A 144,179-nucleotide genomic window follows, 5' to 3' on the forward strand; every position below is an offset into this window, starting at 1 on the left:
GCTTTTAAGCGCGGGCACCTACAGCTTAGTAACCGGGTTCCAGCACCGTCAGCTGGTCCTCGGTCGTGCCATTGGCTCTTGCACACTGGGGCAACGCATCCGGGTTCCAGCACCGCCAGCTGGTTCTCGGCAGTGTTCTTGTCACAGGTACTCCCTCGTGCCAAGCCTGGTTTCAGCACCGTCAGCTGTTTCCGGGTTGTGTCAACTTCACTGAGACGCCTATGCTTGCCCCGTCGTGGTGCGGTCGAGTTAGCCAACTCCAGGGTGCCTCCAGTATAGGAGCTTCCTATGTGGGCTGCGTGAACTGGTAGTCAAGGCTGGTTATGTAGTGCCAGTAGGCCCAGCTCCCCCTGTAGGACTGTTGGGGTTCGGTAACTGCGGCTGCCTCGCGGCCTAGCTGTTCTCTCCTCTCCTGTGGGCCTTCGGGTCCACCACCTGGTTCCAGCACCGTCAGCTGGTTCTCGGCAGTGTCTTTTGCTCTTGTACCTTCTGCTCCCCATCCTGGTTCCAGTACCGTCAGCTGGTTCCGGGCAGAGCCTTTGGCTTAGGTGCCTCCTTCTGGGTATCCAAGTTCCACCAACGTCAGGTGGTCCTTGGTAGTGCTTTCAGGCACGGGTACCTCCTGCTTAGTAACCGGGTTCCAGTAACGTCAGCTGGTCCTCGGTAGTTCCATTGGCTCTTGGACCTTCGGCTACCCATCCGGGTTCCAGTACCGTCAGCTGGTTCTCGGCAGTGTCTTTTGCTCTTGTACCTTCTGCTCCCCATCCTGGTTCCAGTAACGTCAGCTGGTTCCGGGCAGAGCCTTTGGCTTAGGTGCCTCCTTCTGGGTATCCGAGTTCCGTCAACGTCAGGCGGTCCTTGGTAGTGCTTTTTAGCACGGGTACCTCCTGCTTAGTAACCGGGTTCCAGTAACGTCAGCTGGTCCTCGGTAGTTCCATAGGCTCTTGAACCTTCGGGTAGCCATCCGAGTTCCAGTTCCATCAGCTGGTTCTTGGCATTTTCTCAGCCTTCTTGTACCTTCTGCTACATTTCCAAGTTGAAGACCCTAACGTCGACGACCCGGAAGACCACCACGATGACGACGACACGGAAGACCACCCCGATGACGACGACGACGACGGCGGAGATGACGACACTGGAGACGACGACCCTGGAGACGACAACATGGAAGACCGAGAAGCAGAAGAACAAGAGGCTGCAGAACAAAGAGCAGAAGAACATTAAGCATAAGACTTAATATCAGAGCAAAAGATATTATCTAAATTATATGCAGAAGAAGACTAAGCAGTGTATGGGGGTGAGTCCGTTCCTCCTCGTGGTGCCCCTGGATAAAGCCTGATGCTGCAGGCCAAACTGAACGCGGACAAATGTAACTTTTGTGACTGGCAGAACGGAAGGTGTAATCTTCAAACTTTTATAGATAACAACTACGGGAATGCCTGTCACAAATGAGAATATGATGAAGAAGTAGAATAGGAAGAATAATAACAGTGGAATAAAAAGAATATGTAGAATAAGAAGAATAATAATAGTTGAATAAAATGAATATGAAGAATGTAATAAAAAAAAAAAAATAGGTAGAAGATGAAGAAGAAGATGAATAAGGTGAAGAAGTTGATGTCAAAGATGCTGATGATGATGAAGATGAAAGTGTGGGAAAAGAAAAAAAAAAAGAAAAAAAAGAAGGGGAAGGGCGTGGAATAGTGAAACATCAATATCTGACAAAATAAAAAAAAAATTTACATAGTCAATATCTTTGTCACTCCGAACGTCTTAAAAAAAAACAAAAAACATGCTATTCTATTTGATTGGGATAAACCTCTATGACTTTAATGTCTCCGCCACCTCCCCAAATACATCCGGCATTATTCTTAGTTGTTTTCCTTCATGTAGAATGAACCTACAAGGAAAGAAAGGGTTTATTTTAATTCCGATATTTTGGTCCCATTGACTTGCATTGGGATCGGGTATCGGTATCGGCGATATCCGATATTTTTTGAATATCGGCCGATCCAAACCGATACCGATACTTTCCGATATCGGAAGGTATCGCTCAACACTACTTATGACGTTTTGGAGGTAGTTAACCTGGTGATTAAAACTACCTCCGTCTTTTCGCATTCCAAATGCATTCCATAAATCACTGCTAAAAGAGTTTGTCCCTTTTGTTTTGTCTCCTTGTTCTCTGCCTCCGCCAGTTTCTATCAATGACAGTTTGGAGTTTGCAAAAGAGTGTTGAGTCCGTAATTCCCTCCATTACCTCATTCATTGGACAAGTTACATAATGGAGGAGAAATCCTGGGTCCCTGCTCGAGCAGTAAGCGCCGAACATCTAATCAGGTACTTCCATGGCAAGTTTACTGGGAAACCTGGGGTCCTGGTGGACACTTTAAAAGAGGGAGTACTGTCACAATTCCTCCGCTCAGTGAGTGATTGCTATGCTGTCAGATGGAAACTGTGTCTTGCTGAGGTGTCAGTGTTTTGATTGACAGCTTGGCTGTGCAATCCTGAAATGGGCTGGCTGAGCTGTCAGTGCTTTGATTGATAGCTCAGCTGTCCAATCTGTGACTGGGAAGTGGGGGACTTTCTTCAGGTGTACGCTGTCTGGAAATTGCCCAAGCCATTTAACTGAGCTGTCTGCCCCTGATCCCTGCCAGATGTAGTTTGTGCTATCTGGTGAGTGTTAGCCTGATTCTGTTGTTCTGAGTTCTGATCTTCTGTTGCCTGACCCTTTGGACATGTTCTGACTATCCTTTGTCTTGTCCGTTCACTTTGATCTGCTATCTCTTGTTATTCACCCTGGACTGTGACCTGACTTATGCCTTTGCCTTTTCTCTTGGTTATCTACATGCTCTTTTGGTATTGATCCTAGAACATCTAACTTTTCTTCCTCATGGTCCATCACGTTCTGTCCATGAGTTGTGACTAGCGTCATGCAGTTGCTACCACCCTGGAGTGGTACCTGGCAGCTACCTTCTGCACAAGCCTGACCTCAATAGTAGGGGCTCCAGTGAACACCAGGGTAGTTGCTTTGTCACTCCCCTTCAGGGCAAGTCCAGTCTGTGGCACAGTGGGTCCACGAACCACGTGCTCCACCTTTGGGCATAACATTGACCACGGATTAACAATTGGATTAAGGTCTGAGCTTTGACTAGGCTACTCCAAAACATTTACATGTTTCCCCTTAAACTCCCCGAGTGTTAATTTAGCATTATGCTTTCGGTCATTGTCTTGTTGGAAGGTGAACCTCTGTCCCAGTCTCAAATCGCTGACAGACTGAAACAGATTTTCCCTGTATTTTGCACCATTCATCTTCGACTCGATTCAGACAATTGTCCCTGTCCCTGCTGTCGAAAAATATCCCCACAGCATGATGCTGCCACCACCATGTTTCACTGTGGGGATGGTGTTCTTGGGGTGATGAGCTGTATTGGTTTGGCGCCAGATATAGCGTTTACCTTGGTGGCCCAAAAACTCAATTTTGATCTCATCACAGCATCTTCCTCCATAAATTTGGGGAGTCTCCCACATGTCTTTTTGCAAACTCAAAATGAGCTTTACAATGTTTGTGTGTAAGTAAAGGCTTTTTTCTAGCCACTTTTCCATAAAGGCCATCTTTATTCAGTGTACAGCTTATTGGCGTCCTGTGGACAGATACTCCAGTCTCTGCTTGGGAACTCTGCAGCTCCTTCAGGGTTATCTTTGGTCTCTGTGCTGCCTCTCTGATTAATGCCCTCCTTGCCCGGGCTGAGAGTTTTGGTGGTTGACTGTCTCTTGGCGCAGGTTTATTGTGATACCATGTTCTTTCCATTTGATGATAATGGATTTGATGGTGCTCCATGGGATCATACGAGATTGGGATATTTTTTTTTGTAACCCAACCCTGACTTGTACTTCTCAACAACTTTGTCACTGTCTTGTTTGGAGATCTTCTTGGTCTTCATAGTGTTGTTTGGTTAGTGGTGCCTCTTGTTAATGGTATTGCAGCCTCTGTGGCCTTTCATAAAAGGTAAACTGTATATACTGACAGACCTGACAATTAGATTGCAGACAGGAGGACTTCCTTTCACTAAACATCTATCCAATGTTATACAAAAGACTAAAGACTTACAAGTCTATACTTTTCATTTTGTAAACTTCTCCATAGACCTATTTTCTTTTTTTACTTTTAAGAAGTAAAAAAAAGTTAGAATGCAACATTCAGCAATATACTGTCTCCGCTTCGAATATTTTTGGAAACGCCCTATTGACATCCAGCTTGTGAGGACGGCACAGGACAGCTGAATTAAATTTCAGAAAGTCTGTTCCTTGGATGCTCTCCACCTCCAATGGTTTGTTTTGGCGGTGGATTACTTTCCCTTCTGAAGAGAACTTCAGACCACAGTGGAAAACAGACCACCGCGGTGAGCAACCGCAAATGTAAGAGGAGCAAGTGTTGGAAGTAATAATGCTGCTAAGTCTTCAGTGTCACCTGTTCGAAGTAGCCCATCCCCAAATAAGAAGTATCATGCTCCGTTTATTCCACCAACTTTCTCCTCTATTATCTATCTATCTATCTATCTATCTATCTATCTATCTATCTATCTATCTATCTATCTATCTATCTATCTGTCTGTCTGTCTGTCTGTCTGTCTGTCTATCTATCTATCTACAGTATCTATCTATCTATCTATCTATCTATCTATCTATCTATTCGCATTCTTTCTTTCTATCTATCTTTCTCTACTTCCTTCTTTCTTTCTTCTTTCTTCCTGTCTTTCTTTCTTTCTCTCCTTCTTTCTCTTTTTTTCATTTCTTTTTCCCTTTTTTTGAAGTTTCTCTTTCTTTCTTTCTTTCTTTCTTTCTTTCTTTCTTTCTTTCTTTCTTTCTTTCTTTCTTTCTTTCTTTCTTTCTTTCTTTCTTTCTTTCTTTCTCTCTCTCTCTCTCTGATATGAAAAAAGGTGACATAGCACCAGCCTGAGGGTACAGTCTCATGGTCCGTGTTTGGTCAGTATTTTATATAAGTATTTGTAAGACAAAACCAGGAGTGGGTACAGCCTCAGACTGGAGCACCTTGGGTCCACCAGAGAAAATCATTTTTGGGGCCCACTATGTAGCTACATAGAAATAAATACAAGACCACCAATTGTGCTTTAAAACACGCAAATATCAGTTTATAATATAAGGTAGTACACGTCTTAATCATATAGCAGGGGTTGGGATAGGCCCCCTCATAGAATATAATGCAGCCCTCATATAGTATAATGCAGCCCCTCTCATAGAATATAATGCAGCCACCCATAGAATATAATGTAGCCCCCTCAAAGGGTATAATGCAGCCTGCTCACAGACTATAATATAGCCCCCTCAGAGTATAATGCAACCCCATCATAAGGTATAATGCAGCTCCCTCAAAGGGTATAATGCAGTACCCCTCAAATAGTATAATTCAGCCCCCCTCATAGGGTATAATGAAGCCCCCACATATTGTATAATGCAACCCCCACAGAATATAATGCAGCCCACACATAGGGTATAATGCAGCCCCCTCATATAGTATAATGCAGCCCACCCGTAGGGTATAATGCAGCCCATTCATAGAATATAATGCAGCCCCCTCATGGGGTATAATGCCGCCTCCCTCATAGGGTATAAAGTAGCCCTCCTCATAGGGTATAATGCAGCCCCTTAATATAGTATAATGCAGCCCCCTCATAGGGTATAATGCAACCCTCTCATAGGGTATAATGCAGCAGCCCTTTCAAATAGTAAAATGCAGCCCCCTCATATGGTATAATGCAGCCCCCTTAGAGAGTATAATGCAGCCTTCTCATAGGGTATAATGCCGCCCCCCATATAGGGTATAATGCAGCCCCCTCATACGGTATAATGCTGCCCCCCTCATATGGTATAATGCAGCCCCAATCATGGGGTATAATGCAGCACCCTAATAGAGTACAATGCAGCTCCCCTCATAGGGTATAATGCAGCCCCTTCATATGGTATAATGCAGCCTCCTCATAGGGTATAAAGCAACCCCCTCATAGGGTATAATGCAGCAGCCCCTTCAAATGGTAAAATGCAGCCCCCTCAAATGGTATAATGCAGCCCCCTTAGAGAGTATAATGCAGCCTTCTCATAGGGTATAATGCTGCCCCCTTATAGGGTATAATGCAGCCCCCTCATACGGTATAATGCTGCCCCCTCATATGGTATAATGCAGCCCCAATCATGGGGTATAATGCAGCACCCTAATAGAGTACAATGCAGCTCCCCTCATTGGGTATAACGCAGCCCCTTCATATGGTATAATGCAGTTCCCCCACAGAATATAATGCAGCCCCATCATAGGGTATAATGCATTCCCCATCATAGAGTATAATGCAGCCCCCTCATATGGTATAATGAAGCCCCACACAGAATATAATGCAGACCCCTCATAGGGTATAATGCAGCTCCCTCATATAGTATTATGCAGCCCCCTCATAGGGTATAATACAGCCCCCTTCATATGTTATAATGCAGCCCCCTCATAGGGTATAATGCAGCCCCCTAATATAGTATAATGCAGTCCCCCCTCATATAATATAATGCAGTCCCCCATAGGGTATAATGCAGCCCCCCTGATAGGGTATAATGCAGCCCTCACAGAATATAATACAGCCCCCTCATAGGGTATAATACAGCCCCCTCATAGGGTATAATGCAGCCCCCCTCATAGGGTATAATGCAGCCCCCCTCATAGGGTATAATGCAGCCTCCTCTCCCACAGAATATTATGCAGCCCCCCCACAGAATTTAATGTAGCCCCTCATAGAGTATAATGTAGCCCCACTTGGAATATAATGCAGCCCCCTATAGAATATAATCCAGTCCGCAGTCCTACAGTCTTATGGCAACCAGGACACACTCACTGAAATATATAAAAAAACAAACAAACACCTCACCGGACCACAATTTGTAAGAAAGTGCAGTTCGCCTTGGCGCACACCTTGGCACTGAGATCTTTCCAGGAGCTCCGTGGGCAACTAACCTCAAAGGCTGCACAGCTCCAGCTCCCTCTGCCTTCTCTAGATGTCTGGTCAAGTCACGGTGCATATGTGATGATGTCATTGCGTATGCGCCGGAAACTATAAGCACCACTGGCCATTGCCATGACACTGGAAGCAGAGCTGCTCCTGCAGGGGATCATCAGTGAGGTAAGTATGAAAAGATTTTTTTGTTTTTCTTTATAAACTGAATTAAATGGGTGAGGGGGACTGCAAATGATGAAGTGAGGTGGGGAAGGGAGCTGCAAATGATAAAGTGAGGGGAGATGGCAAATAATGAAGTGAGGGGTACAACAAATGATGAAGTGAGGTGGGGAGGGGGAATACAAATGATGAAGTAAGGGGGAAATGGCAAATGATGAAGTAAGGGGGACTGCAACTGATGAAGTGAGGGGGCGGATTGACTGCAAATGAAGTGAGGGGAGGGCGGGGGACTGCAAATGATGAAGTGGTGGGGGAGGGGGACAGCAAATGATGAAGGGAGGGGGAGCGGGAGGTACAGAGTGGGGGGCGTAGTGAATGCAGAAGAGTAACAGGTATTGAATTGGGGGAAAGAGAATAGGTGCTAATTAATTTATAAATTTATTAGATAGGGAAAGTGGCTATTTATAGTTGATGGGGGCACAATGGTGGATTACAATTTATATTTGGAATGGTTGGTTGTACAATGACTAATTATATTTTAAGGGTAGGTGCACATCTGTATTCAGCTGTGTAGTGTGGAAGAAAGAGAAAATGTGGGGAATGTGCTCTGGAAGTGGTACTCTAGATAACTGTGTGTTATTTTATGTAGAGAGGAGTCCTGGCTGGAAGAAGTGATGGTGGTCTGCGCTGGATGAAAAAGAAAACCAAAGATGAAGGACTCTAACTAGAGATATAACAATGAGTCAGTGTGTTACCTGTACACTGACACTATACACTATATTCTGTGTAGAAAGCTCCTGTGTATGATGTCACCAGTGATCAATGTATTGCCTGTACTCTGATACTATATACTGAGCTCCTCCTGTGTATAATGTCATTAGTGATCACTGTGTTACATATACACTGAAACTATATACAGAGTGGGAGTACTAAAAAGAAGGAGTACCAACTGAGCATAAAAGTAGTGCAAAATGTAACAAATTTTATTAATTTAACAAGCTTAAATTGCATAATAAGTAGGTACATAGTACAAAAGGATGGTTAAAAGGAAAGTGAGTATCCTCCGATGCAAATTGCCATATATCCATATCTCATGCTTTATATCAGAGAGGGAAAGCAACCATAAATACACAATAAGAATCAGCCCATGGGTGAAAAGTGTCCCACAGCCTCAGATAATAATCAAAAGTGGCGCTTACCAATGAAGTGTAGCAGGACAGTGTGCACCGGGTAGGATTCAACCAGGAAATGTCCCCCTCAGTGTGAGTACTGGGGGAACGCACAGAGTTAATATGGATGTTATAATTGGTGCGTTCGCAGCCTGGGGTCCACCGTGCAGGAGACAACCTGCTGCTAGAAAATGACGCCACTATATAGCGGTATAAGTGAACTCAGTTACTTCACTGAGTCACATAGAAAAGAACACGCTATGCCCTGTTAGCGCTACAGGGGAACACAGCTAACTGCTGAGCTGATGGCAGTCAGTGGTCACGCACACAGAGAAGCACACAAAAACTCCTCACCGGAGGTGCCGGTATTCTAGGGGCTTATTTCAGCCGGGTCCCTGAATACAATCATACAAACTCCTCACTGGAGGTGCCTTTATTCTAGAGGCTTATTTCAACCATGTCCCTGAATACAATCATACAGGTATGACCACAATTAGCAAGCTTATAACATGAAGTGATAATAACGCATGGCTGTGCGGCCATGCAAAACTTTTATAGCTGCAGGAGCTTCAGGACCTTCCTAGAGGACCAATAGAATCTTGCTACAATACCAGAGCAACTTCAGGACCTTCCTAGAGGACCAATGGGAGCTGCAGCAGTACCTGAGCATGTGACCCCTGACCTCCAATGAGAGGTCTTACCTTGGGCATGCTCAGAAGGGAAAAATCAGGACTTAGTCCCAGAGACATCTGCTCGCCGCTGACCAGTACTGGCTACAATGGCTGAGCCTGGGAAAGCAGCAGAAACCATCCGCATGGTATCAGGCTGAGCCAGACGCTGGGACCGACGTCTCTGCTGAGCAGGCCCACTGCGGCTAGAGAGGAGATAGCTCGAGATTCCCCCTGTGCAAAGGTGGGAACTTGACCTCTAACATTACCCCCCTCCTTGGGCCTCGCTACGCTCGAAGGCAACAATGAGCAGCGGAGCTCGAATATTCTCAACAGGCTCCCACGACCTGTGCTCTGGGCCATAACCCTTCCAGTCCACCAAATAAAACTTTTTCCCACGTACCACCTTGCACCCCAAGATAGCGTTCACCTCTTAATCGTCCGAAGACTAACCCGATGTCCCGGCAGATGACTAGGAAAACCGCGACATGTGTACGGGTTTTAGGAGGGACACATGAAAGGTGTCGATGATACCTAGGCGTGGAGGAAGGGCCAGACGGTAGACCACAGGGTTAACCTGCTCGAGGACCTTGAAAGGTCCCAAGTAGCGAGGAGAAAACTAAGTGGACTCAACTCACAGCCTGATGTTATGGGCGGAGAGCCACACTAAGTCGCCAGGAGCAAAGGTCGGAGCGGGGCGCCGATGTACATCAGCGGAGGACCTCATTCTCTCCTTGGAGGCCCAGATGGCATCCTGAGTGCGGTCCCAAATGTCCCGTGCCTCCACGGCCCAGTTTGCCACCCTGGAGTCGGCGGAAGACACGGGCATAGGCACAGGAACCCGCGGATGCTGACCATAATTAAGGAGGAATGGAGTCTGACCAGTGGAGTCGGCTACGGCGTTATTAAGTGCAAACTATGCCCATGGTAGCAAGGATGCCCAGTCATCCTGCCTGGAAGAAACGAAATGTCGCAAATATGTGACCAAGGTCTGATTGGTCCTCTCTACCAATCCATTCATCTCGGGATGATATGCTGAAGAAAGATTTAACTCAATGCTGAGTAAATGACAAAGCTCTCTCCAGAACCGAGACGCAAACTGGGGACCCCGGTCACTGACAACTTTGTCCGGCATACCGTGTAGGTGGAAAATGTGTCTTATAAACAACGCTGCCAAGGCCCTAGCAGAAGGTAATCGTGGAAGCGGCACCAGGTGCACCATTTTAGAAAAATGGTCAGTGATTACCCAAATGATGGTGTAACCACGAGACTTGGGTAAGCCCACCACAAAGTCCATTCCGACCATCTCCCAGGGCCTGTCAGCCACCGGCAGGGGATAGAGTAACCCAGATGGCCGTTGTCGAGGAGACACACGCCCGAACATAGTCTCCGATGTCACGGGCCATGTGTGGCCATCAGTACATCATCGCCAACAGCTCAGATGTCCTCTTGGTCCCAAAATGTCCACCCACTCTGGATGAATGAGCCCAAGAGAGAACCTTCGGTGGCAAATTAGTAGGAACAAACATCTTGCCTGGAGGCACCGATTCTAGTGAAACTGGAGCCACGATTCTCAGGCTCTCAGAAGGAACTATAAGTCAAGGCTCCTCTTCCTTTTCCACAGAAGACACAACGGAGCGAGAGAGAGAGCGTCAGCACGAATGTTCTCCTCCCCAGAGAGATAATGGAGGGTAAAATGGAACCGGGAGAAGAATAAGGACCATCTGGCTGGGCGCGAATTTAGCCGTTGAGCTGTTTACAGGTACACCAAATTTTTGGGGTCGGTGAAGACTTGGAAGGGAAAGCGAGCCCCTTCTAGAAGGTGTCTCCACTCAGAGAAAGCCAACTTCATAGCTAGCGACTCCCTGTCCCCAATGGAATAATTCCTCTCTGCTGGTATGTAGGTCTTGGAAAAGAAGAAGCAGGGATGCTTCCGACCTTGAGCATCCTTTTGGAAGAGGACTGCACCAGCACCAACAGATGAGGCATCCACCTCCATTATGATCGGCTTATCTACATCGGGGCGATGTAGGATGGGAGCGCTAACAAAATGAGATTTTATAGAGAGGAAGGCCTTGGAGACTTCATCCGTCCACAACATGGGATTTGCTCCCTTCTATGTGAGGCCTGGCAGAATGCACCGAGTTAATATGGATGTTATAATTGGTACATTCGCAGCCTGGGGTCCACCGTGCAGGAGACAACCTGCTGCTAGAAAATGACGGCACTATATGGCGGTGTAAGTGAACTCAGTTACTTCACTGAGTCACACAGAAAAGAACACGCTGTGCCCTGTTAGCGTTACAGGGGAACACAGCTAACTGCTGAGCTGATGGCAGTCAGTGGTCACGCACACAGAGAGCAGGGTTGGATTAAGGGTAGCCAGGGCCCCGGGCTGTTCAAACACTGTGGGCCCCCCGGTCATGTGATGGGGTCATGTGATGGGGTCATATGATGGGGTCATGTGACGGGGTCATCATATACCTGAACCAGATTATTCCAGAAAAATAGTTGCTGTGTGAAACTATAACCTGTCAAACATCCATTGATCTAGTCAATTTACCCTTCAGTTCAGTATATAGTATACAGTGTATAGGGTCAGTTTATAGGTAACACTGAATCACCAGTGACGTCTCTAGGTGAATTTCTTCATCTTTCATCCAGCACAGACCGCCATCACTTCATTCAGCCAGGACTCGTCTCTGCAGAAAATAACATAGTTATCTCGAGCTCCGCTTGTAGAACACATTACTTAATTTTTCCCAACCTCTACATTACACCATATGAAGAAAAAGAAGCGACAAAGTGTCACTCCACACAGTAACAGGACCGCCCCCCATTTAAAACAGTGTCCTCAAAAAATAAAATAAATACATCACTGCAGTAATAATATCCCTTAATTAGACCCTATGGTAATAATATCCCCCATCCTGGCCCCATGTATCTCATTCCTGGCTCCAGCAATATGTTCTCCCATTCTGCCCTCATGAGTATCCATCGTATCCATCCTGCCCCATGATCCTGCCCGATCTGTCTCCAATCCTGCCCCATGTCTTTCATTCTGCCCCGTGTCTCCAATCATGCCCCGTATCTACATTCTGCCCATGTCTCCAGTCCTGCCCCCAGTGTGTCCAGCATATTGCTTTCAGTGTTTCCAGCATATTTCCCCCAGTGTGTCCAGCATATTGCCCCAGTGTGTCCAGCATATTGCCCCCAGTGTGTCCAGCATATTGCCCCCAGTGTGTCCAGCATATTGCCTCTAGTTTGTCCAGCATTCTGCCCCAGTGTCTCCAGCATATTGCCCCCAGTGTGTCCAGCATCCTGCCCCCAGTGTGTCCAGCATATTGCCGCCAGTGTGTCCAGCAATCTGCCCCAGTGTCTCCAGCATATTGCCCCCAGTGTGTCTAGCAATCTGCCCCAGTGTCTCCAGCATATTGCCCCCAGTGTGTCCAGCAATCTGCCCCAGTGTCTTCAGCATATTGCCCCCCAGTGTGTCCAGCAATCTGCCCCAGTGTCTCCAGCATATTGCCCCCAGTGTGTCCAGCAATCTGCCCCAGTGTCTCCAGCATATTGCCCCCAGTGTGTCCAGCATATTGCCCCCAGTGTGTCCAGCAATCTGGCCCAGTGTCTCCAGCATATTGCCCCCAGTATGTCCAGCATCCTGCCCCCAGTGTGACCAGCATATTGCCCCCAGTGTGTCCAGAATATTGCTCCCAGTGTGTCCAGCATCTCTGCCCCCAGTGTCCAGCATACTGGCCCGGGCCCCCCGGATTGCCATTCGCAATTTAAAAAAAAGAGTTCTCCTCACCTGGCCGCGCTCCTGTGGTGGAGCTCTCTCCTCGCAGCTGAAGCGTGCACTCGCCGGTGACGGGCAATGACATCAGACGCCGGCAACGTGCGCGCTGTGCCTGATGTCAACTGCCAGCCTCCGATTGGCTAGCGGCTGTTTACTATTGATGTGCGGGCGCGCGCCCGCACATCAATAGCGCTTAATTGCCGCAGTGCCGGTAGGGGCCCGGTGAGCAGATGAGACGGGGCCCGATGCGGGTCCCCTCTGCCCACCGGGCTCATACGCCAGTCAGTGCAGTAATGCCCTGATGGCAGCGGGCAATCTGAGCGGTAGCCCAGGGCCCCCCACACCACTGGGCCCTGGGTTACCACCCAGATTGACCTCATTATAATCTGCCCCTGACAGAGAGGCACACAAAAACTCCTCACCGGGGTGCCAGTGTAACAGGCCAGATTAACCCCCCGCCCAGAATATACCCGGAGTTAAAGTGGCCTAGGCCAGATTATACCCCGGGTATATTCTGGCCTAGCCCAAACTATACCCCAGGGTATAAATTGGACTAGTCCAGATTATACCCCTCCAGGTCAGAATATACCCCAGCTGCTGTAGATCAGATTTTTCAGCCTTTTGAGAACCATTGAGTGATATAATCAATAACGGAGCCCCAGGCAGCAAACGGGGCCCCAGGCAGCGCACAGGGCCCAAGGCAGCGCACAAGGCCCCAGGCAGCGCACAGGCACCCCAGGCAACGGACAGGGCCCCAGGCAGAGTACAGGGCCCCAGGCAGCACACAGGGGCCCCAGGGAGCACACAGGGCCCCAGGCAGAGTACAGGGCCCCAGGCAGCGCACAGGGCCCAAGGCAGCGCACAAGGCCCCAGGCAGCGCACAGGGCCCCAGGCAGCACACAGGTGCCACAGGCAGCGCACAAGGCCCCAGGCAGAGTACAGGGCGCCAGGCAGCACACAGGGGCCCCAGGCAGCCCACAGGGGCCCCAGGCAACACACAGGGGCCCCAGGCAGCGCACAGAGCCCCATACAGCGCACGGTGCCCCAGGCAGTGCACAGGACCCCAGGCAGCCCACAGGGCTCCAGGTAGCGCACAGGGGCCTCAGGCAGCGCACAGGGGCCTGAGGCAGCACATGGGGGCCCTGGCAGTGCACAGGGCCCCAGGCATTGCACAGGGCCCCAGGCAGCACACAGGGGCCCCAGGCAGCGCACGGAGCCCCAAACAGCGCACGGTGCCCCAGGCAGTGCACCACAGGACCCCAGGCAGCCCACAGGGGCCCCAGGCAGCCCACAGGGGCCCAGGCAGCGCACAGGCACCCAACACAGCACACAGGGGCCCAACGCAGAACACAGGGGCCCCAGGAAGAGCACAGGGACCCCAGGCAGCGCACAGGGCAACAGGCAGCACAGAGGGGCCCCAGGCAGAACAGAGGGGCCCCAGGAAGAGCACAGGGGCAACAGGAAGTGCACGGGGCCCCAAACAGTGTACGGGGCCCCAGGCAATGCACAGGACCCCAGGCAGCCCACAGGGGCCCCAGGCAGTGCACAGGGCCTCAGGCAGCACACGAGGTCCCAGGCAGCGCACGAGGCTCCAGGCAGCAAACGGAGCTCCAAGCAGCACATGGGGCCCCAGGCAGAGCACAAGGCCCCATACAGCACACAGGACCCCAGGCAGCGCACAGAACCCCAGGCAGCCCACAGGTGCTCCAGGCAGCCCGCGGGGCCTCAGGCAGCACCCAGGGGCCCCAGGTAGCACACAGGGCCCCAAGCAAAGCACAGGGTCCCAGGCAGCGCACAGGGCTCCAGGCAGCCCACAGGAGCCCCAGGCAGCCCACAGGACCCCAGGCAGCCCACAGGGGGTCCCAGATAGTGCACAGGGGGGCAGAGACAGTGAGCAAGGGGGTAAGAGATAGAGCGCAAGGGGGGAAATAGACAGAGCGCATGTCCCCTGTGCGTTGTCTGGGAGCCCCTGTGCACTATCTGGGACCCACTGTACGCTGTCTGGGACCCCCTGTGCGATGTCTGGGGCCCTGTTCTTGAGTATATCACTCAATCCTGTAAGGCTAGTTTCACATTTGCGTACAGCCGTGCACATGCGTACGCTCTCAGTGAAGCCTTGACCACTGCTGCGCCCTGCGGGTTAAGCTCCACCCACGTTCTTTTGACGGTGCTGCAACCCGCGGCGAAGGCAACAAGATGGATTTTCTTGCGTTCACCGAATCGTCAAAACAACGCATGCGGACGCAAACGCAAACATCCGCAGGACCTGCGTACCCAATGATAAAGATAGGGTACGCAGGCCGCATGTGGCCGCATGCGTACCTGGGCAGAGCTTAACTGGTGGGTGCGGCAGTGGGCGGGGCTTCACTGAGAGCGTACACAGCCATGCGCAAATATGAAACTAGCCTAAGATGTCTAGGGCCCCTGTGCGCTCCCTGGAGTCCATGTACTGCCTAGGCCCCTGTGCTCTGCCTGGGGCCCCATGTGCTGCCTGGGGCCCCGTGTGCTGCCTGGGGCCCTGTGCGCTACATGGGGCCCTGTGTTCTGCCTGGGGCCCTGTTAGCTGTCTCTGCCCTCGTGTGCTGCCTGGGGCCCTGAGTGCTGCCTGGGGCCCTGTGTGCTGCATGGGGCCCTGTGTTCTGCCTGGGGCCTCATTAGCTGTCTCTGCCCTCGTGTGCTGCCTGGGGCCTCGGGTGCTGCCTAGGGCCCCTGTGTGCAGCCTGGGGCCCCTGTGTACTTCCTGGAGTCCATGTGCTGCCTAGGGCCCTGTGCGCTGCCTGGGGCCCTGTGCTCTGCCTGGGGCCCCATTAGCTGTCTCTGCCCCCGTGTGCTGCCTGGGGCCCTGTGCACTGCCTGGGGATCCATTAGCTGTCTCTTCCCCTGTGTGCTGCCTGGGGCCCCTGTGCGCTACCTGGGGCCCCTGTGCGCTCCCTAGAGTCCATGTGCTGCCTGGGGCCCTGTGTGCTGCCTAGGGCCCCTGTGCTCTGCCTGGGGCCTCATGTGCTACCTGGGGCCCCGTGTGCTGCCTAGGGCCCTGTGTGCTGCATGGGGCCCCTGCAAACTGTCTGGGCCCCCGTGCTCTGCCTGGGGCCCCGTTGGCTGCCTGGGGCCCCTGTGTGCTGCCTGGGACCTCTTGAGTTGCCTGGGGCCCCGTGTGCTGCCTTGGGCCCTGTGCGCTGCCTGGGGCCCCTGTGTGCTGCCTGGGACCTCGTGTGCTGCATGGGTCCCTGTGCACTGCCTGGGGCCCCTGTGCGCTGCCTGGGGCCATGTGCGCTGCCTGGGGCCCGTGTGCTGCCTGGGCCCCCTGTGCGCTGCCTGGAGCTCTGTGGGCTGCATGGGGCCCTGTGGGCTGCCTGATGCCCCTGTGGGCTGCCTGGGGTCCTGTGCACTGCCTGGGGCCCCTGTGCACTGCTTGGGGCCCCGTGCGCTGCCTGTGGCCCCTGTGCTCTGCCTGGGGCCCCATGCGCTGCCTGTGGCCTCTGTGCACTACCTGGGGTCCCGTGCGCTTCCTGGAGCCCCTGTGTGCTGCCTGGGGCCCCTATGTGCTGCCTGGGGCCCTGGGTGCAGCCTGGGGCCCCGTTATTAAGAATGTCACTCAATGGTTCTTAAAAGCCTGAAAAATCAGATCTACAGTAGCTTGGGTATATTGTGACCTGGAGGGGTATAAACTGGACTAGTCCAATTTGTACCCCGGGGTATAGTTTGGGCTAGGCCAGAATATACCCGGGCTATAATCTGGCCCAGAGGGGTATAAACTGGACTAGTCCAATTTATACCCCGGGGTATAGTTTGGGCTAGGCCAGAATATACTCGGGGTATAATATGCCTAGGCCACTTTAACCCCAGGTATATTCTGGGCGGGGGGTTAATCTGGCCTGTTACACCGGTATTCTAGGGGCTTATTTCAGCAGGGTCCCTGAATACAATCATACAAACTCCTCACCGGAGGTGCCAGTATTCTAGTGACTTATTTCAGCCAGGTCCCTGAATACAATCATACAGGTGCGACCACAATTAGCAAGCTCATAACATGAAATGATACTAGCGCATGGCCGTGCCGCCATGCAAACCTTTTATAGCTGCAGCAGCTTCAGGACCTTCCTAGAGGACCAATGGAATCTTGTTACAATACCAGAGCAACTTCAGGACTTCCTAGAGGACTAATGGGAGCTGCAGCAGTACCTGAGCATGTGATCCCTGACCTCCAATGAGAGGTCTTACCTTGGGCATGCTCAGAAGGGAAAAAGCAGGACTCAGTCCCAGAGACGTCTGCTCACCGCTGACCAGTACTGGCTACAATGGCTGAGCCTGGGAAAGCAGCAGAAACCATCCACACAGTATCAGGCTGAGCCAGGTGCTGGGACCGACGTCTCTATTGAGCAGGCTCTACTGTGGCTGGAGAGGAATGGGAGACCGCAGAAGAGATGGCTCAAGATTCCCCCTGTGCAGAGGTGGGAACTCGACCCCCAACACAGAGTTCCTTTGTATATCACTGTGTTACCTGTACACTGACAATATATTCAGAGCTGCTGTGTATAATGGCACTTAGTATTGCATTTTTTTGTGGTCTGGTCATAATGTGTTGGTAATTGTTCTTTGTATGTGGTATTATTCAGTCACTGTGGTGGTGATATGTGGTCTGGTCATTGTGTGGCGGTATTGGCTCTTTGTATGTGATATTATTCGGTTACTGTGTGATGGTAATATGTGCACCTGTCATGGTGTTGTGGTATTTGTTCCTTGTATGTGGTATTATTCAGTCACTATGTGGTGGTAATATGTTATATAGTCATGGTGTGGTGGTATTTATTCCTTGTACTGTATGTGGTACTATTTAGTCACTATGTGGTGGTAATATGTGGTTTGGTCATTGTGTGGCCGTATTTGGTCCTTGTATGTGGTATTATTTAGTCATTATGTGATTGTAGCGTGTGGTTTGGTGATTGTGTGGCAGTATTTGTCCCTTGTATGTGATATTTATTAGGCCAGTATGTGGTCTGCCCATGGTGAAATGGTATTTGTCCCTTGTACAATTGTGCTCAAATGTTTACATACCTCGGCAGAATTTTTGCTTTTTTGGCCTTTTTTTCAGAAAATATGAATGATAACATCAAAACTTTTCCACCGCTCATGATTAGTGGTTGAGTGACGCCATTTATTGTCAAACTACTGTGTTTTCTCTTTTTAAATCATAATGACAACCCAAAACATCCAAATGACCCTCATCAAAAGTTCACATGCCCCATTTCTTAATACCATGTATTGTCCGTGTATCTATCTATCTATCTATCTATCTATCTATCTATCTATCTATCTATCTATCTATCTATCTATCTATCTATCTATCTACTGTATCTGTCTATTTATTGTGATGCAGTGACCCATGTTACAGCCAGGGGGTGCTGTGTGTGCTCCTCAGGATACGCATGGAGGCGTATCTGTAATGGTGATAATGAAACAGTGTCGGGCATGAATGTAAATAACCAGTATGTGTCGCAGAGGGAGTCTGCCTTGTAAGCCTGTAGTACTGTTGCTCTCGGACCTGTAGTTCTACAAGTATTTGTATAGTTTGTAAAGGGAGGTTTGCAGGGTTAGCTGGAGAGCTGAGCGGGTCTGGCTAACCACACACACCTCCCACCTATGGGAGTGGTTACAACTCAAAAAAAGAAGAAATGTCCAGCTTCACCGAATCCGTAAAAAAGAATTTTCTTTATTCACAAACTATAAACATGGAGGATACAGACTTCAGCACGAACCATATGGGTGTGAATCTCAACGCATTTCTGGAGACTAAGCTCCCTTAATCATGATTAAGGGAGCTTAGTCTCCAGAAACGCGTTGAGATTCACACCCATATGGTTCGTGCTGAAGTCTGTATCCTCCATGTTTATAGTTTGTGAATAAAGAAAATTCTTTTTTACGGATTCGGTGAAGCTGGACATTTCTTCTTTTTTTGATTCTACACGCCTGGACACAGCGGGTCCGTGCTCCCGAAGATTGGCTTATGCATCACGGGTGAGCTGGCTTATTTTTCCTCTTTCCAAGTGGTTACAACTACATAATGTGCCCATGGTTTGGTCACATGGTTCAGAGTGTATGGACCTGAATAGTCAGAGTGTGAGGTCCTGTGAATGGCCTGTGTGTTGGAATGTCCTGGAGTGGACTGGATTCCTGGAAGCACATGGTGAGGCCATGGACTGATAGCCTGCATGTTAGAATGTCCTGGAGAGGACTGGATTACTGGAAGCACCTGGTGAGGCTATGGACTAAGGGCCTGTGTGTTGGAAGTGCCTGGGACTGGACTTCTTGAATAGCACACGGAGAGGCTGTATCTGCAGAGCCTGTGATGGCTACTGTGTTGGGGAAGGTACAGTTTTGTCTGCCGGTCTGGACTTTCTGATGTGCCCTGGTCACAAGGACGGTGATCGCAGTTCGGCAGCTTCCCTGGGAACCAGGACTGTCAGTGTGTGGAGCAGGAGCTCCTGTAAGGTAACTCCAGATAAAGGGGGTTACGGGCTAAGAAGTATCTGCCATTGGAACAGACTGCCTGTGGTTGTTATGTTCCAGGGATGTATATAGTGAGCTGTCGTGGTGTGGTTTATGATGCCTAAAATAAACTAAATAGACTGTTTTTGTGAGAAAACGTACCTGTGTGCTTTAATCCCGTTGCCAAGCGAGTGTCCCCCAACCCACTCAGGTGGCGCTATCTCACACTATCTATCATCTATCTATCTATCTATCTATCTATCTATCTATCTATCTATTATCTATCTATTTGATAAAAAATGGAGGTAGCACACCAGATACATTTGAAAAAAAGTGCTATTTAATAGCCTAAAGTGGCTACGCTTCGGCTCAGGGATGCGAGCCTTTTTCAAGCCTCAGGCTTTTTTCACCTCTTGTTGTGGTGCCTCCATTTATTATTTTCTATCTATCTATCTATCTATCTATCTATCTAATATCTATCTGTTATCTATCTATCTATCTATCTATCTATCTATCTATCTATCTATCTATCTATCTATCTATCTATCTATCTATCTATCTATCTATCGATCTATCTGTTCTCTATCTATTTATTATCTATCTATCTCATATTTATCTATTTTCTATCTATCTATCCATTAACTTTCAATAAATTATTTATCTATCTATTATCTAAAAAAAAAATAGAAAAAAAACAGCACACTCAAGAGGTAGATGCAGACGCCTCACAGGTACATACCAGTCCTAGTAAATACTTATCCAAAAAAGTTAAGGCAGCACACCAAATGCAGAATTATAAAGTTCTTTTTAATAGCCCATGTGGCGACGTTTCGGTCCTGGGTACAGACCTTTCTCAAGCCTATTATCTATCTATTCACATGTAAAGCGCTATGGAATAAATGGCGCTATAATGAATAATAATAATAATATCTATGTCATATCTATCAATCTATCTCTATATCTATTATCTATCTCTATATCTATTATCTAGCTATCTGTTATTCTCAAGCTTGAGAAAGGTCCACACTTTTAGGACCGAAACGTCGCCAGATGGGCAATTAAATTGCACGTGAATTGACTCCACTATGGTGTGCTGCTTTCATTTTTTTGGACATATCTACTAAGGGTTGGTACATACCTGGAAGGCTTTTGCACCCAATGATTGTTTTCGTGCTGCTTTTTCACTTTCTTTTTGTTATTATCTATCGATCTATCTTTTTTTTTGGCTTATTTTACCAATTCATTAACTAATTATTTTATTATCCCTTAGGTGACTTTTTGTTACCATCTTTCTTTCCAACATCAAATAGATTGTTAAATCGTGTGAATCCCGCGCGTCTGTTGGAGTCTATTTACTGGAATATCAAGGACAATAGAAAAATATAAAAAATGATCGTGGAACATAAAATGTGCATTATTGAAAGCATCTAATTAAAGACAAGTTAGCTTGATGCCTGCTCTCGTTAAGACAATGCAGTCTATAATTAAGTATACGATCATAGCTTATTTGGTTATGAATAGGGCAATCAGGAAAATTCAGAGTGGATTGGAGAGTAAGAGGTTAGTAAAGCATCCAGATTAGCATTTTGTTTGGGGGCTCGCTCCGCTATACAAAGACGCCATAGAGAATCCTTCATACCTGGATCTGGACACGTTATTAAAGATTGAAGGTTAGATGGAGAGGTCCTCCGAGGATCTTTGTCAATCAAGCATATACCCAATTAGTTAATAGATAGAATAACAAATCGTCCTGTCGTAACGCATAGGGTGTATTTAGGAAACAGTTGTCATTAACAGTGTATGAGTGATTAATTATTGTCATCTCAAGATTTTTACATCAAGCCTCCGCAATCTACTCCGCTCATTTCACAGATCACAACGGAAGATTAGAGGGTGATGCCTGCGCCCCACAAACGGGGTCAGGATTTCACCTGTGCGGTATAATGATAATGAGTTATTGTAGTGAAGGATGAAGAATAAGCATCCAATGCACTGTGTGATCGATAGATACAGAGATAGATAGATAATAGATAGATAGATAGATAGATAGATGATAGATAATAGATAGATGATAGACAATAGATAGATATATATTAGATAGATAATAGATAGATGATAGATAGATATTAGACAGATAATATATAGATAGATAATAGATGATAGATAGATACATAATAGATAGGTAGATAGATAGATAGATAGATAATAGATAGATAGATAATAGATTGATGATGGATAGTAGATAGATGATAGATGATAGATAATTAATAGATAGATGATAGCTAATAGATAGATAATACTGTACATAGATTGATAGATAATAGATAGATGATAGATGATAGCTAATAGATAAAAGATAGATAGATAAATAGATAATAGATAGATAATAGATAAATAGGTAGATAGGTAATATGTAGATAGATAATAGATGATAGATAGATAGATAATAGATAGATAATAGGTAATATATAGATAGATGATAGAATAATAGATTGATGATGGATAGTAGATATATGATAGATAATAGATAGATAATAGACGATAAATAATAGATAGATAATAGATAGGTGATAGACAGATAATAGATAGATATATAATATATAGATAATAGATAGATAGATAGATAGATGATAGATAGACAGATAATAGATAGATAATATATAAATAGATAATAAATGATAGATAAATAGATAGGTAGGTAGATAGATAATAGTTAGATAGATAGTTAGATAATAGATAGATATAGATAGATAGATAGATAAGATTGAGGATGGATAGTAGATAGATGATAAATAATAGATAGATTATAGATAATAGATAGATATATAGTAGATAGATAATAGATAGATGATAGATAGATAGATAATATATAGATAGATAATAGATGATAGATAGATACATAATAGGTAGATAGATAGATAATAGATTGATGATGGATAGTAGATAGATGATAGATTAATAGATAGATAATAGAGAGATAATAGAGAGATAGATAATATATAAATAGGTAGATAGGTAATATGTAGATAGATAATAGATGATAGATAGATAATAGATAGGTAATATATAGATAGAATAATAGACTGATGATGGATAGCAGATAGATGATAGATAATAGATAGATAATAGATGATAGATAATAGATAGATAAGAGATAGATGATAGATAGATAGATAGATAGATAATAGATAGATGAGAGATAGATAGACAGATAATAGATAGATATATAATAGATAGATAATAGATAGATAGATGATAGATAGATAGACAGACAGATAATAGATAGATAATATATAGATAGATAATAAATGATAGATAATAGATAGATAGATAATAGATAGATAGATAATAGATTGAGGATGGGTAGTAGATAGATGATAAATAATAGATAGATAATAGATATATGATAGATAGACAGATAATAGATAGATAGATAGATAATAAATGATAGATAGATACATAATAGATAGATAGATACATAGATAGATAATAGATAGATAGATAGATAGATAGATAGATAGATAATAGATAATAGATTGATGATGGATAGTAGATGATAGATTAATAGATAGATAATAGATATATAGATGATATATAGATAATAGAGAGATAATAGATAGCAAGATAATAGCTAGACAGATAATAGATAGATAATAAATAGATAGATAGATAGACATGAAGAAAAAGGCAGCACTCCAAAGTCATAAGGGTGACGTTTGGTTTTAAGTGTGGAACTTTCTCAAAGTTTGAGAAATATATAAGTTAGATAGATGTGCAATAGATATATGAAATTGTGATAGAGAGCAGAAGAAAGGTAAGATGGAAGAATGGAAGGAAGAAGAAAGAAGGAAGGAAGAAAGATAGGATAGAAGGAAAGAAATATGGCCAAGAAAGTATGGAAAGAAGGAGCAAGCATAGAAGAAGAAAGAAGGATATAATGAATGAAAAAAGGATAGATGCAGAATGGAGAATAGAAGGAAGGAGAAAGAAGGCTAGAAGGAAGGAGAAAAAGGATAGCAGGAATGAAGGGTGAGAGAGAATGATAGCAGGAAGGAAGGAGAAGGAAAAAGGATTGCATTAAATAAGGAGAAAGAGTAAGGAAGGAGAGATAACTTTAGTAAGAAGGATGGAGAAAGAGGAAGAAGGATAGAAGGAAGGAAGGAGAAAGAAGGATAGCAAGAAAGATAGATAAAAAGAAGGAAAGAAGGATAGCAGGAAGGAAGACCCACCGAGAGGTGCGCTGTGACGTAGCAGTAGGCTTCATACAAGTCTGCTCAGAATGGTAGGCACGGTACTGTATAAGGAACGTGCCTCTGACTGCAGAGCCCCTAAGGGATAGCTAGAGGGGAAATCTGTGCAGTGCCCAATTCCCCCCTCCCACTACCTCCCCAGGTGAGGTCATGATTGGGACGCCCAGCGGACCAACCGGGGAGAAGAGGTGAGTCAGGCCACACCCTCAGGGGTTAAATTCTAGTGACGGGGCCAGGTTCTCCCTCTTTCTCCCCGGTTGACCCTTGGAAGCTGTTGTTGTCCCTGATCTCCTGACCACCATGGCTGCCCCTACGACCGAGGCCCTACAGCAAGGAGCTGCACAGGAAGGTGAGCAATGGTCGCGATCCCCTAATCCTGGTTTGGGTGCTCACCTTCCTGTGCCCTCTCCTCACCCCCTAGCATCCCCTCAGGCCTCCCCATCGTCCCCCTGGGCTCCATCCCTGCACACCCCCCCTCCTGGGGCCTCGTCCTCTCCTCACCCCCTGGCCTCTCCGTCCTCCCCCAGGGCTCCGTCCCTGCTTATTCCCCCTCCTGGGGCCTCGTCCTCTCCTGTCTCCCCAGCGCTACTAACCCCCACTCACCAGCTCATTATATCTGCAGACTCCGGTCCTCCGGGGCTACAGCTGCTAGCCCCCGGCGCTCCGGCTGACCGGGCCGCAGCGGCGCCCCAGGGCAGACGTTCGGGGCGGTCCTCCCGTCCTCCCGTGCGCCTATGTGTCAGAGGGGAGCCGGCGCTGCCAAGTCGCCGTGCTTCTGCCCCACGTGTGGCACCGGGATGCTCGGCGGGCGTCTCGGCGCTTGCTTCTGGCGCCGCTGCCCGCCGGTGCCAGGTGCCGGCTCCATACGCCGATCGCGTCCGGGCCCCGGGCACTTCCTGTCCCCGCTCTGAAACCCGGGGCCCGGCGAGATTATTGGATCATCCGCCGCCCTCCCATGCTATGCAGGCCCGCCCTGCCTCCCATAGTGCAGTGCGGGCCGGGCAGGACACGGCCGGGCAGGACACGCCCACTTCCGGCCCCACTTCCTCCAGGCAATCGCACTGCAGTGCGGGAGCAAGCAGGGGACCGCCCGCTGCCTCGGTCCTCTCGGCGGCGCGCCAGCCGCTCAGGGGGACCGGGGTCCAGCGGGGGCAGCCGGCCCAGGCATACCTGATGCCGGCTTGGGACCGCCAAGCCCCGCCCACTAATAGCGGCGGGGCCCCAACCCGCCAAATCGGTCGGGGGGGCGCCTCAAAAACGGCGCTCACAAGCCCCCCGAGCCAGGTCCCTCCACGGTGTGCTGCAGCGTCCCCTTCCTCACCAGAACCGCAGCACCGTGGACCTCTGGCCAGCCCACCCCTGGCCCACCGCGTCCCCCCAGCAGGCACATCAGCGTTGCCTGTGCGGGGAGGCGGGCGGTCGCGGGCCAAAGCCACGAACACGGCCGCGGAACGTGATGACTGGTCTATTCAGACCAGCCAGCACGCTCCGCAGCCAGGAATGTACGCACCAAACACGCACACAGTCGCACCAAACACTAACACAGCTGCAATAAATTACGCGCCGCCAACACCCCCATGCTCCCAAACGCTAATCGCAGACAGTTTCCTGTCAGTCCCCGCCCTGTTGCGCTCACCCTGCGGTTCCAGCCTAATAGTCTCCGCACCTTCCCCGTCTCTACCCCCTGCACCGCCACTCACGCCCCGTGGCCAAGATAACGTCCCCCTTACTCCCGAGGTAAATGCACCTAACACAACCCCTAGACAGGGCGATCGCAGGCATAGATGCCGCAGATCGTCCTCACCCTCATCAGTAGATTCCCGCCACCGTTCCCGCTGTCCCTCTAGCTGTCGCCATTCCCACTCCAGACGCCGACACCACTCACGCAGGAGCCACCACAGATCCCGCTCCTCCAGATGGCGCTCGCCATCCACAACCAGTTCAGACACATCGGGGAGTTACAACGGGCGGTACCGGTCGCACGCTGAAAGACAGCGGTCTCACCGGACACCCAGAGCGGGTACCCGGTGGGAACAGACACTGACACCCCCCGTTACCGACCAGGCAGAGATCAGGGCCCCGATAGCCTCTCATCCTCGAGCACACGACAGATCTCATCCGTCACGTGCTCCGTCATTGGCTGACGCACGGGGAGACATGCCATACATACCTCCCCGGTCCACCAGCCAGCACCGAGCTCCGCCCTGGGCTGACGCACAGGGAGACACGCCATACGTACCTCCCCGGTCCACCAGCCAGCACCGAACCATGGAGACAATTGACGCCAGAGCACCTCCCTCTCCAGGGGACGCTCGGCACCAGACTAGAATACATCCCCGTGCCACGGCGCTGGCCGCTGGCCTGCCATCTTCATCCTCCTGGGCGGGCGGCCAGCACCAGGACAGCGCCACGGCAGGAGCCAGAGTACCTCCGTCCGGAGACACTCGGCCGGCATCTGACAGCGGTGAGTTCTTTGATGTTGGTGAGCATTCTACAATGCAAAATGTGGGAGAAAGCGAGCTGGCGGCCGCTATTAAGACCCTAGTTCAGCAGTTGACACGCCCAGGCGTACCAACTGACACTAGCACCACCCAAGCAGCTAGTCTGCACAAGGATGCATTTTTCTGTGGAGTTAGCCCACTGGGAGCGCATGTTGACTTGGAGACAAAGCAAAAAATTTGGGATAATGGTTATGTGGATATATGGTCACTGTTATCGGCCGACCAACAATCCGTAGACAAGGAAAGGAGGATTGGCGAGCGGTTGCAAGATAGGAGCAAACCAAAAATAGCTCAAACAATGAATAACTGGCTCCAGGCCTTCGCGGTTCTCGGATGTATAATGGGCCAAAAGCACCCAGAGCGTTGTTCCGAATTATTTATTTACCAAGATCTAATATATAATTCATATAAGTGTCACAGCGGGTCGGCATGGAAACGGTACGACGAGGAGTTCCGCAGGCGGTTGGCCATGCAACCGGATTTGGGCTGGGGGGTAAAAGCGACGGACGTTTGGTTACGACTGATGTTGTCCCATAAACAGCCCCCCTTTTCGGCAGCGACCACTTATCACTCAACAGCAGCAGGCCAGAATACAGTGGTCGCACGCGGACCTGGGGCCTGCTTACTGTTTAACGATGGATACTGCCGGTTCCAAGGGTCCTGTAAATATAGACATGAATGCTCCTCCTGCAGAGGTGGACACCCTGCATCCAGGTGTACCCGCCAGTCAAATAGAGCACCTGCGAGGTTTAACCCCAGTGAACGTAACCGCAATGGGCCCATGGCTAAGCCGTTATCCCAATAAAGAAGCGGCAGAACAACTATATTTTGGTTTTAAACACGGTTTTTATATCCCTTTCAAACCCAGCCCCTCGCCAACTATTGCAAATAATTTAAAATCGGCACGCGAATTCCCTGATATTTTACAGCAAAAAATCCAAAAAGAAGTTGAGCTGGGCAGGATGGCGGGACCTTTTAGTTCGTTGCCATTTAAAAATCTCAGAATCTCGCCTTTAGGTATTGTTCCCAAAAAGGAGCCAGGAAAATATCGGCTAATACATCACCTTTCCTACCCAAAAGGCGCATCGGTTAACGACGCGATACCCGCGGAAGAGTCGTCCGTAACCTACTCTTCTTTTGACAGGGCGGTCGAGCTTGTGCGCGCAGCTGGGCCCGGTGCCCTGCTGGCGAAATCCGACATAGAGTCAGCCTTCCGCCTTTTGCCCGTTCACCCGGAATGTTTTCATTTATTAGGCTGTGAGGTGGACAGGCTATTTTATTTCGATATGTGCCTACCAATGGGCTGCTCCATTTCCTGTCATTACTTAGAGCTTTTCAGCACCTTCCTAGACTGGGTATTACGATGCAAAACCGCTAGCAACTCAACGATTCACTACCTCGACGATTTTTTGTTCGTCGGTCCCGGGGACTCCAGACTCTGCTCCTTTCTTCTCCAAAAGTTTAAGTTTTTAGCCGGAAAATTTGGGGTACCACTCTCACCGGATAAAACAGTCGGCCCTTGTAACGTTTTGCCTTTCCTCGGTATTGAAATAGACACCAATGCAATGGTGTTTCGATTACCAGCTGATAAACTGCAAAAAACTCTGCAAATGGTTAAAAATTGCTACGAAGCAAAAAAAGTCACCCTGCAGCAGATGCAGTCCCTGCTAGGATTGCTCAACTTTGCCTGTCGTGTAATGCCGGCGGGCAGAGCTTTTTCACGCCGACTGTCACTAGCAACCAAGGGCATAGCCCAGCCGAGCCACAGAATTAGGCTAAACCGCTCCCTGAAGGCAGACTTGCTGGTCTGGAGGACATTCCTGGAGTCCTACAATGGGCATACATGCGTTATGGCGCAGGAGACGCCGAGCAAAGATTTAGACTTGATGGTTGGTGGAAATATTACTGATGGGTTCGCGGCGATATACAAAAACCAGTGGTGCAAAGGCCAATGGCCTGAACTATGGACCACGGCCGCATGGGGCCGTGACCCAGCACTGGTGGAAATTCTGGCGATAGTAACATCAGTCGAGCTATGGGGTGCCCAATTGGAAAATACAAACATCAGATTTACAACAAAGCAGCTGAGAACAGCAAAAGCCCTAAACAGCATGTCCTCTTCTTCTCAGCCGGTACTCGCGCTGTTGCGCCGCCTAGCACTGTTATGCCTGAAGCACAACATCTGGTGCCGGGCCAGATTTACAGCGATTGTAGATGACAAAATTGTTAACTCTTTGTTATCTTCCGATTGGCAGGCATTCAAACTCTTCCTCCCCAGGGCGCGAACGTCGGGCCTGCGGTGTCCTCCTTCTCTCTTGGACATGGTGGCCAATCATTGATGCCCTTGATCCGCGCTTCAGTGACACCGGCGACTTGGCAGGTTTACGGTAAGGCGTGGGAGGAGTGGTGCTCGCTAACGCAAGGAAGACCAGTCGATAGGTGCAACCGGACGAGATGCGACGTCCTAGTAGAACTTTTAGAAAAGCTCAAGCGTAGAGGTGCGTCAGGGACATTAGCGCAACGTCATCTGTCGGGAATAGCATTCTTCTTTCAGCTGCTGGGGTGGGTGGACGTAACCAAATATTTTTTCATCAAACAAGCCGTTAAAGGCTGGAGAAGGCTGCAACCTAGTCAGGAATGCCGACGCCCAGTTTCCTTAAGGCTGTTGGCCGACATAATTGCAATTTCTTTATCGGTGTGCAAATCACAATACGAGGCAACGCTGATATCCGCAGCGTTCGCAATCGCCTTCTTCGGGGCACTTCGCATCAGCGAATTAGTGCCGCAGTCAAAAACAGCATCAATAGGCGGCTTAATCAATGAAGACCTCGTCATATGCAGCGAAGCTCTGCGCATTAGAGTACGGAGATCCAAGTGCGACCCCACCGGGAGGGGGACATGGGTATTGGTCAAGGCATCAGACGCCCCTATATGCCCCGTAAAAATAGTTAAAAACTATGCGCTAGTAAGACATCTGGGTAGATTCCTCCTTTCACACACCGACGGGTCCCCTCTTACTAAATATCAATTTCAAGCGATTTTTAGACAGTGCCTAGAGGCACTCGGCGTGGCTCCAAAGGAATATGGGACACATTCCTTCCGAAGAGGGGCGGCGACCGAAGCAGCTAGAGCGGGGGTATCGGAAGTCGAGGTGCAGAGAATGGGCCGCTGGAAATCCGCATGCTTTGCAAGATACATAAGACCAGACCTGCTCTAACACTTCTTGTTTCTTACAGGCAGCTTTAAGCCCACAGTTTGGGTAGTGGGGCATTCTTTTGTCTACTGGGCGTGCAAAAGGGCCAAACTCAGGACGGGGGGAACCAATTTTGGCTTCCCGAATTTGGAAGTCAACTGGAGAGGCGTCAGAGGACTTCGATGGCGTCAGATCTTCCGGGAGTTGGTCGACATCGCTAAGAAGGCCAAGGGGCCGGTGGTTCTGGTGCTACATGCCGGAGGCAATGATTTGGGCAAGCGGAAAGGGGCCGAGCTGTACACAGTAATGTCAACGGACATCGAGCGGTTTGTCTGTTTATTACCAGATATGGTAGTGGTGTGGTCAGAGATAATACCTCGAGCGGTCTGGCACGGAGCTAAGGACGTAAAAGCCATCGAAAACGCAAGAAAAAGGATTAACACAAAGATGTCGAAGTTCGTGAGAGAAAATTACGGCATTGTGGTTCAACACCAAGAGTTAGAAGGGAACAATTTAGCTTTACTAAGACCGGACGGCATCCACCTCACGGACATCGGGCTGGACATATTCTTGGAGGGTTTGCGGGATGGTGTTGAACAGGCTCTAATGATGTTGTGTGGGGGTCGGAGTCTTGTGTAGGTCATACACATGATCCTCCGTGGCGGTAGGTAGAGGGGGGCAAAGGTTCGTAACCTCTCATCGGCTTGCTGGCCCAGCGGTCGTCGGCTGGGGCCTTCAGCAATGAGTGCGTCGCGATGTGTAATTGCCCTTCTCTACTTTGCAAATAATAAAAACTGTGACCGACCTGTTCAACCCATCCTGGATTGTTGGTATCTTTTATTACGGAGTGGTGGGACGGGGGAAGGCACTGGTTACGACACACGGGTCTCTGCAGTCTGGTAGGCACGGTACTGTATAAGGAACGTGCCTCTGACTGCAGAGCCCCTAAGGGATAGCTAGAGGGGAAATCTGTGCAGTGCCCAATTCCCCCCTCCCACTACCTCCCCAGGTGAGGTCATGATTGGGACGCCCAGCGGACCAACCGGGGAGAAGAGGTGAGTCAAGCCACACCCTCAGGGGTTAAATTCTAGTGACGGGGCCAGGTTCTCCCTCTTTCTCCCCGGTTGACCCTTGGAAGCTGTTATCCCACCCTCCCTCCCTTATAAATTGGTAAATGTGCTGTGCAATTACTGTTAAAATGTTTTGAATTTTAAATTTAAAAAAAAAAAAAAATTTGATGTTCTTTTATATACGTCACAGTGGCGGTAGGTAGAGGGGGGCAAAGGTTCGTAACCTCTCATCGGCTTGCTGGCCCAGCGGTCGTCGGCTGGGGCCTTCAGCAATGAGTGCGTCGCGATGTGTAATTGCCCTTCTCTACTTTGCAAATAATAAAAACTGTGACCGACCTGTTCAACCCATCCTGGATTGTTGGTATCTTTTATTACGGAGTGGTGGGACGGGGGAAGGCACTGGTTACGACACACGGGTCTCTGCAGTCTGTTATCCAAGAACCTCGAATCCAGTTATGTGTATTTTTGCCTAGCGGCTTTATATCAATGTATGATTTTCGGATATGCGGTCCATGTTCTTTTTTTAGCGTAAGAGAGAGAATGATAGCGGGAAGAAAGGAGAAAAGGGATAGCAGGGAGTAAGAGAAAGAAGGATAGCAGGAAATAAGTAGAAAGAGAAAGAAGATAGAAGAAAGGAATGAGAAAGAAGGATAGAAGATGGATGATATGAGATAATAAAAAATGGATAGACCTGTTTCTGGAAATTATTCTGAATAATGATCACTTAAAGTTTGAAGACTTAAAACCCAAGGTACTACAGATAGATGATAGATAGATAGATAGATAGATAGATAGATAGATAGATAGATAGATAGATAGATAGATAATAGATAATCATAGATATAGATAGATAATAGATAATGCATAGAAAATAGTTAGCTAATAGATACATAATAGATAGATTGATGATAGATAGATAATAGATATACAATAGATAGATATAGATAATAGATAGATAATAGATATATAATCGATAATAGATAATATATATATATAGATAGATAGATGATAGATAATAGATGATAGATAGATAGATAGATAGATAGATAGATGATAGATGCATAATAGAAAGATGATAGATAATAGATAGATTATTATTATTTATTTATATAGCACCATTAATTCCATGGTGCTGTACATGAGAAAGGGGTTACATACAAATTACAGATATTACTTACAGTAAGCAAACTAACAATTACAGACTGATACAGAGGGGCGAGGACCCTGCCCTTGCAGGTTTACATTCTACAGGATGGTGGGGAAGGAGATAGTAGGTTGGGGGGTTGCAGCAGCTCCGCTGTTGGTGAGGCGGTAGCTCCGGAGTTGGTGAGGAGGCAGCGGGGTCATTGCAGGCTGTAGGCTTTCCTGAAGGGGTGGGTTTTCAGGTTCCGTCTGAAGGATCAGAATGTGGTTGATAGTCGGATGTGTTGAGGCATAGAATTCCAGAGGATGGGGGATATTCGGGAGAAGTCTTGGAGGTGGTTGGGTGAGGAGCAAATAAGTGTGGAGGAGAGATGGAGGTCTTGGGAGAACGAGGGATTACGTGTGGGAAGATATCGGGAGATAAGTTCAGAGATATATGGAGGAGACAGGTTATGGTTGACTTTGTATGTCAGTATTAGTAATTTGAACTGTATATGCTGAGGGAATGGGAGCCAGTGAAGAGATTTGTGGAGGGGAAAAGCGGAGGAGTAGCGAGGAGAGAGTACGATACGATACGATACGATACGATACACTTTATTGATCCCGTGGGAAATTATGGTATCACAGCAGCACAACTTAAATCATAAAAATCATAAAGGAATTACATAGTTGACATGACAGTTTGTTGACAGAAGAACATTATACATCAGAATAGGACATACACAACGAGTGAACTGAAATGTAGAGAAATAAGTAGACTATCACCTTGGTGGTTTAACCCTAATGTTATTATTGTACATTCCCATGGCAGTTGGCACAAACGATTTCCTATATTTTTCCTTCTTACACCTCAGAAGTATTAGCCGGTTACTGAAGGTGCTCTTCTGTCTCATGAATAGCTCATATAATGGATGTGCATTATTGTTCATAATTGCCATACACTTTTTCAGAGTTCTTCTCTCCACTACCTCCCCAAAAGAGTCCAGATTACAGCCCACAGCAGAACTTGCCTTCTTGATAATCTTATTCAGCTTATTAGCATCAGAGGCCCGCACACTACTACCCCAGCACGTGATTGCAAAAAAGATGGCACTTGCCACTACAGATTGGTAGAACATTTCTAACATTTTGCTGCACACATTAAAAGACCTCAGTTTCCTTAGGAAATACAATCTGCACATCCCCTTCTTGTAGACAAACTCTGAGTGGCATCTCCAGTCCAGTTTGCTATCCAAATGGACCCCCAAATATTTGTAACTCTCCACCTGCTCGACCTCCTGACCAGCAATAGTGATAGGTAAGCATTCAAACTTAATCCTGCTATAGTTGGCCACCAACTCCTTAGTTTTCTTAACATTTAGTTGCAGATAGTTACCATTGCACCAATCCACGAAATTCGACACCACACTTCTGTATTCCTCATCCCCCTGATCCCCCCTAATGCATCCCACAACCACGGAGTCATCCAAAAATTTTTGAAGGTGGCAAAGTTCAGATTTATACTGAAAGTCTGAAGTATACAGTGTGAATAGAAAGGGTGCAAGCACCGTTCCCTGGGGGGCACCTACACTGCTCAATAATCTGCTTGACACAACTGCTCCCATCTGTACAAACTGTGGCCGATCTGATAGGTAGTCAGTTATCCAATTTCTCATCCCCACCTCAACCTTCATATCAGTCATCTTTTAGTGTTGTAAAAGTGGCTGCAGGGAAAAAAAAAAAAAAAAAGATGACTGATATGAAGGTTGAGGTGGGGATGAGAAATTGGATAACTGACTACCTATCAGATCGGCCACAGTTTGTACAGATGGGAGCAGTTGTTAAGTAGTGTTAAGGATGGACTGGAGAGGTGTGAGAGTGTTAGCAGGGAGGCCACAGAAAAAGATGTGGTAGTAGTCAAGGCGGGAGATGATGAGGGCGTGCACAAGCATTTTAGTAGATTGGCGGTTGAGGAAAGGATAGATTCTGGAAATATTTTTGAGCTGGAGGCGACAGAAGGTGGAAACAGCTTGGATGTGCTATTTGAAGGACAGGGCAGAGTCAAGGGTTAATCCGAGGCAGCAGACTTCCGGTACGGAGGAAAGTGTGATGTCGTTTATTGTGATACATAGATCAGGTAAGGAAGATATGAGAGATGGGGGAAAGATGATGAGTTCAGATTTGTCCACATTGAGTTTGAGGAAGCGAGAGGAGAAGGAGGATATGGCTCCGGGATTCTGGACAGCAGAGAGATGAAGTCTGGGCCAGAGAGGTAGATCTGAGTGTCATCAGCATAAAAGTGGTACCTGAATCCATGGGACTTTATGAGTTGTCCCAGGCCAAGTGTGTAGATTGAGAAGAGTAGGGGTCCTAGAGCAGAGCCTTGGGGACTACAACAGAGAGAGGGTGGGATGAGGAGGTACAGTAGTGTGGGAGTGGGAGACACTGAATGTGTGGTTGCAAAGGTATGAGGAGATCCAGGATAGGGTGAGGTCTTTGATGCCAGAGGAGGAGAGGATCTGTAGCAGGAGGCATTGGTTACCTGTGTCTAAAGCAGAGGACAACACTAGAAGAAGTATAGAGTATTGTCTGTTAGCTTTGGATGTAATTAGGTCATTACTAATTTTGGTCAGGGCAGTCTCAGTGGAATGATGGGGACAGAAACCAGATTGTCTATTGTCAAAGAGAAAGTTAGATGAGAGGTGGGAGGAAAGTTCAGCGTGGACGTGATGCTCCAGGAATTTGGAAGCGAATGGGAGCAGAGATATTGGGCGATAGCTGGACATAGGGCTTGGGTCAAGGGATGGCTTGATTGTGGCAGGTTTGAAAGCAGAAGGGAAGGTGCCAGAAATTAGTGATAAATTAAAGAGGTGGGTTAGTGATGAGATAAGTGCAGTGGTGAGGTTAGGGAGGAGGTGGGATGGGATTAGTCAACTGCACAAGTGGTGAGGTGTGATTTGCAGAGGAGACAATTAAGCTCCCCTTCAGTTATGTTGGAGAGGGAGGTTATGTGGGAAGGGCATTGGTCTGGTATAGAAAGGGTGGTTGAACAATAAAGACTTGCCTTGTTTGGTCGATCTTATTTTTGAAGTGTGTGGCAAAGTCCTTAGCAGAGAAGAGGGAGGTTGGAGGGGGCAGTGGTGGGCGGAGAAAGGAGCTAAAGGTTTTGAATAACGGGTTGTAGGATAGGGAAGATATGAGGGTTGTGAAGAAGGCATGTTTAGCAATGGAAAGGGCAGATTTGAAAGCGAGTGTTGCCTGTTTGAATGCAGTGAAATCATCTTGCAAATTTGTTTTCTTACAAAGTCGCTCTGCAACCCTGGACACTTGCCGGAGCTTTAAGTGATGTTATTGTGCCAGGGTTGTCTATTGATACGTTGCACTCTGCCATGAACGAGAGGGGCGACCGTGTCAATAGCTGATGCGAGAGTGGCATTGTTGAAAGCAGTGGCAGTGTCTGTGTCGTGGAGTGAGGATATGGATGCCAGTGGTCGGATAGAGTCAGAGAGCATGTGGGTATCTAGGTGTATGAGGTTTCTGCGGGGGTGCGCATGTTGCTGGACATGGGTGATAGATTATTATTATTTATTGTGATAGAGAAGATTTACACTGGCGCTTCTCACCCGAGAACCAGAAGGGAAAAGATGCTGAGAGGCGGCTGATGTTTTAAAACAGGTTCTGTGTTGTTTCCTGTAAATGGTAAGAAGTGGAAATCAATATTCTAAAAACACTGCGCTAAACTGAGTTGAAATATGGCTGCGGTATGTGTAAAAAATATAGATATTGTACACAGGATTGTAGCAAACAAGGCTGTTAGGTACTCACTCGAACTGATGATGGTGTTCTGTCCATGTATAACCAGGGAAACAGATCGAATGGCTCAGTGAGCAAGTAGAGTGGCTAAAAAGGTATGTGAGAAATAGCAGTTATTGTGCTGTAGGACCTTGAACTGACACCTGGCTGGGTTAAAGGTGTGCTTACTTTTAATGATAAAAAGAGATGCTCAGTCTCTGTAGGAAAGATAAATATCTTGGTATCATGTTAGCCAGTAGATAGAAAAATATTTAGAATTGAGAGTCCTCAGTGGTTTATACCTTTTAATAGCTAACTGAAAAGATGGTAACAAATTGCAAGCTTTCGAGGCTACACGGGTCTCTTCATTAGGCACAGACTAAAACAAATTCTGAAGAATCACATATTTATACACAACACAGCACAGAACTGTCATTATGCGAGAGTGATAAGTGATAAACAGTTGTGTCCATAAATATTGGAAAGTTCCTAGATAAGGAGTGAATGTTTTGTTGTGCTCTGATTGGGGTCTGGTTCTGTTATGATGACCCCACATGGCCTGAAGTGCAGACCATGTGGGGTCATCATAACAGAACCAGACCCCAATCAGAGGACAACAAAACATTCACTCCTTATCTAGGAACTTTCCAATGTAGAGATAATAAGTAATGCTCACTACACTGTATGCATAGACGAATATGTCAGTCACCAGGCTATTTAGGGTAAGTGGACTTGACCCATATTGTGAGACAAACAATAGGTATAATCTAAAAGAATGTGGGTGGTGCTGAGAATTGAATATCACACCCCGGCGTACAAGGTGGTGGTGATAAAGTTAGTTTGTAGGTACTGATAGTTACTTACTTGTATAGCATTGGTGGTGCAGCGCACTTGCAGGCAGCATGGAGGGAATTTGAGCTGGTTAGCTCACAGTATTAGGTGCCTGCGATGTGCACAGAAAGTGCTGCAAGGGTAACGCCTAATAGGGCAGTGCTGCTCAGTTGTCCGCACCTGGGTGCAGGACAGCCGACACTTACCTCGCGTGCTCCGGCCGGTAGCGATGCTGAGGATGCAGCGGGGTTTGAGAGGGGCAGAGCTGGTTGTGACGTCACTGAGCTGCCAGGACGGGTGCACAGAGAGAACACTACTGACGCGTTTCAAGGGGATTCGCCCCTCTTCATCAGGGCTGTGTCTCTAGTCAGTGGCACATTCTTTTATGATAGCTCGCCTCCCTAATTAGTCAACCAAAGTGTATACACCTATATTGATAGGGAATCTTTGATGTCTTCCTAATAAAGATGAGTGAGCAGCGCTGTGCAGGATAAAATGGTGATTCACACAAAGAGGGAACCGCATTTTGACACACACGTGTACATATTTCTGATGCCTCACTGGCCATACATGAAAAATATATATGTGTGTCTGCAATATTTCTAAAATGACTACCTTAAAATATAACTTTTATTTATGTTCTTTTAAAATGCAGTTTTGAATCAAAAAAGGGAATTATTTAAATATTTATCTACTATATAAGTGTCTAAGGGTCACTTCCGTCTGTCCTTCTGTCTGTCTGTCACGGATATTCATTGGTCGCGGCCTCTGTCTGTCATGGAAATCCAAGTCCCTGATTGCAAAACAGCCACGACCAATCAGCGACGGGCACAGTCCGGAAGAAAATGGCCGCTCCTTACTCCCCGCAGTCACTGCCCAGCGTCCGCATACTCCCCTCCAGTCACCGCTCACACAGGGTTAATGCCGGCGGTAATGGATCGCGTTATGCTGCGGGTAACGCACTCCGTAACCGCTGCTATTAACCCTGTGTGTCCCCAACTTTTTACTATTGATGCTACCTATGCGGCATCAATAGTAAAAAAAGTAATGTTAAGACCACTAAGTCATCTGGGTAATTTCGCAATGCATCCTGGGAACGGAAGATGGCGGCAGCTGTGCGTGTATCGCCGGAGCTTCGCTGGATCCCAGGGGTGAGTATATAACTATTTTTTATTTTAATTATTTTTTTAACAGGGATATGGTGCCCACACTGCTGTATACTACGTGGGCTGTGTTAAATACCGCGTGGCTGCTATATACTACGTGGGCTGTGTTATATACTGTGTGGGCAGTGTTATATACTATGTGGGCAGTGTTATATACTACGTGGCTGTGCTATATACTACGTGGGCTATGTTCTATACTACGTGCTATATACTACATATATATTCTGAAAAAGGAGTCACAAAACTGCCATTTCAGGTGTATAAAAATTACAGCATTTATTAATTATCATCATAATTTAAAATACTCAGATGAAATACAAAACTCTCAATCATAATAGGGTAACTATGTGAATAGCGGATGTGGGTAACAGACACCATATACCACACCTAAGGTCTACGACTTGAGGTCACAGGTTCACTTAAACAAAGTATATTATAGTAACATAGTTAGTAAGGCCGAAAAAAGACATTTGTCCATCCAGTTCAGCCTATATTCCATCATAATAAATCCCCAGCTCTACGTCCTTCTACAGAACCTAATTGTATGATACAATATTGTTCTGCTCCAGGAAGACATCCAGGCCTCTCTTGAACCCCTCGACTGAGTTCGCCATCACCACCTCCTCAGGCAAGCAATTCCAGATTCTCACTGCCCTAACAGTAAAGAATCCTCTTCTATGTTGGTGGAAAAACCTTCTCTCCTCCAGACGCAAAGAATGCCCCCTTGTGCCCGTCACCTTCCTTGGTATAAACAGATCCTCAGCGAGATATTTGTATTGTCCCCTTATATACTTATACATGGTTATTAGATCGCCCCTCAGTCGTCTTTTTTCTAGACTAAATAATCCTAATTTCGCTAATCTATCTGGGTATTGTAGTTCTCCCATCCCCTTTATTAATTTTGTTGCCCTCCTTTGTACTCTCTCTAGTTCCATTATAAATGGTTACACATTACTAGTCCCACTGAGGACCCATAACAAGTGTATGTCTGTAACAATATATAGGACTGGACCTCACCCATATCAGTCGTGGCGTGTATGTGGCAGCGCCAGCCCCTAGTGCTATATACTACGTGGCAACTGTTATATACTGCGTGGGCAGTGTTATATACTACGTGGCTGCTATATACTGCATGGGCAGTGTTATATACTACGTGGCTGCTATATACTGCATGGGCTGTGCTATATATTATGTGGCCAGTGTTATATGCTGCGTGGCCTGTGTTATATACTACGTCGCCTGTGTTATATACTGCGTGGCTGCTATATACTGCGTGGGCTATGTTATATAGTATGTGGCTGCGTTATATACTGCGTGGCCACTGTTATATATTGTGTGGCCTGTATTAACACATCGGGTATTCTACAATATGTATGTATATAGCAGCCACGTAGTATATAGCACAGGCCACGTAGTATTTGTCTGCTATATACTACATGGCTCCAATATACTACGTGGCTTGTGCTATATGCTATGTTGGTGCTATATACATACATACATATTCTAGAATACCCGATGCGTTAGAATCGGACCACCATCTAGTTAAAAATAAATATAGATAAAAATATATGTGAGTAAAAAATCATTTAAATGTATACTTAAATACTAGCTATAGTTAAAAATATTACATGGTATGATATCTGTATATCATTATTATTTTTATCATTATTTGGCGTATGTTAAGAATAGTATAAGTAAGAGTAGATGGAAAAAGAAGGAAGGGGGAAGGGGATTTATTTTTCTCCTTTTTTCCCTTCTCTTTCCCCTTTTCTTCCTTTCTCTTTAAAAGAAAAAAAATACACACACACACATATATATATATATATATATATATATATATATATATATATAGATATATTCTTGTTTATTTTATATATAAATATATTTACATTTAAAAACAATGTCCCTGGGAAGGATGTATCTTAGGGATGTCCAACCATTTACTGAGATTTATTATAAATTCCAAGACTTCTCCCGAATATCCCCATCCTCTGGAACTCTCTGCCCCAACACGTCCGACTATCAACCACAGTCGGATCCTTCAGACGGAACCTGACAACTCATCTCTTCAGGAAAGCCTACAGCCTGCACTGACCCCACTGCCTCCTCATTACTACCGGAGATACTGCCTCACCAACACCGGAGCTCCTGCAACCCTCAACCTATTGTCTCCTTCCCCATAATCCTGTAGAATGTAAGCCCGCAAGGGCAGGGTCCTCGCCCCTCTGTATCAGTCTGTCATTGTTAGTTTGTTTACTGTATGTGATATCTGTAACTTGTATGTAACCCCTTCTCATGTACAGCACCATGGAATCAATGGTGCTATATAAATAAATAATAATAATAAATGGCAATCATGGTATAGTGGTAAGAACTCTCACCATGTGTTCTACCACTATGGGTGTCAGAAGAAAAAAAATTATAATAATTAAAATGCATATAGTTCTATTTCATGATTTAAACATTTGGGGGCTAGGCTGTCAAGAGTGAAGAACCCTGAGGAAGGAGACAGGCGTCTCCGAAACGCGTCGGTTGTTTGACCCTATCTGCACTTCGTACTCACTCTATCACCGGGGGTTACGGTCACGTGACTTACCACGTCACTCAGGTCCTGCGCACCATTTGTACGTACCGCCGCTATCACACGCGGCGTCGGCTCTGCAGGATCCCGTCTCCACCCGGAGATCAGCTGGTGGTGGCTTGCCGCCGGCCGGGGCAGCCACCTGTCCAGATCATCTCTACCTGCCGAAAAATCTCCCTGACAGGAGGAATACTCAAGATCTTCAGCCTGAAACGGTGGTAGGAACTATTCCTAAGTGCTCCTAAGTGCTGCTGCACTTTTTTTGCTTTGATAGGCGAACGCATTGCCACTTTACCAGCGGCGATTTGGCTATTTAGACTATTCATATTGGGACATTTTCTCAAATAGGGTTATTTTGGTTTTTTCATATTTTATATCTTTTTACCATTATTCCTGTTATTTTCCTAGCGCATACCTGTATATATAACCTGCGTATATATACATATTTATTTGTTTTGTATCCATTTTTGACAAACTAAAAGATGGAAGTTTGTTGGTATTGCGGCTGGAACTATTAATAGCGGTGACACTTTGCGCCACCATTTTTATATACATTTTTTAAAGAGTGAAGAACCACCTGGATTCGCTTTTAGGTAATCGCCTCCCCTTGGGTTTTTGTGGACTTTCTGAATGCCATAGAAGGAGACTCCTAGACAAGAGTTGTTGTGCCTCTCAGCAAAATGGCGGGATAGTGGGTGTCCCTTGAATCCTTTACTGAATTTAGTGTTGAGCATTCCGATACAGCAAGTATCGGGTATCGGCCGATATTTGCTGTATCGGAATTCCGATACAGAGATCCGATATTTTTGTGATATCGGAAATCGGTATCGGAGTGTGCGGTGCGTATATTTCCAAGGGTCTGGAGGAGAGGAAACTCTCCTTCAGGTCCTGGGATCCATATTAATGTAAAAAATAAAGAATAAAAATAAAAAATATGGCTATACTCACCCCTCCGAAGAACCCTGGCTGTCACCGCTGCAAGCTTCCGCCTCCGTTCCTGAGACTGTAGTGAGTGAAGGACCTTCGATGAAGTCACGGTCAGGTGAGCGGTCACGTGAGCGGTCAGGTGACCGGTCACCTGACCGCGACGTCATCGAAGGTCCTTCACTCTCTGCAATTCTCAGGAACTGAGGCGGACGCTTGCAGCGGTGACAGCCAGGGTTCTTCGGAGGGGTGAGTATAGCCATATTTTTTATTTTTATTCTTTATTTTTTACATTAATATGGATCCCGGGGCCTGAAGGAGAGTTTCCTCTCCTTCAGACCCTGGGAACCATCGAGGATACATTCCGATATTTGTGTCCCATTGACTTGTATTGGTATCGGAACTCGGTATCGGCGAGATCCGATATTTTGCCGGTATCGGCCGATACCATCCGATACGATACTTTCAAATATCAGAAAGTATCGCTCAACATAATACTGATGTTATTAAGGTGCTCTTTTTTATTATTATTTATTATTATTATTTATTTATATAGCACCATTAATTCCATGGCGCTGTACATGAGTACGGGGTTATGTACAGAGTTATATATATCATTAACAGTAAACAAATTTACAATGACAGACTGGTACAGAGGGGAGACCCTTTCCTTGCGGACTTACATTCTATGGGATAGATAATCGATAGATAAATAGATAATAGATAGATACATAGATGATAGATATTGGTTAGATGATAGATGGATAGATAGATAGATAGATAGATAGATAGATAGATAGATAGATAGATACAGTAGATAGATGGATAATAGATAGATGATAGATAATTGATAATAAATAATAGATAGATAATAGATAATAAATAATAGATAGATAATAGATATATAACATAGATATAGAAAGATAATTTATAGATAATAGATATATAATAGATAGATATAGAAAGATAATTTATAGATAGATAATAGATAAGTAAACTAATACATACAATCACAGACAGACATTATTCATTAGTCTAGTGATTACAATATCTCTTTCTTCCATACTATGCCTTTCATACAAGCTTTGATCTATTGGTTTATATGTCGGTTCAGCTAATAACCCCAAATCTACTTTTCTATCTGACAAAGCCTATAACCAGGACCATGTAGCTGATGGAGAAGTTTCTAAAGCTGGCAGTCTATTAAGCCATCCCCACAAATGGTGATCTTCCGTCTCGGCAGGGAGTCTGAGAGCAGCAGAAGCATTTTAATTTGAGATCCATGCTTAGATTGCTCAATTTGAACATCTGGGTTACAACCAGACCACATAGGGGTTGTGGTAAGTGGCATTGGGATATGACTCTATAGAAAAGCCGGCAAAGGTCACCTTCTGACTGCATCTCCTAACATGGCGGATAATGATGCCATCAGTTTCATGTTCATGTAACATATAATGTCCAGGTGGAGTGAAGGGGTTTTCTGTATAATAACAAGGCAGTGGGATCATCATTTCCTGGGCATTACTATAAGAATCAAGTCAGCAAAACATAAAACAGAAAGCCTTGCCTATTAAGGGGAGCCTGTCAACCCCTCCCCCCTAGGCGTTTTTAACTAAAGAGCCACCTTGTGCAGCACTAATGCTGCATTCTGACAAGGTGGCTCTTTTAGTTTGGGTCCCTGCAAACGCTGAAATAATTGCTTTTATAATTTGTCCCTGATTCCTCAAATTAGACCTGGGGGCATGTCTTTTCCCCCGGACAGAAACGCCTCCCAGCCACCACTCAATACTCTGCGTGCCGGGTTCTGCCTCCTCTGCCATCATTAACGTCCCGCTGGGGCTCCCAGATTTACTGCCTTGCCAGTGACTACCGCAGTGCGTCCCTCGCTTCCCTGACGACCTTCCGTGGTTGGAGCAGCAGCCGCAATAGCGACCACTTTGAGGAAGTCAACACGCAGCCCCGGCGCCTGCGCTGTAAGTTTTTTCTGGGCATGCGCAGTTTGCGCTACCCTTCGAACTTACAGCACAGGCGACTGCTGCGTGTTGACTTCCTCAAAGTGGTCACTGTTGCGGCTGCTTCTCTGACCACGGAAGGTCGTCTGGGAAGTGAGGGATGTGGAGTGCCCCCAGACACAGGGCCACGAGTTCTCGGTACCAGGCCTCTCTGGTTCGGTTCTGAGGCTGTCACAGTGGCTAGACCCGGTCCGCGACCCTGCTAAGGGGCGTCCAATAAAGGTGGTACAGTCTATCAGGGATTCGTGACGCCACCTGTGGTGTTCGGTCAGGGTGACCGACGCTGCTGTGGGGTCCGCTGGGGTGATGGAATGGCAGCTGGATGGTATACCTTCCCACAGGTGAAGTATGTCCCCAGGGCTTCCCAGTAAGGTGGATGGTGATGGTGTGAGGTGCAGTCAATAACGAGGACACAGGGTTGCAGTCTCTTTACCTCTTTACTGAAGACTTCAGGATCCTCAATCCAGAGCACGATTAACAGGGCTTTCTGAGACTGGCCGGTCCGATGGGCACATCCAGAGTTCCCTTTGCAGGTGGAAATCAGTGCCTACTACTAGCGCCTGTGTGTTGTAGTGCTACCCTGCTGAGCATTCGGAATAGTCCTCACAACTGCTGTTCTCGTTTGTTCGTTCTTTCTAATTCTCTCTCTCTTGTTCCAGATGTTACTAGTTTCTCATCCCCAGGTATGTTATGGCTAGGACGCACCCGTATGACGGGAAGGCTCGGAGCTCTTCCGGGACCCTAGAGACTCCCCTCTCCACGCGTTGCCCCCTATGTCTTCATAGGAAATTTAAGGTTGACAGCCAACCTATAATTAATTAACTGTCCTGCGGAGTTCGAAGTAAGGCCTAGAGTCAGTTACTCCCGCAGTGTTCCGGCCACCGACTATGCGCCTCAGTAGGATGTTGCCTCGGTCTCACGGCACGACTTCCTACTGGCTCTCCTTTGTGCTTGATCTCGTTTCTCACTGTTCCACAATATCCTTCCCTTCTTAGGATACCGCCGCGGGGTGTGCAGGTGCGGTTCCGTAATGTTCTGCTCTGTTCGCTAGGCACCTGCCAGGTTCCCATGCCTGACAGGGACCCCCCTGTGTCTTCTCCCTGCAACACCCCCTGCCATGGGATGTTGCCTGAATCCAACCCAGTCAGCTTCTGACTAACTTCCTATCCAACCCCTAGTTTTACCAGTGTGAGGAGTGGCCCAATAAATAAAGCCTTTTTCTCCCCCTAGTGGCCGGAGTGTGAAGTGTAATGTGTGCTGGTGATACCTGGTCAGTAGAATTCCTTCAGTGCCATCAGACGTACCATCACTCCCCTTAGCGGCAGAGTGTCATACTGCAATGACCAGATCTCTGGGGCGCTGCACTCCCCCCGGTTAAATCCAGTACTCCTGGACTGGGAAGAAGAACAACAATACATTTCAGCAAAAGACATACAAAATTTTTGAAATGCTTAAAACAAGTAAATAGAACAATGCTTCCCTTTATGGGTAGTAAGGACACTTAAACGTTACAAACAAAACAAGATTAAATATTTTTAAATAACATCCTATTCTACATACTATAAAATAACTCTCATTACCCAGCCGGGTATTCTACTAAGTGCAAATTCTGAACAATAATTTAACTTTTCCTTTAAGGGCGTATAAGCTGAACCCACTAAAGGCATACTATAAAATACTATAAAAATAACTCAACTTTTCTTTCTAGCTTCACCAATGCAGGACCGCCTAGCTCCTGGGCCGGGCCTACTTTCATTGTCTCTCTTTCAACAACCAACTGTCGTTCTACGGTTCTCAGGAGGACTCTCTCTCTAACCCCTACGGGTTCACTTTCTATCTTTCCTGTCCTCAATCTCTATTAACATTATCAAACTTTTCTAAATCTCAACATTATCAACATTTCAACCTTTCCTAAGGCAACATGTGAACATTCCCTTTAAGAGAAAGCCGAGTCTCTAGGAGGTAGTGCAGATTCTCTCTGTCTGCAAGTCCAATGAAAGCAAGACCTTCTGCGTCATGTCCAAAAGCATTATCTTCGCAAAGTCTTCTTTCTTTTGTAAAACCAGTAGGGAGCACCTTTAAGAAGGTGCAAACTATATACAAAACAGTTTTGGAATCATTCACTGTTCATGATCCAGCAGTCTTTGAAAACAATGATAAACTTGTGCAAAAAGAAATGCAAAACAATAGGGATCCCGGGTAAATGAAGGGACCCCTTTAAGAAATAACCCTAGACGGGTTTAGAGCAGCAAAAGCAGGATAAAGAGTTAACTATTTACATCTTTTTCGGTTCTTCGAGGTTTATTGCTGTGACGGTTGCGGTCTTACCTCGCAGACCACCCCTCTCGGCCGAGAACGGGTGGGACCCCCAATAACACGCGGGGCCTGGTCTGTCTGGTGGTCCGCAGGAGGGGCTTCACCCTCTGGAACCTCAGCTGCAACCTGAAGGACTGCACATCGCTGGACACCCCTGGCCACCCAGCCGGTCTCCCTCTGCCATCGAGTGTAGGTCACAGCATCCCCAGGTTTCAGGTCACGATCTTCATCGACTGTTCCGTAACAGGGCTCCACCTCGCCCCGGTTGACACGGACCTGCAAGGGCTCTCCAATCTCCTGGATGACACCCCTCTCCTCTTTGGGGTTGTAAAAGACCACCACCCCCCACTGTGATGGTGGGACCTTCTCCTCTTCTGTGAGGTCAATCATGGTCAAAGGTCGAGGCTGTTTCCTCCATGCCGCCACCAGGCGTCGCTGGTATTCCATCACCGGCAGGATCCTCAGGTCCGGCTCCTGCGGGGCGCGATTCCCTCATTGGGTGCGGGGATCTGATGCGGCCGAAGTGGGTAGAGGAGGGGACACCGGGGAGAGACGGATCTCCGTCGGGTGGCCCAACCGGGAACTCACCCGAGCGCGGGCCTCCAGGCAGCGCGCCAGCCACCGAGCCTCAGCGGCAGCCACCCAGCCATCAGGCATCCGTCCGCCGGGTTTTCCCTCAGGCAGCTCTGCAACGGTCAATCTCTGCAGCGGCAGTGACTCCGGAGTCGCTGCGGGTGATGCAGGCCTGCGCCTGGCCGGGTCGTCTTCATGTGGTGGCTGGGAAGTCGCCATCTTTGTCCCCTCCTCTGGATCTTCTTCTCGGGCTCTTTTTCGGGGGCGGCTCCATCCCCACTGTCCCCACCCTCCATAGAGGATGAGAAGGCGGACCTCAGTGGCTGACGGGCCCGCCCTCAGGATACAACAATACTTAGACTGGGCGGCCATTATCTTTCGCGCTCTTCAGTTCTTTCACGCCTACTTCCACGCCCTTCTTCTTCTCCTGCACTCCTTATGGCGCGGCAATGGCGGCGGTTTTGGCGGGAATCTTGCAGCAAACAGTAATACTCAGTCCTTGCAATAAATCACAGTCCAAACACGTTTCAATCACAATTCCAAGGCACACATGACCTGCTTCTCAGGCTTAAGTACGATCCTGTTCGTGATGCCAAGTTGGAGCGCCCCCAGACACAGGGCCACGAGTTCTCAGTACCGGGCCTCTCTGGTTCGGTTCTGAGGCTGTCATGGTGGCTAGACCCGGTCCGCGACCCTGCTAAGGGGCGTCTAATAAAGGTGGTACAGTCTGTCAGGGATTCGTGACGCCACCTGTGGTGTTCGGTCAGGGTGACCGACGCTGCTGTGGGGTCCGCTGGGGTGATGGAATGGCAGCTGGATGGTATACCTTCCCACAGGTGAAGTATGTCCCCAGGGCTTCCCAGTAAGGTGGATGGTGATGGTGTGAGGTGCAGTCAATAACGAGGACACAGGGTTGCAGTCTCTTTACCTCTTTACTGAAGACTTCAGGATCCTCAATCCAGAGCACGATTAACAGGGCTTTCTGAGACCGGCCGGTCCGATGGGCACATCCAGAGTTCCCTGTGCAGGTGGAAATCAGTGCCTATCACTAGCGCCTGTGTGTTGTAGTGCTACCCTGCTGAGCATTCGGAATAGTCCTCACAACTGCTGTTCTCGTTCGTTCGTTCTTTCTAATTCTCTCTCTCTTGTTTCAGATGTTACTAGTTTCTCATCCCCCAGGTATGTTATGGCTAGGACGCACCCGTACGACGGGAAGGCTCGGAGCTCTTCCGGGACCCTAGAGACTCCCCTCTCCATGCGTTGCCCCCTATGTCTTCGTAGGAAATTTAAGGTAGACAGCCAACCTATAATTAACTGTCCTGCGGAGTTCGAAGTAAGGCCTAGAGTCAGTTACTCCTGCTGTGTTCCAGCCACCGGCTACACGCCTCAGTAGGATGTTGCCTCGGTCTCACGGCACGACTCCCACTGGCTCTCCTTTGTGCTTGATCTCGTTTCTCACTGTTCCACAATATCCTTCCCTTCGTGTCACTTTCTTAGGATACCGCCGCAGGGTGTGCAGGTGCGGTTCCATAACGTTCTGCTCTGTTCGCTAGGCACCTGCCAGGTTCCCACGCCTGACAGGGACCCCCCTGTGTCTTCTCCCTGCAACACTCCCTGCCACGGGATGTTGCCTGAACCCAACCCAGTCAGCGTCTTACTAACTTCCTATCCAACCCCTAGTTTTAACAGTGTGAGGAGTGGCCCAATAAATAAAGCCTTTTTCTCCCCCAGTGGCCAGAATGTGAATTGTAATGTGTGCTGGTGATACCTGGTCAGTAGAATTCCTTCAGTGCCATCAGACGTACCATCACTCCCCTTAGCGGCAGAGTGTCATACTGCAACGACCAGATCTCTGGGGCGCTGCAGATGCACCGCGGTGGTCACTGGCAAGGCAGTAAATCCAGGAGCCCCAGTGGGCATTAATGAAGGCAGAGGAGGCAAAGCCCGGCGCGCAGAGTATTGAGTGGCGACTGAGAGGCATTTCTGTCCGGGTGAAAAGACATGCCCCCAGGTCTATTTCGAGGAATCGGACAAATTATAAAAGCGATTATTTCAGCGTTTGCATGGCCATGAACTAAAAGAGCCAGTTTGACAGAATGCAGCATTAGTGCTGCACAAGGTGGCTCTTTTAGTTAAAGCCACCAGGGAGGGGGGTGACAGGTTCCCTATAAGCTACACAAATAGCTTTCCTAGCTGTAAATCCTGCTCCTCTGCCCACTCACAATGAAAGCCTGTGAATCTTGCTTCCACAGCTTACTCGCAAAGAAAGCCTGTGAATACTGATTCCACAGCCAACTCACAAAGAAAGCCTGTGAATCTTGTTTCTGCAAACCACTCACAAAGAAAGCCTGTGAGCCCTGCTTCCTTGAGCCCACTCAAAGAAAACATAGAGCCCTGCTTCCCCTACCCTCTTATAAAGGCAGCCTGTAGGTCCTGCTTAATCCACCCATTCAGAAAGGAAGCCTGTGAATCCTACTTCCACAGCCCACTCATAAAGAAAGCATAGGAGTCATGTTGCCCCACCAATTCATAAAGAGAGACTCAACTCCATGAATACTCCATGAATGATTGAGGAAAGCAGGACTTACAAGCCTTCCTTAAGAGTTAGCAGTGAAGCAGGTCCTCAGGCTTTCTCTATGAAGAAGTGGGAGAGGCAGGACTCACAGTATCTTTATAAGGGTGCAGGCAAGCAGGACTCACAAGCTTTGTTTTTGACTGAGCATGAGAAGCAGGACTTGCAAACTGTCTTTACCAGAAAGAGAGGTAAACTGGACTCACAGGCTCTTTGAGTGAGTGAGGTAAGCAGAAATCAGAGTTTTTCGATGAATGGGTAGGTGAAAGAGTGATTCTGTGAGTTCTATGAGTGACAAAGGCATGGAGGACTCACAAACTTTCTCCAAGAGTGGGCGATGTAGGCAGTACTCAGATACTTTCTCCTATTGGGCAAGGTGAAGCAGAACTCACAGGCTATCTTTGTGAATAGGTGGGGAAAGAAGGACTCAGATTTTATTTATGAAAAAATTTGATGCTAATCATATTTCCCATCCTTATTCAATCAAATTTTCAGAATTTGAATTTTGGCAGATTTGATCATCTTACACCAACATCGAATCCTTTTGCCTTTGGGGATCCCACCACCCCAATAATTGTCATAGTCCTCAATGAAATTGCCCTAGGCCGTCACTTATGACATCCTGAGTGTCTCCTTGTCAGTATCTGCATTCTTGTAATGCTGTCAATCCTTTGCCTTTCTTTTTTTATAAGCCTTTGGTTAGATCTCGAGCTATGGCAGCTTGATGGATGAATGATCAGTAGGAAGATTGATCTTCTGCAAGCTTACCTAGATCCACCAGGGTCTTCTACACCATTATCTTGATAGTATCAAGCCATCGAGTTGCTAGTCTGCCTCTTCACCTTGTTTCTTATATTCTTCTGACCATAATGTCCTTCTCTAATGATTGCTCTCTCTGTATGACCATGATTTCCTTCTCCAGTGATTGTTCTCGTATTATGTGTCTAAAGTAGGCATGTCATAGCTTGGTGATCCTTGCTTCAAGTGACATGTCTGGTTTGATTTGTTCCATTTCTTTGCCTATCAGGGATCACCATATTCCTCAGTGTGTGGGGGATAGATTCTAATTAAAGTGACTTTTTTGGTGAAAGGAGACTTACAGGCAATGTTCCCAGAAAAGAAATATATAAATTAACTGAATTATTCTAGACTATATCTTGTTTGTTAAAGAGCAGATCTAAGAATGTTAGATGGTATCTTGGTCATGGAATTGGAACACCCACCAGGGCCGTGGGGTACTTGGTACCGGGTCCGGTACTTAAAGGGTGATTTCACGGTGGCGGTGACCCGATCCATAGTCCTGGGCGCCCATGTTAAAGGGAATGTCCTTAAAGGGGTTTGGAATAAAGTTTGCGTTCGTGACGCCACCTGTGGTGTGGTATTCGGTCAGTGGAGACCGACTCTGCTTAAAGGGGTCCTCTCGGGTGATGTTATGGCAGCTAAGATGGTATAACTTCCCACAGGTAAAGTTGATCCCCAGGGCTCCCGATGTGTAGATGAAGATGGTGGGTGGTGTCGTAAGAAACGGAGGACACAGGTTTGCAGTCTCTTTACCTGGTTTACTGAAGACTTCAGGCATCCACAGTCCAGGGCACCAGATCACAGGCCCAGTCAGGGTCCGGCTGGCTTGGAAGCGAGTTCAGAGTCCCCTTTACCAGGTGGAGTTGAAAGCCTTCCTACCAGCGCTTTGGTGTAGTACCTTGCTGCCTGTGGCTTCCATCAAGGTCCTCACAGTTCTCTCTATCCTCCATAAAGGTGGGACACTAACCCATATGACAGGTGGCTCAAGCCTTTTTACATGGTCTCTATCACGACCGGGGCTCTGGCCGCCACTGTGTCTCCAGGTGTTAGGGTGGACAGGTGACGTGTAGTCCAGCTGTCCTGCCGGTTTCTGCTGTGCCTTCTAGAGTCCGACACAACCTCGATCTGGCTACCGGAATCTGCACTCTACAGGAAGGTAGCCCAATCCTTGCTGTCCTCCACAGGTGTCACTCTCCTGCGCTTCGCTCTCCTGCACGCTCTCTACAAATCTGTTCATCTTCCTATGCTCTTTCTTCAGAAGCTGCAGCACCCTCGTGGCTGCACGGCCTCTCAGTCCTTTATCTCTCTTCACTGTGTGCAAGGATCTGCAGACTCCCACGTCTGCTTAGCTTCACTCCTCTCATACCAGTTCCGCCTAAGCTGATGTTCCTCGACAAGCTCCCTTCTGGAAATCTCTTTCTAGCTCCCTCTGACAGGGAGCTCCCTCTTAGCACATCTTTCTGCTTCAATGTCCTCTCACAATCTGACTTTCCCTCCAGACCAGAATATATATATATATATATATATAGGGGAGCCACCCACAAGCTGGATCAGAGCTCCCCCTTCTGGCCTGGAGTGTGAACATGTTGTATGCTTGTGTTTACCTGATGAAAGAGATCTTTGTTCACTTCCAAGCGTGACTTCACTCTCCATGTGAGGAAAGCAATGCCACTGTAACAACCAGGACCCTTGGGTGTTACAGAATGACAGACCTGGATATGTACAAAGACACTTTGGAACAGCTAAGTTTAAATATACAGACAGGTTTTTTTTTAACAACAAAACTGGGTATGCAGTCAGTCACTGTGGAATAGCAGATATGAGTTTGCAGAATAGTACCTGGAAACTGAAGTGTCACGTCGAACAGCAAAGTTGAGTTTGTCAGGACGTTCACTAGAGATTAAATGCGGCAGAACCAAGTGGAATAGCAGAGCAGGGTTTTTCTGGAAGCACACTTGGCACTGGGTAGCTTAAAGTTCAGTGGAATGAATGAGCTGAGCTTGTCTTGAGGCATTGAATAGAAATAGAGTACAGAGAGGTGGTAGGAATAAGCCCACCTAACTACATGAATACTCTGGTGGTGTGCCTGCCACATGAGCCTGCCTAAAATGGCCTTAAATGGTAAAATCAGAAGTGCATAAGAGCAGAGATAGCAGGTCACTATGAAAGGAGGAAACACGACTCAGCACTGGAGCTGGGACTGGTGAATAACATATCAGAGACAGAGCTGATCAATCTGGGAAGTTTCCTTCACGAGAGATGGTTTTCATACTCTGAGTCTTGATAACAGTTCTAGGCCATTCATCTGCTGGGCCATGTTGGCTACAAACCTGTAAGCTCTGATGTTTTGTATTGGGACCCACAAGCCTTTTTTTATCCCTTTGGCTACAGTAATTGCTTTATTGTATCCCACTGAACTTGGCTGCAGTATTATGGTGGGCACTCATACAAGGGGTCAGTACTTTCTATCTGGCTAGTACGTTCTTCCTCCCTGTGAATACTCAGTGATTTTTACCGCTCCTGACATTTGATACAGTTATGAGATCTGAATGATTTTCACTCACATCACTAAAGGCTTCTCTTGAAACCTGGTCTCAAAGCCGCAAGGCAAGTGTATTACATACTTGTCAAGTGGCGACGCTTGCCAAAATGAATCGACTCATGTGATCACATGATCATTACGGCTGCTCACACTGTGAAACACAATACACTGTGACAAAAGTCAAAAGCGGCAAGGTTATTGTGTTAGACAGTTCATTACTAAATATATTTATTAGAGGGAAGAAATGAATAGTTCTTAATACAGTTATCAGATTTATATGAAAGGCTGCAATGAAAAAGCTAATATTTCAACCTGCCTGACAGACTGATGGACTCCGCAGAAAAAACACTAAATTCTGACACATTTTAACCTGTGGTTTGCCATGTCGGGCCATCTAACTCATTGAAAGCTTAAACTTGCATGTTGCAGATCTGGGTGTGCAGCAATAATTTAGCTTTGGTTTTCCTTGCATTGTGCAGTTCGCAATAGATGTATTTCAGTGTTTGCTACATCTTTATACATAAGGGATTTTTTTTTCAATTCTCTTTTTTTTATCTTATTGTAACATGATGCTGTGCTGGATCCATCATATGACAGGGGTCCATCATGAAGGTTTTCGTGGGGGGTTTTATCTGGACTTGAGTCCTTTTGATGTCGAGAATATTCCTGCTGCCAAATTTGACCGTGGGAGACTCTGGACAGATATGAAAAGCTATAATATAATAAAATAACTAAAACATACAATAAAGATAAAATTATATAATAACAAAATAAATATATAATAATAAATAAAATGCAATTAGGAAATGAACAGATCGATTCTTAATTAATCAAATTTTTAGTAATGTAAAAAAAAAAATTCGGCTAAAGGTGAATGCAAAATTTTCTGGATTTCATTAGTTTTTATAGATTCTTTTGAGAACGAAGAGCAGGTTAAAATACAAAAAAAATATACTCACTAGTGATGAGCGAGTACTAAAATGCTCAGGTGCTTGTTGCTCGGGTCGAGCAAATTGTAACTCGAGCATTTTTGCCGTGACCCCCTCCCTGTCACCCCCCCGGGATCTTTTTAGGGTCTAAAAACATTGGAAATCGAAGCGAACAGTGCTCAAAAGACATGGGAACAGCATGGGGAGGACCCCTGGAAGCATTTCTCACTCCCAGGTCACAGCTGTGACCAATGTTGTCAGAGTCTTACACCACTAACGCGCACAATAAAACATACAAAAACGAAACCAAAATGTATTTTCCTGGGAAATATGTTAAGGAACATCTTTTCCAGGGTAATGATTAGTATATAAGACAAAATAAATAGCCAAAAACAAAAATGCTCCTCCACACCTTGGGCTATGTTCACACGTAGTGTTTTTGATGCGTTTTTCAACTTTAGCTTTGCTTTCAACCAAGACAAATGCATTCACTGGGAAATGTCATTTAAACATTTTACAACCTTAAGGTACTTTCACACTAGCGTCGTGTGACGTACATCGCAATGCGTTGTTTTGGAGAAAAAAAGCATCTTGCAAATTTGCCCGCAGGATGCGTTTTTTCTCCATAGACTTGCATTAGCGACGCATTGCGACGTATGGCCACACGTCGCATCCGCACACGTCGCATCCATCATGCGATGGATGCGTCGTGTTTTGTCGGACTGTTGGCTCAAAAAACGTTCCATGTAACTTTTTTTTGTGCAACGCGTCCGCCACTTTCGACTGCGCATGCGCGGCTGAAACTCCGCCCCCTCCTCCCCGGACATTACAATGGGGCAGCGGATGCATTGAAAAACTGCATCCGCTGCCCCGTTGTACATTTCTTTTCACAACGTGCGTCAGTACGTTGAGCCGACGCATGGCAATGGCCCCGTACCGACGCAAGTGTGAAAGTAGCCTTAGTTGGTCATGTGGTGTGTGACACATCATCAGACACATCCTGTTTCATTTATGAAGGAGGGACTGTTAAAGAAGGAGCATCAGGCGGACTTTAATATTCTTAAAGGGACAGCAGTTGTTCCTCACTGTTCTTAGAGAGCCATCAGCAGGCTATGCTTTGTTGTTCCCATTATTAAACAGTAGGTCTCCTATACTGTTATTGCCTATGCATTGCATGCAAGTCCTGCCCCAAATTTGGACGCACCCCAATAACCCAAAAAGTAGACGTCCTGGAAGGCCCCATGAAACCAAAGTTCCCGTTATTAGAAATTCGGTACTGCCATAATGTTTGTCTATGCATTGAATGCAAAGCCTGGCCTGCCCCAAAGTTACACGCACCCCAATAACCTTTCGAACAGATATAGTGGATGGCCACATGAAACCAAAGTTCCTATTATTATGATTTTTGTACTCCCGTAATGATTGCCCATGAAGTGAATGCAAGGCCTGCTCCAAATTTGGATGCCCCCGATAACCCAAAAAGCTGACGTCATGGAAGGCCCCATGAATCCAAAGTCCCCAGTCTATTTTATTTGGTACTGCCATACTATTTGCCTGTGCACTGAATGCAAGGGCTGCCCTGCCCCAAAGTTACACGCACCCCAATAACCCTTTGAACCGACATAGTGGATGGCCACATGAAACCAAAGTTCCCATTATTATTTATTTGGTACTGCCATACTGTTTGCAAATGCATTGAATGCAAGGCTTGCCCTGCCCCAAAGTTACACGCATCCAATATCCCTTTGAACAGACGTAGTGGATGGCCACATGAAACCAAAGTTCCCATCATTATGATTTCTCTGCTCCCCATAATGTTTACCCATGAAGTGAATGCAAGGCCTGCCCCAAATTTGCATGCATTCCAATCCCCCTTGGAAGAAACGTGGAGGAGGTCCTCATAAAAAAAATTTCCCCTGGGGGGTACACATCAACATACTATATAAATATTTTTTTTACGTGCATCCAAAAACACCCTTTAACACAATAACGTGGCTGTTGCATCATGGTACACGTTCACCCTGGTGATCTAGTGGTGGTGTCTGAAGAGACATAGGGGATGGCCTCCTAAAAATTATTTTCCCAACTTAAAGGAGTGGGTCTCCTATACTTGTAATGCCCATACATTAAGTATATAGTGTGTAAATTTTTTTTTACAGGCATCATAAAAAAATCCCTTTAACACAATAACGTGGCTGTTCCATCACGGACCACGGTCACCATGGTGGTATAGTTGTGGTGGATGAGGAGGATGACAACAGCAAATAGGTGAAATCAGTAAGTGTATACCCATGTGTGGGTGTGAAGATGTCATGGTAATAGAGTTACCAAAAAAGACACTGGAGTAGTGTTTATGTTTCGCTGCTGTCATTCGGTGGTGTACAGAAGTCTGGCCCAATCCAGCCCTTGTTCATTTTTATAAGAGTCAGCCTGTCAGAATTTTCAGTTGACAGTTATAATTCCATCAGCTGCACTAAATACCCGATCTGACAAAACAATAGCGGCAGGGCAGACCAGGGTCTCCAAGGCGTAGAGAGCCAGTTCATGCCACGTGTCCAACTTGGATACCGAAGAATTATAAGGCACAGAGGAATCACAGAGGACTTTGGTACGGTCAACAAGATACCCCCCCCCAGCATCTTCCACAACTTTGTACTCTGTTGTGAATTCTGTGGCCAAGCTCCCTCCTGTGGTCGAGAGTGGTACTTCGGCTGGTTCTGTCTATGAGCTTCCTTTGGTGGATGAGAGTGGTACTGCGGCTTCTGAGTTTCCTTCCTCAGGTGATGAGGTTAAGTCGTTAGGTGCTGCTCTATTTAACTCCACCTGGTGCTTTGATCCTGGCCTCCAGTCAATGTTCTAGTATTGGTCTTGCTTCCTCCTGGATCGTTCCTGTGGCCTGTCTATCCTGCATAAGCTAAGTTTTGCTTGTGTTATTTTTGCTTGCTATTTTTTCTGTCCAGCTTGCTTAATTGGTTTTTCTTGCTTGCTGGAAGCTCTGAGACGCAGAGGGAGGGAGCACCTCCGTACCGTGAGTCGGTGCGGAGGGTCTTTTTGCCCCTCTGCGTGGTTGTTTGTAGGTTTTTGTGTTGACCGCAAAGCTATCTTTCCTATCCTCGGTCTATTCAGTAAGTCGGGCCTCACTTTGCTAAATCTATTTCATCTCTGTGTTTGTATTTTCATCTTACTCACAGTCATTATATGTGGGGGGCTGCCTTTTCCTTTGGGGAATTTCTCTGAGGCAAGGTAGGCTTATTTTTCTATCTTCAGGGCTAGTTAGTTTCTCAGGCTGTGCCGAGTTGCATAAGGAGCGTTAGGCGCAATCCACGGCTACCTCTATTGTGGTGTGTTAGGATTAGGGATTGCGGTCAGCAGAGTTCCCACGTCTCAGAGCTCGTCCTTTGTTTTTGGTAATTGTCAGGTCACTTTTTTGTGCTCTGAACTTCAATGTCCATTGTGGTTCTGAATTACCTGTTCATAACAGTACTGGAGGCCCAAAGTACTAATGCTTCTCAATAGAGGGAAAAGAGAAGTTCTGAGACCATTTTTTTTTCTTTGCACTGTGTTCTGTCTTTCTTTTCCCCTTTACATCAGGGTGGTTCAGAACACAGGTGTGGACATGGACATTCAAGGTCTGTTCTCTTTGATGGATAATCTCGCTATAAATGTACAGAATATTCAAGATTTAGTGGTTCAGAATCCTATGTTAGAACCTAAGATTCCTATTCCTGAGTTATTTTCTGGAGATAGAGCAAAGTTTTTGAATTTTAAAAATAATTGTAAACTATTTCTGGCTTTAAAACCCCGCTCCTCTGGTGACCCAGTACAACAAGTTAAGATCATTATTTCTTTATTACGTGGCGACCCTCAAGACTGGGCATTTTCCCTTGCGCCAGGAGATCCTGCATTATGTAACATAGTGAAGTGCGGATTGCTATTTCCCCCATCCTGCAGGGTTAGCTCTACCTTGTTATAATTTTGTATAATTTATGTCTAAATAAATTTGTATTTTTCTTATGAACACTCTTTTTTGGGTCTTTTTCTTAATTGAAACTCCCTTATGTGATATCTGTAGTATTAGAGTGATCCACGTTAATGGATAATTTGTTGGTGGAATTAGATGTTCTAATTATGTAATATTGATGCGTTTTTTCTGGCGCTCGGATTGCTGTACGACGAACCTAATTCAGTGGATCAGGCAGAGAAAAATTTGCTGGCTCTGTGTCAGGGTCAGGATGAGATAGAGATTTATTGTCAGAAGTTTAGAAAGTGGTCCGTGCTCACTCAATGGAATGAATGTGCGCTGGCAGCTATTTTCAGAAAGGGTCTCTCTGAAGCCCTTAAGGATGTCATGGTGGGATTTCCTATGCCTGCTGGTCTGAATGAGTCTATGTCTTTGGCCATTCAGATCGGTCGACGCTTGAGCGAGCGTAAATCTGTGCACCATTTGGCGGTATTATCTGAGCATGAACCTGAGCCTATGCAGTGCGATAGGACTTTGACCAGAGCTGAAAGGCAAGAACACAGACGTCAGAATGGGCTGTGTTTCTACTGTGGTGATTCCACTCATGCTATCTCCGATTGTCCTAAGCGCATTAAGCGGTTCGCTAGGTCTGCCACCATTGGTACGGTACAGTCGAAATTTCTTTTGTCCGTTACTTTGATCTGCTCTTTGTCTTCCTATTCTGTCATGGCATTTGTGGATTCAGGCCCTGAATTTGATGGACTTGGAGTTTGCTAGGCGCTGTGGGTTTGTCTTGGAGCCCTTGCAGTGTCCTATTCCATTGAGAGGAATTGATGCTACGCCTTTGGCCAAGAATAAGCCTCAGTATTGGACCCAGCTGACCATGTGCATGGCTCCTGCGCACCAGGAGGATATTCGCTTTCTGGTGTTGCATAATCTGCATGATGTGGTCGTGTTGGGGTTGCCATGGCTACAAGTCCATAACCCAGTATTAGATTGGAAATCAATGTCTGTGTCCAGCTGGGGTTGTCAGGGGGTACATAATGATGTTCCATCTCTGTCTATCTCATCATCCATCCCTTCTGAGGTCCCAGAGTTCTTGTCTGATTACCGGGATGTATTCGATGAGCCCAAGTCCAATGCCCTACCTCCGCATAGGGATTGTGATTGTGCTATCGTTTTGATTGCTAGTAGTAAGTTTTCTAAGGGTCGTCTGTTTAATTTATCTGTACCTGAGCACGCCGCTATGCGGAGTTACGTGAAGGAGTCTTTGGAGAAGGGTCATATTCGCCCGTCATCGTCGCCATTGGGAGCAGGGTTCTTTTTTGTGGCCAAGAAGGATGGTTCGCTGAGACCTTGTATTGATTACCGCCTTCTAAATAAAATTACGGTCAAATTTCAGTACCCCTTGCCACTGCTGTCTGATTTGTTTGCTCGGATTAAGGGGGCTAGTTGGTTCACCAAGATAGATCTTCGTGGTGCGTATAATCTTGTGCGTATCAAACGGGGCGATGAATGGAAAACAGCATTTAATACACCCGAAGGCCATTTTGAGTACCTGGTTATGCCATTCGGACTTTCTAATGCTCCATCAGTGTTTCAGTCCTTTATGCATGACATCTTCCGAGAGTACCTGGATAAATTCCTGATTGTATACTTGGATGATATTTTGGTCTTCTCGGATGATTGGGAGTCTCATGTGAAGCAGGTCAGAATGGTGTTCCAGGTCCTGTGTGCTAATTCTTTGTTTGTGAAGGGGTCAAAGTGTCTCTTTGGTGTTCAGAGGATTTCATTTTTGGGGTTCATTTTTTCTCCTTCTACTATCGAGATGGACCCTGTTAAAGTTCAGGCCATTTATGATTGGACTCAGCCAACATCTCTGAAGAGTCTGCAGAAGTTCCTGGGCTTTGCTAATTTTTATCGTCGCTTCATCGCTAATTTTTCTAGCATTGCTAAACCGTTGACTGATTTAACCAAGAAGGGTGCTGATGTGGTCAATTGGTCTTCTGCTGCTGTGGAAGCTTTTCAGGAGTTGAAGCGTCGTTTTTCTTCTGCCCCTGTGTTGTGCCAACCAGATGTTTCGCTTCCATTCCAGGTCGAGGTTGATGCTTCCGAAATTGGAGCAGGGGCTGTTTTGTCGCAAAGAAGTTCTGATTGCTCGGTGATAAAACCATGCGCCTTCTTTTCCAGGAAATTTTCGCCTGCTGAGCGAAATTATGATGTTGGCAATCGAGAGTTGCTAGCCATGAAGTGGGCATTCGAGGAGTGGCGTCATTGGCTTGAAGGAGCTAAGCATCGCGTGGTGGTCTTGACTGATCACAAAAACTTGACTTATCTCGAGTCTGCCAAACGGTTGAATCCTAGACAGGCTCGTTGGTCGCTGTTTTTCTCCCGTTTTGACTTTGTGGTTTCGTACCTTCTGGGCTCTAAAAATGTGAAGGCGGATGCCCTGTCTAGGAATTTTGTGCCCGATTCTCCGGGTTTGTCTGAGCTGGCGGGTATTCTCAGGGAGGGGGTAATTTTGTCTGCCATCTCCCCTGATTTGCGGCGGGTGCTGCAAAAATTTCAGGCTAATAGACCTGACCGTTGCCCAGCGGAGAAACTGTTTGTCCCTGATAGGTGGACGAATAAAGTTATCTCTGAGGTTCATTGTTCGGTGTTGGCTGGTCATCCTGGAATATTTGGTACCAGAGATTTGGTGGCTAGATCCTTTTGGTGGCCGTCTCTGTCGCGGGATGTGCGTTCTTTTGTGCAGTCCTGTGGGATTTGTGCTCGGGCTAAGCCCTGCTGTTCTCGTGCCAGTGGGTTGCTTTTGCCCTTGCCGGTCCCGAAGAGGCCTTGGACACATATCTCTATGGATTTTATTTCGGATCTCCCCGTCTCTCAAAGAATGTCGGTTATTTGGGTGGTTTGTGATCGCTTCTCTAAGATGGTCCGTTTGGTGCCCTTGTCTAAATTGCCTTCCTTCTCTGATTTGGTGCCGTTGTTTTTCCAGCATGTGGTTCGTTTACATGGCATTCCAGAGAACATCGTTTCTGACAGAGGTTCCCAGTTTGTTTCGAGGTTTTGGCGAGCCTTTTGTGCTAGGATGGGCATTGATTTGTCTTTTTCCTCGGCTTTCCATCCTCAGACAAATGGCCAGACTGAACGAACCAATCAGACCTTGGAAACATATCTGAGATGTTTTGTTTCTGCTGATCAGGATGATTGGGTGTCCTTTTTGCCTTTGGCTGAGTTCGCCCTTAATAATCGGGCCAGCTCAGCTACTTTGGTTTCGCCGTTTTTCTGCAATTCTGGTTTCCACCCTCGTTTCTCTTCAGGGCAGGTTGAGTCTTCGGACTGTCCTGGTGTGGATATTGTGGTGGATAGGTTGCAGCAGATTTGGACTCATGTAGTGGACAATCTGACTTTGTCCCAGGAGAAGGCTCAACGTTTCGCTAACCGCAGGCGCTGTGTGGGTCCCCGACTTCGTGTTGGGGATTTGGTTTGGTTGTCATCTCGTTATATTCCTATGAAGGTTTCCTCTCCTAAATTTAAGCCTCGTTTCATTGGTCCATATAGGTTTTCTGAGGTTCTTAATCCTGTGTCTTTTCGTTTGACTCTTCCAGCTTCTTTTTCCATCCATAACGTGTTCCATAGGTCATTGTTGCGGAGATACGTGGCACCTGTGGTTCCATCTATTGATCCTCCTGCTCCGGTTTTGGTTGAAGGGGAATTGGAGTATATAGTGGAGAAGATTTTGGATTCTCGTGTTTCGAGACGGAAACTCCAGTATCTGGTTAAGTGGAAAGGTTATGGTCAGGAAGATAATTCCTGGGTTTTTGCCTCTGATGTCCATGCTGCCGATCTGGTTCGTGCCTTTCATGTGGCTCATCCTGGTCGGCCTGGGGGCTCTGGTGAGGGTTCGGTGACCCCTCCTCAATGGGGGGGAACTGTTGTGAATTCTGTGGCCAAGTGTTATAATTAGGTAATTCAGTACCACAATGGACATAGTAGTCAGAGCACATACAGTGATCTGACAATAACCCAAAAACAAAGAACGAGCTCTGAGACGTGGGAACTCTGCTGACCGCAATCCCTAATCCTCTCCAAACACACTAGAGGCAGCCGTGCATTGCGCATAACGCTCCCTATGCAACTCGGCACAGCCTGAGAAACTAGCTAGCCTGAAGATAGAAAATAAGCCTACCTTGCCCCAGAGAAATACCCGAAAGGAAAAGGCAGCCCCCCACATATAATGACTGTGAGTTAAGATGAAAAGACAAACGTAGAGATGAAATAGATTTAGCAAAGTGAGGCCCGACTTTCTGAACAGAGCGAGGATAGGAAAGGTAACTTTGCGGTCTACACAAAACCCTACAAACAACCACGCAAAGGGGGCAAAAAGACCCTCCGTACCGACTAACGGCACGGAGGTACACCCTCTGCGTCCCAGAGCTTCCAGCAAGCAAGAAAAACCAAATAAACAAGCTGGACAGAAAAAAAACAGCAAACAAAAATAACTCAAGCGAAACTTAGCTATGCAGAGCAGCAGGCCACAGGAACGATCCAGGAGGAAGCAAGTCCAATACTAGAACATTGACTGGAAGCCAGGATCAGAGCACCAGGTGGAGTTAAATAGATCAGCACCTAACGACTTCACCACATCACCTGAGGAAGGAAACTCAGAAGCCGCAGTACCACTCTCCTCCACCAACGGAAGCTCACAGACAGAATCAGCCGAAGTACCACTTGTGACCACAGGAGGGAGCTCTGCCACAGAATTCACAACAGCCAAGCTCCCTCCTGTGGTCGAGAGTGGTACTTCGGCTGGTTCTGTCTATGAGCTTCCTTTGGTGGATGAGAGTAGTACTGCGGCTTCTGAGTTTCCTTCCTCAGGTGATGAGGTTAAGTCGTTAGGTGCTGCTCTATTTAACTCCACCTGGTGCTTTGATCCTGGCCTCCAGTCAATGTTCTAGTATTGGTCTTGCTTCCTCCTAGATCGTTCCTGTGGCCTGTCTATCCTGCATAAGCTAAGTTTTGCTTGTGTTATTTTTGCTTGCTATTTTTTCTGTCCAGCTTGCTTAATTGGGTTTTCTTGCTTGCTGGAAGCTCTGAGACGCAGAGGGAGCACCTCCGTACCGTGAGTCGGTGCGGAGGGTTTTTTTGCCCCTCTGCGTGGTTGTTTGTAGGTTTTTGTGTTGACCGCAAAGCTATCTTTCCTATCCTCGGTCTATTCAGTAAGTCGGGCCTCACTTTGCTAAATCTATTTCATCTCTGTGTTTGTATTTTCATCTTACTCACAGTCATTATATGTGGGGGGCTGCCTTTTCCTTTGGGGAATTTCTCTGAGGCAAGGTAGGCTTATTTTTCTATCTTCAGGGCTAGTTAGTTTCTCAGGCTGTGCCGAGTTGCATAGGGAGCGTTAGGCGCAATCCACGGCTACCTCTAGTGTGGTGTGTTAGGATTAGGGATTGCGGTCAGCAGAGTTCCCACGTCTCAGAGCTCGTCCTTTGTTTTTGGTAATTGTCAGGTCACTTTGTGTGCTCTGAACTTCAATGTCCATTGTGGTTCTGAATTACCTGTTCATAACAGCACTCCTTGTGAGAGTACCCCACGCCTCACGGCCCATGCGATGAGAGGGTCTGAGAAAACTCTCCCAGAACTTTGCCAGTCATCCTCTGCCTCTGCTGGATTGGAGTTGTGTCTGTCTTGCCTGCACTCCTTGGTTGTCCAACGAAATGTGACCTCTGCCGCCAGCAATTTTAGATGGGAAATTTTTTAATAATTCCACAATAACGGCCCCCTGGTACTGCACCTTTTTAGTACACCTGTCTGCCTCTGGAAAAAGAGATAGAAAGGTCTCCTTGTATCGTGGGTCTAGAAGTGTCACCAACCAGTAATGACTGTCACCCAAAATTTTGAGAACGCGAGGGTCACGGGAAAGGCAACGTAACATAAACTCAGCCATGTGTGCCAGACAGCTAACAGGCAAGACTTCCATGTCCTCACCAAGAGGATGACTGACCATGCTATCCTTCTCCTCTTCCTCCCTGTCCTCAGGCCATCCACGCTGAACAGGCAGTATGACAGATGTGCTTTTAGTACCGTCTATTTTGCATGAAAGTAGATCCTGTTCTTCCTCCTCCTCCTCCTCTTCCTCATTGTCACCTAATCCACGTTGGGATGAGATGAGGCTGGGCTGTATGTAGCCACCTTGTATTGTTCCTTGCTCCGTCTCATCAATCTTGGCCTGCAATGCATCCTTTGTGATAGTGAGCAGAGAGCGTTTCAGGATACAGAGAAGTGGGATGGTGACGCTAATTATGGCGTCATCGCCTCTCACCATCTCGGTGTTGTCATGCCGTTCTGTCTGTCTCTGGTTTTCGGCATGACAATGCATATGTTTGCTTTAACCCTTTACTCTTTTCCCCCTAATTTGAGCTGGGATACTGCTGGCTGTTACCTTAATGGAGCCTTCTCATTTCCCTGCTCTGCTGTGCAATCATACATGGGCATTTAGTAGTGTTGAGCATTCCGATACCGCAAGTATCGGGTATCGGCCGATACTTGCGGTATCGGAATTCCGATACCGAGTTCCGATACTTTTGTGGTATCGGGAATCGGTATCGGATCCATAGTGATGTGTAACATAAAGAATTAAAATAAAAAATATTGATATATTCACCTCTCCGGCGGCCCCTGGACATCACCTCTGGTAACCGGCAGGCTTCTTTGTTTAAAATGAGCGCGTTTAGGACCTGAGAATGACGTTGCGGCTTCTGATTGGTCGCGTGCCGCTCATGTGACCGCCACGCGACCAATCACAAGCCGCGACGTCATTCTCAGACACTAAACTCCTCATTCTAGGAATTTAGGACCTGCGAATGACGTCGCGGCTTCTGATTGATCGCGTGGCGGTCACATGAGCGGCACGCGACCAATCAGAAGCCGCGACGTCATTCTCAGGTCCTAAACGCGCTCATTTTAAACAAAGAAGCCTGCCGGTTACCCGCGGTGATGTACAGGGGCCGCCGGAGAGGTGAATATATCAATATTTTTTATTTTAATTCTTTATTTTACACATTAATATGGATCCCAGGGCCTGAAGGAGAGTTTCCTCTCCTTCAGACCCTGGGAACCATCAGGATACCTTCCGATACTTGGTGTCCCATTGACTTGTATTGGTATCGGATATCGGTATCGGCGATATCCGATACTTTTCGGGTATCGGCCGATACTATCCGATACCGATACTTTCAAGTATCGGACGGTATCGCTCAACACTAGCATTTAGGTATTTGCCCAGTTGCATACCTTCCTCATGTGCGGTCCCTGGTTTCTGCTGTGAAGTTGTCCGCGGGTTGTGAGGTCATTTGCGGCTGGTGCATGACTTTCCACGTGGCTCAGTGCATGCAGTTTCAGCCAGGTGCCCTGAGCCTCAGATCCTGCACTGGAAATGCTGTAACGGTTTCTGTGTGTGCTTTTATCAGAGTTAGGGTGTGTCCTTCAAAAGCTGTCCCCAGCCCATTGCTGAGGGGCAGCTCATATATAAAGCTCCCCTGCCCTATGGGCGGGACCTGAGCTACTCACAATGCTCTTGAACTTTGCTATGTGTGTTTGTGTTCCTGGACCTCTCCTGTCTATATTTTGGTACCAAAGTCCTTGCCTTGATTCCTGTTTTGTGCTGTTCTGGCGCCTGTCCTGGAGGCGGTATATCCAGGCCCAAATCCTTGATCCTGTACCTGTCCTGTACCTGAACCTGTCTGAACTGTGTCTGCTGTGATAATATTCCTGGAATCCCTCTGCACCTGGAGCCTCACTCCCAATGACTTTGAGTCTCTTAAAACCAGTGTTTCTGCTGAGCATCTACTACTCTATGCTCTGACTACCATGCGGTGTTAACCCCGTCTGGCTCATGTCCAGTACGGCGGTGTCTGCACCATCACATTTAAGTTCCTTCCTAGGTCCGATGCCCGGAGCCTGACGACCGCAGTGTGGAACCTGATGACCGCTGTCTGGAGCTTGGAGCCTGATGTCTCTGGTGGTGCCTGTAGGTCATGTCGGATGTCCGGAACCGAACGACTCCTGTCTGATGTCTGTTGGTGACCCTGGGTCCAGATGTCCTGATGTCCTGTCTGTACCCTGATGTCCTGCCTGTGTCTTGATGACCTCATTGTTATGACCTGGTGGTTAGGATCACCCGACCTGATAGTTAAACTCATACAGGACGAGCTCTGGGATGTGGGAGCTCTGCTGACCGCAAGCCCTAATCCTATCACACACACTAAAAATATCCGTGGAGCGCTCCTGACGCTCCCTAGGCGCCTCGTCACAGCCTCAGAGTTAGCTAGCCCTAGAGATAGAAAATAAAGCCTACCTTGCCTCAGAGAAAATCCCCAAAGGTAAAGGAAGCTCCCCACATATACTGACTGTGAGTAAAGATGAAAGTCACAAACGCAGAGATGAAACAGGTTTCAGCAAAGGGAGGCCAGACTTACTAAATAGACAGAAGATAGGAAAGGTAACTTTGCGATCAGCACAAAAACCTACAAAAGACCACGCAGAGTGTGCAAAAAAAAGACCTCCGCACCGACTCATGGTGCGGAGGGACCACTCTGCATCCCAGAGCTTCCAGCTAGCAAGACAAAATCATGAAAACCAGCTGGACAAGAAAACAGTGAACAAATAATGATTATCAGGAACTTAGCTTCTGCAGGAGAAGGCAGGTCACCAGAGAGATCCAGGAGCGAACTGAACCAATGCAAAAACATTGACAGCTGGCATGGAGTAACGATCTGAGAGGAGTTAAATAGAGCAGCCAACCAAAGGACAACCCACGTCACCTGTGTAAGGAACCTCAGAAGCAGCAGCTTCACTCAAAGCCACCAGAGGGAGCCCATAGACAGAACTCGCCGAAGTACCACTCACGACCACAGGAGGGAGTTCGACAACAGAATTCACAACAGTACCCCCCTTGAGGAGGGGTCACCGAACCCTCACCAGAGCCCCCAGGCCGATCAGGATGAGCCAAATGAAAGGCATGAACAAGATCGGCAGCATGAACATCAGAGGCAAAAACCCATGAATTATCTTCCTGACCATAACCCTTCCACTTGACCAGGTACTGGAGTTTCTGTCTTGAAACATGAGAATCCAAAATCTTCTCCACCACATACTCCAACTCCCCCTCGACCAACACCGGGGCAGGAGGATCAACGGAGGGAACCATAGGCGCCACGTATCTCCGCAACAACGACCCATGGAACACATTATGGATGGCAAAAGAAGCTGGAAGATCCAAACGAAATGACACAGGATTAAGAACTTCAGAAATCTTATATGGTCCAATGAAACGAGGCTTAAACTTAGGAGAGGAAACCTTCATAGGAACGTGACGAGATGACAACCAAACCAAATCCCCAACATGAAGTTTGGGACCAACACAACGCCGGCGGTTAGCGAAACGTTGAGCCTTCTCCTGGGACAATGTCAAATTGTCCACCACATGAGTCCAAATCTGCTGCAACCTGTCCACCACCGCATCCACACCAGGACAGTCCGAAGACTCAACCTGCCCTGAAGAGAAACGAGGATGGAAACCAGAATTACAGAAAAACGGAGAAACTAAAGTAGCCGAGCTGGCCCGATTATTAAGGGCGAACTCAGCCAAAGGCAAGAAAGACACCCAATCATCCTGATCACCAGAAACAAAGCATCTCAGATATGTCTCCAAAGTCTGATTAGTTCGTTCGGTTTGGCCATTAGTCTGAGGATGGAAAGCCGAAGAAAAAGACAAATCAATGCCCATCTTAGCGCAAAAGGACCGCCAAAACCTCGAAACAAACTGGGAACCTCTGTCCGAGACGATGTTCTCTGGAATGCCATGCAAACTAACCACATGCTGGAAAAACAATGGCACCAAATCAGCGGAGGAAGGCAGTTTAGATAAGGGTACCAAATGGACCATCTTAGAGAAGCGATCACAAACCACCCAAATGACCGACATCTTTTGAGAAACAGGGAGATCAGAAATAAAATTCATGGAAATATGCGTCCAGGGCCTCTTCGGGATCGGCAAGGGCAAAAGCAACCCACTGGCACGAGAACAGCAGGGCTTAGCCTGAGCACAAATCCCACAGGACTGCACAAAAGAACGCACATCCCGTGACAAAGAAGGCCACCAAAAGGATCTAGCCACCAAATCTCTGGTACCAAAGATTCCAGGATGACCAGCCAATACTGAACAATGAACCTCCGAGATAACTCTACTAGTCCATCTATCAGGGACAAACAGTTTCTCAGTAGGACAACGGTCAGGTCTATCAGCCTGAAACTTTTGCAGCACACGCCGCAAATCAGGGGAAATGGCAGACAAAATTACCCCTTCTTTAAGAATACCCGCCGGCTCCGGAACACCCGGAGAGTCAGGCACAAAACTCCTTGACAGGGCGTCAGCCTTCACATTCTTAGATCCCGGAAGGTATGAAACCACAAAATCAAAACGGGAGAAAAAGAGCGACCATCGAGCCTGTCTAGGGTTCAACCGTTTGGCAGACTCGAAATAAGTTAAATTCTTGTGATCCATCAAGACCACCACGCGATGTTTAGCTCCTTCAAGCCAATGTCGCCACTCCTCGAATGCCCACTTCATGGCCAACAACTCCCGATTGCCCACATCATAATTGCGCTCAGCAGGCGAGAATTTTCTAGAAAAGAAGGCACAGGGTTTCATCACCGAGCCATCAGAACTTCTTTGCGACAAAACAGCCCCTGCTCCAATTTCAGAAGCATCAACCTCCACCTGAAAAGGAAGCGAAACATCTGGCTTGCACAACACAGGGGCAGAAGCAAAACGACGCTTCAACTCCTGAAAAGCCTCTACAGCCGCAGAGGACCAATTGACCACATCAGCACCTTTCTTGGTCAAATCAGTCAACGGCTTAGCAACACTGGAAAAGTTAGTGATGAAGCGACGATAAAAATTAGCAAAGCCCAGGAACTTCTGCAAGCTCTTCACAGATGTCGGCTGAGTCCAATCGTAAATGGCCTGAACTTTAACAGGGTCCATCTCGATAGTAGAAGGGGAAAAAATGAAACCCAAAAATGAAACCTTCTGAACTCCAAAGAGACACTTTGACCCCTTCACAAACAAGGAATTCGCACGAAGGACCTGGAACACCATTCTGACCTGCTTCACATGAGATTCCCAATCATCCGAAAAGACCAAAATGTCATCCAAATATACAATCATGAATCTATCCAGGTACTCTCGGAAGATGTCATGCATAAAGGACTGAAACACAGATGGAGCATTAGAAAGCCCGAATGGCATAACCAGGTACTCAAAATGGCCCTCGGGCGTATTAAATGCTGTTTTCCATTCATCGCCCTGTTTAATTCGCACAAGATTATACGCCCCTCGAAGATCTATCTTGGTGAACCAACTAGCCCCCTTAATCCGAGCAAACAAATCAGACAGCAGCGGCAAAGGGTACTGAAATTTGACTGTGATCTTATTAAGAAGGCGGTAATCAATACAAGGTCTCAAAGAACCATCCTTCTTGGCCACAAAAAAGAACCCTGCTCCCAATGGTGACGACGATGGGCGAATATGACCCTTCTCCAAGGATTCCTTTACATAACTCCGCATAGCAGCGTGCTCTGGCACAGATTAATTAAACAGACGGCCCTTAGGAAACTTACTACCAGGAATCAAATCAATAGCACAGTCGCAATCCCTATGAGGAGGTAGGGCACCAGATTTGGGCTCTTCAAATACATCTCGGTAATCTGATAAAAACTCAGGGACTTCAGAAGGAGTGGAAGGTGAAATTGAGAGCAATGGAACATCACCATGTACCCCCTGACAACCCCAACTGGACACAGACATAGATTTCCAATCCAACACTGGATTATGGACCTGTAGCCATGGCAACCCCAAAACGACCACATCATGCAGATTATGCAGCACCAAAAAGCGAATATCCTCCTGATGTGCAGGAGCCATGCACATGGTCAATTGAGTCCAGTACTGAGGCTTATTCTTGGCCAAAGGCGTAGCATCAATTCCTCTCAATGGAATAGGATACTGCAAGGGCTCCAAGAAAAAACCACAGCGCCTGGCAAACTCCAAGTCCATCAAATTCAGGGCAGCGCCTGAATCCACAAATGCCATTACAAAATAGGACGACAGAGAGCAAATCAGAGTAACGGACAAAAGAAATTTAGACTGTACCGTACCAATGGTGGCAGACCTAGCGAACCGCTTAATGCGCTTAGGACAATCGGAGATAGCATGAGTGGATTCACCACAGTAAAAACACAGCCCATTCCGACGTCTGTGTTCTTGCCGTTCAGCTCTGGTCAAAGTCCTATCACACTGCATAGGCTCAGGCCTATGCTCAGAGAATACCGCCAGATGGTGCACAGCTTTGCGCTCACGCATGCGCCGATCGATCTGAATGGCCAAAGACATAGACTCATTCAGACCAGCAGGCGTGGGAAATCCCACCATGACATCCTTAAGGGCTTCAGAAAGACCCTTTCTGAAAATTGCCGCCAGTGCAAATTCATTCCACTGAGTAAGCACAGACCACTTTCGAAACTTCTGACAGTACACCTCCGCTTCATCCTGACCCTGACACAAAGCCAGCAAGATATTCTCTGCCTGATCCACTGAATTAGGTTCATCATAAAGCAATCCAAGCACCAGAAAAATGCATCAAAATCACGCAATGCAGGATCTCCTGGTGCAAGGGAAAATGCCCAGTCTTGAGGGTCACCACGCAACAAAGAAATAATGATTTTTACCTGTTGAACGGGGTCACCAGAGGAGCGGGGTTTCAAAGCTAGAAACAGTTTACAGTTATTTTTGAAATTCAAGAACCTAGATCTATCCCCAGAAATTAAGTCAGGAATAGGAATTCTAGGCTCTAACATAGGATTCTGAACCACAAAATCTTGAATGTTTTGTACCCTTTCAGTGAGATGATCCACACAAGAGGACAGACTTTGAATGTCCATGTCTACACCTGTGTCCTGAACCACCCAAAGGTCTAGGGGAAAAGAAATACAAAACACAGTGCAAAGAAAAAAAGATGGTCTCAGAAGTTCTCTTATCCCTCTATTGAGATGCATTAATACTTTGGGCCAGCTGTACTGTTATTACCTGGTGGTTAGGATCACCCGACCTGATAGTTAAACTCATACAGGACGAGCTCTGGGATGTGGGAGCTCTGCTGACCGCAAGCCCTAATCCTATCACACACACTAAAAATAGCCGTGGAGCGCTCCTGACGCTCCCTAGGCGCCTCGTCACAGCCTCAGAGTTAGCTAGCCCTAGAGATAGAAAATAAAGCCTACCTTGCCTCAGAGAAAATCCCCAAAGGTAAAGGAAGCCCCCCACATATATTGACTGTGAGTAAAGATGAAAGTCACAAACGCAGAGATGAAAAAGGCTTCAGCAAAGGGAGGCCAGACTTACTAAATAGACAGAGGATAGGAAAGGTAACTTTGCGATCAGCACAAAAACCTACAAAAGACCACGCAGAGTGTGCAAAAAAAAAGACCTCCGCACCGACTCACAGTGCGGAGGGACCACTCTGCATCCCAGAGCTTCCAGCTATAAAGACAAAATCATGAAAACCAGCTGGACAAGAAAACAGTGAACAAATAATGACTATCAGGACCTTAGCTTCTGCAGGAGAAGGCAGGTCACCAGAGAGATCCAGGAGCGAACTGAACCAATGCAAAAACATTGACAGCTGGCATGGAGTAACGATCTGAGAGGAGTTAAATAGAGCAGCCAACCAAAGGACAACCCACGTCACCTGTGTAAGAAACCTCAGAAGCAGCAGCTTCACTCATAGCCACCAGAGGGAGCCCATAGACAGAACTCGCCGAAGTACCACTCACGACCACAGGAGGGAGTTCGACAACAGAATTCACAACACTCATGGACCCTGATGTCCTGAAATCCTGTATGTTCCCTGATGTCCTGATGTCCTCCCTGTGTCTCATATCCTGATGTACCTGATGCCCTGGGCTGCCACACCAGTGTCCCAGCCGATGACCTGGGCTGCCACGTCAGTGTCCCAGATGTCTATCCGGTATCCCTGATGTCCTGATGTAACCTAATTTCCTGGGCTGCCACGTCAGTGTCCCAGCTGATGACCTGGGCTGCCACGCCAGTGTCCCGGATGTCTGTCCAGTACTCCTGTGTCCTGATGCTCTGCCTGTGTCCTGATGTCCTGAGGTATTTCCTGAGTCCAGATGTCCTGTTTGTATCCTGATGTCTTGCCTGTGTCCTGATGTCCTCATGTACACTGATGTCCTGCCTGGGTCCTGATGTCCCACCTATCTGTGCCTCAGTGATCCATTGGTGCCTTGGGGTCCACTGGGTGGTACCCTTCTGAGGTGTGGAATCGGAAGCCTGACATTGTCATGTTTTGTTTATGTACTGTGTGACTTTACTTTAGTAAACTTTACTTTCTCTATAACTGAAGTATCGGTGTAATCAAGTCCTACGTGTTTCTTTCTTTGTCCACATGCTCACCTGCCACAGAACCCCGGTCTGTGTCCTCTCCTAGTTTGGGTAGGCCGGGTCCCCCTCTGCGGTTCAAAGGGTCCGTATTGCGTCCCCGGGGGACGCGCGCTCTACGCCTTCTGAGGTTGTTCAGCTTGGGGGCGTCTTTGGGCTGGGCCGCATTTGCGGCCGCAGCTGATCATGACAGGTGTAGTCCTTAAAGTTTTGGAGGATGGTACATATGTATCACATCCATGTCCACTCCTGAGGTCTTGTGTGTGGAGTCTGAACTAAATATCGATGGCCTTCTTGATGCTGATAGTCAGAAACTGCCTTGTTCTGCTCACAAATCCTTTCCAACTTCTAAAGTGTAGAGTTCCAACATGTGGAGACATCAGTCGGTGAGCTGAAAGCTACAAACACGGCAGGGCGGCGGAAGCTGTAGCTGATTTTATGAAATGGGCACACAGGCAGCGTACCTTGACAAGCAGCTCCGGGGAGCTTTTGAGAAACCATTGAACAACGAGGTTAAGTACATGGGCCAGGCATGGTACGTGTGTGAGTTCGCCTCACTTCAGAGCCGCCACCAGATTACGGCCATTGTCACACACGACCATGCCTGGCTGTAGGTTCAGCGGTGTCAGCCACAGATCTGCCTGCTCTTTCAGAGCTGTCCACAACTCTTCAGCATTGTGCGGTTGCCACCTAAGCATATTAGCTTCAGCACAGCCTTTTGCCACTTGGCTGAGGCAGTGCTGCACTGCTTCCAGCTTGTGACTGATGTGGTCATTTCAGAGATGGAGGGTGAAGAGGAGGAGGAGGGTGAGGTGCAGGAGCTGTACACTGTGGGGGCAACCCTGATTGATGTAGGGCCCACAATCCTCAGTGTTGTGAGGGCATGTTCCATCCCAAGGTCCGACTGGGTCCTGGCTTCCACTATGTTAACCCAGTGTGCTGTCAGCAAGCTGTACTGTCCCTGCCCAGAAGCACTTGTCCACGTGTCCGTGGTTAGGTGGACTTTCCCAGTAACAGCATAGTTGAAGACAAGGCTAATGTTGTGGGACACATGCTTGTGTAAAGCGGGGACAGCACACCGGGAGAAATAGTGGTGTCTGGGGACCGAGTACCTTGGTTGGACGCCGCTATCAGATTGCGGAAAGCTTCTGTCTCCACGAGCCTAAAAGGCAACATTTTGAGCACAAGCTGATGAGAAATGTGTGAATTTAGTAGTGTGGCCTGTGGGGCGTTGAAAGCGTATTTGTGCTTGCGATCCAAGTACTGGGGTATGGACAACTGAATGCTGCACTGGGACAATGACGTGGACGTCCTTGATGATGGTGGTCATCCTCCTGACTTTCTGGCAATTGTGTCTCATCTTCGTCCACCTCTTGTGACACTTTCCCACTGTCGCCATCTTGTAACCGTGGCTGCTCAAATATTTGGCATCGCTGCATGTGATCTCCTCTTGCCCCACCTCAAGTGGGCCGGGTGAGAGGCTCGAATCTATAAATGGAAAAGTGAACAGCTCTTCATAGTGTTCAAGTGTGGGATCAGTTGTCTCCAGACACTTGGCTTTGTGGGAGGAAGTAGGCAAAGTGACTGGAAGCATTATCCGCTATCCAATCAACAACCTTTTGACACTGCTCTGGGTTCAATAGTGGTGTTCTGCAGTCCCCTAGTAAATGTGACAGGAATGTGGAGCAAGAAGATGTGGGTGTTTGTTGTGGCCCAATTTCAGTTTGCCCACGGCCTCAGCCTCGCCCTCTGCATGCACCATCACCATCACGTCCACTTCTCCATCTCCTGCCACGCGCCTTGGCCATTTTAAATGTACTACAATATTTTCCACGTTCACTACAAATGCCTGCATTTGGAGCTAAATTAGATGTGATCTGTGTGCGGTAAAACCACAGTTTAAAATAATTGGAGTGTAGGTAACAATTATTTTTATTTTTTACAGCAAAATTGTGTGAACAACTAGGGTAAGACACAGCAAAATCAGTTCAATGGAGGCCTCAAATGCCACAATTTGTACCCCATAGATAGATGAGGCGTTTGTCGAAGATACCCCACTTTCAAATATCTGGACTGTATTTTATTTTTAAAACTGCAAACTTGTGTCAGTAAGTAGGGGCTGGTTTCACATTTGCGTTTAAAAACGCAGCGTTTTAAATGCAAACTCATGTGGTGGAAAAAATGCATGTAAAGACGTTAAAATGCCGCATTTTTTGGACGCATACGTTTTTGCATGTTTTAATACAAATGCGGCGTTTTGACGCGTTTACATGCGTTTTTTCCTGCGTTTGCGTTTTTAAAACGCATGATGAGAAGTGTGTGACAGCTGCCAATCATCAAAATCAACAAGAAAACCCACTATAAACAGAAATAGCTAGGGTTAGGGTTAGGGTTAGGATCCCTAGTAACCCTAGGGATCCTAACCCTAACCCTAAGAGATCCTAACCCTAACCCTATCCCTAACCCTAACCCTAAGGGATCCTAACCCTAACCCTTACCCTTACCCTAACCGCTAGAAATTACTACATGTTGCATTTCTGCAACACAACGCATGCATAGAAAAGACGCATGTGGCGGCAAAGCGCGGCAAAACGCATGCAAAAAAACGCATGCGTTTTTAATGTTAAGTATAGGAAAAAAAATGCATGCTTTTTTTGCGCTAAAACGCAGCGGCAGAAAATGCAAATGTGAAACCAGCCAAAGGCACAGCAAGAAAGTTAAAGGGACACTGTCACCTGAATTTGGAGGGAACGATCTTCAGGCATTGGAGGCATTAACCAGAGGCAACCTCGATGACGTCACCACCGATCACTGACATTCACTGACATTCACCAGTGGTTCTCAGCCTGGATCAGGGCCGGACTAGCCATCGGGCAGTTCTGGCAAATGCCAGAAGGGCCGGTGGCAGTAGTGGGCCGCTCGAGTGTGCCACTGTCGGCACACTCCCCCCACTGTCGGCATACTCCCCCCACTGTCGGCATACTCCCCCCGCTGTTGGCACACTCCCCCCGCTCTCAGCACACTCCCCCCACTGTCGGCACACTCCCCCCGCTCTCGGCACACTCCCCCCTGCTGTTGGAACATTCCCCCCACTGTCGGCACACTCCCCCCGCTGTCGGCACACTCCCCCCGCTGTCGGCACACTCCCCCCACTGTCGGCACACTCCCCCCCCGCTGTCGGCACACTCCCTGGCCCCCCCCCCATTCAACTATACCGGCGTCTATGACACCGGTACAGTTGAATGCAATGATGGAGGAGAGAGCGTCTGCTGTCGTTCCCTCTCCCATCATTCCCTGCTCTGCCTTTGACACTGCGGGTGCGCGATGACTTCATATCATCGCGCACCTGCTGTTTGTCGGGTGGGCAGACTGCAGCTGCTGAGACTGGAGCCTGGAGCAGCGCGGGGCAAGAGGAAAGGTGAGTAGAGTGTTTTTTTTCTTATATATACATCAATGAGTGATAACTGGATTGTGGGGCTATGGGAGGCCTGCATTACATTCTATGGGGGCTGTGCTGCATTACATTCTATGGGGGCTGGCTGCAATACATTCTATGGGGGCTGTGCTGTATTACATTCTATGGGGGCTGTGCTGTATTACATTCTATGGGAGCTGTGTGAATTACATTCTATGGGGCTGTGCTGCATTACATTCTATGGGGCTGTGCTGCATTACATTCTGTGGGGCTGTGCTGCATTACATTCTATGGGGCTGTGCTGCATTACATTTTATGGGGGCTGGCTGCATTACATTCTATGAGGCTGTGCTGCATTACATTCTATGGGGCTGTGCTGCATTACATTCTATAGGGCTGTGCTGCATTACATTCTATGGGGGCTGGCTGGATTACATTCTATGGGGGCTGTGCTGCATTACATTCTATGGGGGCTGGCTGCATTACATTCTATGGGGCTGTGCTGTATTACATTCTATGGGGGCTGGCTGCATTACATTCTATGGGGGCTGTGCTGCATTACATTCTATGGGGGCTGGCTGTATTACATTCTATGGGGCCTGGCTGCATTACATTCTATGGGAGCTGTGCTGTATTACATTCTATGAGGGCTGTGCTGTATTACATTCTATGGGGGCTGTGCTGCATTACATTCTATAGGGCTGTGCTGCATTACATTCTATGGGGGCTGGCTGCATTACATTCTATGTGGCTGTGCGGTATTACATTCTATGGGGGCTGGCTGTATTACATTCTATGGGGGCTGTGCTGCATTACATTCTATGGGGGTTGGCTGTATTACATTCTATGGGGCCTGGCTGCATTACATTCTATGAGAGCTGTGCTGTATTACATTCTATGGGGGCTGTGCTGTATTACATTCTATGGGGGCTGTGCTGTATTACATTCTATGGGGGCTGTACTGTATTACATTCTATGGGGCTGTGCTGCATTACATTCTATGGGGCTGTGCTGCATTACATTCTATGGGGGCTGGCTGCATTACATTCTATGGGGCTGTGCTGCATTACATTCTATGGGGGCTGGCTGCATTACATTCTATGTGGCTGTGCTGCATTACATTCTATGGGGCTGTGCTGCATTACATTCTATGGGGGCTGGCTGCATTACATTCTATGGGGGCTGGCTGCATTACATTCTATGGTGCTGTGCTGCATTAAATTCTATGGGGGCTGGCTGCATTACATTCTATGGGGCTGTGCTGCATTACATTCTATGGGGGCTGGCTGCATTACATTCTATGGGGGCTGTGCTGCATTACATTCTATGGGGGCTGGCTGTATTACATTCTATGGGGGCTGTGCTGCATTACATTCTAAGGGGCTGTGCTGCATTACATTCTATGGGGGCTGGCTGCATTACATTCTATGGGGCTGTGCTGCATTACATTCTATGGAGGCTGGCTGCATTACCTTCTATGGGGGCTGGGCTGCATTACATTCTATGGGGGCTGGCTGTATTACATTCTATGGGGGCTGTGCTGCATTACATTCTATGGGGCTGTGCTGCATTACATTCTATGAGGGCTGGCTGCATTACATTCTATGGGAGCTGTGCTGTATTACATTCTATGGGGGCTGGCTGCATTACATTCTATGGGGGTTGGGCTGCATTACATTCTATGGGGGCTGGCTGTATTACATTCTATGGGGGCTGTGCTGCATTACATTCTATGGGGCTGTGCTGCATTACATTCTATGGGGGCTGGCTGCATTACATTCTATGGGAGCTGTGCTGTATTGCATTCTATGGGGGCTGGCTGCATTACATTCTATGGGGGCTGGATGTATTACATTCTATGGGGGCTGGCTGTATTACATTCTATGGGGGCTGTGCTGCATTACATTCTATGGGAGCTGTGCTGCATTACATTCTATGGGAGCTGTGCTGTATTACATTCTATGGGGGCTGTGCTGTATTACATTCTATGGGGTCTGGCTGTATTACATTCTATGGGGGCTGGCTGCATTACATTCTATGGGAGCTGTGCTGTATTACATTCTATGGGGGCTGAATGTATTAAATTCTATGGGGACTGGCTGCATTACATTCTATGGGGACTGGCTGCATTACATTCTATGGGGGCTGGCTGTATTACATTTTATGGGGGCTGTGCTGCATTACATTCTATGGGGGCTGTGCTGAATTACATTCTAAGGGGGCTGTGCTGTATTACATTCTATGGGGGCTGTGCTGTATTACATTCTATGGGGGCTGTGCTGCATTACATTCTATGGGGCTGGCTGCATTACATTCTATGGGGGCTGTGCTGTATTACATTCTATGGGGCTGTGCTGTATTACATTCTATGGGGGCTGGCTGTATTACATTCTATGGGGGCTGTGCTGCATTACATTCTATGGGGGCTGGCTGTATTACATTCTATGGGGGCTGTGCTGTATTACATTCTATGGGGGCTGTGCTGTATTACATTCTATGGGGGCTGTGCTGTATTACATTCTATGGGGGCTGTGCTGCATTACATTCTATGGGGCCTGTGCTGTATTACATTCTATGGGGCCTGTGCTGTATTACATTCTATGGGGGCTGGCTGTATTACATTCTATGGGGCCTGTGCTGTATTACATTCTATGGGGGCTGGCTGTATTACATTCTATGGGGGCTGTGCTGCATTACATTCTATGGGGGCTGGCTGTATTACATTCTATGGGGGCTGTGCTGTATTACATTCTATGGGGACTGAGCTGTAATGCTGGATACAGCTGTAATTATATGTTATATAGTCATGTTACACGCCCCTCACTTCTTGTAACCTACAAGTGTACAAAGATATTATACAGTCACCATGCGACAAGTGGGCCTGTGTAACTTGAAATGACAGGGCTGAATTTTAGTCCCAGTCCGGCCCTGGCCTGGATGGTCGCATCTTGGCACCATCCAGATTGAAAACAGTTTGTCCCCCAGACATGGATTACAGCATGGGACAGAATGACCGACATGTGAGGGATATGATTATTTTTGGTTTTGGCTTTATTACAGGAGATGAGGGATTCGGTGGAATTAGGCGTTAGGTGAGTATGACTGTGCATGTTGTTTTTAAATAAAAAAGTAAAAGTGTGTTTTGTTTTATTTCTAATAAAGGACTTTATTCTGGCTGTGCCTTTATTTACAATATAACTATAGGATTAGAAATGGATAGGTGTCTTATATAAGTCTCTCCATTATTGAGTCATGGGCTTGATGTCACTGGACAATGCAAAGGTGACATCAACCCCACAAATATTGACACCACTTATTTATTTAAATAATTAAAAAATACAGCGTGGGGACCCCTCTATTCTTGATAACCAACCTTGTTAAAGCTGACAGCTGAGGGTTGCAGCCCCCAGCTAATGAATACTTCCATCAGCCTCTCCTGCTCTTGCTGTGATTAGTGGCAGCAGGCGTCGGATGATGGGAGCTGTAGTCCCATCAGCTGTCACCAGTGACCGGAGGTAAACTTTATACCTCCATTCGCAGCTGAGCGCTCATGCTGTCTTTTGACAGTGTGGGAACTGCAGCTCTCACTGGATAGTTGGACCCCCCCTTTCAAGTGAATGGGGTCTGGGTTCGAGATCGGGTCCGGGTACTGTTCTGGTACCCGATCCCAAACTTTTTGTAACTGTTTGGCCAAACCCACCGGATCTGAACATCCATGTGTCCACCCATCTCTACTGCTGACCTCTTGCTCCTAGGAGAAAAATCAGACATTGCAGGGCCTCATAGAATATTATAGGTACAAGTGCTATCCAAGAAAACTACGGATAGCACTCGTCCAAGAAAATTGTACTTGTGAACAAGCCCTTATACTGCCTGCGCCACCATCACAGCTCCGCCAGGCCTGCTCAGTGGTTTGGTAAATGACGTGAAGCACCTTGAAAGTGACCACGTGCATGGACCTCAGCATCGGGACAACGTAATACCGGAAAGCTGAATGGAAGCCAAGGAGTTAGGTGTGTGCCTAGGATTGGTGACTCTAATGTATTCATTTTTTTAACCCCTTATTTATTAAATCATGGGGTCTGAAGAGAACTCACGGCATAGTAAACTTCTTTTCACGGCATTGAACAGAATCTTCAGAGCAATTTTTGGGATTTGCTCATCTATATCTACTATATAATTGTCTAAGGGTCACTTCCATCTGTCCTTCTGTCTGTCTGTCTGTCACGGTTATTCATTCACTGATTGGTCTCGCCAGCTGCCTGTCATGGCTGACGCGACCAATCCGCGATGGGCACAGTCCGGAAGAAAATGGCCGCTCCTTACTCCCCGCAGTCAGTGCCTGTCGCCCGCATACTCCCCTCCAGTCACCGCTCACACAGGGTTAATGCCAGTGGTAACGGACCGCGTTATGCCGCGGGTAACGCACTCCGTTACTGCCGCTATTAACCCTGTGTGTCCCCAACTTTTTACTATTGACGCTGCCTATGCGGCATCAATAGTAAAAAATGTAATGTTAAAAATTATTTAAAAAAAAAACCTGCTATACTCACCCTCCGTAGTCGCTCGCACCGGCCGCCATCTTCCGTTGCAGGTTCCGGTGGCAAAGATGGTATGGGAGAAGGACCTGCCATGAATTTACGGTCATGTGACCGGACGTCATCACAGGCCCTGCGCGCCTGCGCGAGAAGGACCAGCCATGACGTCACGGTCATGTGACCGCGACGTCATCACAGGCCCTGCGCTCATACCAACCCTGGGACCGGAAGCTGTCATGGACTACAAGGGGCCCTTGGAAAGGTGAGTATATGTTTATTTTTTATTTTTTAAACTGTGACAAACCTGGCTGGGCAATATACTACGTAACTTGGCAATATACTACGTGACTGGCCAATATACTACATGGCTCTGTGCTGTATACTACGTCGCTGTGCAATATACTACGTGGCTCTGTGCTGTATACTACTTCGCTGTGCAATATACTACGTAACTGGGCAATATACTACGTGGCTCTGTGCTGTATACTACGTCACTGGGCAATATACTACGTCACTGGGCAATATACTACGTGGCTGCACAATATACTACGTCACTAGGCAATATACTACGTAACTGGGCAATATACTACGTGGCTGGGCAATATACTACGTCACTGGGCAATATACTACGTGGTTGGGCAATATACTACGTGGCTGGGCAATATACTACGTGACTGGGCAATATACTACGTGACTGTGCAATATACTACGTGGCTGGGCAACATACTACGTGGCTGGGCAATATACTACGTGGCTGGGCAATATACTATGTGGTTGGGCAATATACTATGTTGCTGGGCAATATACTACGTCACTGGGCAATATACTATGTGGCAGGGCAATATACTACGTGACTGTGCAATATACTACGTGGCTGGGCAATATACTATGTGGCTGGGCAATATACTACATGGCTGGGCAATATACTACATGGCTGGGCAATATACTACGTGGGCTGTGCAATATACTACGTGGCTGGGCAATATACTACGTGGCTGGGCAATATACTGCGTGGCTGGGCAATATACTACGTGACTGGGCAATATACTACGTAGCTGGGCAATATACTACGTGGCTGGGCAATATACTACGTAAACATGCATATTCTAGAATACCCGATGCGTTAGAATCGGGCCACCATCTAGTGCAATCTAAAAATATAATATAATGTAATATAGTAATATAGATATTTTTTTAAATGATCACCCAAAAATTCTAGTTTTGGGGTTCTTTCAAAGAAGAGAGAAATACCCTATACATCGGACATTGTAAATATAGCCTAGATCCAAAAAAGTAAAATGCTTGCCATATGTTATAATAGAATAGGAAATACTAACATACATACATACACATACTTATATGTAATATAATATAACACATATTATTAGAGACGGGCAAATACAGTAGATTAGTAGTTAATCAATTGACTTTCAAATTTCTAGATAAATTCAGATTTGCCTGAATGCGACATTTTCGAGATTGAGTTTGCACGAATCCAGCCATTCTTTATACAGACTGGAAATAATCAAACATTATACGTTGCATTCAGATTGCAATCACGGGAGTTTCAACACACGTGACGGATGCCATTGACTTGAGGTGCACAGTCCTTCTGACTGGAACGTGAGGCCTAATCATCTTTGGAGGACCAACTAATGGAATGCTGGAAGGATCTGCAGTGGCAGGACAGGTGAGGGGTGGCCTTAGGACTGGTAAGGATAATATTTTATTATTTTTATAATGCATCTTCAGACTTATCACTTATAGTATAGAGAAGTTGTGGAGCATCTAAAGAAGTTCTTCTATATGCCGTGCCTCTGATATTTTTCTTGGAAAAGTATAAAGAAATTATTAAGTGGGCTTTACATTTCCCCCTAACGCTATCACCATTGACTAAAGGGGAGTAGTGACAGCCGGTCGTCAATTCATTTGTTAATTTTTGAAAAGGAACAACAGAGTAACATCACAATTAAGAATTCTACAGATTGCTACTTTCTGGAAACGACAAGTATTCAATATAAAGACCCATCAGGAGGGCGGACAAACACTATTGGGAAGAATAATTATCGTCCGGAATAATAACATTTCCATACACATCATCGAATTTTGGAAGTGCTATTTATCCCCTTTCTCTGAACCGAGGGTTTTTTTATTATTATTTTTATTTTCAGCCTTCTGCAGATAAAAAAAAACTTTGACGGATAACCTCGAAGTCTTATCATTTGGAAAATATATGTTTCTATCAAATCATCGTTCTCGTTGAATACTTCGCTTCTGGTTGACACAACCCTGCAAAAAAAAAATATTGACAGAGTGAGAAATCCGATGTGTACAGACATTGCCGGGTTGGCGGCGGGCCCTATAATCATTGCAGGATTTTTTTTTCCTTTCTCCGAGAAGGATAAAAAATGTAAAGCATTGCAAGTTCCATGGCAAAGATAGATGACACCAGCCGAGATTTCACCATGCATAATAAACTGGCGTGTACAAAGTTCACCGCTGAGCATTGTGTGGGCTACAAGTGACTATCATCACGAAAATCAATTATTACCATGATTATAGAGTGTACGACGTCTTGAGACTATGATGCTAATGACTAGCTAACTCTTTAATATACCCTCTCTATTTTCCAGCCAATTGTAAACCATTCTCGTTTCATCTGACGGATGATGCATCTTCTGGCGCGATGCTAATCTGTAGAGTCTTTATAAGAATAATAGCATTGCGCCAAGGGCCGTCCTACAAATGATGTAGGATGCTCAGAGTGCATTTACCTGTACACATACCTGTGAATAGAGGATACATATTGTTCCCGATACTCAAAGGTGCCAGTCCCAAAATTCATTTTGGGCATATTTGCTTTAATCTGTTGACAAAATAAATTTGGTCCAAATTTAAATTGCCCAAAATTTGCAGTGACAAGATGCTTATTAGTCTCTGTGGTCCCTCATAAATGAAGAGAAAGGGGTTAAAAAATAATAAAATACAAAATGCTCACCTGTCCTATTTATGTGTATTATGTCGCTCCATCTCAGCTCCCTGGTTCTCCGCGATCAAGTGGCGTATTGAATCCCCCAAATTTTGGATTGACCAAAATCAGTCATTTTCTTGAAATTCCTAATAAACTTGATTTGTTATGCATCAATTCACTCATCTCTAGTTATCACCTCTCCGAAAGATGGGAGATAACTTACTTATTCTTGGAGGTCCGACCGCTAGACCACCATTGTTTTGGCTCACTGGGTGAGGTGGTCCAAGTCCAAGGTCCAGATGGGCACTTGGGCCCCGGAAGTTGGTGCAGCAGGCAGAGAAGGTATGTGGAGGACAAGAACTCGGCACACACAGTAGACCCAGGACCAGGTACGGACTGGGGCTGAAATTCAGTCCTGGCATTTGAATTCCCACAGGCCCATGTTGTCCCCGTCCCCATGAACCAGATGGGATATATCACTAATATTACCCTGGATGGAGGAAAGCAAGATTTTCTACAAGTCCAATATTTCTAATGATACCCATGTCTCGCTGGGGTAAGTGACGGAGTCTTGAGAACGATTCTGTTAACAATGTAGCAGTCAAAGCAGCCCATTACCAGAAATGCCCATCTGGCATTGGCAATTTCACAGACTGTCTCCAAGCATCAATAGCATGTCAGAACATCCAAATGAATCTATCACCAGCAGGAAACGCCAGCTTCAGGACAGAATTAGAAGCTGCAACCAAAATGTGATAGACAGACAAATGAAAACATCTGTGTTAAGCAGAACAGACTGCAGCCAGAATAGCAGAACCCAAACACCCAGAGAAAGTTGTGTCTCCTGTGGTTCGGAGGAAAGAGAAGCTGAGAGCAGAACACAAGCTCAAGGGATTGAATCCAGGAGCATGACAACTAGAGTCTTAATACTATTGTGTATATCTTATTGGACCATAAAAGGCCTACGGAGATGAATTCACACACCAGGAATCCTGCAAAGCCTAACTTTGAGAACAACAGTGTTCCACAGACCATGTTGAAGGAAGAAGTGCCCATATCAGTGTCAGGTCTGTAACAATTATCAGTCCCGAGTAGTGTTGAGCATTCCGATACCGCAAGTATCGGGTATCGGCCGATATTTGCGGTATCGGAATTCCGATACCGAATTCCGATACTTCCCGCGTATCGGATACCGGAATCGGAAGTTCCCAGAATTCAAACTGCACGCAGCAGCCAATGAGGAATGATTGGAAGTGTGGGCATATCCTGTTTAGCATGGTGGGCATGTAAGTACTGGCAAGGCTGTGATTGGCTGCTGAAATGATGTCACTCTGCACTATAAAAAACGCTGCCGCCATTTTGCGCTCACTCTGCTGTGATTTCAGTTAGGGACAGGACGCTGTGTTCTAACTGAGGGCCAGTTGAGCTAGCTAATTGCTTTATTTTCCTTTCCAAAGGCTAATTTAGCAAAACGCTGTGTGTTCTTCACTGTTCACCTTGCTCTTGCCTTGCAGCGCTGTTTTAACAGCGTTCTGCAAGGTCTCTGTGTGTGTGTGTGCAGCTCACTCTGTAGTCTGTGTGCAGCCATATACCCGGTTGTATTCAGCTCAGGGGGGGTTCACACTGCCTCACACAGTTGTCCTTTTTTGCTCATAGTGCAGCCTGCTGCACATTTTTTCTCAAATTTCCTATTAGTGTTTTTCCACCCGTCTCCAGCTAAATTGTGGAAAAACACTACATAGGATAACCTAGAGGGGGGTTTTTGGGCCTTGCAGCACCGTTTACGGCTGTCTGCACGGTCTCCGTGTGAGCCCAGCTCGCCCTGTAGTCTGTGTGCAGCCATAGCCGGTTGGATTCAGCTCAGGGTTCGTTACTGGCTCATACCTTGAGAAAAATTTTCCTTTCTTTCAAATAGTGCAGCCTGTTTAAAAATTTTAAAAAAAATTCCCTATTAGTGTTTTTCCACCCGTCTCCAGCTAAATAGTGGAAAAACACTACATAGGATAACCTAGAGGGGGTTTATTGGGCCTTGCAGTGCCGTTTACGGCTGTCTGCACTGTCTCTGTGTGAGCGCAGCTCGCCCTGTAGTCTGTGTGCAGCTCTAGCCGGTTGGATTCAGCTCAGGGTGCGTTACTGCCTCATACCTTGAAAAACAATTTCCTTTTTTTTCAAATAGTGCAGCCTGTTTAAAATTAAAAAAAAAAAAATCCTATTAGTGTCTTTCCACCCGTCTCCAGCTAAATAGTGGAAAAATACTACATAGGATAACCTAGAGGAGGGTTTTTTGGCCTTGCAGCGCCGTTTACGGCTGTCTGCACGGTCTCTGTGTGAGCGCAGCTCGCCCTGTAGTCTGTGTGCAGCTATAGCCGGTTGGATTCAGCTCAGGGTGCGTTACTGCCTCATACCTTGAAAAACAATTTCCTTTTTTTCAAATAGTGCAGCCTGTTTAAAATTTTAAAAAAAAAATTCCTATTAGTGTCTTTCCACCCGTCTCCAGCTAAATAGTGGAAAAACACTACATAGGATAACCTAGAGGAGGGTTTTTTGGCCTTGCAGCGCCGTTTACGGCTGTCTGCACGGTCTCCGTGTGATTTAAACTAGCTCTGTAGCCCGATCTGCACAAAAAAAAAAGTAAAGTTCACCAAACACAACTTAACACTTGTGTAGGCCACATTTGAAAAATAATAAAGTTTAGTCCACACTTTACAACATTAGTGTTTCTTACACCTGTTAGGAGGAGCATTTCAGGAATAAGCACGCTAAGGCCTTAGTACTTTTCTGCTTATCTTTATCTGTCAACCAAGATGAAGAGGGCAGGGAGTAAGGCACGTGGGCGTGGGCGTGGAGCAGGGAGAGGAGCAGGGAGAGGACGTGGTGATTCTGTGCCTGCTGCGGGCGCTGGTGACTCGTCGTCACTCAGTTTCAGCAGGGAACAGTCCTTCATGCGCAGCTTTGTCGGAGAGCGCCGTGCACCGCTGCTGCGTGAAGACCAAATTGAAGCCGTTGTCGGGTGGATGGCAGCTAACGCCTCGGCATCGACTTCAGTTAGTGCCACATCCTCTCAGGCACAGAGCACTGGAGAGCAGCCATCTGTCTCTTCACCACCTGCCAAATTGGCCAGGCAGTCAGAGAGCCCAGGACAGGAGCCGTCTCTACTTCTGTTCTCTGAATCTCTTGGCTTGGAAACAGGGGGCCAGCCAAGCAGCATTGGAGAAATGGAAGAAGAGGCAGTGTGCAGTGATGCCCAACAGCTTTTTCTCTCTGACTCTGAAGAGGCAGGTGGGCCAGTGCCTCCGGTGACCACAGCGCAGTACGCATCTGATGATGAAACTAAGGTGCCGCTTTCTGATGCGTACTGTGCTGCCGAGACTACCCAGGAGGAGCAGTTGGTGGCAGAGGGTAGTGGAGATGATGAGGTCCTTGACCCATCGTGGCGTGAGGAACAGGAAGGTGGTGGGAGCAGCTCTGAGGAAGAGCTTCCCCTTACGGGCCAAAGAGGGAGAGGGAGGGGGAAGACTGCGGAGCCTGTAGCCTCCACTTTGGCACCCGTTAGGAGCCTGTCTCTTTCCAAAGCCAAAAAGGGCGCTCCCAAGACTTGCAGTGCCTGGTCCTTTTTTGACACAGTTGCAGATGACATTTGTTTTGTCAAATGCAAGCTGTGTCATCAGAAAGTAAAAAGAGGTAAAAGTGTCAGCAACCTCAATACCACAAATATGTGGAAACATGTGCGGACCAGGCACGCGGTGGAGTTACAGAAACACAGTGAAGACGTAGGCCAACCAACAGCGGCAGCTACCACCTATTCATCTCGTGTTGCCTCTTCCTCCACTGTTGTCCAGAGACCTAGTGTAATTCCACCCACAGCACCACCTTCCCAGTCATCCTCACACTCCCAGTCTACTCTACAGCCATCGGTAGTACAGGCATGGGAGAAAAGGCGGGCATTCTCGGCCAACCACCCCCGAGCACAGGCTCTGAATGCAGGCATTGCCAAACTGTTGTCCCTGGAAATGCTCTCGTTCAGGCTGGTGGAGACTGACAGCTTCCGTGACTTGATGGCATTGGCAGTCCCACAGTACAAGGTGCCCAGCCGCTTTTACTTCAGCAGGCAGGCTGTCCCTGCCCTGCACAGGCATGTTGAGGCAAACATAAAACATGCGCTACTGAATGCCGTTAGTAGCAAGGTCCACCTCACCACCGATGCGTGGACCAGTCAGCATGGACAGGGGCGATATGTTTCCCTCACTGCCCATTGGGTTAATGTTGTTGAACCAGGTACAGATCGTGCGAGTGGCGCAGGACGTGTCCTGCCCACTCCAAGGATTGCAGGAATCCAGTCTGTACGCATCGACTCCTCCTCTTACACCAGTTCCTCAGATTCCTCTCTGCAGGATCCGTCACAGTCCACCTCCACATGGACCCGTGAACGTTTACCTATGACCGACATGAGCACAGCCGTGGCCAAACGTCAGCAGGCCGTCTTGAAACTAGTTTCATTGGGGCATCGAAGCCACACAGCGCAGGAGCTCTGGAATGCCATCAAGCAGGGGAGCGATGTGTGGTTACTGCCAGCGAATCTCCAGCCAGGCATGGTAGTGTGTGACAATGGCCGAAATCTGGTGGCAGCTTTGGCCCTTGGCAACCTCACTCACATCCCATGTCTGGCACATGTGCTCAATTTGGTTGTGCAGAGTTTTCTGAGGGACTATCCGGATCTTGATGCCCTGCTGCACAAGGTCCGCCTAGAGTGTGCTCACTTGCGGCGTTCCAGCTTGGCCAGATCCCGCATTGCTGCTCTGCAGCGCCGATTCCGCCTTCCGGAACACCGCATCATATGTGACCTACCTACCCGGTGGAATTCCACGTTACATATGTTGGAGCGGTTGTGTGAGCAGCAGCAAGCAGTTATGGAGTACCAGCTGCATCAGGCGCAAAGAAGTCGCAGTCAGCGCCGATCAGACTTCACAACCACAGAGTGGGCCACTATGAAGGACGTCTGCCAGGTTTTGCGTCCTTTTGATTATTCCACGCGGATGGCAAGTGCAGATGATGCACTAGTCAGCATGACTGTCCCCCTTATCTGCCTGCTTCAGCAAACTTTGCAAGGGTTAAGGGATGATGTTGTCGAAGAGGTGGAGGATGAGGAGTCACCTTTTCCATCAGCTTCTGGAGAGTCAGCGCCACGTGGTTCCTCACAAAGGGGTACGCAGGGGCCAATTTGTGAGGAGGATGAGGAGGAGTCAATGGAGGAGGAAGAGCTCCGTCCAGAGGAGGGAGCGACACACTTGTCCAGTGGTCAGTGTGTGCAGCGAGGGTGGGGTGATGACGAGCGGGCAGAGATCATGTCTCAAGCAGGGGACAGCGTTTCTGGGCCAGTTGGCACTCTGCAGCACATGGTGGATTTCATGCTGCAGTGCCTGAGAAACGACCGCCGCATCGACCACATTCTCAACATGCCTGATTATTGGGTGTTCACCCTCCTCGATCCTCGCTACCGGGACAACGTCCAAAACCTCATCCCTGCGTTGACCCGGGAGCGTAAATTGCGGGAGTACCACGACACACTGGTGAATTCCATCATCTTCTCCTGTCCAACTGAGAGGAGTGCTGCTAGTGCTTTACAAAGCAGCTCAGTGCGTCGAGGCAGTGGGGGAGGCTCTGCCCAAAGAGGGAGCAGAAGCAGTGCCTCTGCCCAAGGCAAGCCCAGTATGGCACAACTCTGGCACACTTTTGTGTGCCCACCCCAAATGTCTACACCATCACCGGCGGCTCCAGTCAGCAGGAGGCAACGGTTCCGTCAGATGGTGACAGACTACATGGCTTGCCCTCTTACTGTACTCCCAGACGGCTCTTCCCCGTTCAAGTTTTGGGTCTCTAAGCTGGATACATGGCCAGAGCTAAGCCAGTATGCATTGGAGGTGCTGGCTTGCCCTGCGGCTAGTGTCTTATCGGAACGTGTCTTTAGTGCCGCAGGTGGTGTACTAACAGACCGTCGCATGCGACTATCCTCCGATAACGTTGACCGGCTTACTTTCCTGAAAATGAACCAGGCCTGGATCTCGCAGGAATTTGCCACTCCTCTGCCTGATTAAGTAATTGGGTGTCATCCAGGTCTCCTGCTGTGTTCATCTTTCTACCACCTGAACTGCTATTCCTGGGCTCCAACACCGCCAGTTGCGGCTCAGAAGTGCAGGCTGCACAGTAAAAACATACGACCCAGTGTTATTGGGTTTCAGTAACGTCAGCTGATCCCCAGCTGTGTAGCCGGCAATGTGTCCTGCGACCGCCACGCTGGCACAACAACCTAAATGTAAGGGAACCTGTCCCCCCCCCCCGTCGTTTGTTACTGAAAGAGCCATCTTGTGCAGCAGTAATGCTGCACAAGGAAAAGATAGCTCTTTTTTTTTAGCTCCTTGCACACGCAGAACTTAACACTTATAAAATGTGTTCACTGATACCGCTATACTGTCCCGGAGCTGGGACTTTCCTTCGCAATGTGACGCAGCACAGCCGTCATTCCTACACCCTTGGTGCCATGCGCTGCCTCCTCAACGTTGTTTTAAGCTGTCACGGAGCCTGCGCTGTTCTGTTATCCCTTGGGCATGCCCTATTTGCGCTGCCTGTCTTCTGACATAATTTGGTGTCAGGCTGGCTGCGCCTGTGCGGCCGCGCTGCCCAAGATCCCGCCTCGCTGTGTCTTCTGATTGAGTCACACTGCGGGCCTGGGATCCATGGGCATGCGCAGTGCATATCTTCCCCTCGGGCTCTCGCTCATTTCCCTCCGCCTTCTTTAGACTGTGCGCCGTCAGCTGATCCCTAATAGCATGCCACGGCCGTGACACCGCACAGTCTGAAGAAGAGGGAAGGAGGGGAGTGAGAGTCGAGGATATGCACTGTGCATGTCCATGGTTCCAAGGCCCGCAGTGGGATTACGTTGGACGAGACTGCGAGGTGGGATCTGGAGCAGCGTGGACGCACAGGCAGTGACAGCCTGACACCAAATTATGTCAGAAGACAGGCAGCGCTAATTGGGCATGGCCAAGGGCTAACAGAACAGTGCAGGCTCCGTGACAGCTTAAAACAACGCTGAGGAGGCAGCGCACGGCACCAAGGGGATAGGAATGACAGCTGTGCTGTGTCCCATTACGAAGGAAATTCGCACCTCCGGGACGGTTTAACGGTATAAGGGGACACATTTTTAGTGTTTACTTCGGTGTTTGCAAGGAGCATAATTAAAAGAACCACCTTTTCCTTTTGCATCGTTAGTGCTGCACAAGTTGGCTCTTTCAGCTACAAACGTCTTGGGGGGGGGTTAAAGGTTCCCTTTCAACTTGCTCCAATCAGGCTTCGGCCTACACTCTGTTCCTCTGCTCCTCCTGCTGTCCCTGGGCTCTAACACCGCCAGTTGGTGCCTGGAAGTGCTGTGTGCACAGTCAACAGTTGCTCCTCTGTTATTGGGGTTCAGTAACGTCAGCTGATCCCCAGCTGTGTGTGCGGCAATACCTCCAATCTGCTCCTCCTGCTGTCCCTGGGCTCTAACACCGCCAGTTGGTGCCTGGAAGTGCTGTGTGCACAGTCAACAGTCGCTCCTCTGTTATTGGGGTTCAGTAACGTCAGCTGATCCCCAGCTGTGTGTGCGGCAATACCTCCAATCTGCTCCTCCTGCTGTCCCTGGGCTCTAACACCGCCAGTTGGTGCCTGGAAGTGCTGTGTGCACAGTCAACAGTCGCTCCTCTGTTATTGGGGTTCAGTAATGTCAGCTGATCCCCAGCTGTGTGTGCGGCAATACCTCCAATCTGCTCCTCCTGCTGTCCCTGGGCTCTAACACCCCCAGTTGGTGCCTGGAAGTGCTGTGTGCACAGTCAACAGTCGCTCCTCTGTTATTGGGGTTCAGTAACGTCAGCTTATCCCCAGCTGTGTATCCGGCAACGTGTCATGCGACTGCCACGCTGGCACAACTAAAATGTAAGGGGACCTGTACCCCCCCCCCCCCTAGGCGTTTGTTACTGAAAGAGCCACCATGTGCTGCACTAATACTGCACAAGGGAAAGGTCGCTCTTGAAATCATGCTCCTTGCAAACGCTGAACTACACACTCATGTAATTTGTCCCCTCACACCGTCCAACCGTCCCGGAGGTGGGACTTTCCTTTGTAATGTGACGCAGCACAGCCGTCATTGCTACCCCCTTGGCACCGTGCGCTGCCTCCTTAGCGTTGTTTGATTCCGTCATGGACCCTGCGCTGTTATGTTATCCCTTGGCCATGCACAGTTTGCGCTGCCCGTCCTCTGACATCATTTGTTGTCGTCCTGGCTGCGCCTGTGCGTCCACGCTGCCCGAAATCACACCTCGCAGTGTCGTCTAATGTGATCCCACAGTGGGCCTGGTATCCATGGCCATGCGCAGTGCATCTACTAGCCTCTCACTCCCCTTCTTCACGCTTCTTCAGACTAGGCGGCGTCAGCTGATCCCTAATAGCATGCCACGGCCGTGACGCCACACAGTCTGAAGAAGCAGGAAGGAGGTGAGTGAGAGGCGATGATATGCACTGCGCATGCCCATAGATCCCTGGCCCGCAGTGGGACTACATTAGATGACACTGCAAGGTTGGATCTCGGGCAGCTTGGACGCACAGGCACTGCCAGCCTGACACCTACATGATGTCAGAAGACGGGCACCGCTAACTGTGCATGGCCAAGGGATAACATTACAGCGCGGGCTCCGTGACAGAACCAAACAACGTTGAGGAGGTGGCGCCCGGCACCAAGGGGGTTGGAATGACGGCTGTGCTGTGTCACATTACAAAGGAAAGTCCCACTTCCGGGATGGTTTGACGGTGTGAGGGGACACATTATATGAGTGTGTACTTCAGCGTTTGCAAGGAGCATATTTTTCGGAGCCACCATTTTCCATGTGCAGTATTACTGCTGTACAAAATGGCTCTTTCAGCAACAAATGCCTGGGGGGGGGGTTAAAGGTTCCCTTTCAACTTGCTCCACTGCAGGCTTCGGCCTACACTCTGCTCCTCTTTGATTCCCTGGGTTTCAACACTGTCAGTTGCCACCTGGAAGTGTTGTCTACACAGAAAAAACACTAGGTGATGTGTCAGTGGGGTTCAGCACCGCCAGCTGTTCCCCTGCTGTGTAGTCGGCAACGTGTCCAGCACAAGCCACGCTGGCACAACAGAACAAAAGCTGCCACCAGTGCAGGCTTCGGCCTACACTCTGCTCCTCTCCTCCTCCTGCTGACCCTGGGCTCAAACACCGCTAGTTTTTGCCCGGAAGTGCTAGCTGCACAGAGAAAAACACCAGCCAATGTGTTAGTGGGGTTCAGCAACGCCAGCTGTTCCCCTGCTGTGTAGCCGGCAACGTGACCTGCAAACACCACGCAGGCACATGAACTGAAATTAAAGGGAACCTGGCCCCACCCCCCCCAGGTGTTTCTATGTATAACAGCCACCTAGTACAGCAGTACTGCTGCATTTGTACAAGGTGGCTGACTTTTTCTCCTTGCCCACGTGGAACTCAACACGTACAAAATGTGTCTCATTGAGACCATTCCACTGTCCCTGAGGTGTGACTTTCCTTTCTAATGATACGCAGCACCCCCCTTGGTAGCGTTTCCCGTCTTTTGTCATCATGGTTAGCTGGCTGCGCCTGTGCATCCGCCCTGCTAGAAACAACGCCCCTCGTTGTCATATTTATTTTGTCAGCGAGGGTGTGGTTTATGGGCACGAGCAGTGCATATGTTCGCCTGTCTTAACTCATCTCCTTCCGCCTTCTTCAGACTGTGCGGCCTCCAGGCCGTGGTAGGCGATAAGGGATCAGCTGAGGCCGCCCAGTCTGGAGCAGGTGTAAGGACATGTGTGAGCGGCAAACCTATTTACTGCACAAGGCCACGAATCCCAGCCACGCAGTGTGATGTTTTGAAAACACACTGTGGGTCTGGGATTCATGTCCATCGCTAACCGCAACGGCCGACATGAAATGAGGTCAGAAGACAGGAAGCGCTCACAGCGCATGGCCAAGGGATCACAATAGCGCAGACTCCTGAACAGCAAATAACAACGCTCAGGAATCTGCGCCCAGTACCTAGGTGCAAATTTTGACACCTGTGCTGCGTCTCCTTAAAAAGACAAGTCACGCCTCCACAACTGTTTGACAGTATAATGGGCTAAATAGTGTACGTGTTTTATTCAGCGTGTGCAAGGAGCAAACTAAATAGAGCAACCTTTTACTTGTGCAGCATTAATGCTGCACAAGGTGTGGCTCTTGTACCTTGCAATACCTGAGGGGGGGTTAAAGGTAACCTTTGAAATTGGTTCAACTAGGCTTCGGCCTACACTCTGCTCCTTGTTGTGAATTCTGTGGCTGAGTTCACTCCTGTGGTCACAAGTGGTATTGCAGTCTCTGGGCTTCCTCCCTCAGGTGTTTTGGTGAGCTCGTTGGCTGCCTTGCTATTTAGCTCCACCTGAGTCTGTCTTCCTTGCTCCTTGTCAATGTTCCAGTGTTGGATCTGAGCTACTGCATCTTTCCTTTGGCCTGCTGCTCTGCTAGATAAGTGCTTCTAGTTTGTTTTCTGTTTTTTCTGTCCAGCTTGCTATTAACTTTTGCTGGAAGCTCTGAGAAGCAAAGGGGTGCACCGCCGTGCTGTTAGTTCGGCACGGTGGGTCTTATTGCCCCTTTGCGTGGTTTTCGTTTTAGGGTTTTTTGTAGACTGCATAGTTCTCTTTGCTATCCTCGCTCTGTCTAGAATATCGGGCCTCACTTTGCTGAATCTATTTCATTCCTACGTTTGTCTTTTCATCTTGCTAACAGTCATTATATGTGGGGGGCTGCCTATTCCTTTGGGGTATTTCTCTGAGGTAAGTCAGGCTTGTATTTCTATCTTCAGGCTAGTCAGCTCCTCAGGCAGTGCCGAGTTGCATAGGTAGTGATAGGCGCAATCCACTGCTGCTTATAGTTGTGTGAGGATAGATCAGGTACTGCAGTCTACAGAGATTCCACGTCTCAGAGCTCGTCCTATTGTTTTTGGTTATTGCCAGATCTCTGTATGTGCGCTGATTACTGCACGCTGTGTTGCCTGATTGCCAGCCATAACAGTACAAGGAGCCCTCCAATGATTCCCAATAGAGGGAAAAAAGAAATCCTGACATCATTTTTTTTTCTTAGCTCTGTCTTCAGTCTTTTTTTTCCCCTAGACATTAGAGTGCTTCAGGACACAGCTGTGGACATGGATATTCAGGCTCTGTGCTCCTCAATGGATAATCTCGTTGTAAATGTACAAAAGATTCAAGATACTATTGATCAGAAATTGATGCTAGAACCAAGAATTCCGATTCCTGATTTGTTTTTTGGTGACAGAACTAAGTTCCTGAGCTTCAGAAATAATTGTAAGCTATTTTTGGCCTTGAAACCTCATTCTTCTGGTAATCCTATTCAACAGGTTTTGATTATTATTTCTTTTTTGCGCGGCGACCCACAGGACTGGGCGTTCTCTCTTGCACCAGGAGATTCTGCATTGAGTAATGTTGATGCATTTTTCCAGGCGCTGGGATTGCTTTACGATGAGCCTAATTCAGTGGATCAGGCTGAGAAAAATCTGCTGGCTTTATGCCAGGGTCAGGATGATGTAGAAGTATATTGTCAGAAATTTAGGAAGTGGTCAGTACTCACTCTGTGGAATGAATCTGCACTAGCGGCTTTGTTCAGAAAGGGTCTCTCTGAAGCTCTTAAGGATGTAATGGTGGGATTTCCTATGCCTGCTGGTTTGAATGAGTCTATGTCCTTGGCCATTCAGATCGGTCGTCGCTTGCGCGAGCGTAAATCTGTGCACCATCTGGCGGTATTGTCTGAGAGTAAACCTGAGCCTATGCAGTGCGACAGGACTATGACTAAAGTAGAACGGCAAGAACACAGACGTCTGAACAGACTGTGTTTCTATTGTGGTGATTCTACTCATGCTATTTCTAATTGTCCTAAACGCACTAGGCGGTTCGATAGCTCTGCCGTTATTGGTACTGTACAGTCCAAATTCCTTTTGTCCATTACCTTAATGTGCTCTTTGTCATCGTATTCTGTCATGGCGTTTGTGGATTCAGGCGCTGCCCTGAATCTGATGGATTTGGATTATGCTAAACGTTGTGGATTTTTCTTGGAGCCTTTGCGGTGTCCTATTCCGTTGAGAGGAATTGATGCTACACCTTTGGCCAAGAATAAGCCTCAGTACTGGGCCCAGCTGACCATGTGCATGGCTCCTGCACATCAGGAAGTTATTCGCTTTCTGGTACTGCATAATTTGCATGATGTGGTCGTGTTGGGGTTGCCATGGTTACAAACCCATAATCCAGTATTGGATTGGAACTCTATGTCGGTAACCAGCTGGAGTTGTCAGGGAGTACATGGTGATGTTCCATTTTTGTCTATTTCGTCATCCATTCCTTCTGACATCCCAGAGTTCTTGTCGGACTTTCAGGATGTATTTGAAGAGTCCAAGTCTGATGCCCTACCTCCGCATAGGAATTGTGATTGTGCTATCGATTTGATTCCTGGTAGTAAATTCCCTAAGGGTCGTTTATTTAATTTGTCCATACCTGAACACACCGCTATGCGCAGTTATGTGAAGGAGTCCCTGGAGAAGGGACATATTCGCCCATCGTCGTCACCATTGGGAGCAGGGTTCTTTTTTGTAGCCAAGAAGGATGGTTCGCTAAGACCGTGTATTGATTACCGCCTTCTTAATAAGATCACTTTTAAGTTTCAGTATCCCTTGCCATTGATTTCTGACTTGTTTGCTCGGATTAAGGGGGCTAGTTGGTTTACTAAGATTGATCTTCGTGGTGCGTATAATCTGGTGAGAATCAGGCAGAGAGATGAATGGAAAACGGCATTTAATACGCCCGAGGGTCATTTTGAGTATCTGGTGATGCCGTTCGGACTTGCCAATGCTCCATCTGTTTTTCAGTCTTTTATGCATGACATTTTCCGTGAGTATCTGGATAAATTCTTGATTGTTTACTTGGATGACATTTTGATCTTCTCAGATGATTGGGAGTCTCATGTGAAGCAAGTCAGAATGGTTTTCCAGGTACTGCGTGCTAATTCCTTGTTCGTGAAGGGATCAAAGTGTCTCTTCGGTGTGCAGAAAGTTTCATTTTTGGGGTTCATCTTTTCCCCTTCTACTATCGAGATGGATCCGGTTAAGGTTCAGGCCATCCAGGATTGGACTCAGCCGACATCTCTAAAAAGTCTGCAGAAATTCCTGGGCTTTGCTAATTTTTATCGTCGCTTCATCTGTAATTTTTCTAGCATTGCCAGACCATTGACCGATTTGACCAAGAAGGGTGCTGATTTGGTTAATTGGTCTTCTGCTGCCGTGGAAGCTTTTCAGGAGTTGAAGCGTCGTTTTTGCTGTGCCCCTGTGTTGTGTCAACCTGATGTTTCTCTTCCGTTCCAGGTCGAGGTTGATGCTTCTGAGATTGGTGCAGGGGCGGTTTTGTCACAGAGAGGTTCTGGTTGCTCAGTGTTCAAACCATGTGCTTTCTTTTCCAGGAAATTTTCTGCTGCTGAGCGTAATTATGATGTGGGCAACCGAGAGTTGCTGGCCATGAAGTGGGCATTCGAGGAGTGGCGTCATTGGCTTGAGGGTGCTAAGCATCGCGTGGTGGTTTTGACTGATCATAAGAACCTTACTTATCTTGAGTCTGCCAAGCGCTTGAATCCTAGACAGGCCCGTTGGTCGTTATTTTTTGCTCGTTTTGATTTTGTGATTTCATACCTTCCGGGCTCTAAAAATGTGAAGGCGGATGCTCTGTCTAGGAGTTTTGTGCCCAACTCTCCGGGGTTATCTGAGCCGGCGAGTAGCCTCAAGGAAGGAGTCATTGTGTCTGCCATCTCCCCTGATTTGCGGAGAGTGTTGCAGAAATTTCAGGCTAATAAACCTGATCGTTGTCCGGCCGAGAAACTGTTCGTCCCTGATAGGTGGACTAGTAAAGTTATCTCTGAACTTCATTGTTCGGTGCTGGCCGGTCATCCAGGAATCTTTGGTACCAGGGAGTTGGTTGCTAGATCCTTCTGGTGGCCATCTCTGTCACGGGATGTGCGTGCTTTTGTGCAGTCCTGTGGAATTTGTGCTAGGGCTAAGCCCTGCTGTTCACGTGCCAGTGGGTTGCTTTTGCCCTTGCCGGTCCCGAAGAGGCCTTGGACACATATTTCGATGGATTTCATTTCTGACCTTCCCGTTTCTCAAAAAATGTCGGTCATTTGGGTGGTCTGTGATCGCTTTTCTAAAATGGTCCATCTGGTGCCCTTGGTTAAATTGCCTTCCTCCTCTGATTTGGTGCCTTTGTTCTTCCAGCATGTGGTTCGTTTACATGGCATTCCTGAGAATATTGTTTCTGACAGAGGTTCCCAGTTTGTCTCGAGGTTCTGGCGAGCCTTTTGTGGTAGGATGGGCATTGACCTATCTTTCTCCTCGGCCTTCCATCCTCAGACTAATGGCCAGACCGAACGAACCAATCAGACCTTGGAAACATATCTGAGATGTTTTGTTTCCGCTGACCAGGATGATTGGGTGTCATTTTTGCCGTTGGCTGAGTTCGCCCTTAATAATCGGGCCAGCTCGGCTACCTTGGTCTCTCCATTTTTCTGCAATTCTGGGTTCCATCCTCGTTTCTCTTCAGGACAGGTTGAGTCTTCGGACTGTCCTGGTGTGGATTCTGTGGTGGACAGGTTGCAGCAGATCTGGACTCAGGTAGTGGACAATTTGACCTTGTCCCAGGAGAAGGCTCAGCTTTTCGCTAATCGCAGACGCCGTGTGGGACCCCGACTTCGTGTTGGGGATCTGGTTTGGTTATCTTCTCGTCATATTCCTATGAAGGTTTCCTCTCCTAAATTTAAACCTCGTTTTATTGGTCCATATAGGATTTCTGAGATTCTCAATCCGGTGTCTTTTCGTCTGACCCTCCCAGATTCCTTTTCCATACATAATGTATTCCATAGGTCGTTGTTGAGGAGATACGTGGCACCTATGGTTCCATCTGTGGAGCCTCCTGCCCCTGTTTTGGTGGAGGGGGAATTGGAGTATATTGTGGAGAAGATTTTGGATTCTCGTGTCTCTAGACGGAAACTCCAGTATCTGGTCAAATGGAAGGGTTATGCTCAGGAAGATAATTCCTGGGTTTTTGCCTCTGATGTCCATGCCCCAGATCTTGTTTGTGCCTTTCATGTGGCTCATCCTGGTCGGCCTGGGGGTTCTGGTGAGGGTTCGGTGACCCCTCCTCAAGGGGGGGGTACTGTTGTGAATTCTGTGGCTGAGTTCACTCCTGTGGTCACAAGTGGTATTGCAGTCTCTGGGCTTCCTCCCTCAGGTGTTTTGGTGAGCTCGTTGGCTGCCTTGCTATTTAGCTCCACCTGAGTCTGTCTTCCTTGCTCCTTGTCAATGTTCCAGTGTTGGATCTGAGCTACTGCATCTTTCCTTTGGCCTGCTGCTCTGCTAGATAAGTGCTTCTAGTTTGTTTTCTGTTTTTTCTGTCCAGCTTGCTATTAACTTTTGCTGGAAGCTCTGAGAAGCAAAGGGGTGCACCGCCGTGCTGTTAGTTCGGCACGGTGGGTCTTTTTGCCCCTTTGCGTGGTTTTCGTTTTAGGGTTTTTTGTAGACTGCATAGTTCTCTTTGCTATCCTCGCTCTGTCTAGAATATCGGGCCTCACTTTGCTGAATCTATTTCATTCCTACGTTTGTCTTTTCATCTTGCTAACAGTCATTATATGTGGGGGGCTGCCTATTCCTTTGGGGTATTTCTCTGAGGTAAGTCAGGCTTGTATTTCTATCTTCAGGCTAGTCAGCTCCTCAGGCAGTGTCGAGTTGCATAGGTAGTGATAGGCGCAATCCACTGCTGCTTATAGTTGTGTGAGGATAGATCAGGTACTGCAGTCTACAGAGATTCCACGTCTCAGAGCTCGTCCTATTGTTTTTGGTTATTGCCAGATCTCTGTATGTGCGCTGATTACTGCACGCTGTGTTGCCTGATTGCCAGCCATAACAGCTCTTCTCCTCCTCCTGCTGACCCTGGGCTCTAACACCGCCAGTTTTTGCCCGGACATGCGATCTGCACAGAGAAAAACACCAGTCAATGTGTCAGTGGGGTTCAGCAACGCCAGCTGTTCCCCTGCTGTGTAGCTTGCATCGTGTCCAGCACAAGCCACGCTGGCACAACCGACCAAAAGCTGCCACCAGTGCAGGCTTCGGCCTACACATTGCTCCTCTCCTCCTCCTGCTGACCCTGGGCTCTAACACCGCCAGTTTTTGCCCGGACATGCGATCTGCACAGAGAAAAACACCAGTCAATGTGTCACTGGGGTTCAGCAACGCCAGCTGTTCCCCTGCTGTGTAGCTTGCATCGTGTCCAGCACAAGCCACGCTGGCACAACCGACCAAAAGCTGCCACCAGTGCAGGCTTCGGCCTACACATTGCTCCTCTCCTCCTCCTGCTGACCCTGGGCTCTAACACCGCCAGTTTTTGCCCGGACATGCGAGCTGCACAGAGAAAAACACCAGTCAATGTGTCAGTGGGGTTCAGCAACGCCAGCTGTTCCCCTGCTGTGTAGCTTGCAACGTGACCTGCAAACGCCACGCAGGCACATGAACTGAAATTGAAGGGAGCCTGCCCCCCACCCCCAGGTGTTTCTATGTATAACAGCCACCTTGTACAGCAGTACTGCTGCATTTGTACAAGGTGGCTGACTTTTTCTCCTTGCCCACGTGGAACTCAACACAAACAAAATGTGTCTCATTGAGACCATTCCACTGTCCCTGAGGTGTGACTTTCCTTTCTAATGATACGCAGCACCACCCTTGTTAGCGCTGCCCGTCTTTTGACATCATTGGTTAGCTGGCTGCGCCTGTGCGTCTGCCCTGCTCGAAACAACGCCCCTCGGTGTCTTATTTTTTGGGACAGCGAGGGTGTGATTGATGGGCATGTGCAGTGCATATGTTTGCCTGTGTTCACTCATCTCCTTCCGCCTTCTTCAGACTGGGTGTCCTCATGGCCGCGGCAGGCGATAAGGGATCAGATGAGGCCGCCCAGTCTGAAGCTGGTGTAAGGACATGTGTGAGTGTCAAACATATTTACTGCACAAGGCCACGAATCCCAGCCACGCAGTGTGATTTTTTGAAAACACACTGTGGGTCTGGGATTCATGTCCATCGCTAACCGCAACGGCCGACATGAAATGAGGTCAGAAGACAGGAAGCGCTCACAGCGCATGACCAAGGGATCACAATAGCGCAGACTCCTGTACAGCAAATAACAACGCTCAGGAATCTGCGCCCAGCAGCTAGGTGTAAATTTTGACACCTGTGCTGCATCTCCTTAAAAAGACAAGTCACGCCTCCACTACTGTTTGACAGTATAGTGGGCTAAATAGTGTACGTGTTTTATTCAGCGTGTGCAAGGAGCAAATTAAATAGAGCAACCTTTTACTTGTGCAGCATTAATGCTGCACAAGGTGTGGCTCTTGTACCTTGCAACAACTGAGGGGGGGTTAAAGGTAACCTTTGAAATTGGTTCAACTAGGCTTCGGCCTACACTCTGCTCCTCTCCTGCTGACCCTGGGCTCAAACACCGCTAGTTTTTGCCCGGAACTGCTAGCTGCACAGAGAAAAACACCAGTCAATGTGTCAGTGGGGTTCAGCAACGCCAGCTGTTCCCCTGCTGTGTAGCTTGCATCGTGTCCAGCACAAGCCACGCTGGCACAACCGACCAAAAGCTGCCACCAGTGCAGGCTTCGGCCTACACATTGCTCCTCTCCTCCTCCTGCTGACCCTGGGCTCAAACACCGCCAGTTTCTGCCCGGAAGTGCTAGCTGCACAGAGAAAAACACCAGCCAATGTGTTAGTGGGGTTCAGCACCGCCAGCTGTTCCCCTGCTGTGTAGCCGGCAACGTGTCCTGCAAACGCCACGCAGGCACATGAACTGAAATTGAAGGGAGCCTGCCCCCCACCCCCAGGTGTTTCTATGTATAACAGCCACCTTGTACAGCAGTACTGCTGCATTTGTACAAGGTGGCTGACTTTTTCTCCTTGCCCACGTGGAACTCAACACGTACAAAATGTGTCTCATTAGAGACCATTCCACTGTCCCTGAGGTGTGACTTTCCTTTCTAATGACACGCAGCACCCCCATTGTTAGCGCTGCCCGTCTTCTGACATCATTGGTTGGCTGGCTGTGCCTGTTCGTCCGCCCTGCCCGACACAACGCCCCTCGTTGTCTCATATATTTTGACTGCGAGGGTGTGATTGATGGGCACGAGCAGTGCATATGTTCCCCTGTCTTCACTCCCCTCCTTCCGCCTTCTTCTGACTGTGCGGCCTCATGGCCGCGGCATGCGATAAGGGATCAGCTGAGGCCGCCCAGTCTGAAGCAGGTGTAAGGACATGTGTGAGCGGCGAAAATATTTACTGCACAAGGCCACGAATCCCAGCACCGCAGTGTGACTTTAGGAAAAGGCACTGTGGGTCTGAGATTTATGGCCATCGTTAACCGCACCGGCCAACATGAAATAAGGTCATGAGACGGCCTGCACTAACAGGGTATTGCCAAGGGATAACACAAGAGCACAGTTTCCTGTACTGCAAATAACAACGGTAAGGAATCTGCGCCCAGCACCTAGGTGTAAATTTGTACACCTGTGCTGCGTCTCCTTAAAAAGACAAGTCACGCCTCCACTACTGTTTGACAGTATAATGGGCTAAATAGTGTACGTGTTTTATTCAGCGTGTGCAAGGAGCAAAATTAAGAGAGCAACCTTTGACTTGTGCATCATTAATGCAGTTCAAGGTGTGGCTCTTGTACCTTGCAACACCTGAGGGGGGGTTAAAGGTTACCTTTGAAATTGGTTCAACTAGGCTTCGGCCTACACTCTGCTCCTCTCCTCCTCCTGCTGACCCTGGGCTCAAACAACGCCAGTTTCTGCCCGGACATGCTAGCTGCACAGAGAAAAACACCCACCATTGTGTCAGTGGGGTTCAGCACCGCCAGCTGTTCCCCCGCTGTGTAGCCGGCATCGTGTCCAGCACAAGCCACGCTGGCACAACTGACCAAAAGCTGCCACCAGTGCAGGCTTCGGCCTACACTCTGCTCCTCTCCTCCTCCTGCTGACCCTGGGCTCAAACACCGCCAGTTTCTGCCCGGACATGCTAGCTGCACAGAGAAAAACACCCACCATTGTGTCAGTGGGGTTCAGCACCGCCAGCTGTTCCCCCGCTGTGTAGCCGGCATCGTGTCCAGCACAAGCCACGCTGGCACAACTGACCAAAAGCTGCCACCAGTGCAGGCTTCGGCCTACACTCTGCTCCTCTCCTCCTCCTGCTGACCCTGGGCTCAAACACCTCCAGTTTCTGCCCGGAAGTGCTAGCTGCACAGAGAAAAACACCAGCCAATGTGTTAGTGGGGTTCAGCACCGCCAGCTGTTCCCCTGCTGTGTAGCCGGCAACGTGTCCTGCAAACGCCACGCAGGCACATGAACTGAAATTGAAGGGAGCCTGCCCCCCACCCCCAGGTGTTTCTATGTATAACAGCCACCTTGTACAGCAGTACTGCTGCATTTGTACAAGGTGGCTAACTTTTTCTCCTTGCCCACGTGGAACTCAACACGTACAAAATGTGTCTCATTAGAGACCATTCCACTGTCCCTGAGGTGTGACTTTCCTTTCTAATGACACGCAGCACCCCCATTGTTAGCGCTGCCCGTCTACTGACATCATTGGTTGGCTGGCTGTGCCTGTGCGTCCGCCATGCCCGACACAACGCCCCTCGTTGTCTTACTTATTTTGACTGCGAGGGTGTGATTGATGGGCACGAGCAGTGCATATCTTCGCCTGTCTTAACTCATCTCCTTCCGCCTTCTTCAGACTGTGCAGCCTCATGGCATGCGAGAAGGGATCAGCAGAGGCCGCCCAGTCTGAAGCAGGTGTAAGGACGTGTGTGAGCGGCCAAAATATTTACTGCTCAAGGCCACGAATCCCAGCACCGCAGTGTGACTTTATGAAAAGGCACTGTGGGTCTGGGATTTATGGCCATCGTTAACCGCACCGGCCAACATGAAATGAGGTCATAAGACGGGCAGCTCTAACAGGGCATTGCCAAGGGATAACACAAGAGTGCAGACTCCTGTACAGCAAATAACAACGCTCAGGAAGCTGCGCCAAGCACCAAGGCGTTATTTGGGACACCTGTGCTGCGTCTCCTTAAAAAGCCAAGTCACGCATCCACTACAGTTTGACTGTAGAATGGGCTAAATTGTGTACGTCTTTCATTCAGCGTGTGCAAGTAGACAAATTAATAGAGCAACCTTTCACTTCTGCAGCATTAATACTGCACAAGGTGTGTCTCTTGTACTTTGTAACACCTGAGGGGGGGTTAAAGGTTTCCTTTGAAATTGGTTCCACTAGGCTTCGGCCTACACTCTGCTCCTCTCCTCCTCCTCCTGCTTCACCACGGGCTCTAACATCGCTAGTTTTTGCCCGCAAGTGCTAGCTGCACAGAGAAAAACACCCGCCATTGTGTTAGTGGGGTTCAGCAACGCCAGCTGTTCCCACACTGTGTAGCCGGCAAAGTGTCCTGCAAACGCAACGCTGACACAAAGCTGCCTCCAGTGCAGGCTTCGGCCTACACTATGCTCCCCCTGCTTACCCTTTGCTCCAGCACCGCTAGTTGGGGCTCTAGGAAGACAATCTTTAATAGGCAACGCATCTGGGTTCCAGCACCGCCAGCTGGTTCTCGGCAGTGTTTTTGTCACTGGTACTCCCTCGTGCCAAGCCTGGTTCCAGCACCGTCAGCTGTTTCCGGGTTGTGTCAAGCTCACTGAGACGCCTATGCTTGCCCCGTCGTGGTGCTGTCGGGTTAGCCAACTCCAGGGTGCCTCCAGTTTAGGAGCTTCCTATGTGGGCTGCGTGAACTGGTAGTCAAGGCTGGTTCTGTAGTGCCAGTAGGCCCAGCTCCCCCTGTAGGACTGTTGGGGTTCGGTAACTGCGGCAGCCTCGCGGCCTAGCTGTTCTCTCCTCTCCTGTGGGCCTTCGGGTCTACCTCCTGGTTCCAGCACCGTCAGCTGGTTCCGGGCCGAGCCTTTGGCTTAGGTGCCTCCTCCTGGGTATCCGAGTTCCGCCAACGTCAGGCGGTCCTTGGTAGTGCTTTTAAGCGCGGGCACCTACAGCTTAGTAACCGGGTTCCAGCACCGCCAGCTGGTCCTCGGTCGTGCCATTGGCTCTTGCACACTGGGGCAACGCATCTGGGTTCCAGCACCGCCAGCTGGTTCTCGGCAGTGTTCTTGACACAGGTACTCCCTCGTGCCAAGCCTGGTTTCAGCACCGTCAGCTGTTTCCGGGATGTGTCAAGCTCACTGAGACGCCTATGCTTGCCCCGTCGTGTTGCGGTCGGGTTAGACAACTCCAGGGTGCCTCCAGTTTAGGAGCTTCCTATGTGGGCTGCATGAATTGGTAGTCAAGGCTGGTTCTGTAGTGCCAGTAGGCCCAGCTTCCCCTGTAGGACTGTTGGCGTTTGGTAACTGCGGCTGCCTCGCGGCCTAGCTGTTCTCTCCTCTCCTGTGGGCCTTGGGGTCCACCACCTGGTTCCAGCACCGTCAGCTGGTTCCGGGCCGAGCCTTTGGCTTAGGTGCCTCCTCCTGGGTATCCGAGTTCTGCCAACGTCAGGCGGTCCTTGGTAGTGCTTTTAAGCGCGGGCACCTACAGCTTAGTAACCGGGTTCCAGCACCGCCAGCTGGTCCTCGGTCGTGCCATTGGCTCTTGCACACTGGGGCAACGCATCTGGGGTCCAGCAACGCCAGCTGGTTCTCGGCAGTGTTTTTGACACAGGTACTCCCTCGTGCCAAGCCTGGTTTCAGCACCGTCAGCTGTTTCCGGGTTGTGTCAAGCTCACTGAGACGCCTATGCTTGCCCCGTCGTGGTGCTGTCGGGTTAGCCAACTCCAGGGTGCCTCCAGTTTAGGAGCTTCCTATGTGGGCTGCGTGAACTGGTAGTCAAGGCTGGTTCTGTAGTGCCAGTAGGCCCAGCTCCCCCTGTAGGACTGTTGGGGTTCGGTAACTGCGGCTGCCTCGCGGCCTAGCTGTTCTCTCCTCTCCTGTGGGCCTTCGGGTCTACCTCCTGGTTCCAGCACCGTCAGCTGGTTCCGGGCCGAGCCTTTGGCTTAGGTGCCTCCTCCTGGGTATCCGAGTTCCGCCAACGTCAGGCGGTCCTTGGTAGTGCTTTTAAGCGCGGGCACCTACAGCTTAGTAACCGGGTTCCAGCACCGCCAGCTGGTCCTCGGTCGTGCCATTGGCTCTTGCACACTGGGGCAACGCATCTGGGTTCCAGCACCGCCAGCTGGTTCTCGGCAGTGTTCTTGACACAGGTACTCCCTCGTGCCAAGCCTGGTTTCAGCACCGTCAGCTGTTTCCGGGTTGTGTCAAGCTCACTGAGACGCCTATGCTTGCCCCGTCGTGGTGCTGTCGGGTTAGCCAACTCCAGGGTGCCTCCAGTTTAGGAGCTTCCTATGTGGGCTGCGTGAACTGGTAGTCAAGGCTGGTTCTGTAGTGCCAGTAGGCCCAGCTCCCCCTGTAGGACTGTTGGGTTCGGTAACTGCGGCTGCCTCGCGGCCTAGCTGTTCTCTCCTCTCCTGTGGGCCTTCGGGTCCACCTCCTGGTTCCAGCACCATCAGCTGGTTCCAGGCCGAGCCTTTGGCTTAGGTGCCTCCTCCTGGGTATCCGAGTTCCGCCAACGTCAGGCGGTCCTTGGTAGTGCTTTTAAGCGCGGGCACCTACAGCTTAGTAACCGGGTTCCAGCACCGCCAGCTGGTCCTCGGTCGTGCCATTGGCTCTTGCACACTGGGGCAACGCATCTGGGTTCCAGCACCGCCAGCTGGTTCTCGGCAGTGTTCTTGACACAGGTACTCCCTCGTGCCAAGCCTGGTTTCAGCACCGTCAGCTGTTTCCGGGTTGTGTCAAGCTCACTGAGACGCCTATGCTTGCCCCGTCGTGGTGCTGTCGGGTTAGCCAACTCCAGGGTGCCTCCAGTTTAGGAGCTTCCTATGTGGGCTGCGTGAACTGGTAGTCAAGGCTGGTTCTGTAGTGCCAGTAGGCCCAGCTCCCCCTGTAGGACTGTTGGGGTTCGGTAACTGCGGCTGCCTCGCGGCCTAGCTGTTCTCTCCTCTCCTGTGGGCCTTCGGGTCTACCTCCTGGTTCCAGCACCGTCAGCTGGTTCCGGGCTGAGCCTTTGGCTTAGGTGCCTCCTCCTGGGTATCCGAGTTCCGCCAACGTCAGGCGGTCCTTGGTAGTGCTTTTAAGCGCGGGCACCTACAGCTTAGTAACCGGGTTCCAGCACCGCCAGCTGGTCCTCGGTCGTGCCATTGGCTCTTGCACACTGGGGCAACGCATCTGGGTTCCAGCACCGCCAGCTGGTTCTCGGCAGTGTTCTTGTCACAGGTACTCCCTCGTGCCAAGCCTGGTTTCAGCACCGTCAGCTGTTTCCGGGTTGTGTCAAGCTCACTGAGACGCCTATGCTTGCCCCGTCGTGGTGCGGTCGGGTTAGCCAACTCCAGGGTGCCTCCAGTTTAGGAGCTTCCTATGTGGGCTGCGTGAACTGGTAGTCAAGGCTGGTTCTGTAGTGCCAGTAGGCCCAGCTCCCCCTGTAGGACTGTTGGGGTTCGGTAACTGCGGCTGCCTCGCGGCCTAGCTGTTCTGTCCTCTCCTGTGGGCCTTCGGGTCCACCACCTGGTTCCAGCACCGTCAGCTGGTTCCAGGCCGAGCCTTTGGCTTAGGTGCCTCCTCCTGGGTATCCGAGTTCCGCCAACGTCAGGCGGTCCTTGGTAGTGCTTTTAAGTGCGGGCACCTACAGCTTAGTAACCGGGTTCCAGCACCGCCAGCTGGTCCTCGGTCGTGCCATTGGCTCTTGCACACTGGGGCAACGCATCTGGGTTCCAGCACCGCCAGCTGGTTCTCGGCAGTGTTCTTGACACAGGTACTCCCTCGTGCCAAGCCTGGTTTCAGCACCGTCAGCTGTTTCCGGGTTGTGTCAAGCTCACTGAGACGCCTATGCTTGCCCCGTCGTGGTGCGGTCGGGTTAGCCAACTCCAGGGTGCCTCCAGTTTAGGAGCTTCCTATGTGGGCTGCGTGAACTGGTAGTCAAGGCTGGTTCTGTAGTGCCAGTAGGCCCAGCTCCCCCTGTAGGACTGTTGGGGTTCGGTAACTGCGGCTGCCTCGCGGCCTAGCTGTTCTCTCCTCTCCTGTGGGCCTTCAGGTCCACCACCTGGTTCCAGCACCGTCAGCTGGTTCTCGGCAGTGTCTTTTGCTCTTGTATCTTCTGCTCCCCATCCTGGTTCCAGTACCGTCAGCTGGTTCCGGGCAGAGCCTTTGGCTTAGGTGCCTCCTTCTGGGTATCCAAGTTCCACCAACGTCAGGTGGTCCTTGGTAGTGCTTTCAGGCACGGGTACCTCCTGCTTAGTAACCGGGTTCCAGTAACGTCAGCTGGTCCTCGGTAGTTCCATTGGCTCTTGGACCTTCGGCTACCCATCCGGGTTCCAGTACCGTCAGCTGGTTCTCGGCAGTGTCTTTTGCTCTTGTACCTTCTGCTCCCCATCCTGGTTCCAGTACCGTCAGCTTGTTCCGGGCAGAGCCTTTGGCTTAGGTGCCTCCTTCTGGGTATCCGAGTTCCGCCAACGTCAGGCGGTCCTTGGTAGTGCTTTTTAGCACGGGTACCTCCTGCTTAGTAACCGGGTTCCAGTAACGTCAGCTGGTCCTCGGTAGTTCCATAGGCTCTTGAACCTTCGGGTAGCCATCCGAGTTCCAGTTCCATCAGCTGGTTCTTGGCATTTTCTCAGCCTTCTTGTACCTTCTGCTACATTTCCAAGTTGAAGACCCTAAAGTCGACGACCCGGAAGACCACCCCGATGACGACGACGACCCGGAAGACCACCCCGATGACGACAACGACGACGGCAGAGACGACGACGACGGAGACGACGACGGCGGAGACGACGACGGCGGAGACGACAACGGCTGAGACGACGACGGCGGAGATGACGACACTGAAGACGACGACCCTGGAGACGACGACATGGAAGACCGAGAAGCAGAAGAACAAGAGGCTGCAGAACAAAGAGCAGAAGAACATTAAGCATAACACTTAATATCAGAGCAAAAGATATTATCTAAATTATATGCAGAAGAAGACTAAGCAGTGTATGGGGGTGAGTCCGTTCCTCCTCGTGGTGCCCCTGGATAAAGCCTGATGCTGCAGGCCAAACTGAACGCGGACAAATGTAACTTTTGTGACTGGCAGAACGGAAGGTGTAATCTTCCAACTTTTATAGATAACAACTACGGGAATGCCTGTCACAAATGAGAATATGATGAAGAAGTAGAATAGGAAGAATAATAACAGTGGAATAAAAAGAATATGTAGAATAGGAAGAATAATAATAGTTGAATAAAATGAATATGAAGAATGTAATAAAAAAAAAAAAAAAGGTAAAGGATGAAGAAGAAGATGAATAAGGTGAAGAAGAAGTTGATGTCAAAGATGCTGATGATGATGAAGATGAAAGTGTGGGAAAAGAAAAAAAAAAAAGAAAAAAAAGAAGGGGAAGGGCGTGGAATAGTGAAACATCAATATCTGACAAAATAAAAAAAAAAATTTACATAGTCAATATCTTTGTCACTCCGAACGTCTTAAAAAAAAAACAAAAAACATGATATTCTATTTGATTGGGATAAACCTCTATGACTTTAATGTCTCCGCCACCTCCCCAAATACATCCGGCATTATTCTTAGTTGTTTTCCTTCATGTAGAATGAACCTACAAGGCAAGAAAGGGTTTATTTTAATTCCGATATTTTGGTCCCATTGACTTGCATTGGGATCGGGTATCGGTATCGGCGATATCCGATATTTTTTGAATATCGGCCGATCCAATCCGATACCGATACTTTCCGATATCGGAAGGTATCGCTCAACACTAGTCCCGAGAGCAATGCTATGATGGATATAACCTACCGATTGTAAGGGGGTCCGGCCTGTAGGCCACCAATAATCCTGAGAACGAGGCTATGTTGGAGTGGACCACTTGGCTATTTCGGCCTTTCTCAGAGAGAATGACTGGAGAGTGGAAGCGCATGTGCAGCCATCTCTGGCAGCATTTCTGAGAATTGCAGGAGTGAAACCCCACCAATCTGCAAGTTATCCATCGGATAGGTGATACATTTTAATGTTTTAACCCCTTTCTGACATTGAACGTAATAATCCATCCTTGTGCCCTGGGCCTATATGACCAGGGACGGAGTAATTATGTCCGCTCGATCACCCCCACGCACATGGACTGTGCGCAAGCAATCGCTGCAGGGTGGAAGCTGATTCTGACAGCTGACACCCAGCACTAAATGCCAGGAGCAGTCACGCACCGCTCCCAGCACTTTAACCAGTGTAATGCTGTGATCGAATGTGATCGCAGCATTCCAGGAGACGGCAGTGGGCAGACAGCCCATCTATCTTTGGATTGGAGATCTCGCGGCATAAAGCAGCGTCCCGATCATTGCTACGGTAACCGGATCTTGTCATGACGACATCCAGGTCACCAAAACTAGGAAAGTTGGTGATCATGGACAGTGCATGATCAGCAACTTTCTCTGTCAGTGCAGAGCTGACAGCTTCTACAACATGGGGATGCTGCTGCATCCTCATGGTGTAGAAGCGATTAATCTGCAAAGAATGATAGTCCTACAGTGAGACAAAGTAAAAAAAAAGTTAAAAAATTTTTTTTTTAAATAGTTGTAAAATAAAAAATGAAAAGATATTGTATCCATAAATAAATATTTGTAACAAAAAAATTATAAACAATAAAAGTACACATATTTGGTATCACAGCGTCTGTAATGACCAGACCTATAAAATCTGTCCCACTAGTCCACTTTAGGGTATGTGCACACATAGAAAGCTCCTCAGCGGATTTTTCCGCAGCGGCTTTGATAAATCCGCAGTGCAAAACCACTGCTGTTTTTCCTGTGGATTTCTTGTGGTTTCTATTGCGGCTTCCGCTGCGGTTTTATATCTGCAGTTTTCTATTGGAGCAGGTGTAAAAACGCTGCGGATTCTGCACAAAGAATTGACATGCTGCGGAAAATAAAACTCTGCGTTTCCGCGCATTTTTTTCCGCAGCATGTGCACTGCGGATTTCGTTTCCCATAGGTTTACATTGTACTGTAAACTCATGGGAAACTGCTGCGGATCCACAGCTGCAGAAACGCTGCGGATCCGCAGCAAAATCCACATCGTGTGCACATACCCTTAGTGAACACCATAAAAAAGGGAAAAAAACTGTGCTTTATCATCATACAGCTGAACATGATATTTCAGTTTTTCTTTTTTAATTTATTTGCAAAAATTTAGACATTTCAGTTTTTTTTTCAGTCAAGAATGGGGTGCAGAGTGTACATTAATGAGAAAAAATTTTTTACTTTTTTGAATTTTCCAAATGGCTGCAATGAAACAAAGAGTGAAAAATTTAAAGGGGTCTGAATACTTTCCGTACCCACTGTAAATTAGCAAAGGGGTATAATTTCCAAAATGGAGTCACTTAAGGGGGGATTCTGCTCTTCTAGCAATTAGGGGCTTTGTATGTGGAGTCCACCAACTTCTTTCCTCCCGAGTCTCTCCGTATGGCTAAGTAGTACTATAAAGCCTCATATGGGGAATTGCCATGTTAGAAATTGTGGGACAAATTATGGTGCCATTTTTACCTACTTCTTGTGGGAAAATGTAAAATCTGGGGCTAAAACAAAATTTTGATGGTAAAAACATTATTTTTTCTGCCTTGCTCAAGGTATAAAATTCTGTGACACACCCGTGGTGTCAATATGATCACTGCACCCCTAGATTAATTCATTGAGAGGTGTAGCTTGCAAAATGGGGTCACTTATGGGGGGTTCTTCTGTTCTGCCACCTCATGGGCTCTCCCAGTTGGTCATGGCACCTGCAAACCATAATAGTAAAATCTGGCGCTACTTGCCTTCTGAGCTTTGCACTGTGCCTGAAACATTTACATGTAGGTTATTGGCGCACTCAGGAAAAAATGGACCTCAGTTTGTTGGGAAAAAAAATCTCTTGGCCCTTAGAAAAATTTAAAATTTGGGGCTAAAACAACATTTTTGTGAGGAAAATTTGATTTTATTATTTTCATGGCTCAACATTATAAACTTCTGTGAAGCACCTGGGGGTTCAAGGTGCTCACCATGCATCTAAATACATTCCTTGAGGGGTTTAGTTTCCAAAATGGGGTCATTTGTTTGGGGAATTTCCACTGTTTAGGCAAATTAGGGACTTTCCAAATGGGACATGACATCCGCTAATGATTCCAGGAAATATTACATTCAAAAGATGCTTTTTTCCTTCCGAGTGCCCAAACAGTAGTTTTCTCCCTCATATGGGGTATCAGTGTTTGGTGTCAAGTTCCCGCCTCTGCACAGGGGAAATCTCAAACCATCTCTACTGCGGTCTCCCATCCTTCTCCAGCCGCAGTGGAGTCTGCTCAGCGAAGACGTCGGTCCCAGCATCTAGCTCAGGTTGCTACTGGACAACTTGTTACTGCTGCCTTTCCAGCTTCTACCATTGTAGCCAGTACTGGGCAGCGGCGAGCAGATGTGTTTGGGACTAAGTCCTGCTCTTCCCTTTCTGACCATGCCCAGGGCAAGATCTCTCTTTGGAGATCAAGGGTCACATGCTTAGATACTGTAGCAAATCCCATTGGTCCTTTAGGAAGGTCCTGAAGGCATTCTTCTTCTGTGGCTGACTCCCATTGGTCCTTCTGGGAAGGTCATGTTCTTGCTGCAGCTATATAAGGTTTGCATGGCCGCACAGCCATGCGCTAGTGTATATATGGAATCGTGTGTGTGTTGATGAGTGCAAGTCTTTCTTTAAAATCCCCTCCCTTGTGTATGACTGTTCGCAAAAGGTGGATGCTTGCTGTCTAGTGCCCGACTAAGCTGTCAACATAAAGACACACGATACAGCATCTATTGTTGTAACCGCCAGTGCGGCGCCGTGCGCTTATAGAGCGCTTTCCTATCCCAAGTCTGGGTGGTTAGTGGCGTCCGACAAAGCGGCACAGCACGCACTCTTGTGCTTTAAGTTTTATTTTCTGTTACTCTGACACCCCAGTAGTGGTGTCGACCGCAAGTGGTGTGTACGTACTCTAATCCTGTGTCTTGGGATAGAGTCCTGAGACTCCTTGCTTGCGCTCTTGGTGCAGTACTGCAGCCCTGTGATGGAACAGGGTTTGCTTCCTCCACACAGGGTGAAGTTAACCCGTGTGTGTATCCACATTGTACCGCCATATAGTCCATCATTACTCAGCAGCAGGTTCCATCTCTGCACGGTGGACCCCGGGCTGCGAACGAACCTTATACCATCTCTCTTATAATTTGGTGCGTTCCGCTAGCCCTAACAATCAGGGTACTCAGAATAAATTGCACTGCAGATTGCATGATGTAATTTCTCCTGTTGCCCTTATGACAATGCAAATTTTAGGGCTAAAATAACATTTTTGTGAGGAAATTGTGATTTTATTATTTTCACGACTCAAAGTTATAAACTTCTGTGAAGCACCTGGGGGTGGAAGGTGCTCACCACACATCTAAATACATTTCTTGAGGGGTCTAGTTTCCAAAATAGTGTCACTTATGGGGGGGGTGGTTTCTATTGTTAAGGTACATCAGGGGCTTTCAAAATGGGACATGATGCCTGCTAATGATTCCATGAAATTTTACATTCAAAAAATCAAATGTTGCCTTTTCCCTTCCGAGCCTTGCGGTGCACGCAAACAGTAGTTTTGTCCCTCATATGGGGTATCGGCGTACTCAGGAGAAATTGCACTACAAATTGTATGGTGGAATATCTCCTGTTACCCTTATGAAAATGCAATATTTTGGGCTAAAAACATATTTGTGGGGAAAATTTGATTTTTTTTATTTTTACGGCTCGACATTATAAACTTTTGTGAAGCACCTGGGGGTTCAATGTGCTCACCACAAATATAGATCAGTTCCCTGAGGGGTCTAGTTTCCAAAATGGTGTCACTAGTGGGGGATTTTCACTGGTTAGGCACATCAGAGGCTTTCCAAATGTGACTTGGCGTCTGCCAATGTTCCAGTAAATTTTGCATTCAAAAAGTTAAATGGCGCTCCTTTCCTTCCAAGCTCTGCCGTGTGTCCAAACAGTTGTTTTCTCCCATATATGGGGTATCAGGATGCTCAGGATAAATTACAAAACAAATATTGGGCTCTATTTTTTTCTATTCCCCTTGTCAAAATAAAAAAATTGGATCTGAAATAATTTTTTTGTGGAAAAAGTGAATTGTTCATTTTTTTTCCACATTCCAAAAATTCCAGTGAAGCACCTGAAGGGTTAATAACCTTCTTGAATGTGGTTTTGAGCATCATGAGGGCTGACATTTTTAGAATGGTGTCACTTTTTGGTATTTTATATCATATAAACCCCTCAAAATGACAAATGTGATGTGGTCAGTAAAAAACATGGTTTTGCAAATTTTTGTTGGAAAAATTAGAAATTGCTGGTCAACTTTTAACCCTTACAACTTCCTAACAAAAAAAATTTGGTTCCAAAATTGCTCTGATGTAAAGTAGACATGTAGGAAATGTTATTTATTAACTATTTTGTGTGACACATTTCTGTAATTTAAGGGCATGAAAATTGCTAAATTTTCACCAAACGTATTTATTTTTTTCACAAATAAACATATCATATCAAATAAATTATACAACTATTATGAAGTACAATATGTTATGAAAAAACTTTCTCAGATTCACTGGGATCCGCTAAGGCGTTCCAAAGTTATTACCTTATAAAATGACAGTGGTCAGAATTGTAAAAATTGGCCTGGTCATTAAATTGCAAACCACCTTCGAGGGTAAAGGGGTTTCCAGAAATATAAAAAAAAAACTAGGTTAAAAATGGAAAATATGTAAATTGGGCATTCCCAGGTCTATAGGATAGGTGATAATCACTGCAAGCTCCTCTGCTGGAACCATCATTGATCCGTAATACAGGGCTGAGAAGTGTCCTGTTTGGATGGAGTAATGGCTGTGCATGCGTACCATGGCTCTATTGTTTATTATCTCGGCTGAGCACTATGTCTGACAGTCCCATAGATCATGCAATTTGCTGAAAAAGAGCATGGACAGCACCTCCAGAAATCTTACATTGATCCAATGCCGCTAGACAAAATATGTATAACTGAACATAAGATTCTTAGTTTAAAATTCTGATCAGACTGTATGAAGCCCACTGCCACGTCACAGCAAACCTCTTAATGGGTCCCTATCGCCCAAATGGAGCATAGCCATTCGCTGACTACCACACATCGACAATGCACCGCGGCAGGGCGAACTGCCTAGTGCCTCACAGCACCCATGCTGCAAGACTGAGTCCCCATGACTCCAGACCGCACCGCCCCACCAGCACAAAACCACCGCAACAATGGCTGCCACACAGCACCCACGCCAAATGAAAGGAGCCATGAAACTCACCTTCTTCAAGCTCTCCAATGAGTGGAGAAATTGGCTAGTCCCATAGATGTTTAATAAAGCGGTGCTGTGCATATATGGCCATCTTCTAATTTAAACAGGTCTCTTTGGAGTCCCGTTTTTGGAATCCTGGGGTCCCAGTAGAGGGACCTACAGGGATTAACAAGTTATCAAGTACTGGATGCAATAAGTAGGGAATAACTTGCTAATTTGGGACAACCTGTACTAAAAAGAACCCAGCTTCAATACTGCCACTCTCGTGGTCTCGCCTAGTCATCCATGCATCAATGACATCACTCACATCCAGATAACATTGGGCTGGAACTTAAATGCCTCATTTCCCCCAACACCAATTTTGGATAACTATGGGGTATGTATGCAACATTTTGCATTTCATTGCCCTGGCAGAGTGGCTTGTTGGTTCTACCCTGGTACTCAGCACCTGAGCACAAGTGCTGGTGGCATTCCTCAGTAGCTACGTCCCGATAAATAGTAAAAGTCTCCCTTTCATCACTGTCACCTATCAGAACAAGTTTTGTTGCTTGGGCTGTATACGGCTGATTAATTGCCGCTGTGTTTCAGTAAGGAGCCACAATTTGGAGTTTGTTTTTCTACATTTGCCAAAGCTTGTTGAGACCATCTCTGGGGAGAGAGATGATATGTGCAAGACGCTCGCATAAAGGAAGAGGTCGATCCGTTTAGGGGAGCTTGCCAGAACTCTTCCTGTGAAGTTTATAGTCTGTATTCCTGGGAAGCAATGATGGCTGGGGAGGCTGTATGATCACAACCACTGACTAATGTCTCATTTACAGGAAGCAAAGGTAAACCTAAGACAGCAATTAGAGCAGAGATGAAAAGGCGGAAATGTTTGAGGGTATTGCATTCTAGGGGTGTTGGGTGAGCAGTAGTGATGAGCGTAAGTGATCATTACTGGAGTTTACATAGGATGCTCGGGTATGTACGCACAGCTCCCAACCGTCCCTCATACTGTGGGACTGTCCCGATTTTGAGGCTGTGCCCCGCAGTCCCACATGGGACTCTGCTTCTCCCGCACAGCCAGCAGGAGAAGCAGCCAGCAGGCTTGTATTTAACCATGCCCCCTCTGTATCTTCTCCGGTGGTTCAGAGAGGGAGACATTCTGAGGTATGTGTGTGTGTTGTGTGTGGTGTGTGTGTTGCACTGCACACATACATGTGGATCACTCCCAGTAGGGCAGTGGGGTACTCAGTTCTCAAGGGGGATATCACGGTGGCTGACTCGGTCTGTGGCCCTAGGGGACGTCCATTGATAAATGGGGGAAAGGTCTTTAAAGGGGTAGTGTTTGTGATGCCACCTGTGGTATAAGGTCGGGCAGCCAACGTGGAATTAACTATCCTGCCAGTCTCTGGAGCCAGGCTTGGAGACGATAACTCCCTTGGTGTTCCGGCTACCGGCTTCTGCGCCTCAGAAAGGAGGCAGCCTTTTACAGGGCAGAACTCCTTCTGGTATCCTCTCTTTTTGCTATGACTTCATTTCTCACTCTCAGCAACGCAATTCCCTTCAATGTCTTTTCTTAGGATGCTGCCGCACGTCGGGCAGGTGCAGCTCCATGGCCTTCTATCTAGGCCTCTGACAGGATCCCACACATGTCAGGGACCACTCTGTCTGCAGCTCTTAGAAGTTCCCCCTTTCCCCCTGTCTGCCTGACAGGTGCTGCCTGGGTGAAGCCCAGTCAGCTTCTGCCTAACTTCCTATCCAGCCCACCAGTTTTACCTAATTGTGAAGAGTGCCCTAATAGATAGGAGCAAAGCTCCCCCTGGTGGACTGGAGTATGAAATGTGGTGTATGGTTTGTGATACCTGGTAAGAAAATTTCCTTTATTGCCATCAGACGTAACATCACTCCCCCTAGAGGAGAATGATATTACTGCAACGACCAGGACCCTGGGGCACTGCACATGCAGCTGGCCCTGCTATGCTTACAGTACAAGGCAATATAACCAGGAATAGTGTCAGCAGCAGGTAGAGCAATCCATTGCAGCCTGTTAGTCATAGGCACTGTATATATATATATATATATATATATATATATATTGTAGCATAGCGACTGGTCATGTGAATGATGGATGGTATATATCGCAGAGGTGGGTGGCCCTGTGATGGAAGCCTGGGTATGTTTTGCTCAAGCAGATCTACTGCTGAGGGTTTTGTTTACATTGGGAAGGCTTCCAGGTGATTGGAGAGATGGGTGGGTTCAGTCACCTACAAACCTGTTATGTTTGCTAATGACAGGTGTTATGAAGGCAATCCAGAAACACAGTGTGCTTAGCGATCAGAGCGCACACAGTGATCTGACAAATACCCAAAAATACAAGAACGAGCTCTGAGACGTGGAAACTCTGTAGACTGCACACCTGATCCTATCCTAAACACAACTAAAAGCGGCTGTGGATTGCGCCTAACAACTACCTAGGCAACTCGGCACAGCCTAAGAAACTAGCTAGCCTGAAGATAGAAAAATAGGCCTGACTTGCCCCAGAGAAATTCCCCAAAGGAAAAGGCAGCCCCCCACATATAATGACTGTGAGTAAGATGAAAAGACAAAACGTAGGGATGAAATAGATTCAGCAAAGTGGGGCCCGATATTCTAGGACAGAGCGAGGACAGTAAAGCGAACTTTGCAGTCTACAAAAAACCCTAAAGCAAAACCACGCAAAGGGGGCAAAAAAAACCCACCGTGCCGAACTAACGGCACGGCGGTACACCCTTTGCGTCTCAGAGCTTCCAGCAATACAAAAGACAAGCTGGACAGAAAAAAAGCAACAAAAAAACAAAAAGCACTTAGCTATACAGAGCAGCAGGTCACAGGAACAATCAGGAGAAGCTCAGATCCAACACTGAAACATTGACAAGGAGCAAGGATAGCAGCATCAGGCGGAGTTAAGTAATGAAGCAGTTAACGAGCTCACCATAACACCTGAGGGAGGAAGCTCAGAAGCTGCAGTACCACTTGTGACCACAGGAGTGAATTCAGCCACAGAATTCACAACAGTACCCCCCCCCCTTGAGGAGGGGTCACCGAACCCTCACCAGAGCCCCCAGGCCGACCAGGATGAGCCGCATGAAAGGCACGAACAAGATCGGAAGCATGAACATCAGAGGCAAAAACCCAGGAATTATCTTCCTGAGCATAACCCTTCCATTTAACCAGATACTGGAGTTTCCGTCTAGAAACACGAGAATCCAAAATCTTCTCCACAATATACTCCAATTCCCCCTCCACCAAAACCGGGGCAGGAGGCTCAACAGATGGAACCATAGGTGCCACGTATCTCCGCAACAACGACCTATGGAATACATTATGTATGGAAAAGGAGTCTGGGAGGGTCAAACGAAAAGACACAGGATTGAGAACCTCAGAAATCCTATACGGACCAATAAAACGAGGTTTAAATTTAGGAGAGGAAACCTTCATAGGAATATGACGAGAAGATAACCAAACCAGATCCCCAACACGAAGTCGGGGACCCACACGGCGTCTGCGATTAGCGAAAAGTTGAGCTTTCTCCTGGGACAAGATCAAATTGTCCACTACCTGAGTCCAGATCTGCTGCAACCTATCCACCACAGAATCCACACCAGGACAGTCCGAAGACTCAACCTGTCCTGAAGAGAAACGAGGATGGAACCCAGAATTGCAAAAAAATGGAGAAACCAAGGTAGCCGAGCTGGCCCGATTATTAAGGGCGAACTCAGCCAACGGCAAAAAGGACACCCAATCATCCTGGTCTGCAGAAACAAAACATCTCAGATATGTTTCCAAGGTCTGATTGGTTCGTTCGGTCTGGCCATTAGTCTGAGGATGGAAAGCCGAGGAAAAGGATAGGTCAATGCCCATCCTACCACAAAAGGCTCGCCAAAACCTTGAAACAAACTGGGAACCTCTGTCAGAAACAATATTCTCAGGAATGCCATGCAACCGAACCACATGCTGAAAGAACAAAGGTACCAAATCAGAGGAGGAAGGCAATTTAGCCAAGGGCACCAGATGGACCATTTTAGAAAAGCGATCACAGACCACCCAAATGACTGACATCTTTTGAGAAACGGGAAGGTCAGAAATGAAATCCATCGAAATATGTGTCCAAGGCCTCTTTGGGACCGGCAAGGGCAAAAGCAACCCACTGGCACGAGAACAGCAGGGCTTAGCCCTAGCACAAATCCCACAGGACTGCACAAAAGTACGTACATCCCGTGACAGAGATGGCCACCAGAAGGATCTAGCCACTAACTCTCTGGTACCAAAGATTCCAGGATGACCAGCCAACACCGAACAATGAAGTTCAGAGATAAGTTTATTAGTCCACCTATCAGGGACGAACAGTTTCTCTGCTGGACAACGATCAGGTTTATTCGCCTGAAATTTTTGCAGCACCCGCCGCAAATCAGGGGAGATGGCAGACACAATGACTCCTTCCTTGAGGATACCCGCTGGCTCAGATAAACCCGGAGAGTCGGGCACAAAACTCCTAGACAGAGCATCCGCCTTCACATTTTTAGAGCCCGGAAGGTACGAAATCACAAAGTCGAAGCGGGCAAAAAATAACGACCAACGGGCCTGTCTAGGATTCAAGCGCTTGGCAGACTCGAGATAAGTCAACTTCTTATGATCAGTCAATACCACCACGCGATGCTTAGCTCCTTCAAGCCAATGATGCCACTCCTCGAATGCCCACTTCATGGCCAGCAACTCTCGATTGCCCACATCATAATTACGCTCAGCGGGCGAAAACTTCCTGGAAAAGAAAGCACATGGTTTCATCACTGAGCAATCAGAACCTCTCTGTGACAAAACCGCCCCTGCTCCAATCTCAGAAGCATCAACCTCGTCCTGGAACGGAAGAGAAACATCTGGCTGACACAACACAGGGGCAGAACAAAAACGACGCTTCAACTCCTGAAAAGCTTCCACAGCAGCAGAAGACCAATTAACCAAATCAGCACCCTTCTTGGTCAAATCTGTCAATGGTTTGGCAATGCTAGAAAAATTACAGATGAAGCGACGATAAAAATTAGCAAAGCCCAGGAACTTTTGCAGACTTTTCAGAGATGTCGGCTGAATCCAATCCTGGATGGCTTGGACCTTAACTGGATCCATCTCGATAGTAGAAGGGGTAAAGATGAACCCCAAAAATGAAACTTTCTGCACACCGAAGAGACACTTTGATCCCTTCACAAACAAAGAGTTAGCACGCAGGACCTGAAAAACCATTCTGACCTGCTTCACATGAGACTCCCAATCATCTGAGAAGATCAAAATGTCATCCAAGTAAACAATCAGGAATTTATCCAGATACTCACGGAAGATGTCATGCATAAAAGACTGAAACACAGATGGAGCATTGGCAAGTCCGAACGGCATCACTAGATACTCAAAATGACCCTCGGGCGTATTGAATGCAGTTTTCCATTCATCTCCTTGCCTGATTCTCACCAGATTATACGCACCACGAAGATCTATCTTAGTGAACCAACTAGCCCCCTTAATCCGAGCAAACAAGTCAGATAACAATGGCAAGGGATACTGAAATTTAACAGTGATCTTATTAAGAAGGCGGTAATCAATACACGGTCTCAGCGAACCATCCTTCTTGGCTACAAAGAAGAACCCTGCTCCCAGTGGTGATGACGATGGGCGAATATGTCCCTTCTCCAGGGATTCCTTCACATAACTGCGCATAGCGGCGTGTTCGGGCACGGATAAATTAAATAATCGACCTTTAGGGAATTTACTACCAGGAATCAAATTGATAGCACAATCACAATCCCTATGCGGAGGTAGAGCATCGGACTTGGGCTCTTCAAATACATCCTGATAATCAGACAAGAACTCTGGGACCTCAGAAGGGGTGGATGACGAAATCGACAAAAATGGAACATCATTATGTACCCCCTGACAACCCCAGCTGGATACCGACATGGAATTCCAATCCAATACTGGATTATGGGTTTGTAGCCATGGCAACCCCAACACGACCACATCATGCAGATTATGCAACACCAGAAAGCGAATAACTTCCTGATGTGCAGGAGCCATGCACATGGTCAGCTGGGCCCAGTATTGAGGTTTATTCTTGGCCAAAGGTGTAGCATCAATTCCTCTCAATGGAATAGGACACCGCAAAGGCTCCAAGAAAAACCCACAACGTTTAGCATAATCCAAATCCATCAGATTCAGGGCAGCGCCCGAATCCACAAACGCCATGACAGAAAACGACGACAAAGAGTATATCAAGGTAATGGACAGAAGGAATTTGGACTGTACAGTACCAATGACGGCAGACCTAGCGGACCGCTTAGTGCGCTTAGGACAATCAGAAATAGCATGAGTGGAATCACCACAGTAGAAACACAGACCATTCAGACGTCTGTATTCCTGCCGTTCAACTCTAGTCATAGTCCTATCGCACTGCATAGGCTCAGGTTTAACCTCAGGCAGTACCGCCAAATGGTGCACAGATTTACGCTCGCGCAAGCGTCGACCGATCTGAATGGCCAAAGACAAAGACTCATTCAAACCAGCAGGCATAGGAAATCCCACCATGACATCCTTAAGAGCCTCAGAGAGACCCTTTCTGAACAAAGCTGCCAGCGCAGATTCATTCCACTGAGTGAGTACTGACCATTTCCTAAATTTCTGACAATATACTTCTATATCATCCTGACCCTGGCACAAAGCCAGCAAATTTTTCTCAGCCTGATCCACTGAATTAGGCTCATCGTACAGCAATCCGAGCGCCAGGAAAAACGCATCGACACTACTCAATGCAGGGTCTCCTGGCGCAAGAGAAAATGCCCAGTCTTGAGGGTCGCCGCGCAAAAAAGAAATAATAATCAAAACCTGTTGAATAGGATTACCAGAAGAATGAGGTTTCAAGGCCAGAAATAGCTTACAATTATTTTTGAAACTTAGAAACTTAGTTCTATCTCCAAAAAACAAATCAGGAATAGGAATTCTTGGTTCTAACATAGATTTCTGATCAATAGTATCTTGAATTTTTTGTACATTTATAACGAGATTATCCATTGAAGAGCACAGACCCTGAATATCCATGTCCACACCTGTGTCCAGAATCACCCAAATGTCTAGGGGAAAAAAAAAAAGTGAACACAGAGCAGAAAAAAAAAAAAAAATGATGTCAGAACTTTTTCTTTCCCTCTATTGAGAATCATTAGTTAGGCTCCTTGTACTGTTATGTTTGCTAATGACAGGTGTTATGAAGGCAATCCAGAAACACAGTGTGCTTAGCGATCAGAGTGCACACAGTGATCTGACAAATACCCAAAAATACAAGAACGAGCTCTGGGACGTGGAAACTCTGTAGACTGCACACCTGATCCTATCCTAAACACAACTAAAAGCGGCTGTGGATTGCGCCTAACAACTACCTAGGCAACTCGGCACAGCCTAAGAAACTAGCTAGCCTGAAGATAGAAAAATAGGCCTGACTTGCCCCAGAGAAATTCCCCAAAGGAAAAGGCAGCCCCCCACATATAATGACTGTGAGTAAGATGAAAAGACAAAACGTAGGGATGAAATAGATTCAGCAAAGTGGGGCCCGATATTCTAGGACAGAGCGAGGACAGTAAAGCGAACTTTGCAGTCTACAAAAAACCCTAAAGCAAAACCACGCAAAGGGGGCAAAAAAAAACCATCGTGCCGAACTAACGGCACGGCGGTACACCCTTTGCGTCTCAGAGCTTCCAGCAAAACAAAAGACAAGCTGGACAGAAAAAAAGCAACAAAAAAACAAAAAGCACTTAGCTATACAGAGCAGCAGGTCACAGGAACAATCAGGAGAAGCTCAGATCCAACACTGAAACATTGACAAGGAGCAAGGATAGCAGCATCAGGCGGAGTTAAGTAATGAAGCAGTTAACGAGCTCACCAGAACACCTGAGGGAGGAAGCTCAGAAGCTGCAGTACCACTTGTGACCACAGGAGTGAATTCAGCCACAGAATTCACAACACAAACCCAGCCAAAGAGGCCTGTCTGAACACGTAAGATGGTTTTGTGTGTAAGGACCTGTGGTGATGTCACGCTCACCTGACTAGCCATGTGACAGGTACCTGGGTGTGGTTACACCTATGTAAAGGAGGTGTGTGTAGCACATGGAAGAGAGATTGAGTGAGTGTCTGTCAGGGTGGACACACTTCTGTGTGACCTGGCAGGACACTGCAGAATGGCCTGTGTGATGGACGGTTCCAAGTGGGGACGTCCTGGAAGCACACAGAGACCATTCCAGGCTGGAGAGCCTGCGTGCTGGACATAGCACGGACGGTCGGTGTTGGAGGCTCCAGGGAGTGGAGTTGTCCTGGAAGCACCTGGAGACCGTAGACCTGGACGGTCTGTGTTGAGGACCTGGGACTGACATGAAGTCAGTGTAATAAGGAGTGGAACTTCTGAGAGGTAACCCCGGACAACGGGATTATAATATACAGCAGAGAAGCCTATCTGCTACATGAACTGTCTAATGTTTCATGGCTGTAATGAAATGGACTGTACCCTGTATGGTTTATGCGGAGTTTAAATAAACCATATGGACTGATATGTGTGAGATATCGTGCCTGAAGTGTTTATCCTGCTGCCAAGCGAGTATCCCCAAGACCCGTGAAACGCTATATATATATATCCTTTATATAGTACATCAGTCATGGAGTGGAGCCAGTAGATAGTGGTGTTGTCTGAGTGCATGCAGAGTTTGCAGAGCTGGGCTACATTGCAATGTGCAGGATCTGTGAGGCAGCAGTGTGGACAGCGACAGGTGTTGAAATCTTTCCTGCATTGTAAGCAGAGCTGCTGGGCCACATCCACAGCCCCGACTGTACACTGGCATCATCATGTGTGGCCATTATACAGTATGGAGCACTGTGTAGCCATTATACAGTATTGAGCATCATGTGGGCCATTATACTGTATGCAGAATCATGTGGGGCCATTATACAGTATGGAGCACTGTGTGGCCATTATAAAGTATGGAGCATCATATGGGGCCATTATACTGTACACAGCATCATGTGGGACCATTATACAGTATGGAGCACTGTGTGGCCATTATACAGTATGGAGCACTCTGTGGCCATTATAAAGTATTGAGTACCATAAGGGGCCATTATACAGTATGGAGCACTGTGTGGCCGTTATACAGTATGGAGCATCAAGTGGTGCCATTATACTGTATGCAGCATCATGTGGGGCCTTTATATAGTATGGAGCACTGTGTGGCCATTATACAGTATTGAGCATCATGTGGGGCCATTATACAGTTGGGAGCACTGTGTGGCCATTATACAGTATTGAGCATCATGTGGGGCCATTATTCAGCATGGAGCACTGTGTGGCCATTATACAGTATGGAGCATCATGTGTGGACATTATACAGTATGGAGCATCATGTGGGGCCATTATACAGTATGGAGCACTGTGTGGCCATTATACAGTATGGAACACTGTGTGGCCATATTTTTTTCTGTTTATAATTATTGTTTATGAACCAGTGTGATCAGCAGTGCTAAATGGGCATGGTTGGGGCGTGGATATGGGTGTGACCAGTTGTGAAATGGGTATGGTCAGGGGCGCGCACCACTGCCTTTGTCCCTCTTTGCCTTCTTCAAAAGTTGGGAGGTATGATGTACGGAGTAGACATGTTCGAGTTCCCGCAACCGCATGTTTTGCAGCTTTTAGACAGTCACAAAACATTGTTTGTGTTTGTCAGGCAATACGTGTTTGTCAAGCAATCCCCAAATGTTTTGTGGCTGTCTAACAACCACGAAACATGCGGCCTCTGAAAATCGAACATGTCACTCGAGCACCCGCGATACCCGGTACATCCCCGAGCACCCTACGCAAACTCCAGTAACAAGCACTTGCACTCATCACTAGTGAGCAGGTAAGAAAGAAAAGTTATTCCATTTTCCTTTTTAAAAAAAAAAAAAAAAAATGCATGGTGACGCCCCCATTCTCCACAACTGGGTAAAACTGCTTTTTACACACCGGAATGTTGTGTACTGTACTGATTCTCTATCTCTGTAACATGCCATATACTTTTTTTCAATTAGTGGCTTCACTTCATCAGAATTCTGCCAACACTATATGCACTGGAGCTTCCTTTCTCTCACCTCTCTACTTGTGCCTTTATCCAGTGGCTTGCCTGCCCTGAAATGAAAGCCTGCCTCTCTGTAATGCCTACATAATGTTTGACAGACAGGATAGTAGAAGCAGAGAGACAATGGACCTCCGCTACTTCACTTCGAGAGACAAAGACCTGACCCGTCAATGCTACATAACATCAAAATATCACTACTACACTTCACGCCCCAAATACAAGTACCATATGTTGGCCAAATAAAACTTCCATATCATTTCTTTAACAACAATGCTATTTAGTGCCTCTACCATGTTATAAAGCAGAAATATTACCGTATATTATACAATTCCTAAGTTGCAGTATCAGTCAAATTTTAAGAAGACACCACTATGCAGTATGGTGCCCAATCATGAAGTAATCATATACAATGCCTAAATAATACCGCTATACTGTGTCCAATCATGAAGTAATCATTTATAATGCCTAAATAATAGTGCTATACTGTGCCCAATTATGAAGTAATCATATACAATACCTAAATAATACCGCTATACTGTGTCCAATCATGAAGTAATCATATATAATGCCTAAATAATACCGCTATACTGTGTCCAATCATGAAGTAATCATATACAATGCCTAAATAATACCGCTATACTGTCCCCAATTATGAAGTAATCATATACAATGCCTAAATAATACCGCTATACTGTGTCCAATCATGAAGTAATCATATACAATGCCTAAATAATACTGCTATACTGTGCCCAATTATGAAGTAATCATATACAATGCCTAAATAATACCACTATACTGTGCCCAATCATGAAGTAATCGTATACAATGCCTAAATAATATCGCTATACTGTGCCCAATCATGAAGTAATTATATACAATGCCTAATTAATACCACTATACATCATACCCTAAATACAGTGACCTATATTATCCAAATAACAGCCATACAATAAAATTCCACTATTAAATTATATAAAAATATTACACTATGCAGTGCCTAAATAGCACCGCCATATAGTGCCATGTGATGTCTAAATAATACCGCTACACCATTAATACAGTATTCAGATTTATGGCTATCACAACTTGCGCACCACGTGGGACCACACACGCGTCTAAGACCCGTCCTGAGCGCATGAAGACATGCACAATTTTCTGGTTACCCTTGTGTTTTTCTTGCAGGTTTCCTTACTTCCCTGCGCCTTATGTTGACAGATGCAGCTATTTCATTATTTTCCTTTCCTCCTCTCCCTATAACAACCACACGTGCCATATTGGTGGGCCGCTTTGTACTTAATACGATGACAAGTCACAACACATCTATCATGTGTGTGAAAAGGGGAGACTAGGTGGTCGCGTTGGCCCCAGACCGGAATTGATTGACTTCCTTTGCTCTTGGATTATGTTCTATAAGACGAAAATGAATAACGGGGATCACTCATGTGGAAACGCATTTGTAAACAAGTCTACAAGTCTTATCGTAGGAGGCGATACCTGGGGAATCATTCCTTGCACATCTGAATGTTAATTAAACCCTTTTTTTGAGTCCTGGTGCTCAAGTTGACAGTCATTTCTTTTCATTTCACGTGTGATGGGTTTTGCAAGGAGTGAGTCACCTTTGCAACCGAGTAACCAGAAATTTTTCATTTAAGGTGGTTCCTTAGGTAGAGTTGAAAATGAGAAATACTTGCTTTATTTTTAAGACCTTTGAGAAGACTTGTCACCTCTCCTGAGTCCTGACATGTCTATTTTCATAAATATCTTTATTTTATATATTTTTTCGATTCCTTAATTATTCTTCCTGGAAATGTATGAACACATTAAAGGGACACTGTCACCTGAATTTGGAGGGAACAATCTTCAGCCATGGAGGCGGGGTTTTTGGGTGTTTGATTCACCCTTTCCTTACCCGCTGGCTGCAATATTGGATTGAAGTTCATTCTCTGTCCTCCATAGTACATGCCTGCGCAAGGCAAGATTACCTTGTGCAGGCATGTACTACCGAGGACAGAGAATGAACTTCAATCCAATATTGCAGCCAGCATGCAGCCAGCGGGTAAGGAAAGGGTGAATCAAACACCCAAAAACCCCACCTCCATGGCTGAAGATTGTTCCCTCCAAATTCAGGTGACAGTGTCCCTTTAACAACTGGTTATTACAGGTTGATACACTCTGTCAATGTCCAATCATTGCTGAAAAGGGAAATGGTTACACCCAATTGTCAATTTATTAATAGCTTTTATGGAGCAACAACAGAGGAACAAAAAAAATATAAATATATATATATATATATATATATATATATATATATATATATATATATATATATATATATAAAAAGACATATGAAAATAGACATGACAGGTCTCCCTAAGGGTGTGAGTTATGAAAAAAATTGAATTAATATATTAGGTAAAATAAAATTGTAATAAAACGATCTGTTAAGAATTGTGACTGGTCGTCTTTAAGGCATGACTTGATCTTCAGCATCTTACTGTTGTCTCAGGACAGCTCTGGAAGGGATTTTTTTAAGATCAGAGCTATCCAATAAAAGTATGAACCCCACGATCCCCAACTACGGGATACGTGATTAAGAACTCCCACCTCTTTGTTGATATAATTGCAAGTAAAGGAGCAAATAAGCCCACAAGGACCCAAGGGCTATAACTGAATCAATATTTCTCTAACCGATCCTTAAAACTTACATTTTTGTTAACATTGGCTTAAAATATTAATACTTTTAAAGGGTCAAATGACCAGGAATCAGGATCAGAGTTTTCTCTCATCCCTTTTGCTCCCGGGGATGGTGGAGGAATCATTAGGGTTTAATCTGAAATATCTTTTCTTGACTTGAGGCAGGCAGTCCTGACAGTCACAGTCTTACATACTGGGGCAGAAAGGTAAAGGATACAAAAGTTTTAGCGCGATTCTTGTTGGTTACACACATATATGGAGGCATTGAGCTTGGCTGTTACAAAACAAGACGAACAGTTTCATAGCCTGGTGATTACACATCAATTTGATTGGCAGGTCTTTGATGAAGCCTATAGTCTTCTTTGTGTTACGCCAGCCACTCGCACGCCTTCTAAGCACTTCCCTATTTGCCGTGTGCTTCGCTCTGCTCCACCAAGTAACTGTCCATCCCTCTGAGTTGCCTTGCGCCAGTTGTGAGTTATAGAGGGACGCAGCTGAACTCTGAAGGAATTTGTATCCACCCTGTCCTGCAGAGATTTGCTTTCCGAGCCTATCAACGGCTAGGAGGTGATATATCAGGTGACTCCAGCCTCCATTCCTCACCAAAACATTTGTTTCTAGTCTGTTAGCACCTGTTTATGCATTCCTCCATATTCTGTATTCTGTTATCGACTCAACTTATTTACCCATCCTGTCTGACCTCTCGGGTCCTGACCTCAGCTACCCGTACTGCATGCCCTGACACTCCGGTTAGCTGCTGCGTTCCTGGGAATTGCCCTGGAGGGGTACCTGTTGTCTACCTGCAGCTCAGCCTCTCCTTACCATCAGAGGCTCTAGTAAAGACCCAGTAGACACTTAGTCATGCCCCTCCTGGGTAAGCCTGGCTTGTGGCACAGTAGATCCACACCCACCAGCATTACACTTTGCAGTCTCGGGCCACTTAGTCTTATGTTAAGACCACAGCAGGACACAAGGCACAGCAGGACACTGTACTAATTCCTGTCCCAGGCTACAGTGCTACTCCTCTGACATGCAACAGTGCTTGCATCAGGCAACACTATGTCATGTCACCACAGGTGGTATTAGGGCACAAAGGCTGGCAAGACCAAATACAAAGGCATCTCTCTGCATACCTGCCTGGGCTCTACAATTTAGGCAGGATGTTACTCAACTGTTAAAGCAGACAACAATTGCCACAAATGTCAAAGGGTATTGAGAAGAGAAGAACGAATCTAAGAAAACGTCATCTTCCAGATTTGCTCAAATTTGACCTGGAAACTTGAGTTGCATCAAGTTTATTCAACATGAATCAGATTGCTGGTAAAAGCCAAGTATTATGCCCTGAGACCTCTACAGTGAGTAATAAACGGAGGGGTTAAAAAATAAAAAGAACATTATACTCACCTCACCACTCGCCTATCCTGGGGCGGTTGTCTCGCTTCCTCTCTCCGGCTCCAGTCTTCTCTTATGTCTTTACTCTTCAACGCCTCCGGCTCTCACCAAGTGTCACATGGCTTAATGATGCCCTTGAAGGTTTTGGCAATGCCAAAAGGAGCCGAAGAGTGAAGACGGCAGAAAAGACCGGACTTAGAGAAATCAAGCCAGCAGGGGGATGTGGTGTCAGGAAAGGTAAAAGGCAAGGTGAGTTTAACGTTGCTTTTTTATATTTTTTTACTTTTCCAGCCCTAAAAAGAATTAATGAATATGGCAGCTGAAACGCAAAAAAATGAGTTCTGGTGCATCCAATTGTTTTGTGAAATACGGAGCAATATTAATTCACTTTGGATTAATTCTCTCATCTCTGGTTTTGTGCTTCTTTGGGCTTGACCACTTACCTCTATCAACCCTACAGTGACTCCAGAGAAATTACACAAGGCATGGATAAGACAGACACTGTTAAGACAGACAGACATGGTTAAGGAAAATTTTGTAAAGTTTGGCAATAAAAAGCTCCTCGTAAACAAGATGCACATTAAAAGCAAATAAAGTGACCCTGACACTAGGCATTTTTTTTTTATTCTCTACATAAAGACCTATTATTTCCTTTATTCAAAACTGGTGTTGACATCAGCCCCATATTGTCCATAATTGCCGACTCCTCCAGAACGTAGAATTATTGTTATTCAAATGTGGAGAATGTTATATATCTGTACTTTTTCTATTTGCGGTTCGTTGCTGTTGTTTTTGTATTCCTGTAAAGCCTCCATTGAAGTCTGCTGCACGGAGTCCTTTAAATCATACCTGTGGTTCAGTATAATATAGATGGCCTTATGACCGGAGCCGCATCCTTTGTGCTGTTAATAAGGATAAAGTGCATCTTTTATGGCAGTCTCATGTCTTGTAAGTGCTATGAAGAAGCCCTTCAACGAGCCATCTCACGTTGAAGACTGGCCTGTAAGGAACCCGTTCTGCGTATCAAGGGTCGTCCTGCTGAACACACTTAAGACTCTTTCATCTGCAGGGACAAGCAATGCATTAAGTCAGTGTAACAGCGAACTATACAATATTTATACCCCTCGTCTCCGAGAGTATTCCAGAACACCAGGGTGAATGGACGTGATAAAACGGACACGGTTAAGGACATTTTTGTAAAATTAGACAATAAAAACTCCTTGTATTACAAGATGCACATTAAAAACAAATTAAGTGACTCTGACACTAAGTCTTGGGGTAATACCAGTGGTTGCAACATAGGCAGTGGTCTAGCGCATTGGAGAGACACCGATAAAATTGTCTTAGTATAAAGATAACGCTACTGTTTATCTAAAATGGGAAACTTAAATGCAGATGTAGACATATTTCATAATTCATGGTGATATAAAAAGGGGTACGGAATGAAAGAGATAGATAGATAGATAGATAGATAGATAGATAGATAGATAGATAGATAGATAGATACTAAATAGATAATAGATATGGGATAGATGATAGATAGATAATAGATAAATGATAGATTAGGCTGGGTTCCCATTGCGTTATGGGACCGCGTTAAACGGACAGCGTTGCACGGCGAAATTAATGCCGTGCAACGCGGTCGTTAACGCGCCCATTCACGCTAATGGGAACGTGCTTCACTAGCGCGTGCCATGTTCGGCACACGCTAGCGACGCGCCGGGGATTCCTGGCACGCCGCAGACGCTGCTTGCAGCGTCCGAGGCGCGCCCGCGGTCCGTTCCCCGCTCTCGCAGATCGGGGATCTGCGAGAGCGGGGACGTTACCGCGACCCCGACCGCAGCCCCATAGAAAACATTGCGTTAGCGCAATCCGCTAGCGCTAAACGGATTGCACTAACGCAATGTGACCCTAGCCTAATAGATTGATAGATAGATAGATAATAGGTAGATAATAGATAGATAATAAAAAAGGAGGCAGCACTCCAATAAATAATGAAAAAAGTGGACTTTAATAGCCCATATGGTGTGGCTCATCATATAGGCTAATAAAGTCTACTTTTTTCATCATTTATTGGAGTGCTGCCTCCTTTTTTATTATTTACACAAATGGATATTTGTTTGGAGGGCCCTGCACCCTGAATTCATCTATACGGTGCTGTTCCATTTTTTTCTTCTAGATAGATAATAGATAGATATGAGAAGATAGACATTTTGTCATTTTTACCATTGGTCAATAAATAATTCTTATATTTTTTGAACTTTGGAGTAATGATGGGCAAACTCGAACGGTAACACCTAATGTCCGTGCATGGATCCTGAGCATGGAATTCTCCCAGAAGTCTGTGTTACTGTTCGGGTTTGGCAGCCAAAACAAAGCTTATTGAAAGGCTGTGTGGGCACTTCCGGCTCCATCACAATTGTGTCAAGTATTGGCATGGCTGTGATTGGCTGTTGCACTATGTAAAAAAATAAAGAAATAAAAATAAAGACATGAGGTCTACCTTTGCTTCATAACAAGTGCAGGAAAAGCTGACAGCTGTGGGCTGCAGCCCTCAGCTTTATCTTGGCCGGTTATCAAGAATAGAGGGGTCCCCACACCGTTGTTTTAAATTATGAAAACAAATCATTTTTAAAAAATGTGCGGTCCCCCCAATTTTTTATAACTAGGCAAGCTAAAGCAGATAGTGGGGGGCTAGTATTCTCAGGCTTGGAAGAGGACATATATATTGAGCCTCCCCAGCTTAAAAATAGCAGCCCGCATCCGCCCCAGAAAATGCACATCTATTAGATGCCCCAATTTTGGCATTTTTCTTTGGTCTTCCCACTTGCCCTTTTGCGTTGGCAAGTGGGGTTATGGTTTTGGGGTTTATGTCAGCTTTGTAATGTCAGCTGACATCAAGCCCAGGGGTTAGTAATAGAGAGGCGTCTCTATGACACCCCATTACTAATCCCTTAAGTTTAAATTTAGTTGAACAAAACACTTGCTGACCCACTTTTACATTACTGATATCGCCGCTCAGCAATGCAACTAGATGTAGCACAGTTGGGGCTTATTGTGGGACATCAGCATTATGGATTATCGGCGGACAGGTGAGGATTACTTTTATTTTTATTTTTTATTTTTATGTTAAGAAATGGGAAAAAAAGGAGATGAATCTGGGAGTGTTTTGTTCAATTAAAGGACTCTTTTCTGTGTGTGTCTTTGTTTAATTTTACTAAAGGGTTTGTGATAGGGGCGTCTGATAGATAAGTTTGATTTTTTATTTTTACATTAATAAATGGGTAAAAGAGGGTCAAGAAGTGTTTTGTTCAAGGAAAGAACGTTACTCTGTGTGTTTTTTTTACTTAAACTTACAGGGTTAGAAATAGATGCATTTCTGGGGCCGCTGAGGGCTGATGTCATTAGTCTGGGAGGGTGGGCCCTTTCCAGCCTATTAATATCAGCCACAGATGTATATTTAGCCTTTGTTGGTTATTAAACATAGGGAGGACTCTACATCATATTTTGAGGGGTCTCCTATTTTAATAACCAGTGAAGGCTACACAGACAGCTATGAGACAATATTAATAGCCTGGGAAGCTTCATGGATATTGGCCCCTTCCCAGAATAATAACACTAGCTCCCAGCTGTCTGCTTTCCCTCAGCTGGTTAGTAAAAATAAGGGGTACCGCATACAATTTTTTTCTTTTATTTATTAGGTAAATACATGCACAGCAAGCTACACACACGCTGCACTAATAATCTCACTGACATATTTCTAACTGTGCTCAGGTTCCGGTTGGTGAGAATACTCTCCGCTGGTCACAAATGCTAGCTCACATGCTGTGATCTGTGTGACAGCGTGGGAACCACAGCACTGTAACCGGAAGCAATGTCAGTAAGGTTACCGCTGTTTCCAAAGCTGTCACACAAATGACAGCGTGGGAGCGTCTGGATGTTCAGCCCCCCCATTTATTTGAATGGGGTCTGAGATCGAGTTCAGGCACCGTTCTGGTACCTGAACCAAACTTTTTTTATAAAGTTTGTCCGAACCCAACAGACCCGAACATCCACAGGCCCACCCATCCCTACTTTGGAGTTCTGCCTCTATTTTTTTAAATTTAGATAGATAAATAGATATTAAATAGAAAATAGATAGGTAACAGATAGATGATAAATAATAGATAATAGATAGATATATAGACAATAGATTGAAAATAGATATATAGATAATAGATACATAGATAGATAATAATAGATTGATACTGTAGATAGATAGATGATAGATAATAGATTATATATATGATAGATAGATAATAGATAATATATTATAGATAGATATATATAATAGATAGATAGCCCTTTCATATCTTTCCACCAGATCTCTCTGTACCACTGACGTCATACCCAAAGGTATTATAGGCTAGCCAAGTGATGGATCACAACACATGAGTATTCAAGTAGTTGTCATCAACACCTCTTTTTGAGAAAGCTTACCTACAACAGTTGTTTCCTCACAAACCCATCTCTGGTATGTCTCTGGGCTCTGCTACATTAAACAAGTGTGCCTTATGACTAGAGATGAGCGGTGTTCAAGTCGAACTGTTCGCCAATTTCAAATTCAAGCTGTTTTGGGCGGTCTTCAAGTCGTTTGACGAACCCGAACAATTTGCTTAAAATTCGGCTGTTCGAGTTTCTGTTCGATAAATGTGCGTTCACCAAAAGCCTGGCTTGATTTGCACATTAAAACTGTTTATCCTTGTTAAGAGACTGTTTCAGTGTATAGTGGGCGGGGGATAGATCTGTGCTGAAATAACGCCGATCTCCATTTTTTTTCTTTCCCGCATTTACAGTGGGGCGGTGCAGTCTCTCAGCCTATCAGCAGTGCACACACACACAGCAATGTGCATGTGATGCACACAAGCAAGGGCATGTGTCATTGGCTGTGTATGTCACATGTCCTTGCCCTATAAGAACCAGCCATTTGCCCTGTCGCCACCATTTCCTCACTGCTGCAGCTTAGTGTTAGACGGCACCGCTGCTGCTGTGGGCACTATACAGACTAAGAGTGTTTTTTTGGAGCGAATTGTCAGAGAGAGAGATTTAGGGAGTTGGGAGGAGTCGGGACTAGTTGTAATATCAGCTCTTTTCAGGGTAGGTTACAGCAGTTCATAGCACTGCTTGCCAGGCAGGTCTGTGCCAGTGCTGTGCAAGTGTTTGTCACCTCATTTAGTGTAATCTAGCTCAGCCAATCCTTTTGGGCTAATAGCATTATCTGATAGTCATCTGAGTAGCCCGCCTGTGAAGCTAGCTACACCGCCTGTGTATCTCAATTTTTACTGCATCTATTCCAGTTAATAGTTTAGGGCCTAGGAGCAGTGTCTGCATGTCAGCAGAGTAGCCCACCTGTGAAACTAACTACACCGCCTGTGTATCTCTATTTTCACTGCATCTAATCTAGTTAAAAGTTTAGGGCCTTGGAGCAGTGTCTGCACGTCAGCAGAGTAGCTTGCCTGTGAAACTAACTACACCACCTGTGTATCTCAATTTTCACTGCATCTAATCCAGTTAATAGTTTAGGGCCTAGGAGCAGTGTCTGCACGTCAGCAGAGTAGCCCGCCTGTGAAACTAACAACACCGCCTGTGTATATCTATTTTCACTGCATCTAATCCAGTTAATAGTTTAGGGCCTAGGAGCAGTGTCTGCACATCAGCAGAGTAGCCCGCCTGTGAAACAAACTATACCGCCTGTGTATCTCAATTTTCACTGCATCTAATCCAGATAATAGTTTTGGGCCTAGTACCACAGTTTGGCCACTCAGTTCTGCTCCGTTTTCATTCATCGGTTGTTGTGCCAACAGCTACAGATACAGATTTGCCAATTAGTTAAGCACTACAATGAGTGGCAAAAGGCCTGCTGCTGGTGGAAAGGGGAATAGGCATGTTGGAAAGGGAAAAAAAGGTTGTGTCCGTGGGGTAGGTGGTAAAGCAACAGTAACATCTGCAGAAGAAAGACCATCTTCCAGCCAAAGTAAGATGTCTACTTCTTTTCGTGGACAATTGTTGGGGTCGTCACGACAATACCCTTCCTTCACCAGTCATTCCAAATCAGAATAAGATCAGTGGTACCGGGGTGAAGAATGAGTCAAACAAAAGCTGGTTCAAACTCAGTGCCTGCTCGTGCTTCCACACGTAGTGGGAACGTCACAGCAACTGACTTTATTTTCTAATACACAACATTATATGATCTATTGGGGGAAGGTGTGCAGAGGGCGGGGATAGGCAGGGTTTAAGCAATGTATCTAATATTCAGTCCTTCTGGTTGGTCTGACGTCATATGATGGATCCTCCTTCCTCCACGTCACTTTAAGTTTCCATTTCTCCAGAAACGATACTTTAGCTTCAGAAACGAAAGTAGATTCTTGGCAAGAACAAAAACTAAGGCACAGGTGAATACTGGCAGCCATCTTAAATACAATTACATATGCATTAGCAAGCATGAAGGAAAAACTTATTGTTTCACAGCATAAGAATATATAAAAGTACAAAAGAGTATAAAGAAAATATATTTTTACCTTGACAATCCCCCATAAACACTAAGTTTTTCCCTAACAAGAAAGATCCTTCGAGACTGTCCATGTGATGGGGAAAGGGGAGGTGGATTTCTTCATCCAGACACCTCAGAAGCTCTCCCCTTGCGAGAGGCCTCCAGGCAGCTGAACCCTTCACTAGCTTCACATGGAGTTCTCCCACTGTCCCTAAACTAAATCTCTTAGTATCATCTGAGAGTAAAGGGTATTGTCTAACTTCTTGAGGGGGGGAGCATACTTAGGGATCTCCCCTGGATCAGTACCATCGTACTCTGGTGGGTCTACTTCTTGGTTGAGGAAGGTGCCAGTCGGAGTTGCCTCAGTGATAACCTTTTTATACAGGGGAATAACACAACAGAGGATTATAGATCCAACTACAAGAAGGGCAATCAGTACCAGACAAGCTTGTTGAAGAAATCCTTTGAGCCCACCCAACCAGCCGGAAAAGAAAGATGTGTCTACTCCAACATTAAATTTTAATTCTGCTGCTAACCCATTTATCTTTTTAAGGGCTATCATGGTCTTTCCATTTACCCCAGAGTTCTGCGGGATATAGGTACAACATTCCTCTCCCACCATCCCACAGACTCCTCCTTTCTCAGCTAAGATCATATCCTGGGTTAATCGTTTTTTGGAGGGTCATTCTAGTGTTAGGGCCCAATTCCTCAACTATACCTTGGAAAGCATCACAGATAAAATTGACAAACCTTTGTTCACTGTAATATATGTAATTGATCCCATCAACATTTTTATTAATCTGCACTTGTGGATTAAAGAAACAAAGCTAGCATAGATCTGGTTCTGGGCTTTAAATTGGTCAGGCACCCCCCTTGGCACTCCAATGCCATCGACATATACCAATAGATCTTCTTCATAACTCATATGGAGCTGATCGAGACTTCTCCTCTTTCTGGTATATTCATCAGGTGTCTCTGGATCCCAAGGTAAAATCTTGAACTGCACAGCTAGTTTAACAAGGGTACATTGACCTGTCCAGGCATTAGGCAACCTAGGACGGAGCTTACCATCTCCACATATGATTAGCTAGCAAGTCAGTATCCAGGGAACTGTTCTCTTTACAGAAACCTGTCTCGAAGACCCCTACTGGTGTACCTGTAGTGTCGTGGGAATTATAGCAGGTATAATTATCAGCTAATACGGTTATCCCTCCTGGGACCTTTAGTTTGGGTTCTTCATGAATTAGTGGGACATAATCTGAGCAATCAGTGGGCTTTAAACCCTTCAACAGATTCATAACACAGGCAGTGGTATTGTCATCAGGAAAAAAAAAACAATGCATGTGTGTATAGATGTGTATTCGCTGCAGCACAAGCAATACATCCTACAGAGATATTCTGAACTCGTACATTGTATCTTACTCATTCTAACCATAAATTTTTCCTCGGGGCTGTTTGTGTTTCTATGGAGAAAACTTCTAACACATATATAATACTGGATGATTCCCTCTACCACCCGTTGAGTCTCAGGGCACTTGACTACATTGCAGAAATCAAATCACCAGATATTTACCGGGGCCGTTAGATTTACCCAGAGAATAGTGGCATCGGTATTCTTATTTACAATAGGGGCCGGGGAGGTAGGGGCGAGGATGGCCCCCAGCCTCAGGACCAAAAACAACAGCAACATTTTCCTTCGATCACCACTGTGACTAAGTGCTGGTTCGGTCTCTTTTGCAGTGTGAAGCGTAGATCCAGGTGCTCTTTCCTTCAAGTTTTACTGACATAGCTTTTCACGACCATAAAACCACCAGGCTTCAAATTGTGACCAATATCGGTTTCTGCTGAATCTGGAAGGGAAAAAGAAACTAAAACATGGGTGTTAGCAACATTTTTACTAAGCTGAATAACATATTGAACAGCACGGTCAGTTTCTTCTGACAACTACTGAGACTGAAAATTTACAGCTGAGAACCTAGCACCAAACAATATCTCATATGGGGACAGGCTATATTTTGCAATAGGGGTAGTACGAATATATAAGAGCCCTGGCCATGGAGCCGTAGTCTCCTGCATCATTTTGGTCAATTGTCCCTTCAGTGTGCCTTTCAGCCTCTTAACTTTCCCACTGGATTGTGGATGGTACGGAGTATGGAGGGCTACAGTGGATCCAAGCATTGTCAGAACCTCCTGATACACATAAGAAGAAAAGACCGGGTCTTGGTCACTTTCAACAACTTCTGGAACACCATATCTGCATATAACTTCCATCACCAGTTTCTTTGCTGTGGTCTTTGCAGTCACGTTGGTAACGGGGAATACTTCTGGCCAACTGGAGAACATATCGACAACCACCAGACAATATTCATACCTTTCAGACTTAGGCAACGTGATGTAGTCCACCTGGAGCTTTTGGAAAGGATAGTCGGGCTTAGCAAGATACTTCGGGGGGGGGGGGGGGTACACGTTGAAATTGACCGGGATTGCAGGTCTGACAGATACCTCGATGTGTGGGCCCATGCGCCCACGTGGCAATAGCAGGGTACATCCGCTTAGGGAGACACACAAGTTGGTCCATTTTCCAGCAACCATTGTCTATACGTGCTCCATCAGTCTTCCCACTGCTTCACTTCTTCCTTTGGAGACATTCTCTGCATCGTCATTAAGCGGTCTCGCGGGGTCCGGCAGAAAACCTCAGTATGGCATAGATCATCAGGTTCCTGTAGAGTCAGTGTTTCTTGTAAGTGTTTACGCCCAGAGCATGTGGTCACCATAGCTGGTATAGTCAGTTCAACGGGTAGGAGAACAGCAGCTTTTGCTTGCATATCTGCAAAGGCGTTACCAACAGTCTGTGGCCTGTTCCATAGTACCGTGCTCCTTAACTTTGATAATGGCCACCTGGGTAGGTAATTTGATTGAGTCCATGAGGGCTTTAACAGCTTCAACATTCTTCACTGAGTCCCGGCGGTAGTAACAAATCCTCGATTGGCTCATAGGGCTCCGAAACCATGAGCAATACCAAATGCATACTGTGAGTCCGTATATATATTAGCCCGCCTGTCTTTGGCCAGAACACATGCAGTAGACAGATCCTGAAGTTCTGCTTCTTGTGCTGACAGTGAGGGAGGGAGGGAGTGCAGCTCCGGGCAATACAGTATCTTCCGTAGTAACAGCTTATCCGGTGTGGAATCTGCCAAAATCATCACCATATCTTGAACAGTCTTTCAGGGCCTTGTAGAGGGGTAACATTATGCGGGATGCGTCCGGTATCCACTGACAACAATAAGTACATAATCCAAGAAAACGCTGGAGTTCAGTCTCATCTTTTGTAGCTGACGGCTATTTTTCTTTTTTTTCTGTGAGGTGTCTGGCACCCTGAAGGAGACAGTGACCCAAAAATATCACTTGACCAAGGCAGAACCGAAGTTTCGAGGCCGAAACCCGACGGTTCAGATCTGCCAGATACTTGCGAAAACTAACAGTGGCAACAATGGCTTCCTGCTCTGTCTGTGCACACAACAAAAGATTACCCACATACTGAAGCAGCGTGACATAAGGATATTCTAACTGACAGGGTTAAACACACTATCCCCCCTATTTATTTATTTTTTTTTGCAAACTGATTGGGAAAGGGCGTGTAAGATACAGGTTATATAACATAAGGACCATCTGACCATCATCTTGGCTCACCAACTCTCTAGGTCTGCTCAGGTGCACTTATACGTCCATCATATTGTCTTTGTCTGTATAATGGGAAAGGTTTGTTCTCAGGGTTAGCCAATTATTTTAGCGTAGCTAGCTAGTCAGAGGGCTTCCAGGGATAATACTCCTGTATCTGTCTTATACTACCTGATGTTGTTGGTTCTCTGGTGATGGGGGTAACTAGATGACCGGTTGGGGGTGACATGACATGCTGGTCTACAGCTCCTTCCCAAAAGGATTACTGTCAGCTTACTCCCAAAAATGTCCCCACTACCCACAATCCTGTGTCAGCTTCTTATATCACTACATGTGATCTTATCTGGACAGGATTCAGTGTAATTCACTTAGGTTGGGTTGCAGCACAGATTATACAAGTATTTCTCCAGTCTGGGTTTGTCTGACCGCAATGTTTACAAGTCCATCTGTCTTGTTTTGGTCTGAGAATTAACATGGCAAGGGAGATTTCCAGACACAGGGTTAAAATGGATATTGGAGTATGAGACTGGATTTGTGTAGGGGAGGGGGGCTGGAGCTGAAGTCTTCTGCTTGGGCCACTGATAAGGAACTAGCTGTGTCCTTGAAGCTGCTGTTCCTGCTCCTTGAAGCTGCGGTGGGGGCTACAGAGCGCAGCTCCTGATACAGAATGGGTTAAGTTCTTCTGGAAACTTTGTACTACTTTTAATGCATCGTCCGGACACCATATTTCATTTTAAACTTACAATAATTCTTACTACACAAGGAGAGGACGCAGCGACTCGACCCCCTCCATACCAGAAACACGGAACAGATAAGAACATCACAGCATTCCTCAACACAAAGAAGAAAGGCACAGCGCAGCTGTTTGACCCCTCCCATCGGGTGTCTCGGAAAACCACACAGAGTAACGGAATACAGCAGTTCTCAGACTTAATTCATTTCTACAAAACCTTCACACAACTCATATGCCAGAGCACCCTAGAAAAACTAATGATTGAGGTATTTTATAACCAAACACAGGCTCTGCATCCTTTCATCTTTCCTCTCCATCAACCTTTTTCCATTCCTCATTCTTTAAACCTCGCGCAACTCGCAGATGAGCTTGCGCTTGTTCTAACAGTCCTTTATCTTTCAATATGCCCTTTTTGTTCTCTATGAGATTGTGCCATGTAGACGGCTGCAATCTCACTGACAAGGGCAATCCTACATGCTTGTATAACCTTTCAACATTCTTGACTGCCTTCTTGCCCTCCCGTGACTCTACTATTGTCTTGACTTCCACAGCATCCTCACTTAACTCGTGGGGCACGGACTTCTTCTGCTTCAAGTGACGCAACATGACTCACAGAATACTACGCCGTGCTGCAGCCGGCCGCTGACAGCGACAACAGCACTGGGTCCTTAACACGGAGCTTCTCGTTCGACGTGCTATGAATAAAGAGCCTCGCGCTCAATATTTTTCCCTAACCTGAACACCAGTGATTACAGTCTGCCCTGTCACGATATTCTAAACGTTGGGAGGCGGTCTCCTAGTGAGACCCCTCCACTGAGATTCTGGTGGTCCCCCCACTTGGAACGTCTTAAAAACCAATGTGATGCTGGTGGTCCCCCCACTTGGAACGTCTTAATTACCAATGTGATTCTGGTGGTCCCCCCCCTTGGGACGTCTTAATTACCAATGTGATTCTGGTGGTCCCCCCACTTGGGACGTCTTAATTACCAATGTGATTCTGGTGGTCCCCCCACTTGGGACGTCTTAATTACCAATGTGATTCTGGTGGTCCCCCCACTTGGGACGTCTTAATTACCAATGTGATTCTGGTGGTCCCCCCACTTGGGACGTCTTAATTACCAATGTGATTCTGGTGGTCCCCCCACTTGGGACGTCTTAATTACCAATGTGATTCTGGTGGTCCCCCCACTTGGGACGTCTTAATTACCAATGTGATTCTGGTGGTCCCCCCACTTGGGACGTCTTAATTACCAATGTGATTCTGGTGGTCCCCCCACTTGGGACGTCTTAATTACCAATGTGATTCTGGTGGTCCCCCCACTTGGGACGTCTTAATTACCAATGTGATTCTGGTGGTCCCCCCACTTGGGACGTCTTAATTACCAATGTGATTCTGGTGGTCCCCCCACTTGGGACGTCTTAATTACCAATGTGATTCTGGTGGTCCCCCCACTTGGGACGTCTTAATTACCAATGTGATTCTGGTGGTCCCCCCACTTGGGACGTCTTAATTACCAATGTGATTCTGGTGGTCCCCCCACTTGGGATGTCTTAATTACCAATGTGATTCTGGTGGTCCCCCCACTTGGGACGTCTTAATTACCAATGTGTGAAATATCACAGAGGCTGCGTCTCCTATCCCTTTCTCTCATCCGCCCCCAATCCACAACTTCTTCAATCTTTCACTCTATCACTACTAGACAATAGTCACGGGTAGGGTGGTTGAATGGAGTACAATGACCGGTGGAGGAGGTGTGGTGTACACGAGGACGCGCAGAGTGCGACGTCTCTCAGTTGCTGGTTCGAAGCGTGGCACGGGATCGCGCTCGGTCTCACCACTCGACCGGTCACTCCCCAGACCCAAGGAGATAACAGACTAACCAATAATGGCTGAAACACTAGCAAGTGTGACACATACATAGTATGTGTTCTCCACTTACCGTGTTTGGAGGGTGATCAGTCCTCGAGGTCAGCCACTACGGGTGTCATCCACGGACATCCAGGCATGGGTCCAGGGGGTCTCGGATCGCCAGCCACGCCCCACGTTGGTTGCGCCAAATTGTCGGGGTCGTCACGACAATACCCTTCCTTCACCAGTCATTCCAAATCAGAATAAGAGCAGTGGTACCGGGGTGAAGAATGAGTCAGACAAAAGCTGGTTCAAACTTAGTGCCTGCTCGTGCTTCCACACGTAGTGGGAACGTCACAGCAACTGACTTTATTTTCTAATACACAACATTATATGATCTATTGGGGGAAGGTGTGCAGAGGGCGGGGATAGGCAGGGTTTAAGCAATGTATCTAGTATTCAGTCCTTCTGGTTGGTCTGACGTCATATGATGGATTCTCCTTCCTCCATGTCACTTTAAGTTTCCATTTCTCCAGAAACGATACTTTAGCTTCAGAAACGAAAGTAGATTCTTGGCAAGAACAAAAACTAAGGCAAAGGTGAATACTGGCAGCCATCTTAAATACAATTACATATGCATTAGCAAGCATGAAGGAAAAACTTATTGTTTCACAGCATAAGAATATATAAAAGTACAAAAGAGTATAAAGAAAATATATTTTTACCTTGATACAATCTGATATGATCCCTTTCTTACGCCCATTGCTACGAGCATCGCCAAAAATTCCAGATGAGGCACAAAAACAGCAGGTGCTTGAACGGATATCAAGTGCTCATTCAAGTGGGCTCTCCTCCATGTCAACTTCAACATCACAACTACTCCAGTCCTCAAAGTTGTCACCCCAATCGCACTTGCTTCCTCACAGCGCCCAAGTCTCCAGCTGCCCGTCTGAGCATGGGGTAAGACACATGGTTGAGTCTGTAGAGCTGTTTACGCATACTATAGCCTGGGAATCAGAGGTCTGCTCCAGAGCTTCTGTGAATCCAGAGGAGGAAATGATCTGCACTGATGTCCAGAATCTTTGTGAATCGGATCCAGGCCCAGATGAAGAAGGTTCTGAGCATAATGTAGACCCTCGTTCCCAAACTGTAACTCCTGTTGGTGGAGACAATGAGGAAGATGATGATGAGACTGAGATACCTGATTGGGACGAAAACTTGACTTTTCGGTCGGGGCAGGAAGAGGTTGGCTCTGAGGACGACGGGTGTGAGAACACACAGGATGATGATGACGAGGTTGTAGACCCCACTTACTGTCAACCCCCAGTCCGCCAGTCCATGAGGTCAGCAGAGGAGGTGGAGGAAGATGCTATTGATGAGTCTGACGACGAGATAACAGTGCGCCTTCCTCGACAGAAACGGAGTACTGGAAGCACGTCAACAACTGCATCCTCAACCCCAACTGTGCCTCAGACCAGAAGTCGTGGTGGCTCTTCAGGTCGCATGGGCTCTAAGCCTTGCATAGCCTGGACATTTTTTGACATTGCAAAGGATGATCCAACTCATGTTGTCTGTAAGATTTGTCAACAAGATCTCAGTAGAGGCCAAAAAATCACTAGCTTGAGTACTTCATGCATGAACCGTCACATGGATATGAGGCATAAGTTGCAGTGGGAAGCTCACTGTGCTACAATGCGGCCTAGTGGGCCGGGTCAACCACCGTCTGCCCCATCAAGTGCATCTGCATCCTCTTCATCCTCTGTGACTGTGGGGACAGCAGTGGCACATGGTTTTTGATGCAGACCTTCCACCTCTTTACCCGCAACAGCCAGTGTGATTGGCAGGTCGTCAGGACATTTGCAAGTTGAAACACCTGCTGGTGCTGAGCGCTCTCCGTCATCGACACCACATTTTGATCAAGGCAACATAACATCTCCGCCTTCACCTTCTTCACAGACCAGCAGTTTGCCAGGGACACCCAACTCATCTCCTTCTAAGCACGGCAGCCAGCCCTCAGTCCCTCAGATGTGGACAAGTAAAAGACCATTTCCTCCTAGCCATGACAAAGCTAAGAGGTTGAATTTCTCCATCAGCAAGCTGTTAGCTACAGAAATGGTGCCTTTCCACCTGCTGGACACAGAGGATTTTCAAGACCTTATGTCCGTCGCAGTGCCTCAGTACCAGATGCCCAGTCGCCACTACTTCTCAAAGAAAGCTGTGCCTGCGCTACACCAGCATGTCACACACAACATCACCGCTTCCTTGAGAAACTCTGTGTGTGACAGGGTGCATTTCACCACAGACACTTGGACGAGTAGACATGGACAGGGGCGTTACATGTCGGTGACTGGGCACTGGGTAACTACGGAGACATCAGGAGAAGGGGATGCTGTCCAAGTCTTGCCGTCCCCACAAGTTGCTCATCGATCCTCTGTATCTAGAGGTTCCTCCACTGCTTCTGCCTCCTCAACCTCCTCTCGGTGCTCCACCTGCACCCAAAGCCTGTCTAGTAATGCCACCCGCGTTGTAACTGCGCAGAAGGAATCCTGCACACCTCCTCACTATGCTGTCACCAGGGCTCAATGGCATCAGGCAGTGTTTACATTGAAATGTCTGGGAAATGTGAGTCACACAGCTGAGGAGTTGTGGTCAGCTCTGGAGACCGAGTTCCATCAATGGTTGTCTCCACTCAACCTGCAGCCAGGGAAGGCTGTGTGCGACAATGCTGCAAACCTGGGTGCGGCCCTTCGCCAGGGCAATGTCACACACGTGTCTTGTATGGATCACGTTTTGAACCTGGGTGTCCAGCAATTTTTATCCCACTATCCCGGACTAGATGGGCTCCTGCAGAGGGCACGGTCGCTGTGTGCTCACTTCCACCGTTTGCATCCCGCAGCTCGACGACTTGCATCTCCACCGAAGTCGTTGGGCCTGCCAGTTCACCGGGTGAAATGCGATGTGCCCACATGGTGGAATTCAACTCTGCACATGTTGCAGCGACTGTGGCAGCACCGACGAGCCCTGGTGCAATATGTTATGACGTATAGCCTGGGCCAATGAGATCAAGAGGTGGGGCAAATCATGCTGCAGGAGTGGTCTCAGATCAGGGACCAATGCACCCTTCTGCACAGTTTTGAAATAGCAACGAAAATGTTTAGTGCTGACGATGCCATTATCAGCATGACCATTCCGGTGATTTACATGCTGGAGCACACCTTACACAGTGTTCAGAGTCAGGTGGTGGAACAAGAGAAGGAGGAGGATGAGCAGGAGGAGTTGTATGCGGAAGGGATAATATCTCCAAGGTCAAGAAGGTTGGCGGCACCAAGGCGGCTGGCATTGGAGGCTGGGGGAGAGGGATTACCGAGGGCGCATGGTAGCAGCCAAACTGTTTAGGAAGGTGCAGGAGGCGAGGAAGAAGTTGAGGACGAACTGGCGCTGGGCATGGAAGACTCATCAGATGAGGGAGACCTTCATCAAATTTCTGTTGTGCGATGTTGGGGGGAGAGGGCAGACGAAGGAAGCATAATTCTCACCTCGCCACCACCAAGACAACAAGGACTTGATCCTCCTGGATGGACACATGAGTGCCTTCTTTCTACACTACCTGCAACTACTGCCGACTAGTGGGTTGCCACACTCTTAGATCCCCGGTATAAAAGCAAATTTGGCGAAATAATTCCTGCCATAGAAAGGGATTCACGCATC

This window comes from Ranitomeya imitator, chromosome 1, assembly GCF_032444005.1.
Source record: "Ranitomeya imitator isolate aRanImi1 chromosome 1, aRanImi1.pri, whole genome shotgun sequence".
NCBI classification, from domain to species: domain Eukaryota; kingdom Metazoa; phylum Chordata; class Amphibia; order Anura; family Dendrobatidae; genus Ranitomeya; species Ranitomeya imitator.